Source organism: Pleurodeles waltl, chromosome 2_2, assembly GCF_031143425.1.
Source record: "Pleurodeles waltl isolate 20211129_DDA chromosome 2_2, aPleWal1.hap1.20221129, whole genome shotgun sequence".
NCBI classification, from domain to species: Eukaryota; Metazoa; Chordata; class Amphibia; order Caudata; family Salamandridae; genus Pleurodeles; species Pleurodeles waltl.
Genome location: NC_090439.1, coordinates 1,167,072,039 through 1,167,216,217, shown reverse-complemented (window position 1 = coordinate 1,167,216,217; position 144,179 = coordinate 1,167,072,039). Strand labels below are relative to the sequence as shown.

Genomic DNA, 144,179 nt, shown 5'->3' with positions numbered 1-144,179 from the left:
GAGGGGGCTTTTTGCCCAGTGTGCTTCATCCTGTCAAGGAGGGGCTGAGTGGATGCATTTCTCCACTGGTTCTGGAGGGGGCTTTGTGCCCAGTGTGCTTCATCATGGCAAGGAGGGGCTGAGTGGATGCATTTCTCCACAGGTTCTGGAGGGGGATTTGTGCCCAGTATGCTTCATCCTGCCAAGGATAGGGTGAGTGGATGCATATCTCCACTGGTTCGGGAGGGGGCTTGGTGCCCAGTGATGCAACACTTGGGGTGTGTCAGTTCACGGTCCCTCACCTGGGTGTCTGAGGCACGAGATTTGCATGGAACAGGATGCATGATAGTCCATGGAGGCAGGGCTAGAGTCCATCCGGCGGCTACGGCTACAGCTGCAAACTGGTGGTAGTGCCGGTGCTGGTAGAGATGCTGCCAGTGGTGGAGGGAGGTGCCAGCCCCTCTCCTGCAGCCTCAGATGGCTGCCCGCTGGGGCTGCTGCTGCTCGTAGTGGTGCTACTGTCAGCAGTGCAGGTGGCGGTGCTTGCGGCGGTGCCTGCAGCGGTGTTAGCAGCGGTGCAGGTGCCGGTGCTGCCAGTGGTGGGGGAGGCTCCAGCCCTTCTCCTGCAGCCTCAGATGGCTGCCCACTGGGGCGGCTGCTGCTAACAGTAGTGGTGCTAGCGGCGGTCCAGGTGGCGATGCAGGTGGTTGTGCTTGCGGCGGTGCTAGAAGCGGGGCTTGCGGCAGTGCTTGCGGCGGGGCTGCTGCTGGCCGCGATGATGGCCGCGGTGCAGGTGGCGGTGCTGACGGTTGTGCTGGTAACCACCAGGCCTTCACCTGCAGCCTGGGATGGGTGAAGTGCCTTGCCTGGAGTTTTGTGCCCCTCTCTCACCTTGGCAGATCGTGGTGTCACATTGGGTCTGGCACCTGGAGTCTTTGAGGTGGCCTTGCGGGGTGGTTGTGGCTCCTTCCCCTTGCTGGATGCTGTCCCTGTCTTCACCTCGCCAGGTGGCGGAATGGTTTTGGCCTTGGCAGGGGTTGGTGGCACACTGGCTGAGCTGACGGGTGCCCCCTTTGAGCCTCTGACAGCTGCAGGAACCACAGCAGACGTGGACTTGGTGGCTGAGGTGCTGGGCTGGGTTTTGGCCACCCTGGCCCGAGGGAAGGACGGGGGAGGGGTAGGGAAGAGGTCAATGTTTGCGAGTAAAAGCTTCTTAGGGACACTGGGGCGGGAAGAGGGAGAAGGTTTGGGATTGGTGGAAGAGGGAGTGGTTGTAGGAGGTGTCTGTCTGCTGAGTTTGGGTGCAGATGCATGGGCTCGATGCTGTTGTGAGGTGGATGGCTGGTGGGTGCCTGCCTTTGTGTAATTTGGGAGGGGGGTGACAGACACAGTGGGAGAGGACACAGGGGACGTGTGCATGGATGTGGGGGTGGTGACTGCCAGTGAGGGGTTTGTAGTGATGGGCATGCTGGTGATGGAGGTAGTGGATGAGGATGTAGTGCATGTAGGTGTGAGTGGAGACACTACTGGGAAAGAGGTGGATGAGGAGGAGGAGGGGGACACAGTGGAGGCAGTGGATGTTGGTGTGTCTGTATGGGGATGGCGCTTGTGTGAGTGCCTGGGAGATGAAGCGAGGTGCTTGTGTTTGCCTGAGCCACTTCGGTGTGTTGATTTGGGTGAATGCTGGTCTGAAGGTGTGCTTGGGATAGGCTGGAATTGAGGGGATTGGGTCTGGGTAGAGGAAGTTGGAGGGGGAGGCTAGAGACAGGGACAATGGCTGCCATCAGTGCGGAGGCCAGAGCCTAAAATGCTCTCTGTTGGGCCGCCATGCCAGAGTGAATGCCCTCCAGGTATGCATTTATTTGTTGCAAATGCCTCTCGACACCCTGGATGCCATTCAGAATGGTTGACTGCCCAACAGTGAGGGATCTCAGGAGGTCAATAGCTTCCTCACTGAGGGCAGCAGGGCTGACTGGGGCAGGGCCTGAGGTGCCTGGGGCGAAGGAGATGCCCACCCTCCTGGGTGAGCGGGCAGGGGGAACACGCTGAGGGGCTGCTGGGAGGGCGGTGCTAGTAGGGGAGGTGGCGGCTGTACCTGTCCCCGTCGTGGTGCTCCCCTTACCCTCCGTCCCACTGGTGCCCTCACCATCGGTGGATTCGGACTCCAGGCCCATGTGGGATGCAGCTCCCTCCATTGCCTGTGCCTCTGCTCCTCCGCCAGATGATGCTAGTGCACACAAGTACAAGGTGACAAAACAAAAAGGGGGGGTGACAGAGGATACACTTGATCAATGCCAGCAACAACACTACAGTTGGCGTACACAACTCACAGGGAACAGCCCTATGGACTATTCCATGCACTACCAGTTAGAATGCTAGTCACCAGCACATGGGGTATAGTGCCTAACGCTATCAGCTGCACACCTGAAACAAACAGGGCCCTGACCAGTAGTAGATGCCCACTAACACTATTGGGGTTGGAGTGCTTCAGAGTCTGCCCAACAAGGGACCTACCCTGCCATGTTCGCCCTGGCTTAGGGGCATCCACAGTCCACATCCCCACCCAGGTCAACCCTTAATGCGCGCAAAATAATGAATCTGAATTTGTACTCACCCCCTTGTGGCTGCTGTGATGCCCTCATGCGACCTTCCAACTCCGGATAGGCCACCGCCAGGATGCGGAACATCAGGGTACGACGGGCACCCCTTCCTCATTGGGAGGCCAGCCCCAGCTGGGCCTTTGCCCTCTTTCTTGCCCAGCGGCACAGGTCCTCCCACTGTTTGTGGCAGTGGGTGCTCCGCCTGTCAAAGACCCCCAGGGTCCGCACATCTTTGGCGATGGCACGCAAAATACCCTTTTTCTGATGGGCGCTGACCTGCAGGAAAAAAGACAGCAGAAAAGGGAATTAGTTAACCGTCCGGACCGTCACACTGATGGCCCAACAGATCCCTCCCATCCGCAGCACATACATTGACCACCATACATGCAGCACTCTGCCCAGGACGCCTCAGCCACCCCTACATGTGGCTTACACACACAGCACTCCATACATTCATGGCCCACGCATCATGCACACAGTGTACTCACCTGTTTGTCTGGTGGATCGTAGAGTAACGTGTACTGGGGTAGGACCCCATTCACCAGTCTCTCCAACTCCTCCGCAGTGAAGGCAGGGGCCCTTTCCTCAGACACATGAGCCATTGTCGCTTCCAGACACAGGTCACAGCAGCACTTGCAGTGTAGGTCCTCTCCTGTTGAAGGTCGGGTAGCAAGTGAGTGAATAGATCAGAAGATGGCGGTCTTGTCCACGGCGGTGCGTACCGTCACCGTCGACGTACATCGCTATTGGCTCCTGGAAGCCATAGGGCCCAATGATAACCAATGCGAAGTTGCGAGGCGGTCATCGACCGCCTACCGCAACGGCGCACAACGCCAGCGGAATTACCTCATTTCCACTTGTCCCTCCTCACAGGTCAGACAGCCGCCATTTCAGGTGGCACACAGGCCATGGCACCTTACTGCGTCACAGCAGACATTGGCACATCAACTGACTCTCGGATTCACCTACTGGTTCTGTAAAGGAAAAGATGCATCATTATTTCGATTGATGTATGAATATGACCCTCTGCTTACCGTTTCCCTCCATAGGCTTCAACTGCTGAGGATGAATACGAGATGGAGACATCCTCCTGTGTACAGACTGCTGATGGACCTTACGACAATGGAGGACAGACACATTATCCTTACATACAGACTTGATCGGGCCACAATCCAAGAACTGTGTGCCCAATTGGAGCCAGACCTGATGTCAGCTATTTGCCAGCCCACAGGTATCCGCCCTCTAGTGCAGGTCCTGTCTGTGCTCCATTTCCTGGCAAGTGGTTCCTTCCAAACAACAGTGGCCATGGCATCAGGGATGCCTCAGCCAATGTTCTCCAACGTGTTGACCAGAGTGTTGTCAGCCCTGCTGAAACACATGCACAGCTACATTGTATTCCCACAGGTGGAGGATTTGGCCAAAGCGAAAGCTGACTTTTATGCCCTGGGACATATCCCCAACATCATTGGTGCCATTGATGGTACACATGTAGCATTTGTGTCCCCCCTGCCCCCCCCGGAGAAATGAACAAGTGTTCAGGAATAGAAAAAGCTATCACTCTATGAATGTGCAGATGGTGTGTTTGGCGGACCAGTACATCTCCCACGTGAATGCCATGTATCCTGGCTCTGTGCATGACGCATTTATCTTGATGAATAGCAGCATCCCATATGTGATGGGCCAACTCCAGATGCACCAGGTGTGGCTAATAGGTGAGCCCAAGGTCCCCACCCAGTATAAGTTGGTGTATGGGTATGGGGTTGTCCCTAAGGGTTAGTGTGTGTCTAACAGTTGTCCCTCAATGTTTTGAGGTGACTCTGGTTACCCCAACCTCTCATGGCTACTGACCCGAGTGAGGAATGCCAGGACAAGGGCAGAGGAACGTTACAATGAGGCACATGGGCGAACAAGGAGAATAATTGAAAGAAGCTTTGGCCTCCTGAAGGCAAGGTTCCGGTGCCTCCATCTGACAGGTGGATCCCTGTACTACTCACCCAAGAAGGTGTGCTTGATCATTGTTGCATGTTGCATGTTGCATGTTGCACAACCTGGCCTTGAGACGCCAAGGAGGGGGAGCCTGGAGATGGTCTTGTGGCAGCGGTGGAGCCTGTGGACAGTGAGGAAGAGGAGGCAGAGGAAGAAGATGTGGACCAAAGAAGTAATGTTATACAGCAGTACTTTCAGTGACACACAGGTAAGACACTGTAACTTCACTCAACTTTTCAGTTTTCTGTTGGACATTGTACATGGCAGCCTGATTTTCCTAGGTCTATGATCACTTACTGTACCCTTTGGCATCTCTATTTTCAGATCTCTGTGGCCCACTCTGGCTCCTGGTATGTTTACTGCTGCCCACTAAAGGTCATTCCAATGTAAATATAACTGTACGTATGACTTGCAATGTTTACATAATGTTGTACTAATACAAATTTGAATCATTTGAAAGACTCCAGAGTTGTATTTGTTCCAAGGGTGTTTATTTAAGTGCTCATAAGTAGAGGGGGATGTGCAATGGGCTGGATTGATGGTGGAGGAATGTCCAGTTAGAGTCCAGTCTCTTGGTATCTCAGGTGCATTGTCCAATGGGGCATAGGAAGGGGAGTAATGGCAGTTCAAGGTGGACAGGGTGACAGAGTGGGACACAAGGGTGACAATCGGGAGAGTTATTTCCTGGCGGGGGTCTTGGCAATGTTCTCTGGCTTCTGCCTGGATCGCAGGGACCGTTTGTGGGGTGGTTCCCCATCTGCAGGGGGTAGGGTGCTGGTGGCCTGTTCCTGTGGCAGGGCCTCCTGTCCACTAGCACAGGCGGAGGTGGAGGGCTGTTCTTCGGTGTGGCTAGTGTCAGGGGCCTGTTGGTGTGCCACTGCCTCCCTCATGGTGTTGGCCATGTCAGCCAGCACCTCTGCAATGGTGACCAGGATGGTGTAGGTGTGTTTGAGGTCTTCCCTGGTCCCCAGGTACTGTCCCTCCTGCAGCCGCTGGGTCTCCTGCAACTTGGCCAGTATCTGGGCCATCGTCTTTGGGAATGGTGGTATGCTCCCAGGATGTTGGTGAGTGCCTCCTGGAGAGTCGGTTCCGTGGGCCTGTCCTCCCCCTGTCACACAGCAGTCCTCCCAGCTTTCCTGTTGTCCTGTGCCTCTGACCCCTGAGCTGGGTGCCCACTGACCCCAGGTCCCTGATCGTCCTGGATTTGTAGTGGTGGACACACTGCTGATTGACGTGTCCTGGGGACAGTGGTATGGGCCTGCTGGGTGGGTGCTGTGGTGGTGTTTCCTGAGGGGGGAGGCTCTGTAGTGGGCTGGGACTGTGGCAGGGTAACCGACTGTCCAGAGGTCCCTGATGGGCCAGGTTGGTGATCGTGATCCAGGCGTGCAGAGCTGATGTCATCACTGTGGGCCTCTTCGGGGGGGGCTGGATGTTGCTGGCAACTCCTCTCCGGTGATGTTGAGTAAGGGTCCTGTGGGGATGCAAGTGCAGTGTTATTGTATCTGCGTGTGCCATGTTTTGCATGGGTGTGTTTCCCTGTATGGTTGTTGATTGTCCTGTCAGCTTTGCCTTGTGTGCGTGGTGCTTTGTGGGTTAGGTGATTCTCTCTAATGGGCATGCTGTGGTGATGGGTGTCCATGCAGGTCTGTGATGGGGATTCATGGATTGTTGTGGCATGCAGGGCTTGGTATTGGGATGGGAGGGTTGTGATAGTGGGGTATGTGTGAGGTGGTGGGTTGATGGGGATCACCGCAAAATTCTTCAGTTTCTCATAGTCAAATTATTCTTTAGTGTAGCCTTTAATCCACGGTGGATCTATTATTGTGTAAGGAATGAGTTTTCTGAACATAACAAAAGGTGATTGAGCAGTACTGGAGTGAGGCGTAAACCTGTAGTCTTCAACCTTACATTTGATCATCTCCTCCCAATCACAACGCATCTGATTTGCCAACTGCATAGTTTCTTTCAATGTTCTGTTGAAAAGTTCCACCATCCCATTCGTTTCTGGATGGTAGAAAGCACATTTTTGTGTACAATCCCTTTTTCTCTCAAAAACTCACACATTAACTTGGATGTGAATTGAACTCCATTATCAGACAATATGTATCTTGGATTGTCCTCTCTACCAAACATTTCCGTCAAAGATTTTACTACTCTCAAAGAAGATACCTCAGAAGTGATCATAACTTCTGGCCACCTAGATAACTCATCCATGAGGACTACCACATATTTTGAGTGTGTGCCACGATTTATCGGGCCCAAAATGTCAATCGAAACCACTTCCCACACTTCTTCTGGAACTTCTTTTAACATCATGGGTTGCGTTCTAACTTTTAACGTCTTGTCCGCCACTTTGCATTCCACGCAATCCCGCACTTTCCTTTCAACTGCTATATCCATACCGGGCCACCAATACACCCCTCTCAACCTTTCCTTAGTTTTGCAAATGCCATGATGCCCACTATGAGCAAGATCTATTATGTGCTTACGCAATTTGCTTGGAGGAATCAACCTACTCCCCCTTATAACCACTCCATTTTGAATAGAAAGTTCATGCCAGATTTTTTTATATTGCTCACCAAAATTCTCAGCATGACCTGGAGACACCCCAGAGACAGCAAGTCCTTGATTCGTGACAAATCTACATCATTATTCAATTCCTGTTTCCACTCTTCCTCAGTAATACAACCACTCGTGATAACACAAACCTTCACTTCCTCATCCGCCCACCAAGAATCATCATCTTCACACTCATCCAATCCTTCTTTCTCCAACCTGGATAAGCAATCTGCAGTCCTGTTCTCACATCCTGGTACATACTTCACGTAAAAATGATAGTCTTGTAGGCCAACTATCCACTTACATATGCGACCAGAGACATTGTCTAAACCTTTCTCTGCACTAGGAGCTCTGAAGAAATCTCCCATGGGTCGACGGAATCTTCCCCCTGCAACCGCAGGCACCAAAAGACTGCATCACTGGTCCTCTGGGTCCCCTCTCAGCACGACGAGCATGGTCCCTGGAACTCAGAAACTCTGTCCAAGTGACTCCCACAGTCCAGTGACTCTTCAGTCCAAGTTTGGTGGAGGTAAGTCCTTGCCTCCCAACGCTAGACTGCATTGCTGGGTACAGCGTGATTTGCAGCTGCTCTGGCTCCTGTGCACTCTTCCACGATTTCCTTTGTGCACAGCCAAGCCTGGGTCCCGACACTCCTTCCTGCAGGGCACAACCTTCTGAGTTGTCCTCTGGTGTCATGGGACACCCTTTTGTGACTTCGGGTGGACTCCGGTTCAATTTTCTTCTAAGTGCCTGTTCAGGTACTTCTGCAGGTGCTGCCTGCTTCTGTGAGGGCTCCCTATGTTGCTGGGCGCCCCCTCTGTCTCCTCCTCCAAGTGGCGACATCCTGGTCCCTCCTGGGCCACAGCAGCACCCAAAAACCTCTACCGCGACCCTTGCAGCTAGCAAGGCTTGTTTGCAGTCTTTCTGCGTGGGAACACCTCTGCAACCTTCATCGCGACGAGGGACATCCGTCTTCCAAAGGAGAAGTCCCTAGCTCTCTTCTTTCTTGCAGAACTCCAAGCTTCTTTCATCCGGTGGCAGCTTCCTTGCACCCTCAGCTGGCATTTCCTGGGCTCCTGCCCACTCTCAACACTGTCGCAATTATTGGACTTGGTCCCCTTGTCTTACAGGTACTCAGGTCCGGAAATCCACTGTTGTTGCATTGCTGGTGTTTGTTCTTCCTGCAGAATCCCCCTATCACGACTTGTGTCCTCTCTGGGGGTAGTAGGTGCACTTTACACCTACCTTTCAGGGTCTTGGGGTGGGCTATTTATCTAAACCTCACTGTTTTCTTACAGTCCCAGCGACCCTCTACAAGCTCACATAGGTTTGGGGTCAATTCGTGGTTCGCATTCCACTTTTGGAGTATATGGTTTGTGTTGCCCCTATACCTATGTGCTCCTATTGCAATCTACTGTAACTTTACACTGCTTGCATTACTTTTCTTGCTATTACTTACCTAATGTTGGTTTGTGTACATATATCTTGTGTATATAACTGATCCTCATACTGAGGGTACTCACTGAGATACTTTTGGCATATTGTCATAAAAATAAAGTACCCTTATTTTTAGTACTTCTGTGTATTGTGTTTTCTTATGATATTGTGCATATGACACCAGTGGTATAGTAGGAGCTTTACATGTCTCCTAGTTCAGCCTAAGCTGCTTTGCCATAGCTACCTTCTATCAGCCTAAGCTGCTAGAAACACCTCTTCTACACTAATAAGGGATAACTGGACGTGGCACAAGGTGCAAGTACCTCTGGTACCTACCACAAGCCAGGTCAGCCTCCTACATTGGTTGTGCAGCGGTGGGATAAGTACTTGTAACTACTTACCACTTTGTCATTGTGTACTTTTCATAAGAGAATAATATACAAAACAAGTTCAGTGTATGTACACCTAACCAAAAAGTTTTGCTTTTCTCCTCTTACACTTTCTACTAAGTGCTGAAAAGTATTCTAAAACTTCTAAAAGTTTCAAAAAAGTAAGAAAAAGTTTTTTTTCTCTGTTCTTAAAAAAGTTCTGAAAAATGTTCTTCCTTCTCACTATTTCTAAATGTTTTACTATCATGTCTGATGTAGAGTTGTCCTGCTATTTGATGGAGTTTTGTTTTGACCAATGACTTTGTGTTTCACCACTGCGCATATTAGTTGCTCAATGTTCACCAGTAGCACATGGTATGTTTTGTTCAGTTGAGCCGCCTATTGGCTTTGACATGGCATTAGCCATTACTTTCTGTATTCAGTTTAGCCGTCTATGGGCTTTGACATTGCATTAGTCATTACATTCTGTATTCTGCCTATTGGCTTTGACATGCTGTATCCAGTCTAGCCGCCTATTGGCTTTGACATTGCATGCCTATTGACTTTGACATGATGTATTCCTATTGACTTTGACATGCTATTAGATATTCTGCCTATGGGCTTTGACATGATATTATATATTGCATTTTGTATTCAGCTTAACTGCCTATTGGCTTTGACATGATATTCAGCTCCGCTGCCTATTGGCTTTGACATGATATTATACATTGCATTTTATATTCAGCTCAGCTGCCTATGGGCTTTGACATGATATAAGACATTGCATTTTGTATTCAGCTTAGATGCCTATTGGCTTTGACATGACACTAGACATTGCATTTGATATTTAGGTTAGCTGCCTATTGCCTTTAACATGACATTGCATTTGATATTTAGGTTAGCTGCCCATTGCCTTTAACGTGGAGTTCTGTATTTTTCCAAGCTGTGTTTTTGCACCAGAGAACCAAGATGTTTTGCTCTCACAGTAGACTAGACCTGATAAGAGAGAGTACATGGGCGTCGTTTCTCTTCCCTTGAGCTTGGGAACAGGAGTAGTCTTGGAGACCTGGCCAGTCTCCAAAAGGCTTGCTCAGTTTCCCAGGTCTGAGAGGAGGGGGCACACCTTTGTAACGAAGGTAACAGGCTGCAGAGAGTCAGATTCGAATCTGCCGGACCTCGTGCTGGAGCTTGGCGCCAGTTGCCAGCATCCCGTGTGGGTAGATGACACTCTTTCTCGCGGCTGACAGGGGTCTCAGCTTGCAGACCTTAGAAAGATGTAGCTGTAAATAGTTCCTACACGGTGAAGTATTTGTTTTGCTTTGCATTCAATATCTTATAAATATAACCTGCTGTGTATATTGCAAACTGATATATTTTGTTTGATTAACGCGGACTTGAAAGCTACTAATTCGTCATTCATTCATAAACATTGTGGTTGGGGAAGAATAAAATAACAATAAAAGTCTTCTTTGACCTCAGAAGTGCATTTCTGTTGTGTTATGTTAGTGCTTAGAAATTAAATAAGAGGAAAGCACTACAATTGGTACCAGAAGTGGGGTCGGTCATTAAGAGGTGATTAAGAAGGGGTTTGACGAGTTAGTAGATTTCTAAGTGCACACTTTAAAAGTGTAATTGTTTTTTGTTGTTTGGAGAATTACAGAAATTGTTTTCTGTTTGGAGAATCACAGTAGCACGGCAGACCATGTCTGAGAATACATGTGTTGATGAACTGCCTGATGGTGCTAAGAAAAACTGTGAATTGTTTTCTGTTTGGGGAATTACAGAAGAAAATGCATGTGTAGCTAAAAGGCCTGATAATGTTTTGAGAAATAATTCCTGTTGTATATATGTAGAAAACGTGTGTTTTGGAAGTAATGATGACAGAAAGGTCTGGATACCTTTATCTGCTTACAGAGAAATGCAGGAGAAATGTAGGAAGTTGGAACATGAAAATAGGAATTTACGTGAGCAAATTAGCCAGGATACGATAATTCAAAATTATGCTGAAAGTTATAAAAATGAAGAATCTTTCTTGTCCCATTCCAGTAATGAGGGGGTTAAGACAGCTCCGAGCTGCACTGAGTTTCCATGTGAGCCAGGGTTTTTGGCAGCCAAAGTGCATTCCTTAACTGATAACACGGACGAGAATGTGATTTACGAGTTACCGTTGCAAAATGCACAAGTAAAACGAAGGATTTTAGAGCAAGACACCCCGAGTTTCATTAGCTTGTTTGATTTTTGGAAAAAGAATAGCCCTCATTTGAGAGAAATCCTAACACTTTTGTACATGGTCACTGTGAAAAATAATATGCAGCTGCGCGCTTGTGATTTGGCAAATGAAATAATGCAGACTTTAGGTTTCTGCGCAGTGCAAGAAGGAAATACTTATGTACATTTAAATCATGAACAAGGAAAGAAAATAGTGCCCCTAGCTAGAATCATACAATGGATCTGGTACTTGCAAGACAGGGCTAGAGTACCACAGATAAAAGAATTACCAATGAAGTTGTGTGCACCATTTGAATTCGTGTCTACTGAAGATAAAAAGCATGTTTGTTTTACTGATGATTCATTGACTGAAATGTTGTTTTCTGGCACCGTAGAAGGAACAGAGTTGTATAATGTGTGTCAGATTTTAAAGCAAGAGCTACGTGAGATGTGTCATTTTTATGCTGATTTTTGGTTCTTTGATAATGTTTTAGCACCTAACTGGTTCAATTACCTTGCAGATGTTAATGAGAAAAATGCAGAGAGAGAAGTGTTCACCCAGAATTCTGCCTTAGTGGGGATGGCTATGTGGGTGCCCCAGAAATGTGAAAAGGCCACTTACAGGTGGGCAGAGATGAGAGAGATGCCCATTCCCCTAGATTTGATAAAAACTGTGCAGCATGCACAAAAGCAATCTGTCATGCAAGCAGTCACAGAGCAGTTGGGGAGAGGAAAGTTACCAGAACAGAAATGGCAAATTGATCATGTTTTAGGGAAAGTGATTGCTGCAAATTACCAAGGAAAAATCGAAATTATGCTGATACCTAGAAAAGAATCTGATTCATTCATACAAATTGGAGACAGAATGGCCCAATTTGGCAAAAATGCAGTGAATGGAGGTTTGGTAAAGAAGGAGTCTGCCCCAGCCCTTCTGACAGTGCAAGAAAAAGGAAGCTGTGGCGCAGCAGATAAAAACCTCAGTACTGATGTGTGGGCTGAAGCCCCAAGTGACCCTCCAGAACCTGCAGAAAATATAACAAAGGGCCCCAAAAACGTCCTGCTGATTATAAAACAGGGAAAGAAAGAGGAAGGGTGCAGTTTAAATGAAAAATGTTATTTGCAAGAAGAGTCATACTTGTTTCTTTTGCAGATCCGACCACGTTTCGCCACTGTCCCTGAGTGCGCTGTGTGGTCCCCCTTCCGGTGTGTGCGTGTGGGGTCGGGGAAGGGACCGAATCCCCAACCTGAACCTGGCTGAGTAAAGTGCCAGCACCATGGATCCATTTTGCGCAAACTGCGCCTTCAGTTCAAGTTCAACTTGTTTGCTGTGTTTTTTTTTTTTTTTTTGCCTCTCGTTTGGAACTCTGACTTTTGCTTACCTTCCAGAAAACCTTTCAGGTGGACCGTGCCTCTTTACATGAGCAGAACTCATGCCACATCAAATTGCTAACACTGTTGAATTAGAGACTCATTCAGAGAAAAAAATAATAATTGCCCAGTCTTTTCTATGTAGATGTATCTGATGTGAAAGGTTATGAGATCAATGTGTTAATTCACTTTTATTGCTTTACAGGGATTGCTTTGATCATTGAAATTTGATTTGCTGATAATGTTTTTTTTTTTTTTGTTTGAAATATGAGATATGTGAAACAAAAATTCATTGGTCAAAGGGCGGAATGTCCTGCTATTTGATGGAGTTTTGTTTTGACCAATGACTTTGTGTTTCACCACTGCGCATATTAGTTGCTCAATGTTCACCAGTAGCACATGGTATGTTTTGTTCAGTTGAGCCGCCTATTGGCTTTGACATGGCATTAGCCATTACTTTCTGTATTCAGTTTAGCCGTCTATGGGCTTTGACATTGCATTAGTCATTACATTCTGTATTCTGCCTATTGGCTTTGACATGCTGTATCCAGTCTAGCCGCCTATTGGCTTTGACATTGCATGCCTATTGACTTTGACATGATGTATTCCTATTGACTTTGACATGCTATTAGATATTCTGCCTATGGGCTTTGACATGATATTATATATTGCATTTTGTATTCAGCTTAACTGCCTATTGGCTTTGACATGATATTCAGCTCCGCTGCCTATTGGCTTTGACATGATATTATACATTGCATTTTATATTCAGCTCAGCTGCCTATGGGCTTTGACATGATATAAGACATTGCATTTTGTATTCAGCTTAGATGCCTATTGGCTTTGACATGACACTAGACATTGCATTTGATATTTAGGTTAGCTGCCTATTGCCTTTAACATGACATTGCATTTGATATTTAGGTTAGCTGCCCATTGCCTTTAACGTGGAGTTCTGTATTTTTCCAAGCTGTGTTTTTGCACCAGAGAACCAAGATGTTTTGCTCTCACAGTAGACTAGACCTGATAAGAGAGAGTACATGGGCGTCGTTTCTCTTCCCTTGAGCTTGGGAACAGGAGTAGTCTTGGAGACCTGGCCAGTCTCCAAAAGGCTTGCTCAGTTTCCCAGGTCTGAGAGGAGGGGGCACACCTTTGTAACGAAGGTAACAGGCTGCAGAGAGTCAGATTCGAATCTGCCGGACCTCGTGCTGGAGCTTGGCGCCAGTTGCCAGCATCCCGTGTGGGTAGATGACACTCTTTCTCGCGGCTGACAGGGGTCTCAGCTTGCAGACCTTAGAAAGATGTAGCTGTAAATAGTTCCTACACGGTGAAGTATTTGTTTTGCTTTGCATTCAATATCTTATAAATATAACCTGCTGTGTATATTGCAAACTGATATATTTTGTTTGATTAACGCGGACTTGAAAGCTACTAATTCGTCATTCATTCATAAACATTGTGGTTGGGGAAGAATAAAATAACAATAAAAGTCTTCTTTGACCTCAGAAGTGCATTTCTGTTGTGTTATGTTAGTGCTTAGAAATTAAATAAGAGGAAAGCACTACAAGAGTCTGCTCTTAAAATGGTCAATACTACTTATGACAATTTAAATTACAAGAGCCTCAGGAGTCTCTTCTTAGATAGAGGTTTAGTGATAGGAAAGAACCCTACAAAAGCGTTTTTATTTAACATGCTTATTGTGAATGATGAGTCCCAAGCAGGCACTTCAAATGAGAGGTTAATAGAAGGCTCCCATTCTGACTCAGGGGATCTCCTTGAGGGAGGTGGGGAGGGTTCTGTTCCAAATCTGCACCCTACCAGGACACCTAGTAATGTTGGTAGTAATGGAGGTTCCCATCATAGTAGGGAAGTCTTTATTCCTAGAGGCCAAGTTGCTAGGGTTCAGTCAGTTAGGGACAGATCTCCCTCTGTTGTTTCCAATTTATCTTCTGTGTCCAAGCATTCCCAACCCACCCACCCTGAAGACAATATGTTAGAAAGGGAACTCAAAAAGTTGTGAGTTGAAGAGACCAGACTGAAGCTTAAACAGCAACAGCTGGTCTTAGATAGGGAATCCTTAGACCTAGAGAATGAGAGACAGAGATTGGGATAAGGACCCCATGGTGGCAGCAATAGCAGTATTCCTGATAGTAATCCTGTTAGAGAGCACGATTCCAGGAATCTGCACAAGATAGTCCCCCCTTACAAGGAGGGGGGTGACATCAACAAGTGGTTTGCTGCACTTGAGAGGGCCTGTATGGTACAGGGGGTCCCTCAAAGGCAGTGGGCTGCTATATTGTGGCTATCTTTCACTGGAAAGGGTAGGGATAGGCTCCTTACTGTTAGAGAAAGTGATGCTAACAATTTTGCAGTTTTGAAGGATGCACTCTTGGATGGATTTGGCTTAACCACTGAACAATACAGGATTAAGTTCAGAGACACCAGAAAAGAGTCGTCACAAGACTGGATAGACTTTGTTGACTGTTCAGTGAAGGCCTTGGAGGGGTGGTTACATGGCAATAAAGTTTCTGACTATGAAAGCCTGTATAATCTTATTCTGAGAGAGCATATTTTGAATAACTGTGTGTCTGACTTGTTACACCAATATCTAGTGGACTCAGATCTGACCTCTCCCCAAGAATTGATAAAGAAGGCAGACAAATGGGACAGAACAAGAGTGAACAGAAAAGTTATTACGGGGGTGACAAGGATGGCAAGAAGAAGGATGGTAAGTCTTCTGACAAGGGTGGGGACAAAAGTAAAACTAGTCTTCATCAGGCCCACAAAAATCCTCAGGTGGGGGTGGTGGGTCCAAATCCTCTTCAAATCAACCTAAAAAGCCATGGTGTTATTTGTGTAAAGTCAAAGGCCATTGGGCAACTGATGCTAGTTTTCCAAAGAAAAACACCAAACCTCCCACTACCACAACCCCTACTGCAAATTCTAGAGCCCCTAGTAATAGCAGTGGTGGTGGGAGCAAACCTACTAATAGCCAATCCAAGGGAGTAGCTGGGCTCACTTTTGGTAATTTAGTTGGGGTTGGTCTTGTTAGGGAGACCACAGAGGCTGTGTTAGTCTCTGAAGATGCCATTGATTTGGCCACCTTGGTTGCTTGTCCCCTTTATATGGATAAGTACAAGCAACTTCCCCTAATAAATGGTGTTGAGGTTCAGGCCTACAGGGACACAGGTGCCAGTGTTACCATGGGAATAGAGAAACTGGTACACCCTGAACAACACCTACTTGGTCAGCAGTACCACGTGACAGACGCTCATAACAACACTCTTAGCCACCCCATGTCTGTTGTAAATCTCAACTGAGGGGGGGGGGGTTTACTGGTCCAAAGAAAGTTGTGGTTGCCTCAGATTTACCTATTTACCTGTAGACTGTCTAATAGGGAACGATTTAGAGACATCAGCTTGGGCAGAAGTGGAGTTGGAGGCTCATGCAGCAATGATGGGCATTCCTGGGCATATTTTTGCTTTGACAGGGGCTCAGGCCAAAATGCAAAAAGGACAGGGTAACTTGGATCCTGGAACAAAGGACCAAGTGCTCCCAAAAGCTAGGGGTAGCAAGGGTAAATCCCTACCCACTATCCCTCCCTCTACAGATGATTCTCCTTCTGAGGAAGAAGAATTTCCTCCCTGTGCAGAACCTTCACCAGATGAGCTGGCAGCAGATACTGCTGAGCTTTTGGGTGGAGGGGGGCCTGCCAGGGAAGAGCTGAGTGTGGTACAGCAAACCTGTCCCACATTAGAGGGTCTCAGACAGCAAGCTGTCAAACAGCAAAATGGGGATGTCAGTGACTCACATAGAGTTTACTGGGAGGACAACCTCTTGTACACCGAGGCAAGGGACCCAAAACCTGGAGCAGCCACGAGATTGGTCATTCCCCTGCAGTACAGAGAGTTCCTCCTAACTCAGGCACATGACATTCCTTTAGCTGGACATTTGGGCCAGATCAAAACATGGGAAAGGCTTGTCCCCCTGTTTCACTGGCCTAGGTTGTCAGAGGACACAAAAGATTTTTGCAAGTCTTGTGTGACCTGCCAAGCTAGTGGCAAGACTGGTGGCACACCAAAGGCTCCCCTTATTCCACTACCTGTGGTTGGGGTCCCCTTTGAAAGGGTCGGGGTTGACATAGTTGGCCCCCTTGACCCTCCTACTGCTTCAGGTAATAGGTTTATCTTGGTGGTTGTGGACCATGCCACAAGATATCCTGAAACAATTCCTGTACGACCACTACAGCACCTGCAGTGGCAAAAGCCCTCCTGGGAATCTTTTCCAGGGTGGGTTTTCCAAAAGAGGTTGTATCAGACAGGGGTAGCAACTTTATGTCTGCATACTTGAAAGCTATGTTGAAGGAATGTGGTGTAACCTACAAATTCACCACTCCTTATCATCCACAGACTAATGGACTGGTAGAGAGGTTTAATAAAACTCTCAAAGGTATGATAATGGGACTCCCTGAAAACTCAGGAGGAAATGGGATGTCCTGTTACCTTGCCTCCTTTTTGCTTACAGGAGGTACCCCAGAAAGGAGTGGGCTTCAGCCCCTTTGAACTCCTCTTTGGGCACCCTGTAAGAGGTCCACTAACACTTGTGAAGGAGGGTTGGGAACAACCTTTAAAAGCTCCCAAACAGGACATAGTGGATTATCTACTTGGCCTAAGATCCAGAATGGCAGAGTACATGAAAAAGGCCAGTGAAAACCTTCAGGCCAGCCAAGAGCTCCAGAAGCAATGGCATGACCAGAAGGCTGTTCTGATTCAGTAGCAACCAGGACAGAAGGTGTGGGTATTGGAGCCTGTGGCCCCAAGAGCACTCCAGGATAAATGGAGTGGACCCCATCTAATTGTTGAGAAAAAGGGTGAGGTTACCTATCTGGTAGACCTGGGCACTGCCAGGAGTCCCCTTAGGGTGATTCATGTCAACCGCCTAAAACCCTACTATGACAGGGCTGATCTCACCCTGCTCATGGCAACAGATGAGGGACAGGAAGAAGAAAGTGACCCTCTCCCTGATCTCTTCTCCTCCACTGAAGAGGATGCTCTAGTGGAGGGAGTAGTTTTAGCAGATTGTCTGACTGCAGAACAGAAAGACAACTGCATAAATCTCCTTGGACAATTTTCTGAACTCTTTTCAACTGTGCCAGGCACCACATCTTGGTGTGAACACACAATTGATACTGGAGACAGCATGCCTGTCAAAAGTAAAATCTATAGGCAGCCTGACCATGTCAGGGACTGCATAAAACATAAGGTTCAGAAAATACTTGATCTAGGAGTGGTTGAACCTTCTGAAAGCCCATGGGCGAGTCCTGTGGTGCTTGTACCAAAGCCCCACTCAAAAGATGGAAAAAGGGAGATGAGGTTTTGTGTAGACTACAGAGGTCTCAATCAGGTAACAAAAACTGATGCTCACCCTATACCCAGGGCAGATGAGCTCATAGATACACTGGCATCTGCCAAGTATCTAAGCACCTTTGATTTGACTGCAGGGTATTGGCAGATCAAATTGGCTGAGGATGCTAAACCTAAAACTGCATTTTCAACTATAGGAGGGCACTACCAATTTACAGTGATGCCCTTTGGTTTGAAAAATGCACCTGCCACTTTTCAAAGGTTGGTGAACACAGTCCTGCAAGGGTTGGAGGCTTTTAGTGTAGCATATATAGATGATATAGCTGTCTTTAGCTCCACCTGGGATGAGCACCTGGTCCACCTTTGGAAAGTTTTGGAGGCCCTGCAAAAGGCAGGCCTCACTATCAAGGCCTCAAAGTGCCAGATACAGCAGGGAAAGGTGGTTTATCTGGGACACCTGGTAGGTGGATAACAGATTGCACCACTGCAGGGGAAAATCCAGACAATCATGGATTGGATTCCCCCTATAACACAGACCCAGGTGAGAGCCTTCTTAGGCCTCACTGGGTATTACAGGAGATTCATTAAAAACTATGGCTCCATAGCAGCCCCTCTTAATGATCTCACAAGTAAAAAGATGCCTAAAAAGGTATTATGGACAGCTAGCTGTCAGAAAGCATTTGAGGAGCTCAAACAGGCCATGTGCTCTGCACCTGTCCTAAAAAGCCCATGTTACTCCAAAAAATTCATTGTTCAAACTGATGCATCTGAATTAGGGGTAGAGGCAGTCTTATCACAACTGAATTCTGAGGGCCAGGATCAACCAGTTGCTTTTATCAGCAGAAGGTTGACCCCTAGAGAAAAGCGTTGGTCTGCCATAGAGAGGGAGGCCTTTGCTGTGGTCTGGGCACTGAAGAAATTGAGCCCATACCTGTTTGGCACTCACTTCATTGTTCAGACAGACCACAAACCTCTACTTTGGATAAAACAAATGAAAGGTGAAAACCCTAAATTGTTGAGGTGGTCCACATCTCTACAGGGAATGGACTATACAGTGGAACATAGACCTGGGAGTACCCACTCCAATGCAGATGGACTCTCCAGATATTTCCACTTAGACAATGAAGACTCATCAGGTCATGGCTAGTCTTATTGTCCTTTGTGTGTGTGGGGGGGTGGTTGTGTAGGAAAATACCATCTTTCCTGGCATGTTACCCCCATATTTCACTGTATATATGTTGTTTTAGTCTATGTGTCACTGGGACCCTGCCAGGCAGGGCCCCAGTGCTCATAAGTATGTGAACTGTATGTGTTCCCTGTGTGATGCCTAACTGTCTCACTGAGGCTCTGCTAACCAGAATCTCAGTGGTTATGCTCTCTCTGCCTTCCAAATTGGTCACTAACAGGCTAGTGACTGAATTTACCAATTCACATTGGCATACTGGTACACCCATATAATTCCCTAGTATATGGTACTGAGGTACCCAGGGTATTGGTGTTCCAGGAGATCCCTATGGGCTGCAGCATTTCTTTTGCCACCCATAGGGTGCTCTGACAATTCTTACACAGGCCTGCCACTGCAGCCTGCGTTAAATAACTTCCCCGTTATTTCACAGCCATTTACCACTGCACTTAAGTAACTTATAAGTCACGTATATGTCTAACCTTCCCCTGGTGAAGGTTGGGTGCAAAGTTACTTAGTGTGTGGACACCCTGGCACTAGCCAAGGTGCCCCCACATCGTTCAGGGCAAATTTCCCGGACTTTGTGAGTGCGGGGACACCATTACACGCGTGCACTGTACATAGGTCACTACCTAGGTACAGCGTCAGAATGGTAACTCTGAACATGGCCATGTAACATGTCTAAGATCATGGAATTGTCACCCCAATGCCATTCTGGCATTGGGGTGACAATTCCATGATCCCCCGGGTCTCTAGCACAGAACTCGGGTACTGCCAAACTGCCTTCTCGGGGTCTCCACTGCAGCTGCTGCTGCTGCCAACCCCTCAGACAGGTTTCTGCCCTCCTGGGGTCCAAGCAGCCCTGGCCCAGGAAGGCAGAACAAAGGATTTCCTCTGAGAGAGGGTGTAACACCTTCTCCCTTTGGAAATAGGTGTGAAGGCTGGGGAGGAGTAGCCTCCCCCAGCCTCTGGAAATGCTTTGATGGGCACAGATGGTGCCCATCTCTGCATAAGCCAGTCTACACCGGTTTAGGGATCCCCCAGCCCTGTTCTGGCGCAAAACTGGACAAAGGAAAGGGGAGTGACCACTCCCCTGACCTGCACCTCCCAGGGGAGGTGCCCAGAGCTCCTCCAGTGTGTCCCAGACCTCTGCCATCTTGGAAACAGAGGTGTCTGTGGCACACTGGACTGCTCTGAGTGGCCAGTGCCAACAGGTGACGTCAGAGGCTCCTTTTGATAGGCTCTTACCTCTCGTGGTAGCCAATCCTCCTTCCTAGGTAGCCAAACCTCCTTTTCTGGCTATTTAGGGTCTCTGCTTTGGGGATCTCACCAGATAACGAATGCAAGCGCTCATCAGAGTTCCTCTGCATCTCCCTCTTCACCTTCTGCCAAAGGATCGACCGCTGACTGCTCAGGATGCCTGCAAAACCGCAACAAAGTAGCAAGACGACTACTAGCAACCTTGTATCGCTTCATTCTGCCGGCTTTCTCGACTGTTTCCAGGTGGTGCATGCTCTGGGGGTAGCCTGCCTCCTCTCTGCACCAGGAGCTCTGAAGAAATCTCCTGTGGGTTGACGGAATCTTCCCACTGCAACCGCAGGCACCAAAAGACTGCATCACTGGTCCTCTGGGTCCCCTCTCAGCACGACGAGCGTGGTCCCTGGAACTCAGCAACTCTGTCCAAGTAACTCCCACAGTCCAGTGACTCTTCAGTCCAAGTTTGGTGGAGGTAAGTCCTTGCCTCCCCACGCTAGACTGCATTGCTGGGTACTGCGTGATTTGCAGCTGCTCTGGCTCCTGTGCACTTCCTGGATTTCCTTCGTGCACAGCCAAGCCTGGGTCTCAGACACTCCTTCCTGCAGTGCACAACCTTCTGAGTTGTCCTCCGGCGTCGTGGGACTCCCTTTTGTGACTTCGGGTGGACTCTGGTTCACTTTTCTTCTAAGTGCCTGTTCAGGTATTTTTGCGGGTGCTGCCTGCTTCTGTGAGGGCTCCCTACGTTGCTGGGCGCCCCCTCTGTCTCCTCCTCCAAGTGGCGACATCCTGGTCCCTCCTGGGCCACAGCAGCACCCAAAAACCTTTACTGCGACCCTTGCAGCTAGCAAGGCTTGTTTGTGGTCTTTCTGTGTGGGAACACCTCTGCAAGCTTCATCGCGACGTGGGACATCAGTCTTCCAAAGGAGAAGTCCCTAGCTCTCTTCTTTCTTGCAGAACTCCAAGCTTCTTCCATCTGGTGGCAGCTTCCTTGCACCATCAGCTGGCATTTCCTGGGCTCCTGCCCACTCTCGACACTGTCGCGATTATTGGACTTGGTCCCCTTGTCTTACAGGTACTCAGGTCCAGTAATCCACTGTTGTTGCATTGCTGGTGTTTTTTTCTTCCTGCAGAATCCCCCGATCACGACTTCTGTGCTCTCTGGGGGTAGTAGGTGCACTTTACACCTACCTTTCAGGGTCTTGGGTGGGCTATTTTTCTAACCCTCACTGTTTTCTTACAGTCCCAGCGACCCTCTACAAGCTCAAATAGGTTTGAGGTCCATTCGTGGTTCGCATTCCACTTTTGGAGTATATGGTTTGTGTTGCCCCTATACCTATGTGCTCCTATTGCAATCTACTGTAACTTTACACTGCTTGCATTACTTTTCTTGCTATTACTTACCTAATTTTGGTTTGTGTACATATATCTTGTGTGTACAACTGATGCTCATACTGAGGGTACTCACTGAGATACTTTTGGCATATTGTCATAAAAATAAAGTACCTTTATTTTTAGTACTTCTGTGTATTGTGTTTTCTTATGATATTGTGCACATGACACCAGTGGTATAGTAGGAGCTTTACATGTCTCCTAGTTCAGCCTAAGCTGCATTGCCACAGCTACCTTCTATCAGCCTAAGCTGCTAGAAACACCTCTTCTACACTAATAAGGTATAACTGGACCTGGCACAAGGTGCAAGTACCTCTGGTACCCACCACAAGCCAGGCCAGCCTCCTATACCACCCATCCATGGGAGGAGAGGATGCTTTGAAGAACGTGGAAAGAGGAGGAAGATGAGTATAGGGAAAAGGGAGGACACCCTAATATGAAACTGAACTGGCTGCAAAAGTGGACATTCTTTGTACATAAATAAATGAAAACGTGCAACCAGGAATACACTAATGGGAGGAAGTGAGTGTGAAATAGTTTGAATAAGTTTGAGATTTTAGGTGGCCCTGCTCAAACTCTTACAGGAGAAGATCCGGTGATTCCTGGAGTTTAGTTTGTATATGGACGGAACGCTCATTTTAAGTTGCCAGCAAATTAGGCAGGGACTTGTTATCGTGTAGATAAAATGGATACACTGATAGGGGATCATCTAGTAGATCTAGAAAGGGGTGTCACGATCCCCTGCTTCGTCAGCGGGGGTGGGGTTGTTACTGGGCTGATGATACGCCAGGGCATCGGGTCACACACCCAGTAGTAATCCATGCTGACAGAGAACACCAGCATTGTATGTCTGTAACTGTTACTACGGTGAGTTGTGAAAGGATGCGACGGGTAATAGTAAACAAAAACACTTTTATCACTGAAAGAAGTGGCAGGAACCTGTATCAAACTGCAAACCAATGTCACTTAACCAGCTTCCCAGGAAATTGTACAGGGAAATATTGTTCCTGGTTTAAAACCTCCCAAAATCCATGCTGAAGATCAGTAAACTGGACCTTGTTTTTGGATTATTTGCTGATGGCCCTTTAAGAAATGCTGGGAAAAATGAGCTGCTGTCCACATTTGTTGAAGATTGTCCTGTAAAATGCAGCAACTGCTCCAGCTTTTAAGACACATATTAGTGGGAGATCCTCCAACCCCTCCACCCCAAAGTTCCCTAGACAGACTCGAGCGCGCTCACTTCTCTCTACCACATTGGTTTTGGATGAGATTTAAGGGGGGTGTTCAATTTTCTGTCCGCTCCTACCCCCCGATGTGTGGCGCTCGGCAGGGCTGCTCCCTCTGTGGCCCAGACACTGACTGTCTCTCAGCAGTCCCTCTTTGCTGCTGCTTGTCGACTGCTGCTGTCGCGCCAGGTCCGAATCCGCCTCAAAAAGAAGCCTAAAACTAGTGCAAGGCTTTTACAAGAAGTCCACAATGAGCCCGCCGTCAAAAATCATCAACAGGAAGCGCACGAACATTAAAAAAACATGTATTTTCACGAGTGAATACAACCTTTACGTAACCTGCTCTAACACAATACTCATTATTCTTTGCAGACAGCCAAATACTCCGAGACTGCAGCACAGAATGTCTGTGCGCCATATCCTGAAGCTCCGGAAACCGAAGTCTTGATTCCTACTTTGCTTATTTTAATATTAAAATAGCATAAATATTTTTTATCCAAACTGATCGTACTGTTTTTGATCTGTAAACAACCATAGTTCATGCACTTACCTTTGGACATACTTTTGTACATGTGTGTATACACTTACTTTCTAATCCTTCACTCACTTTCCTGCACTTCCATTACAAGATGGCCCCCACCCTACGCTCGCCTGGAGTCCCTTATACCACCATGTCCAGCTAAATAAAGAGCTCCTTCACACTATTTATCCAACAGCTGGTCAATAGTACATCATCACTACTATTTAGTCTGCAGCCGGATAAACAGTGAAACTTCAGATATTTAGGGGGCCGCTGGGTAAATAGCAGAGATTATGTACTATTTTGCTGGCCGCTGTGTAAATAGCAGAGATTATGTACTATTTTGCAGGCCGCTGGGTAAATAGTAGAGATTATGTACTATTTTGCTGGGCGCTGTGTAAATAGTGGAGATTATGTACTATTTTGCAGGCCGCTGGGTAAATAGCAGAGATTATGTACTATTTTGCAGGCCGCTGGGTAAATAGTAGAGATTATGTACTATTTTGCAGGCCGCTGGGTAAATAGCAGAGATTATGTACTATTTTGCAGGCCGCTGGGTAAATAGCAGAGATTATGTACTATTTTGCTGGCTGCAGTGTAAATAGTGGAGATTATGTACTATTTGCCTGGTGCTGGATAAATAGACACTTAAAGCTGAAGACACAACCTTTTAAAAGAACACTACACTACATTATGATGTAATAAAGACCACTGAAGCTCTCAGAGCCCAGCGGCCCCTCCACTGATGGTAACTGTGTCTTTGACCTGTACAGCTCGGTGGTACAGTCCGGCCAGGTGAGTGCTGTACAAAGACCACACACATACATATAGATCTAGGCGGAGCTTTGATTTAGTAATTTTATTTCTTTCCCTTCGGGTTGGTATGTGGCGTACCTGGGCACCCTAGGCGGCTGCCTTCTTTGCTTTATGGCACCTGTGACCCATGACAGTAATTGTTCTGCGCATGAGCGGTGTTTGTGCTGTTTCAGTCTGTGCTGTGCCCACCCCGTGTGAGTGAGGGAAGCTTGCACAGCTGTTGTCCATACTCCCCCGCACCTGCCAGGGGTCCATGCCATGGGTGACACCTCCAAGCAGACCATAGGTGATGGGACGAATGCTTGTAATGTGTCTAACCACCAGCAATCGCTCGGGTCGCACCCCAACCCACCCTTCTTTTGTGCTCTGTGCCACTGGAACCAAGCTGTACCCGACTGAAGACCCCCGTCGGTGCGGGACCGGCCCTGGTCACTTGTGTTCTGGTTCAGGGAGGACCTGGCCTGGCAGCTCGGGCTGGACTCTTCCTACCTGAACAGGCTCATGGCTGATGTGCACACGGCTGGAGCCAAACTGAGGAGGCATCAGAGCAAAGGAGCATGGATTGGGTTAGACAAAGTGCACTCACTCCTCCCATCACCCTCTGCGTGTCTGACACCTCCAAGCACTCCTGGCCTGTTAGCTAAGAGCTCTTACTGGCCATGAGGTTTGAGAGAATACTCAATCTATAAAGACAAACTACAAGTCCCAGAATGCACTATGCGCTAAAATAGAGGCACAGAGCAGCCATATGTGCATTAAAGGAGCCTTCAGTGGTGCTGGACCGGTTTAGGGTCAATTAATGGAACTTTGTGAAACTTTCAATTCTGAAAAAAGATGAAGCGTTTTCTATTCCTCGTCCTTTTCGTTTCTCCACCTCTGTTGCCTTTTCTCCTCTGACAGTCTTTCCTCCTCTATCTACCTTTATGTCCGTGTTTCCCTCTCTTCCCTATGATTCGTTCACACCCGGATATTCCTCCCTCCCCCGCCCATTTCTCTTGTGGTCTCAGACTGAAAGTCTTGGGGTCACTTTTAATTCCCTGTATTTTCTCTCACCCTCCGCCTCACTCTTCTCCCCAGAAATAAACCCCCCGGGTCCCAGTCGGGGGTTATTTACCGCCTCTGGGGCCGGGGCTGCTGCAGTCAGAGCTGAACTTGCACATTAGCGCTGCGATGTCTCGTCCGGGGTAGTAAGCGCTGTATACACGCACTAAAAATACAATTAGAAAGGCCTTCTTCAGTGGCCTCGATTGTAAAGCCACACAGTACACACGAGACGAGGGGGGACACAGACTCCCCCCACTTTATACACAGACACTCCCTCTCCATATACACAGACGCTCCCACTTTACAAACAGAGAAACGAAACTTCCCTCCCTCCCTGCATTTCCGCGATCATGGCCGCAGCTCAGTTCACGGGTCTCAGAGATGAGGCCACTTGTTCCATCTGTTTGGAATATTTCACGGACCCGGTGTCCACGGACTGTGGACACGTCTTCTGCCGCTCCTGCATCACTCAGAGCTGGGAGGGGAGAGATGGAAACTCCCCCTGTCCGCAGTGCAGAGAGATATCTCCTGGGAGAAGCCTCCGACCCATCAGGCAACTGGGAAACATGGTGGAAATGGTAAAACAGCTTCACCTGCCCCCCGTGAAGCCCCCGGAGGGGAATCTGTGCGAGAAACACGAGGAGAAACTCCGGCTGTTCTGTGAAGAGGATCAGAGGATGATATGTGTGGTCTGCCGGGAGTCCAAGGACCATAAATCCCACTCAGTGAGTCCCATCGAGGAGGCTGCAGAGGAGTACAAGGTATGTGTGTAGGTGTGATGGGATCACAAGTGAAGCCACTCCTTGACAATTATAGGGAAGACTGCAGAGGAGTACATGGTATGTGTGTGGGTGTGATGGGATCACAAGTGAAGTCACTCCCTGAGAATTATAGGGAAGGCTGCCCAAGAGTACAAGGTATGTGTGTAGGTGTGATGGGGTCACAAGTGAAGTCACTCCCTGTGAATTATAGGGAAGGCTGCCCGAGAGTACAAGGTATGTGTGTAGGCGTGATGGGATCACAAGTGAAGTCACTCCCTGAGAATTATAGGGAAGGCTGCAGAGGAGTACAAGGAATGTGTGTAGGTGTGATGGGATCACAAGTGAAGTCACTGCTTGAGAGTTATAGGGAAGCAGGCCCAGATCTAGAGGTTAAGCCAGGTGGGCCCGTCCCACCCAAGGAAGTGCCCCGGCCCACCCAAGGCCACTTAGATCTGGAAATCCAGCGTTTGTTGTTTTATCCTTAATGGTCACCGAGCACTGATTGCGTACTTAAGACTACATTGAGAAAGCTGTCCAAGGGTAGGGGTGGGCGGTGAACTCCGCTCGCAGAGTTTGCAGAGTTTCTCCCACTCCTGTTAGAGCGCGGAGTTCCAAAAAACTCTGCGTAGTGGAGCAGAGTTTTTTTCCTCGTTTGCGATCGCCAACGTTAAGTTGGTGAGCGAGAACGATCTTACTCCAGACCTCCTTCCAGCGACATTTGTCAACTTGGGCGGTCGCGGATGGTCGCTACCTCACGCATTGAGAAACCTTCCGTTCACGTTGAGGAAGCTACTGCTCAAGTTGAAAATCTACTTGAGCAGCAGAAAAGAAGCAGCACCCTCTTGCGCTGCCCGTGGTGCCGTTCGTACTGATTTTTCAGCGCGGGACAAACACCCAGCGCTAAAAATCAGCACCAACAACACAACCTAATGCACTCCGCTGCTTGCAGAACTCCACATAGAGCGGTGGAGTCTTTTGGTCACTTCGCGGAGTTCCACCCAGGCCTATCCAAGGGCATAAAGGTATGTCACAGCCCTGGGATCACAACCCTACACTGAGCCCCTAAGAAGGGGCTGCAGGCGTACAAGCCCTGTATCAATGTAGGCTTAAGTTATTGCTTACTAAAGGCTTCATGGAGAATTCCGCCCAGGAGCACAGAGTTGGTCTGGAGGAATTCAGAGATCACTCATTGCACTGCAAGGTCTCCATAGAGAATTCTGCACAAGAGCACAAGGTGTGAAGCCCATAGAACGGGCTTCAGAAGAGAACAAGGGACTGCATGTCTGTCACAGCCCTGTGGTCACATGTCCCTGACCTTGAGCCCCACAGAAGATGCTGCAGAAGTGTACACAGTATGTCTGTATGTGTTCAGGGATCTCCAGCACCGTGGGCGCTGTAGTGAAAGAGATCCAAGTGTATGCATAATATGTTCTGGGATCTCAGATAGTTCTGTGGGCTTTATACGGAGAGAGGGCCAGGAATACAACTTATGTCTGTGTCTGTCCCGGGATCACAGATCTCATACCGTGAGCCCCATGTGCAGCAGAGCACAAGGTGTGGCAGGTGCCGTCCAGGGATCACCAGTCACAAAGTGCCAGTGCTACAGAAGTGGCTGCCGAGGAGCACAGGGTGTGTGGGTCGCAGCCTTTGAATCCCACTTTGGACAAGTTAGCTCCAGAGAGGAGGCCGCAGAAGAGCACATGGTGCATCTGTCACAGCCCTGGGATTACAGGTCGCACACTTGACCCCTAGTCTAGGGAGTAGGGAAGCAGGGATTATTCATGACATTCTCGAGGAGCCACAGAGAACGCTGCCAGGAATGACTGAGTATGGGCCTCATCAGGGTTTGGCAGGCGCAGGGATCCACCAGAAAGCAGCGGTTGTCTTGTCGGCCTAACCCGCAGCTCACCGCTCGGTTTAGTGTCAGGAGAAGTGCCTTGTTTCCAACAGCAGAGCCTCCCTGGGCTCCATCAGCAGAAACCCTTTCTACGCCCATCTGCCGCTGGGCCCTCGGTCACTATACCAGAGATAGAAGTGGCTCTTAGAGTCCAGTTGACCTAACTGGGCTCACCAGGAAGCTCCTAGCGGTCTCACACAGCAAACCAAATAAATTTCCCTGCCTCCCCCCCTGCAATGGTAGAAAACTCTTAGTTGCTTTTCCTTTTTCTATATCAAAATATGTAGTTTGTTTTTGGGGAAAAAAACTTTACTGAGCTGACTCATTAAACACAGCGCCTGCTAAGCAAAGCTGCCAGTCTTCAGCGGCGCCGCAGCGGCTCAGATGTAACCACAGTGATCTGCCAGGAGGAGATCTGGCAGTCTTCATCGGCGCCGCAGCGGCTCAGATGTAACCACAGTGATCTGCCTGCGGAGATCTGCCAGTCTTCATCGGCGCCGCAGCGGCTCAGATGTAACTGCAGTGATCTACCTGCGGAGATCTGGCAGTCGGTCTTCGATCAAGTGAAGGGAGGATATCTGGTCTCTGACCTGGTGCGCTGAGCTCTGTCTCCACGCACAGCTGTCCACATACTACATATGATGCATGTTCTGCTGCTGCCGCTACAGTACTGCATGCATGTTAGAAATGGGGTCTTTGGTTGGTAGTCAGGTTACCCTCTGTCCAAGCAAGGACCCTCACTCTAGTCATGGTAAGTCATATACAATCCAAATTATCCTGCGCCCACCCTCTGGTCGCTTGGCACTGAGCAGTCAGGCTTAACTTAGAAGGCAATGTGTAAAGTATTTTTGCAACAAATCATGCAATAACACAGCATAGCCCCACAAAAATACACCACACAGTGCTTAGAAAAATATATAATATTTATCTGGTTAAAATATCAGTTTAGAGAATGAAAAAGAAAAGTCTCTAGTGGCATAATCCTGAAGCCTTCGCAGGCCTCTTAAATCCATATAAAGCCACTCCCTACCCCTTCAGCTCACTCTGGCAGCTTTCTACTATCTCCCTTTGTGACGCTTTTTTGTTTTTCTCTTCCTCCGTCTTTCCCATATGTGTCTTTTGCTCGCAGCAAATGCTTGAGGCAGAAGAATAAGTGCCGTCCCTCAAAAACAAGTGCCGGTGCTCAGCACCGGAAACAACAAGCACAAATTAAGTACTGGTTTTCAGACGCCCCGGGACGATGCAGAGATATCCTGGGCGTGCAGGACGAAGTCACAGGAGCTGCGTCGATCCGGTGGGTGATGCTTGGAAATTTCTGTCGCACAGCAGGTGCTGCGTCGATTCTTCTCGCACGAAGTCTGGCTGCGTCATTCCGGCTCGGCTTTGCGTAGATCCAGTGGGCCGGGCATCAAAGTTCCGGTTGCAACGCTGGTGCTGTGTCGATCTCCTCTCGGGGAGCTGGGCTGCATCGTTCCGGTTCGGCGTGCAGTGATTTTCTCACCGCGATGCAGGTTGTGCGTCGTTTATGGCAGGCTGTGCGTCGAATTTTCACAGCACAAGGAGTTCTTTGCAGGATGAAGTCTTTTTGGTCCTGAGACTTCAAGGAACAGGAGGCAAGCTCTACCAAAGTCCTTGGAGAGCACTTCTCAGCCGAGCCAGAGTGCAGCCAGGCAGCAGGGCAATAGCAGGGCAGAGGCCCTTTGCAGAAAAGCAGTCAGCTGAGTCCTTTGGGCAGCCAGGCAGTTCCTCTTGGCAGGTTGCAGGTTCTGGTTCAGAGTTTCTTCACCAGCGGTATCTTGTCCACAAGTTTCTGAGTTGGTAGGGTCAGAGGCCCTGTTTAAATATCCAAATGTGCCTTTGAAGTGGGGAGACTTCAAAGAGTGGCTTAGAAGTGCACCAGGTCCCATTTCAGTTCCACCCTGTCTGCCAGGGTCCCAGTAGGGGGTCTGGCAGTCCATTCTATGAGGGGAGGCCACTGTCCTTTCACATGTAAGTGTCAGGCCCTCCACCCTCCCAGCCCAGGAAGACCCATTAAGCATGCTGATGTGGGCAGGTGTGACTGAGCATCTTGTGTTTGGGGTTGTCTGAGTGAAATGCACAAGGGAGCTGCCAAGTAACCTAGCCAGACATGGATTGTAAGGCATATAAGGATTTAAGTGCAGAGAAATACTCACTTCCAAAAAGTGGCATTTCTAAAATAGTAATATTAAATCCAACTTTGCCAGTCAGCAGGATTTTGTATTACCATTATGGCCATTCTAAATATGACCCTGTTACTCCTTTCAGATCAGAATCTACCACTCAAACAGTATATGAGGGTAGCCCTAATGTTAGCCTATGAGAGGAGCAGGCCTCACAGCAGTGTAACAACGATTGTAGGAGTTTTACACTACTAGGACATATAAACTGCACAGGTACGTGTCCTGCCTTTTACCTACATAGCACCCTGCCCTAAGGGTTACTGACGTCCTACCTTAGGGGTGACTTACATGTAGAAAAAGGGGAGTTTAAGGCTTGGCACGTACTTTTAAATGCCAAATCGAAGTGGCAGTGAAACTGCACACGCAGGCCTTGCAATGGCAGGCCTGAGGCATGGCTAAGGGGCTACTTAGGTGGGTGACACAATCAGTGCTGCAGGCCCACTAGTAGCATTTAATATACAGGCCCTGGGCACATGTAGTGCACTTTAATGTGGACTTACAAGTAGATTAATAAGCCAATTGGGTATGAACCAATGTCACCATGTTTTAAGGGAGAGAGCATATGCACTTTAGCACTGGTTAGCAGTGGTAAAGTGTGCAGAGTCCTAAAACCAGCAAAGACAGTGTCCAAAAAGTAGAGAGAGGCAGGCAAAAAGTTAGGGGTGACCACCCTAAGGCTGTCAGGTCTAACAATGCGTTATCTAATGTCATCAATAGACGCAGGTGAGTAAAAAGCAAGGTGCTGATTTACATCTTGGCAGAGAACTTTACTTTACTCCCGCCGTGCCAAGGAAACTGCGCCCGCTAAATTTAGAGTTTTCTGCAGCCCTGCGGACAGCTCTAAGCATTGGCCGGAACCGCTGTTGAGGTTGTTCTTGGTGGCTCCTGCCAATGTTGTAAACGTTTGATGGACGGCTCCATCAAACATGACAGCCTCCTGTCAAACTTCTGCAACATTTTACTTTATCCAATAACAAACATTCACAGCGGGCTTTCATTTTTGGAAAAAGTAAAACTAATAATCCCCCTACCCCCAGTGAGTTGCCTCCCATGTTGTGGTGGTAATTGTTTCCCTGTCCCTCTGGTGTTGATGAACAGAAAAACAACAAAAATACATAACAGCATCAACTCTGAGTCAGGCAGAGTGTGTTATATGTGAACCTCCGACGGCCTGTGCTCCACAACGCCAGCAACGGAGCTGGAGCTGTGCTGCCAATTAAATACTTGAGGCCCAGCCGACTATAAATCTGGCAGGTGGACCTTCAGTCCATCACGATGATGTACCCTCTGCCAAACTCTAAATCAGCCCCTAAGTGGTCAGTGTGGTTTAAGGAGGGGTTAGCTGAGATAAAACAAAAAATAGAATGTGATGAACACATCTGGAGATGCAGTTAAGGCTCCAATAAAAATCAGAGTACAAAGTTGTGCTCTTCAAATACGAATCCCCCATTAGAGAGGCGTGGCATCAATATTGCTTCATCACAATTCTTACTGCTAACAACAAATAAGATATTTTTTTAAATTATCACTGTGTTAACTTCTGTTTCTGTTTGGTATAATTTTGCCTCCTAAATATTTTGTGCAGCTAGCATTTATTTCACAAAAAGCACAATCATCAGAGAAAACGTTGCTTTGGAATTTGGCCTTACTTCCTCTTCTCCTGCCCTCCCACCAGCACCTGCCACTTATGGTCTGGCATTAATTTGATTGACTTTGATAATTTGTGTTATTGGATCTCTACCGCGGGTAATCTGTTGGGCCTGATTCCAGTGAGCTTCCTCCCACTGATGAAAAATATCTTGGTTAATCCTTCAACAGTCATCTTGAACTCTGCTGGGTCTTCTGTCAGCAGATCAGGTCTTTTTGACGCTGGTATAGAACTCCCTGTCCTGGAGAAACCGCCTGTGGATCCCTCCAATACTCTCAAGTACCACCCTACCTCCCTCGTCATTCCTCTCCTGAAGAATACTCCTGTAGATCCCTCCAATACTCTCAAGTACATCCCCAACTCCCTTGTCCATCTCCTCCTGAAGAAGACTCCTATGTGTCCTTCCAATACTCACAAGTACTTTCTCACCTCCCTCTATCTCCCTCTCTAGTGGATCCCTCTAATACTCTCTAGTGTGGCCCACCTCCTTCACCCCCCTCTCCTAAGGAAACTTCCTGTGGATCCCTCCAATAATTCTAGGTACCGCCCGTCTCCCTTGTTCCGTCTGCAGCTAAGTGTGAGAGAATGCCCTTTTTACAGGATCGCCCCCACGTTTTGCTGGAGTAAGTGCCGGTTTAATGGCTCTGAAGTGCTCTGAGCTCTGCTGACCAGGCCCCAGTGCCTGTGATCTGACCCCTAAAGTATATGTGTAATTATCTAACACTTGATTGGTATAGTTAACTTATTTAAAAGTTCCTAGTATATGGTTCTCTGTGTATCCAGGGCCTGAACGTTAAATGTCACTATTGCACATCAGCACTGATTGTGCAACCACTAAAGTGACAAAGTGAAAGCATGACTCAAGTCCTGCCACTGCAGCCTAGGGTGCCAGCTTTTAAACTGCTAAGTTGTCTTGGCAAAATAACCCTTCTGCAAAGCCTAAACCTTCCTTTTTAATATTTATAAGTCGCCCTAAAGTAGGCCTTAACCTCCCATAAGATAGAGCATGATATTAAAATGAAGGATATGTCAATTTTATGTTTTACATATCCTGCCAGTGCAAAGTCACAATGTTTCACTGTAACAAGGCTGGCTTTCCCATTGGAAAGCACCGGGTTAGAATATTCCACCTTATAATGCCTAACTGCAGTTTGGGATTAGCTAGAACAATGGTTCAAATTCTCAAACTAATATGAATTTAAAATCCAACCTGATGGTAAAGTCAAATTTTAAATTACTATTTTGCAAATGTCACTTTTAGAATGTTGGCATTTTCTTACTCTAAGTTTCTAGTAGCCGTTTCTGATGAAACCCAGCTATTGTCACCTGAGACAGCCTGTTGTCCTGCGTCCAGGAGGTGTGAATTCCTCCCAGGAGGAGAACAAAGGGTCTGTTGGTGGGAGGAGGTGTGGCCTCCTCCTGACAGGATGACCAGGGGAGTTTATGCCTGCAGATGTCGAGCTTCAAAGGGACACACGCCTGTCAATCGCAAATGTGAGTCACAATTTAGCCTGTCCTCTCCTTGTCGAGAAAGTGTAATTATGCCCTGCTTTTACCACAATGCATCTGGGTAAATTGTGTGCTGGTATGGCAGGCAGTGTTCTCTCTCCCCTGTTTTTGTGTTTGGCTCCTCAACAGTGTTTGTCTGCCGAGGTCTGAGATGCACCTGTGCTCTGTGGTAATGAAACCTGAGAAGACGATGGGCAGCATTGCCAGCATCTTCAAATGTAACTTGGTTCTTTCTTTCTACTGAAGAAGGACAAATATCCTGAAACGTGTCTAGAGGGACACAGCACTGGCTGCACCAATAACGGTGAACACTAGAGAATGTCAATTAAAGTGTGTTATTATGCACTGCATTTACCACAATGCATCTGGATGAATTGTGTGATAGCATAAGAGCCAGTGTGCTCCCTCCCCCTTTTTGTGATTGGGTCCTCTCAGTACATGTCTACTCATAACCCATTCTTCTTCGTCTACTCACCTCTCATCACTCCTCAGCACATACCTACCCATCACCCTACTCTTCCTGTACTCACCTCTCATCACCGCCTCTGAGTAGATGCCTACTCGTCACCCTGCTCTGCTCCTTCTACTCGCCTCTCATCACTCCCCAGTACATACCTACTCATCACCCTGCTCTGCTCCTTCTACTCGCCTCTCATTACTCCCCAGTACATACCTACCCATCACCCTACTCTTCCTGTACTCACCTCTCATCACCGCCTCTGAGTAGATGCCTACTCATCACCCTGCTCTGCTCCCTCTTCTCACCTCTCATCGGTCCCTCTCAGCACATACCTACTCAACGCCCTACTTCTCTCCCTCTACTCACCTCTCATTGCCCCCCCTCAGTAGACACCTACTGTAAGAAATTGGTTTGTTAATCGACAGAGGTGTGAGCCCTGCAGAAGGAGCTTCCACAATCTTTCTCAGGTTGAGACATCAGCCAACCCTAAATTGACCTGTGTTCAACCCTCGGGTAGCTTTGCATCGAGCAGTCAGGCATCACGTAGAGGCAAGTTGCAAAGTATTTGCGCAACACTTCAAACACTAGTAAAGTGTAAACACCTACACCAAAATGTTCCCACACTACGTTAGAGAAATAGAGCATTCCTAAATACACAAAACAAGACCAAAATGGCAACAATCCAATCAGTAGAACAGGCGATATTCAGGTTTAAAGATTTCCGTGAAAATAGCTCCTGTAGGAGGCTGGACTGGCTTGTAGTGAGTACCAAGGGGTACTTGCACCTTGCACCAGGCCCAGTTATCCCTTATTAGTGTATAGGGTGTCTAGCAGCTTAGGCTGATAGATAATGGTAGCTTAGCAGAGCAGCTTAGGCTGAACTAGGAGACGTGTGAAGCTACTACAGTACCACAAGTGTCACTTGCACAATATCATAAGAAAACACAATACACAGTTATACTAAAAATAAAGGTACTTTATTTTTATGACAATATGCCAAAGTATCTTAGAGTGTACCCTCAGTAAGAGGATAGCAAATATAAACAAGATATATGTACACAATACCAAAAATATGCAGTATAGTCTTAGAAAACAGTGCAAACAATGTATAGTTACAATAGGATGCAATGGGGACACATAGGGATAGGGGCAACACAAACCATATACTCCAAAAGTGGAATGTGAACCACGAATGGACCCCAAACCTAGGTGACCTTGTAGAGGGTCGCTGGGACTATTAGAAAATAGTGAGAGTTAGAAAATTAGCCCTCCCCAAGACCCTGAAAAGTGAGTGCAAAGTGCACTGAAGTTCCCCAAAAGACAAAGAAGTCGTGATAGAGGAATAATGCAGGAAAGACACAAACCAACAATGCAACAACTGTGGATTTCCAATCTAGGGTACCTGTGGAACAAGGGGACCAAGTCCAAAAGTCACAAGCAAGTCGGAGATGGGCAGATGCCCAGGAAATGCCAGTTGTGGGTGCAAAGAAACTTCTACTGGACAGAAGAAGCTGAGGTTTCTGCAGGAACGAAAAGGGCTAGAGACTTCCCCTTTAGTGGACGGATCCCGCTCGCCTTGGAGAGTCGTGCAGAAGTGTTTTCCCGCCGAAAGAACGCCAACAAGCCTTGCTAGCTGCAAATCGTGCGGTTAGCGTTTTTGGACGCTGCTGCGGACCAGGAGGTCGCAAATTGGACCAGGAGAGAGAAGGGACGTCGAGCAAGACAAGGAGCCCTCTCAGCAGCAGGTAGCACCCGGAGAAGTGCCAGAAACAGGCACTACGAGGATGCGTGAAACGGTGCTCGCCGAAGTTCACAAAGGAGTCCCATGTCGCCGGAGACCAACTTAGAAAGTCGTGCAATGCAGGTTAGAGTGCCGTGGACCCAGGCTTGGCTGTGCACAAAGGATTTCCGCCGGAAGTGCACGGAAGCCGGAGTAGTTGCAAAAGACGCGGTTTCCAACAATGCAGTCTGGCGTGGGGAGGCAAGGACTTACCTCCACCAAACTTGGACTGAAGAGTCACTGGACTGTGGGAGCCACTTGGACAGAGTTGCTGGATTCGAGGGACCTCGCTCGTCGTGCTGAGAGGAGACCCAAGGGACCGGTAATGCAGCTTTTTGGTGCCTGCGGTAGCAGGGGGAAGATTCCGTCGACCCACGGGAGATTTCTTCGGAGCTTCTAGTGCAGAGAGGAGGCAGACTACCCCCACAGCATGCACCACCAGGAAAACAGTTGAGAAGGCGGCAGGATCAGCGTTACAGAGTTGCAGTAGTCGTCTTAGCTACTATGTTGCAGTTTTGCAGGCTTCCAGCGCGGTCAGCAGTCGATTCCTTGGCAGAAGGTGAAGAGAGAGATGCAGAGGAACTCTGATGAGCTCTTGCAATCGTTATCTAAAGTTTCCCCAGAGACAGAGACCCTAAATAGCCAGAAAAGAGGGTTTGGCTACTTAGGAGAGAGGATAGGCTACTAACACCTGAAGGAGCCTATCAGAAGGAGTCTCTGACGTCACCTGGCGGCACTGGCCACTCAGAGCAGTCCAGTGTGCTGGCAGCACCTCTGTTTCCAAGATGGTAGAGGTCTGGAGCACACTGGAGGAGCTCTGGACACCTCCCAGGGGAGGTGCAGGTCAGGGGAGTGGTCACTCCCCTTTCCTTTGTCCAGTTTCGCGCCAGAGCAGGGGCTAAGGGGTCCCTGGACCGGTGTAGACTGGCTTATGCAGAATTGGGCACATCTGTGCCCAAGAAAGCATTTCCAGAGGCTGGGGGAGGCTACTCCTCCCCTGCCTTCACACCATTTTCCAAAGGGAGAGGGTGTAACACCCTCTCTCAGAGGAAGTCCTTTGTTCTGCCATCCTGGGACAAGCCTGGCTTGACCCCAGGGGGGCAGAAACCTGTCTGAGGGGTTGGGAGCAGCAGCAGCTGCAGTGAAACCCCAGGAAAGGCAGTTTGGCAGTACCAGGGTCTGTGCTACAGACCACTGGGATCATGGAATTGTACCAACTATGCTAGGATGGCATAGAGGGGGCAATTCTATGATCATAGACATGTTACATGGCCATATTCGGAGTTACCATTGTGAAGCTACACATAGGTAGTGACCTATGTGTAGTGCACACGTGTAATGGTGTCCACGCACTCACAAAGTTCAGGGAATTGGCCCTGAACAATGTGGGGGCACCTTGGCTAGTGCCAGGGTGCCCTCACACTAAGTAACTTTGCACCTAACCTTTACCAGGTAAAGGTTAGACATATAGGTGACTTATAAGTTACTTAAGTGCAGTGTAAAATGGCTGTGAAATAACGTGGACATTATTTCACTCAGGCTGCAGTGGCAGGCCTGTATAAGAATTGTCAGAGCTCCCTATGGGAGGCAAAAGAAATGCTGCAGCCCATAGGGATCTCCTGGAACCCCAATACCCTGGGTACCTCAGTACCATATACTAGGGAATTATAAGGGTGTTCCAGTAAGCCAATGTAAATTGGTAAAATTGGTCACTAGCCTGTTAGTGACAATTTGAAAGAAATGAGAGAGCATAACCACTGAGGTTCTGGTTAGCAGAGCCTCAGTGAGACAGTTAGGCACCACACAGGGAACACACACATATAGGCCACAAACTTATGAGCACTGGGGTCCTGACTAGCAGGGTCCCAGTGACACATAACAAACATACTGAAAACATAGAGTTTTCACTATGAGCACTGGGCCCTGGCTAGAAGGATCCCAGTGAGACAGTGAAAACACCCTGACATACACTCACAAACAGGCCAAAAGTAGGGGTAACCAGGCTAGAAAGAGGCTACTTTCTCACAGCTCCAAAAAGCATGAATCTCCAGTTGTGGATTTCTGGATGCGCCGGACCAGCACAAAGTCACAAGTTCACGCCATCTGCGAACAGATCGGACCGGGTACAGGGACCCGCTCAGACCCATTGGACAGAGTACCTTAAAACCTTCTTTCTGGAGTGTTGCGAGGATCCTTGTCACAGATGCGTAACGCAGCCAACGTGATACATCAGTTCCAAGATGTGGCAAGGCTGCGATGAGAAAGCCTGCGTCGTGGTCGAGGATCTCATCAAACGGGCTTGTGATGCGAAGTCCACCGTCCAGGGTGAAGTGCATAGTCGGGGTGATGTATCGGTTCCGAAGAGCTGCGAGGCTGCGATGTGGATGAGAGGGCCTGTGCCAAGGATGTGTTGCACAGTGGTGGTTCCGATGGGGCTGAAGCAGCGCTGCAGGTCTTTACAATGGGTCTAATCCATGAAGCAGTGGCGATGTGTCGTTTCTGCTCGGGTTTGCACCTCGCAGCCGACTATATGCGTTGGTTCTGCTGTGTCCACAGAGGCAGGCAGAGCACCTTAAACCCACTTCCAAGGGTACCTGACTGCTCTTGGCAGGGTAGACTTACATATGGCAGCGTCTAGGTTCAGGTGCAAGTTTGTTGGAAGCCTGTTGTGTCCCTGAGGCTTCACACCAGGAGGTCAGGCAACTAGCTCTTGAAGTCACTCTGGGGTTCCATGTTCAAGAGATGCAGGTCCAATCATTCTCACCCAGAAAAGAGGGCAGCAGGCAGCCAATCAGCAGAGCAGGGTGACAGTCCCTCAGAGCAGCAGCCTAGCAGAATAGCAGTCCTTTCAGCAGCACAGCAGTCCTTCTTCCTGGCAGAGTATCCACAGACCAGAAGTGAAATTAAGTGGTGGTGTCTGAGGTCCAGTGTACATACCCAGTTGTGCCTATGAAGTGGGAGAAGCTTCTAGAGACAGTCCTTTGACATCCACAGATGCCCTGACCTTCCCTGGCTCCAAACTAACGTCGGGAATAGCAACCTTTTTGTGTGGAGACAGGACACATCGTATTCAAGTGGGGATGTGTGTCAGCTAAAGGCACCGCACATCACCCACTGGCTGGGTCCTGAAACCTTCTATTTAAATAGGCAATAGTGTTGTCTACCTCCCTGGATCAGCCACCCCCAAATCCAAACTTTCGCTGATGGCCCCTTCCATGACCCTCCCTGACTGTCTAGGAACGACCAATCTAGCCCATCCACAGGAAGCCCAGCCCTAGACACCCGCGCCGCTCCAGACTGCTCTCTTGGGTTTTATGTGTCTTTTTAAGGGAGGGACGCTTGTAATGCTGCTGTACCTGTTGTGTAATGAGTGAAGCTTGTCATGCTGCTGTGCCTGTTGTGTAAAGGAGGCAGGCTTGTCATGCTGCTGTGCCTGTTGTGCGATGAAGGAAGCCTTGTAATGCTGCTTTACAAGCAGTATCCACTGTATGAGGGAGGAACGATTCTAATGCTGCTTTGGGTTCACTGACCCAATATTGTGGTAAAAAAATATCGTTGACAAAAATACCATGTCAAAAATATTATTCAGCACAATATTATGTTCCTATATTGAAATAGAAATGACAAGACAATATCATTCAAAAATAGGTATAAATGTTTTTTTTATTTTATTTACATGGAAACTTCAAAGTAATATACTTTAAATATTACAATATATAAATGTAATGAAATTTAAACAATGTTTTTGCTAATTATTTCATACTACCTTTATGTATAACCACACACACAATTTTTATTTATTTTTCAAATACAATTATTTTAAAATGTTTAGTTCAAATAATTTAATTTAAAAACAAAAAATATTGCCTAAAGTAAATATTTACACAAACATATACAACATAATGTTATTTAAAAGTTAAAATCAAATATACAAATTAAAAATTAAATAACATTTTTAAAGATATATATATATATATATATATATATATATATATATATATCTCCACACACACACACATAAATGTGCACATATACACACACACACACACACACAGATCTTTAGGAGAGATGAGAATCTGTGCCTCTTCAAAGGACTCCTTTCCTTATCAACAGACACTGCAGGCCTCACCCTGCATCCCTTGCCGTCTCCTACCAGAAGCTGCAGTCAGAGTCATTTACCCCCCAATGTATCGGGAAGGGCCCTGGAACTTCTAAAGAAAGCCAGTCTCCTCTTTCCTTATTATAGTGCCTGGTGCTTCGCCTGCCATCTAGGAGATGGCAAAAATACACATATGAGGTCTACAGAAAGCAACCTCCATCTTGTACTGTGGTCCAGGCTGTGGTACTTCCAAAATGGATCCCGCAGGCCTGTATCACTTGTGCGCGGCACACTATCCATCCTAGCACACAAGCACATCACGTGTACAACACCGGGGATGTCATCGTTGAGGATTCGTAGTTCATCGTGTGCCGCAGAACTGAGATGAATGGTCATGTAAGCGCCTATTCATGTCTCACAGGTAAAAAGCCCAGTCACTATAATTCATCATCCGTGGTACGCGGGTACTACATGCTCCATGCATGAAACCCACAGCACAAACAGTACTCCGTCACTATGAGAATGTGCAATTTAGAACAAGTCTCAGAATCGATCATTGTCACAGACCAGGCCTAGGTCACCACATGCACACGGGATCAGTGTGTGGCTTGACCAAAAAAAAACAAAAAACAGGATCACATGTATATGTAGGCCTGGCACGCAGGGAAGGGGCAAGACTGTACATCATGCAGGTGACATTCCCATCCCAACGATTAATCAAAGTGTTAAAAACAAGATCAAAATTTAAAGAGGTACACACTTAAAAAGTGGATTTCCAACAGATATTAGATTTATTGATCTACCACCGAGTGGCAGTGGGCGAGGACACACACAGTTCAGTCACTGTACACAGGCGTGAACCTCATCAACCCCAACCACCAAAGTACAGGCACAGATCACACCATGACCTTCAAGCCAGACCTCTTGAAAAAAGCTAAAGGTTTTAAACATGAGGCTGTGGTGCAACATACTTAAGAGAACAACTCACGTGAAAAGGAGCATTAGGAAAGGACAACACTGAAGGAGCCCAGAGAGAAATGCAGAGAGATACAGACGCCCAAAGGATATTATGATATTACTCCTACTGGTCCCACAAACATGACATAAAAGAAAAATGTATCTTAACAAGAAGTGATGAGCAATAGCAGCATCTTTGTCCTCAAGGGACCAACCACAACAGTGATCATGCCCCGAGAGCATCAGTAACAGGCCATAGTTGTCTGTGTGGCCCTGGTGTGAGAAAGTAGCCTCTTTCTAGCCTTGTTACCCCCACTTTTGGTCCGTTTGTGAGTATATGTCAGGGTGTTTTCACTGTCTCACTGGGATCCTGCTAGCCAGGGCCCAGTGCTCATAGTGAAAACCTTATGTTTTCAGTATGTTTGTTATGTGTCACTGGGATCCTGCTAGCCAGGACCCCAGTGCTCATAAGTTTGTGACCTATATGTATGTGTTCCCTGTGTGATGCCTAACTGTCTCACTGAGGCTCTGCTAACCAGAACCTCAGTGGTTATGCTCTCTTTACAAATTGTCACTAACAGGCTAGTGACCAATTTCACCAATTCACATTGGCATACTGGAACACCCTTATAATTCCCTAGTATATGGTACTGAGGTACCGAGGGTATTGGGGTTCAAGGAGATCCCTATGGGCTGCAGCATTTCTTTTGCCACCCATAGGGAGCTCTGACAATTCTTACACAGGCCTGCCACTGCAGCCTGAGTGAAATAACGTCCACGTTATTTCACAGCCATTCACCACTGCACTTAAGTAACTTATAAGTCACCTATATGTCTAACCTTTACCTGGTAAAGGTTGGGTGCTAAGTTACTTAGTGTGTGGGCACCCTGGCACTAGCCAAGGTGCCCCACATTGTTCAGGGCAAATTCCCCGGACCAGCTCCTGTGCACTCTTCCAGGATTTCCTTTGTGCACAGCCAAGCCTGAGTCCCCGACACTCTAACCTGCAGAGCACAACCTCCTGAGTTGTCCTCCGGCGTCGTGGGATCTCCTTTTGTGACTTCGGGTGAGCTCCGGTTCACTCCTCTTCGTAGTGCTTGTTCCGGCACTTCTGCGGGTGCTGCCTGCTTCTGTGAGGGCTCCCTGTCTTGCTGGGCGCCCCCTCTGTCTCCTCACGCAATTGGCGACATCCTGGTCCCTCCTGGGCCACAGTAGCATCCAAAAATCCTAACCACGACCCTTGCAGCTAGCAAGGCTTGTTTGCAGTCTTTCTGTGTAGGAACACCTCTGCAAGCTTCTTCACGACGTGGGACATCCATCCTCCAAAGAGGAAGTTCCTAGTCCTCTTCGTTCTTGCAGAATCCACAGCTTCTACCATCCGGTTGCAGCTTCTTTGCACCCTCAGCTGGCATTTCCTGGGCATCTGCCCAATCTCGACTTTGTCGCGACTCTTGGACTTGGTCCCCTTGTTCCACAGGTACTCTCGTCCGGAAATCCACTTTGGTTGCATTGCTGGTGTTGGTCTTCCTTGCAGAATTCCCCTATCACGACTTCTGTGCTCTCTGGGGACTATAGGTGCACTTTACACCTACTTTTCAGGGTCTTGGGGTGGGCTATTTTTCTAACCCTCACTGTTTTCTTACAGTCCCAGCGACCCTCTACAAGCTCACATAGGTTTGGGGTCCATTCGTGGTTCGCATTCCACTTCTAGAGTATATGGTTTGTGATGCCCCTGTACCTATGTGCTCCTATTGCAATCTACTGTAATTCTACATTGCTTGCATTACTTCATTTTGCTATTACTGCATATTTTTGGTATTGTGTACATATATCTTGTGTATATTTGGCATCCTCATACTGAGGGTACTCACTGAGATACTTTTGGCATATTGTCATAAAAATAAAGTACCTTTATTTTTAGTATATCTGTGTATTGTGTTTTCTTATGATATTGTGCATATGACACCAGTGGTATAGTAGGAGCTTTGCATGTCTCCTAGTTCAGCCTAAGCTGCTCTGCTATAGCTACCTTCTACCAGTCTAAGCTGCTAGAAACCCCTCTTCTACACTAATAAGGGATAACTGGACCTGGTACAGAGTGTAAGTACCCCTTAGTACCCACTACAAGCCAGGCCAGCCTCCTACATTGGTTGTGCAGCGGTGGGATAAGTACTTGCAACTACTTACCACTTTGTCATTTTGTACTTTTCATAAGAGAATAATATACAAAAGAAGTTCAGTGTATGTACACCTAACCAAAAAGTTTTGCTTTTCTTCTCTTACTCTGTTGCTAAGTGCTGAAAAGTACCTCTAAACATTCAAAAAGTTTCTAAAAAGTTGAACAAGTTTTTTTTCTGTTTCCTTAAAAAGTCCTGAAACCTTTTCATTCTCTTTTCTGTCCTTAAACCCTTTTCTATCATGTCTGGTACAGGTCCTACTCTTGATCTGGCCAGCACAGCTTATGATCTCCTTAGCTGGAAAGGTTTGAGGAGTCTCTGAATTGAAAGAGGTTTAGGGGTAGGGAAGAATCCCTCTAGAGAATTGTTGAATTAACATGCTCATTGAGAATGATAAGGCCTTAGCTGGCACATCTGTTGAGAAGTTAGGTGATGGTTCACATTCTGACTCTGGGGCACCCCCAATAAGAATGTTAGATGGTATCCTTCCCAACCTGCCCCTTAGCTGACCTCCTAGCATAACTGGTACTAATGTGAGCTCTCATCACAGTAGGGATGTAATTCCTTTAGGCCAGGTTGTTATGGTGCCAGTTGTTAGGGAAAGGTCTCGTTCTCTTCATTCACATCATTCTTCTGTGTCAAAGCATGCCCAACCCACCCACCCTGATGACAGAATGTTAGAAAGGGAGATCAATAGATTGAGAGTGGAAGAGTTCAGGCTGAAGATTAAACAGCAACAGCTGGCTCTAGACAGGGAATGTTTAGACTTAGAAAAAGAAAGGCAGAAGTTGGGGTTTGGACCCCATGGTGGCAGCAGCAGTATTACAGATAGTAATCCTGTAAAAGAGCATGATTCTAGGAATCTGCATAAGATAGTTCCCCCTTACAAGGAGGGGGATGACATTAACAAGTGGTTTGCTGCACTTGAGAGGGCCTGTGTTGTACATGGGGTCCCTCAAAGGCAGTGGGCTGCTATCCTATGGCTATCTTTCAGTGAAAAGGGTAGGGATAGGCTCCTTACTGTGAAGGAAAGTGATGCCAATAATTTTACAGTTTTGAAGCATGCACTCTTGGATGGATTTGGCTTAACCACTGAACAATACAGGATTAAGTTCAGAGAAACCAGAAAAGAGTCCTCACAAGACTGGGTAGACTTTGTTGACTATTCAGTGAAGGCCTTGGAGGGGTGGTTACATGGTAGTAAAGTTGCTGACTATGAAAGCCTGTATAATCTGATCCTGAGAGAGCATATTCTGAATAACTGTACGTCTGATTTGTTACACCAATATCTAGTGGATTCAGATCTGACCACTCCCCAAGAATTGGGAAAGAAGGCAGACAAATGGGTCAGAACAAGAGTGAACAGAAAAGTTCATACAGGTGGTGACAAAGATGGCAAGAAGAAAGATGGTGAGAAATCTCAGGAGAAGCATGGGGATAAGGGTAAAACCAAAGATCCTTCTTCAAATCCTAAACACTCTTCAGGGTGTGGGAATAAAACAAATTCTTCATCTTCTTCTTCACAACCTACACACATTAAAAAGCCTTGGTGCTTTGTGTGTAAAAATAGAGGCCATAGGCCAGGGGATAAGTCCTGTCCAGGTAAACCCCCTGAGCCTACCACCACTAATACATCAAGCTCTAGTGGCTCTAGCAGTAGTGGTACTAGTGGTGGGACTGCTGGCAACAGTCAAGCTAAGGGTGTAGTTGGGTTCACTTATGGGTCCATCATAGAAACTGGGGTAGTCAGTCCCAAGACAGTTTCTGTCACACCTAGTGGCATTGGCCTTGCCACACTGGCTGCTTGTCCCCTTACAATGGATAAGTACAGGCAGACAGTTTCAATAAATGGTGTTGAGGTCCAGGCCTACAGGGACACAGGTGCCAGTATCACTTTGGTGACTGAAAACCTGGTGGCCCCTGAACAACATATCATTGGACAACAGTACAAGATTATTGATGTCCATAACTCCACTAAGTTTCTTCCCTTAGCTATAGTTCAGCTTAGTTGGGGTGGAGTGACTGGCCCTAAGCAGGTGGTAGTATCCTAGCTTACCTGTAGACTGTCTCTTAGGTAATGACCTAGAGGCCTCAGGTTGGGGTGAGGTAGAGTTTTATACCCATGCAGCCATGCTGGGTATCCCTGAGGAATTGTTCCCTCTCATTTCTACTGAAATGAAAAAGCAAAGGAGAGAAGGCCGGAAAACTCAGGATCCCTCTCCAACAATAGGGCAAAAGGGTATCACAGTATCCCCTCACCACCCTACCATTCAGGATACCATTCCTGTGGTGGGAGAAACCTCTCCTGGGGTGGCACATGTTCCAAGGGAACCATCAGCTGGCATAGCTGTACTCCCTGAGGTGGAAGTACCTCTCTGTGGGATAACTCATATTGGTGAGAAAAAGAGCACCATTTTAGTTAACATGGAGCATCCCTTCAACCCTCCCAGAGAAACTTTAGTGCAGAAACCCTGCACTGCATCTCAACACTTAGGACAGCAACCCTGCCCTAGTGTGGAGCTCATAGGACAGCATCCCTGCCCTGCTCCAAATCAAGAGAAACAGCATCCCTGTTCTCTCTTCCAGCCATATGGACAAAGTTTTTGCCCAGCTATGGCTTTTCTGAGACAGCATCCCTGTCTGGCATTTCCATCACTACAAATAGGTCCAGTGGACAATTCCCACTGTTCTAAACTAAAACTTACTGATAGAAACTCTGAAAATATATCTTCACATTGTTGCTTAGCTAAAAAACAAAAAACTTCAAACAGGGTGGTTTACATCCCCACAGGGAAGTAACCATATAGTGGATGATAAAGGGAGTAACCAGTCTATTGCAGAGCTACTCTCTACTTATCACCACTTAGACAATAAAGTCTCAACTGGCCAAGGTTAGCCTTATTGTCTTTCGTTTGGGGGGGGGGGGGTTGTGTGAGAAAGTAGCCTCTTTATAGCCTTGTTACCCCCACTTTTGGCCTGTTTGTGAGTATATGTCAGGGTGTTTTCACTGTCTCACTGGGATCCTGCTAGCCAGGGCCCAGTGCTCATAGTGAAAACCCTATGTTTTCAGTATGTTTGTTATGTGTCACTGGGATCCTGCTAGCCAGGACCCCAGTGCTCATAAGTTTGTGACCTATATGTATGTGTTCCCTGTGTGATGCCTAACTGTCTCACTGAGGCTCTGCTAACCAGAACCTCAGTGGTTATGCTCTCTCTTTACAAATTGTCACTAACAGGCTAGTGACCAATTTCACCAATTCACATTGGCATACTGGAACACCCTTATAATTCCCTAGTATATGGTACTGAGGCACCCAGGGTATTGGGGTTCCAGGAGATCCCTATGGGCTGCAGCATTTCTTTTGCCACCCATAGGGAGCTCTGACAATTCTTACACAGGCCTGCCAGTGCAGCCTGAGTGAAATAACGTCCACGTTATTTCAGAGCCATTTACCACTGCACTTAAGTAACTTATAAGTCACCTATATGGCTAACCTTTACCTGGTAAAGGTTGGGTGCTAAGTTACTTAGTGTGTGGGCACCCTGGCACTAGCCAAGGTGCCCCCACATTGTTCAGGGCAAATTCCCCAGACTTAGTGAGTGCGGGGACACCATTACATGCGTGCACTATACATAGGTCACTACCTATGTACAGCGTCACAATGGTAACTCCGAACATGGCCATGTAACATGTCTAAGATCATGGAATTGTCACCCCAATGCCATTCTGGCATTGGGGAGACAATTCCATGATCCCCCGAGTCTCTAGCACAGACCCGGGTACTGCCAAACTACCTTTCCCGGGGTTTCACTGCAGCTGCTGCTGCTGCTGCTGCCAACCCCTCAGACAGGTTTCTGCCCTCCTGGGGTCCAGCCAGGCTTGGCCCAGGAAGGCAGAACAAAGGACTTCCTCAGAGAGAGGGTGTTACACCCTCTCCCTTTGGAAAAATATGTCAGGGCTGGGGAGGAGTAGCCTCCCCCAGCCTCTGGAAATGCTTTGATGGGCACAGGTGGTGCCCATCTCTGCATAAGCCAGTCTACACCGGTTCAGGGATCCCCCAGCCCTGCTCTGGTGCGAAACTGGACAAAGGAAAGGGGAGTGAGCACTCCCCTGACCTGCACCTCTCAGGGGAGGTGCCCAGAGCTCCTCCAGTGTGCTCCAGACCTCTGGCATCTTGGAAACAGAGGTGCTGCTGGCACACTGGACTGCTCTGAGTGGCCAGTGCCAGCAGGTGACATCAGAGACTCCTCCTGATAGGCTCTTACCTGTGTTGCTAGCCTATCCTCCTTGCTAAGTAGCCAAACCTCCTTTTCTGGCTATTTAGGGTCTCTGCTTTGGGGAATTCTTTAGATAACAAATGCAAGAGCTCATCAGAGTTCCTCTGCATCTCTCTCTTCACCTTCTGCCAAGGAATCGACCGCTGACTGCCCAGGACGCCTGCAAAACCGCAACAAAGTAGCAAAGACGACTACTGCAACATTGTATCGCTGATCCTGCCACCTTCTCGACTGTTTTCCTGGTGGTGCATGCTGTGGGGGTCGTCTGCCTCCTCTCTGCACTAGAAGCTCCGAAGAAATCTCCTGTGGGACGACGGAATCCTCCCCCTGCAACCGCAGGCACCAAAAGAACTGCATCACCGGTCCTCTGGGTCCCCTCTCAGCACGACGAACGTGGTCCCTGGAACTCAGCAACCCTGTCCAAGTGACTCCCACAGTCCAGTGACTCTTCAGTCCAAGTTTGGTGGAGGTAAGTCCTTGCTTCCCCACGCTAGACTGCATTACTGGGTACCGCGTGATTTGCATCTGCTCCAGCTCCTGTGCACTCTTCCAGGATTTCGTTTGTGCACAGCCAAGCCTGGGTCCCGACACTCTAACCTGCAGTGCACAACCTCCTGAGTTGTCCTCCGGCGTCGTGGGATCTCCTTTTGTGACTTCGGGTGAGCTCCGGTTCACTCCTCTTCGTAGTGCCTGTTCCGGCACTTCTGCGGGCGCTGCCTGCTTCTGTGAGGGGTCCCTGTCTTGTTGGGCACCCCCTCTGTCTCCTCACGCAATTGGCGACATCCTGGTCCCTCCTGGGCCACAGCAGCATCCAAAAACCCTAACTGCGACCCTTGCAGCTAGCAAGGCTTGTTTGCAGTCTTTCTGCATGGGAACACCTCTGCAAGCTTCTTCACGACGTGGGACATCCATCCTCCAAAGGGGGAAGTTCCTAGTCCTCTTCGTTCTTGCAGAATCCACAGCTTCTACCATCCGGTGGCAGCTTCTTTGCACCCTCAGCTGGCATTTCCTGGGCATCTGCCCAATCTCGACTTTGTCGCGACTCTTGGACTTGGTCCCCTTGTTCCACAGGTACTCTCGTCCGGAAATCCACTTTGGTTGCATTGCTGGTGTTGGTCTTCCTTGCAGAATTCCCCTATCACGACTTCTGTGCTCTCTGGGGACTATAGGTGCACTTTACACCTACTTTTCAGGGTCTTGGGGTGGGCTATTTTTCTAACCCTCACTGTTTTCTTACAGTCCCAGCGACCCTCTACAAGCTCACATAGGTTTGGGGTCCATTCGTGGTTCGCATTCCACTTCTAGAGTATATGGTTTGTGATGCCCCTGTACCTCTGTGCTCCTATTGCAATCTACTGTAATTCTACATTGCTTGCATTACTTCCTTTTGCTATTACTGCATATTTTTGGTATTGTGTACATATATCTTGTGTATATTTGGCATCCTCATACTGAGGGTACTCACTGAGATACTTTTGGCATATTGTCATAAAAATAAAGTACCTTTTATTTTTAGTATATCTGTGTATTGTGTTTTCTTATGATATTGTGCATATGACACCAGTGGTATAGTAGGGGCTTTGCATGTCTCCTAGTTCAGCCTAAGCTGCTCTGCTATAGCTACCTTCTATCAGCCTAAACTGCTAGAAACACCTCTTCTACACTAATAAGGGATAACTGGACCTGGCACAGAGTGTAAGTACCCCTTGGTACCCACTACAAGCCAGGCCAGCCTCCTACACCTGGAAGCACCTGAACAGTAATAGCAGCCAGTGCTGCCTGTGGGGGTAGCAGCCGGTGCTGCCTGTTGGGGTAGCAGCCAGTGCTGCCTCAATGGGTAGCAGCCAGTGCTGCCTGTGGGGGTAGCAGGCAGTGGTCCGGTGGGGGTAGCAGCTAGTGCTGCCTGTGGTGGTAGCAGTAAGTGCTGCCTGTGGGGGTAGCAGCCATTCCTGCCTGTGGGGGTAGCAGCCATTCCTGCCTGTGGGGGTAGCAGCCATTCCTGCCTGCGGGGGTAGCTGTCTGTATGGGGGTAGCAGCCAGTGCTGCCTGTATGGGGGTATGTAGGAAAGTACCATCTTGCCTGGCATGTTACCCCCATTTTTCACTGTATATATGTTTTAGTTGTATGTGTCACTGGGACCCTGGTAACCCAGGGCCCCAGTGCTCATAAGTGTGCCTGAATGTGTTACCTGTGTAGTGACTAACTGTCTCACTGAGGCTCTGCTAATCAGAACCTCAGTGGTTATGCTCTCTCATTTCTTTCCAAATTGTCACTGACAGGCTAGTGACCATTTTTACCAATTTACATTGGCTTACTGGAACACCCTTATAATTCCCTAGTATATGGTACTGAGGTACCCAGGGTATTGGGGTTCCAGGAGATCCCTATGGGCTGCAGCATTTCTTTTGCCACCCATAGGGAGCTCTGACAAATCTTACACAGGCCTGCCACAGCAGCCTGAGTGAAATAACGTCCACGTTATTTCACAGCCATTTTACACTGCACTTAAGTAACTTATAAGTCACCTATATGTCTAACCTTTACCTGGTAAAGGTTAGGTGCAAAGTTACTTAGTGTGAGGGCACCCTGGCACTAGCCAAGGTGCCCCCACATTGTTCAGAGCCAATTCACTGAACTTTGTGAGTGCGGGGACACCATTACACGCGTGCACTACATATAGGTCACTACCTATATGTAGCTTCACCATGGTAACTCCGAATATGGCCATGTAACATGTCTATGATCATGGGATTGCCCCCTCTATGCCATCCTGGCATTGTTGGTACAATTCCATGATCCCAGTGGTCTGTAGCACAGACCCTGGTACTGCCAGACTGCCCTTCCTGGGGTTTCTCTGCAGCTGCTGCTGCTGCCAACCCCTCAGACAGGCAGCTGCCCTCCTGGGGTCCAGCCAGGCCTGGCCCAGGATGGCAGAACAAAGAACTTCCTCTGAGAGAGGGTGTGACACCCTCTCCCTTTGGAAAATGGTGTGAAGGCAGGGGAGGAGTAGCCTCCCCCAGCCTCTGGAAATGCTTTGTTGGGCACAGATGTGCCCAATTCTGCATAAGCCAGTCTACACCGGTTCAGGGACCCCTTAGCCCCTGCTCTGGCGCGAAACTGGACAAAGGAAAGGGGAGTGACCACTCCCCTGACCTGCACCTCCCCTGGGAGGTGTCCAGAGCTCCTCCAGTGTGCTCCAGACCTCTGCCATCTTGGAAACAGAGGTGCTGCTGGCACACTGGACTGCTCTGAGTGGCCAGTGCCACCAGGTGACGTCAGAGACTCCTTGTGATAGGCTCCTTCAGGTGTTAGTAGCCTTTCCTCTCTCCTAGGTAGCCAAACCCTCTTTTCTGGCTATTTAGGGTCTCTGTCTCTGGGGAAACTTTAGATAACGAATGCATGAGCTCAGCCGAGTTCCTCTGCATCTCTCTCTTCACCTTCTGATAAGGAATCGACCGCTGACCGCGCTGGAAGCCTGCAAACCTGCAACATAGTAGCAAAGACGACTACTGCAACTCTGTAACGCTGATCCTGCCGCCTTCTCGACTGTTTTCCTGCTTGTGCATGCTGTGGGGGTAGTCTGCCTCCTCTCTGCACCAGAAGCTCCGAAGAAATCTCCCGTGGGTCGACGGAATCTTCCCCCTGCAACCGCAGGCACCAAAAAGCTGCATTACCGGTCCCTTGGGTCTCCTCTCAGCACGACGAGCGAGGTCCCTCGAATCCAGCGACGCTGTCCAAGTGACCCCCACAGTCCAGTGACTCTTCAGCCCAAGTTTGGTGGAGGTAAGTCCTTGCCTCACCTCGCTGGGCTGCATTGCTGGGGAACCGCGACTTGGCAGCTACTCCGGCCCCTGTGCACTTCCGGCGGAAATCCTTCGTGCACAGCCAAGCCTGGGTCCACGGCACTCTAACCTGCATTGCACGACTTTCTAAGTTGGTCTCCGGCGACGTGGGACTCCTTTGTGCAACTTCGGCGAGCACCGTTTCACGCATCCTCGTAGTGCCTGTTTCTGGCACTTCTCCGGGTGCTACCTGCTTCAGTGAGGGCTCTTTGTCTTGCTCGACGTCCCCTCTCTCTGCAGGTCCAATTTGCGACCTCCTGGTCCCTCCTGGGCCCCAGCAGCGTCCAAAAACGCCAAACGCACGATTTGCGTGTAGCAAGGCTTGTTGGCATCCTTGCGGCGGGAAAACACTTCTGCACGACTCTCCAAGGCGAGAGGGATCCGTCCACCAAAGGGGAAGTCTCTAGCCCTTTTCGTTCCTGCAGAAACCTCAGCTTCTTCTGTCCAGTCGAAGCTTCTTTGCACCCGCAGCTGGCATTTCCTGGGCATCTGCCCATCTCCGACTTGCTTGTGACTTTTGGACTTGGTCCCCTTGTTCCACAGGTACCCTAGATTGGAAATCCACAGTTGTTGCATTGCTGGTTTGTGTCTTTCCTGCATTATTCCTCTAACACGACTCTTTTGTCCTTAGGGGAACTTTAGTGCACTTTGCACTCACTTTTCAGGGTCTTGGGGAGGGTTATTTTTCTAACTCTCACTATTTTCTAATAGTCCCAGCGACCCTCTACAAGGTCACATAGGTTTGGGGTCCATTCGTGGTTCGCATTCCACTTTTGGAGTATATGGTTTGTGTTGCCCCTATCCCTATGTTTCCCCATTGCATCCTATTGTAACTATACATTGTTTGCACTGTTTTCTAAGACTATACTGCATATTTTTGCTATTGTGTATATATATCTTGTGTATATTTCCTATCCTCTCACTGAGGGTACACTCTAAGATACTTTGGCATATTGTCATAAAAATAAAGTACCTTTATTTTTAGTATAACTGTGTATTGTGTTTTCTTATGATATTGTGCATATGACACTAAGTGGTACTGTAGTAGCTTCACACGTCTCCTAGTTCAGCCTAAGCTGCTCTGCTAAGCTACCATTATCTATCAGCCTAAGCTGCTAGACACCCTATACACTAATAAGGGATAACTGGGCCTGGTGCAAGGTGCAAGTACCCCTTGGTACTCACTACAAGCCAGTCCAGCCTCCTACAGGGTAGCAGCCAGTGCTGTCTGTCTGGGGGTAGCAGCCAGTGCTGTCTGTCTGGGGGTAGCAGCCAGTGCTGTCTGTCTGGGGGTAGCAGGCAGTGCTGCCTGTGTGGGGGTAGCAGGCAGTGCTGCCTGTGGGGGTAGCATCCAGTGCTGCTTGTAGAGGGTAGCAGTTAGTGCTGCCTGTGTAGGGCGAGCAGCCAGTGCTGCCTGTGTGGGGGAGCAGCCAGTGCTGCCTGTGTAGGGCGAGCAGCCAGTGCTGCCTGTGTGGGGGAGCAGCCAGTGCTGCCTGTGGGAGTAGCAGCTAGTGCTGCCTGTATGGGGGTAGCAGCCAGTGCTGCCTGTGTAGAGGGAGCAGCCAGCGCTGCCTGTGTAGGGGGAGCAGTCAGTGCTGCCTGTGGGGGTAGCTCCCACTGCTGTCTGTAGAGGGTAGCAGTTAGTGCTGCCTGTGTAGGGCGAGCAGCCAGTGCTGCCTGTGGGAGTAGCAGCCAGTGCTGCTTGTGGGTGCTGCCTCTAGTGGTAGCAGCCAGTGCTGCCTGTATGGGGGTAGCAGCCAGTGCTGCCTGTATGGGGGTAGCAGCCAGTGCTGCCTGTGGGGGTAGCAGCCAGTGCTGCCTGTGGGGGAGCAGCCTGTGCTGCCTGTGTGGAGTAGCAGCCAGTGCTGCCTGTGGGAGTAGCAGCCAGTGCTGCCTGTGGGAGTAGCAGTTAGTGCTGCCTGTATGGGGGTAGCAGCCAGTGCTGCCTGTGTGGGAGAAGCAGCCAGTATTGCCTGTGTGGGGGTAGCAGCCAGTGCTGCCTGTGTGGGGGTAGCAGCCAGTGCCGCATGTGGGGGTAGCAGCCAGTGCCGCCTGTGGGGGTAGCATCCAGTGCTGCCTGTAGAGGGTAGCATCCAGTGCTGCCTGTAGAGGGTAGCATCCAGTGCTGCCTGTAGAGGGTAGCATCCAGTGCTGCCTGTAGAGGGTAGCAGCTAGTGCTGCCTGTATGGGGGTAGCAGCCAGTGCTGCCTGTGTGGGGGTAGCAGTCAGTAGAATTGTCGTGATGTGCTCCCATGGAGGCAGCCGTAACCAGGCATTACAGTGAATGCTTCCCTGGGATGAGCGAGTTGTAGTCGTAAATATCGATTACAAAAATATCTATGTTCCAGACATCGATGTCAAAATATCTACTACTATATTATTGAAGTTCTAAACTTAATATAAAAATGACCAAAACATTGTGTAAATAAAAAAGAAACTGTAGTAATATCTGGTGCCAAAATATCTTCCAATGCATTATTATAGATTTGTAAAGTAACATTAAAATTAACAAATAAAATCTACTGAAAAAGTATAGTGTTTCAAAGTAATGCTAATGCAATAAATTAATATAACATATAGTTTCTTATTTAATAATTATTAAATGCCATTGAAATGTTAAATATTTTTGAAAATATAGATTATAGAATGCTTTTCTACACACATCTGTTTTTAAACCTATTTTATTAATTTTCCATAGTATAACATGTTGCATCGGGTTAAATCTTACAAAGCTTTAATGTCGCTTATCCGAAGCCTGTTAACATTTTTGAATATATTGTGTTACCTTACAAGGTATCAAGACTTTACAATATACATAACATATCATGATGTTTGAAAACAAAGAATGTCCATTTAAAACGTTTGCCTATTTAACTCCGAACATGTAAAAAAAAAAAACACTGGGGATGCCGCACACTCGTATGTATACCATAGTGTTCTAGAAGGGTGCATACATCTTCAGCTGGGCACTACTCCCATCTGCACTGATGAGTTACATTCCAGTGACCCATCACATATGTATTTCACTAATGCACCCTTGTAACCACAACTTGTGTATCTATGGTGTTTTTACTTTTTGCCTTCTAGGGTGACCTTCCTTTGACTTAGCCAGTTTGCTTGACATAAGTGACGGCCTCACTATACTAAATTAGGTTCTTTCATTCCTAAATTTCTATATTATTTGGAGAAGACGTGTTTATTTTTGGTCCTGATGAATCGTCAATGGATCCTGCTGGACCGCAGACGCGAAACATGTTGACCCTAGTTTAGAGGCACCATAATAGTTGTAGTCCTCTGTGTTTTTTTGCTCTTTGAAAGTAATTGAGCATTATAACTCAATCTGTTACTTTCCTGGTTGTTTTTAATCTTGGTCTTCATCCTATTTTGAACTGATTAAAATTATGATGTATCTTGTTGGATGAATAACCAGTTTTAAATTTCTTATTTTTTGCTCTCTCCACTAATGTTTGGTCTGTATAGTTTGAACCCACCAGTCATTATCAGATCAACACGGCTTAGAGCCCCCTACCGGGGAGCCCGCCAGGCGTTGCAGCACCGGCCTGGTGTGGAGCGTTCCCGATGATGATGCCAGTCATCCATTGTGATGCTTGAGGGCTCTTGCTCCTGAGACATCAGGTCTCCTAGTATGTTATAGTACGTTAGAACAGTGTACCTTTGTTTAAATTACTTAAAGTGGGAGACTGTACACTGGACCTTATAAACCTCCCGGTCCCTCCCCCTCCTTGTATTTAGTTAAACCCAATATAATATACAGACAAGTTAAACTAACTGCAGATGCTTCTGTTCTGACAGCCCAGCGCAATGTACAGGCAGGTCCAGTATAGAGTAAACTCCTTATATACTGACACTCCGACACTGTATAAAGAATAAGATAGGCTGGGTCATGTGACTCCATTCAGAATATCAGACTCTTGTATTTCATGTGACCTCTTTAGGAATATCACAGACTGGGCTGGGTCATGTGACTCCATTCAGAATATCAGACTATTTTTAATTTTCCGCTGTGCCATTTCACCGCTTTCAGAATAAAGCTGTGCTATCCTGTGACCTTGTGCAAAATATCAGACTCTGTACCTTGTTGTGTGGCCAGATTCAAAGTGTCACAGATTGTGCTGTGCCATGAGCCAGTATTCAGAATATCACGGATTGTGCCCTGTCACACGGCCCTTTTTGAATTATTGCAGGCTGGGCTGCATTATTTAACCTATTTTCCTGCATCATTTGATCCCACTCAGCATATCACAGACTGTCATGTGATCCCATTCAGAAACTCACAAGCTGTACTTCATCACATGACCCCGTTCAGAATATCACACTGTGCTGCGTCACCTCATTCAGAATGTGTTTACAAATTAATTTTTATTGTTACAAATTTCCTACGAATTTCAAAAATAAACATTCTTAAAACAATGTAAAATATAAATATCAATTGGATGAAGACATTATCTTTCAGTTCTTCAACCTTCCAAGTGGACAATTTCATTCATTCCATCAATCTATGGGACTGTATATGTTCTCTTTTTAGGGGATGAATCACCCGATGGTTGATGTGACATTTATTTGTGTTGGTGCATCTACTTTATTTACAAATAGGCTTTGTGTTATGGAATTAGAGTGATCTTGTTCGATACTTTTTTAGAAATCATTGTATGAGAATTTTCTATGTCCACATTAAATTCTACATTTATGAACTATTCAGTTACTTAACTATGATTCTCTTCTGCAATTTTTAAATGTACATTCATCACATTGATACCACCTTGATGGCATTGTACACCATGTTTCTTTCACATACTCAATGAGCCATAACCATCTGAACATCACTCATAGAATAACATTACTATCTGTGTGCTCCATTCTTTCTTTAAATAGAACCAACTTGCTGGTACAAGGTTTCTTGTTCCAATACACATGCTTGACAACGGACATGTTTTGAATGTTTGAGCACCCCAACAACACTCTAAAATATAGGAATGTGCGGTAGTCTTCTGGTTTTTCTGTTGTCAGCTTACTCAATAAAATATAAATATATTTCAGTTCTATTCCTAAACTGAAATATCCTAATATTGACACATTTGTACATTCCTAATTATCGAAGGAACTTTAACAAATAGAGTAAGTACTGGTTACATTCATTAACTGGTTGAGACTGAATATAACTACTACAGTGTGTGTAGTTTGGGTCAATCCCACTAGCACGTCCCACCTTCCATTATTTACATTTAATGGCAAACCGTGAGTGTGCAGATTAAGAAAGAAGTTTCTCGTAGAATGGTCACGTTGTGAATTATGGTTGCGTACTTTGGTGTAGCAGTATCAACAACAGTTTCATGCTTTTTCACCTGCTATCGTAATGGAAAGTTTTTTTTCTATTAAGGACACGGAGGCGAGGAGTATGCTTTTCTTCCTTCGCTGTAATCAATAGCAGCCATATTCAAACTTCATGTAAACTACAAATCCCAAGAACCTTTGGGAATGGAACAGACAAAACATCCAAACAAAGATAGGCATTAGTCCATGACCAATCATGCCCCAGCAGAGACCCATAAAGTCCATTGTCCTTGTTGTCCCAGCCTCTGTCTTCGCTCGAGATCAGCCACCGCACATCCATCGAGTCCTGTTTCCCAGTCTCAGTCCCTAGGAAGAAAGAGAAGCATCAATACCAGGTGCCATGTCGGAGAAACCTTAGCAAAACAACTTTGTTAAGATCTTGGTCATAATGCTGTATTACAGCACTGCATCATACAGCAGATAATAACATAATAGAAAAAATGATTACCTACCAGTCACGTGAGGGTTCGGGATCAAGATTCTCGCCAGGTGGGATAATCCTTGACCTTATGTTGAGGATTATGCTGGTTCAAAGTATGCTCATGACTAAATGAACCATATCCAGCACCAGCCTCTTAAAAGTAGAGTCCAAAGACCCGCGTTCTGAATTCATAATATCCTCCAGATGGGCACCCAGGCTAAAAGCCTTTGAAGCCATTGGCCCTCAAGCAGAATGCGCTCCAAAAACTTTGAGATCAATGGCAGCCTCCTGCATGACCCACCGCAATCACCGTTCTGTAGTAGGGGAAGAGACCACTCTGTGCGGTTTCTGCAAGGCGATCAGGACCTGGTGCTAACCAATCCCAGGAAAGTTTCAGAAGAGCTGGAAACCAGACTTGGGATCTCCAAAAAGGTGTGATCAACACTACTTCTGCATGTTGCCTCCTAATTTAAGCGGAAGACCGGGTGATCATTGCAAATGAAGGGAATGCGTAACCCTTGTCCTGACTCCAATCCTGAAGGAGTCATCTGTCGCTGCCACCAACGGGTCCGGTCTCTTACTGAAGAAGCGGGGTAGTTGGTGGTCCAGCCAGCACACCAAAGGTTTACAGAGAAAGGTACCCGGCGTTCCTGAAGCTTAGCAAAAACTTCCGGATGCAGTTTCCACAGGCTGGAATCCCAAAGATTAAGGGAGTGCCTATTTGCTTCGCTTGCCCGGGGAGATATTCAGCCATGACTGAGATTTGATGGTCCAGACAGTGCTGCCAAAAATTAGTTGCGAGCTTGGAGAGAGCCTTGGAGTGAGCGCCCCCCAAATGGTTGATATATCGGACCGCTAACCCATTGTTCATCTTGAGGAGGACACGCAACTGAATCTTGTTCTTTGTCCGAAATCGTACCATGAAAGAGCCGGCTAGAAGCTTCAACCAGTTGATATATAATTTCTGTTCTTTAGGAGAGCCCTGTAGAAAACTCTCTGCATCTGGTGCCCCAACCTGACATGCAGGCATCCAATTCTATAATGAGGTCTGGGGCCAAACTGAAAATCACTCTCCCATTCCATGCTACCTTGAGGGACAGCCACCAGCCGATTTCTTCCTGCGCCTCATCTGAGAGAGACACCAGTTGGGAGTAAGTTAGTCCTTTCTTCAGATGAGAAGTCTTTACTGTAGGAGGGTGGATTGGCTTGTAGTGAGTACCAAGGGGTACTTGCACCTTGCACCAGGCCCAGTTATCCCTTATTAGTGTATAGGGTGTCTAGCAGCTTAGGCTGATAGATAATGGTAGCTTAGCAGAGCAGCTTAGGCTGAACTAGGAGACGTGTGAAGCTACTACAGTACCACTTAGTGTCATATGCACAATATCATAAGAAAACACAATACACAGTTATACTAAAAATAAAGGTACTTTATTTTTATGACAATATGCCAAAGTATCTTAGAGTGTACCCTCAGTGAGAGGATAGGAAATATACACAAGATATATATACACAATAGCAAAAATATGCAGTATAGTCTTAGAAAACAGTGCAAACAATGTATAGTTACAATAGGATGCAATGGGGAAACATAGGGATAGGGGCAACACAAACCATATACTCCAAAAGTGGAATGCGAACCACGAATGGACCCCAAACCTATGTGACCTTGTAGAGGGTCGCTGGGACTATTAGAAAATAGTGAGAGTTAGAAAAATAACCCTCCCCAAGACCCTGAAAAGTGAGTGCAAAGTGCACTAAAGTTCCCCTAAGGACAAAGAAGTCGTGTTAGAGGAATAATGCAGGAAAGACACAAACCAGCAATGCAACAACTGTGGATTTCCAATCTAGGGTACCTGTGAAACAAGGGGACCAAGTCCAAAAGTCACAAGCAAGTCGGAGATGGGCAGATGCCCAGGAAATGCCAGCTGCGGGTGCAAAGAAGCTTCTACTGGACAGAAGAAGCTGAGGTTTCTGCAGGAACAAAAAGGGCTAGAGACTTCCCCTTTGGTGGACGGATCCCTCTCGCCTTGGGGAGTCGTGCAGAAGTGTTTTCCCACTGAAAGAATGCCAACAAGCCTTGCTAGCTGCAAATCGTGCGTTTGGCGTTTTTGGACGCTGCTGGGGCCCAGGAGGGACCAGGAGGTCTCAAATTGGACCTGAAGAGAGAGGGGACGTCGAGCAAGACAAAGAGCCCTCACTGAAGCAGGTAGCACCCGGAGAAGTGCCAGAAACAGGCACTACGAGGATGCGTGAAACGGTGCTTGCCGAAGTTGCACAAAGGAGTCCCACGTCGCCGGAGACCAACTTAGAAAGTTGTGCAATGCAGGTTAGAGTGCCGTGGACCCAGGCTTGGCTGTGCACAAAGGATTTCCGCCGGAAGTGCACAGGGGCCGGAGTAGCTGCAAAGTCGCGGTTCCCAGCAATGCAGCCCAGCGAGGTGAGGCAAGGACTTACCTCCACCAAACTTGGGCTGAAGAGTCACTGGACTGTGGGGGTCACTTGGACAGAGTCGCTGGATTCGAGGGACCTCGCTCGTCGTGCTGAGAGGAGACCCAAGGGACCGGTAATGCAACTTTTTGGTGCCTGCGGTTGCAGGGGGAAGATTCCGTCGACCCACGGGAGATTTCTTCAGAGCTTCTGGTGCAGAGAGGAGGCAGACTACCCCCACAGCATGCACAAGCAGGAAAACAGTCGAGAAGGCGGCAGGATCAGCGTTACAGAGTTGCAGTAGTCGTCTTTGCTACTATGTTGCAGGTTTGCAGGCTTCCAGCGCGGTCAGCAGTCGATTCCTTATCAGAAGGTGAAGAGAGAGATGCAGAGGAACTCGGATGAGCTCTTGCATTCGTTATCTAAAGTTTCCCCAGAGACAGAGACCCTAAATAGCCAGAAAAGAGGGTTTGGCTACCTAGGAGAGAGGATAGGCTACTAACACCTGAAGGAGCCTAGCAGCAGGAGTCTCTGACGTCACCTGGTGGCACTGGCCACTCAGAGCAGTCCAGTGTGCCAGCAGCACCTCTGTTTCCAAGATGGCAGAGGTCTGGAGCACACTGGAGGAGCTCTGGACACCTCCCAGGGGAGGTGCAGGTCAGGGGAGTGGTCACTCCCCTTTCCTTTGTCCAGTTTCGCGCCAGAGCAGGGGCTAAGGGGTCCCTGAACCGGTGTAGACTGGCTTATGCAGAATTGGGCACATCTGTGCCCAACAAAGCATTTCCAGAGGCTGGGGGAGGCTACTCCTCCCCTGCCTTCACACCATTTTCCAAAGGGAGAGGGTGTCACACCCTCTCTCAGAGGAAGTTCTTTGTTCTGCCATCCTGGGCCAGGCCTGGCTGGACCCCAGGAGGGCAGATGCCTGTATGAGGGGTTGGCAGCAGCAGCAGCTGCAGTGAAACCCCAGGAAGGGCAGTTTGGCAGTACCAGGGTCTGTGCTACAGACCACTGGGATCATGGGATTGTGCCAACTATGCCAGGATGGCATAGAGGGGGCAATTCCATGATCATAGACATGTTACATGGCCATATTCGGAGTTACCATTGTGAAGCTACATATAGGTAGTGACCTATATGTAGTGCACGCGTGTAATGGTGTCCCCGCACTCACAAAGTTCAGGGAATTGGCTCTGAACAATGTGGGGGCACCTTGGCTAGTGCCAGGGTGCCCTCACACTAAGTAACTTTGCACCTAACCTTTACCAGGTAAAGGTTAGACATATAGGTGACTTATAAGTTACTTAAGTGCAGTGTAAAATGGCTGTGAAATAACGTGGATGTTATTTCACTCAGGCTGCAGTGGCAGGCCTGTGTAAGAATTGTCAGAGCTCCCTATGGGTGGCAAAAGAAATGCTGCAGCCCATAGGGATCTCCTGGAACCCCAATACCCTGGGTACCTCAGTACCATATACTAGGGAATTATAAGGGTGTTCCAGTAAGCCAATGTAAATTGGTAAAAATGGTCACTAGCCTGTTAGTGACAATTTGGAAAGAAATGAGAGAGCATAACCACTGAGGTTCTGATTAGCAGAGCCTCAGTGAGACAGTTAGTCACTACACAGGTAACACATTCAGGCACACTTATGAGCACTGGGGCCCTGGGTTACCTGGGTCCCAGTGACACATATAACTAAAACAACATATATACAGTGAAAAATGGGGGTAACATGCCAGGCAAGATGGTACTTTCCTACATTTACCCTCCGCAAGGCTCCCTTATGGAGGGGCCCCGGATAAATGGCCGAGATGGATGATGACAGGCAGCCCACGAGGTGAGTGATCTGCCTCAGGGAGGTGTAAGGTTTGGCTAGGGTCTTCCTCAACGTGTGTCGAATCTTCGCCACTTTCCGGGATGGAAGGCTGTGGACAGTTGTAGTAGAGTCTATGACCAAGCCCTGGAAAGTTGCTCTCTGAGAAAGAACCATGAGTGACTTTTTCTCGTTTATCACAAAGCCTAGCCCCTCCAGGAGATTAATGACTGTTTGAATTTGGAGAGAGAGACGACATGGACATTGATCCATTATCAGCATGTCATTGAGGTAGATGATAAGGTGTGTCCCCTGTGCCCTTAAGTATTTCACAACCGGTTTGAGAACCTTCGTGAAGCACTAGGGGCATAGAAGATAGAGTGGAAAATTTGAACATTTGTTGACACCAAACAAACTGGGAGAACCTTCAATGTAAGTGAAAAATTGGAAACAATAGGTACGTGTTTTTGAGGTAGAAGTGGACCATCCAGTTGGAGGGACGTAACACGTCTTTGAGGAGGTGGCTCTCCTCCATCTTGAAATTGCAGTAGACAAGCCATTTGTTGAATTCTCATTAGTTGATGACTGGGTGTTGTCTTTCATTGCCTTTGTCCACCAGACAGATGTTGCTGATGAACCCATGGGGATGTGGGGCCATCCAGGGAATAGCCCCTTTGTCCAGTAGGGAAGAGACATCCTTGTCCATGAGGGCTGCCTCTCGGGGGGGGGGAATTAAAGGGGAAGAGGCCATGGTTCCTGATGAGGGACACCATAGAATTCTATTTGGAACTCTTGGAACATTGGTAAAACCCAAGCATCTGCTGTAATGGATCTCCAGGCCTGGAGGAAAACCACCTGTCTGACCCCACTTTTATAAGAGAGGAAGGATGAGCACTCACCAAAACTGGAGGAAGCGGAGCTCCCTTTGAATCCTCTGTCCTGGATGCATTGCCCCCTGGTGGGGTGGAAGTTGGTGAATCTGGTGTTGTCCTGAAAGGAGCCTTGTCTGGAGCATTGCCCGCTTGAAGGGTATTGGGAAAGTGCATGGCCGACCGAGCGGCCTCTGCTATGACCAGCCCCTTGGAAAACCTGAGGGCTCAAGACTTTCTTTATGGAGGACCTGGCCTAGTCTAGGTAAATGAAGGTGGTCACAAACTTGCCCAACTCTTTGATAAAGGGTCCCCTTGGGCGATAAGCCCCGCCTCCGAGGTTGCATTGTCCCGGTGCTTAGGGTCCACCTTAATCAACAGGGAGCAGCAGCACTTTGTGGATGGCATGCAATTGGCGTTACCTAAGAAGATGATAGCGTGCTGTGCCCACCCTGAAAGGACCTTCGGTGAAATAAGGGCTCTTCTGGCCTTGGCGTCTTCAGCCATATCAGGGATCTTGGTAAGGGGCCAGTAGTACTCAAAAGCCTATCCTGACAAGCCCTCCAGGAATGGAATATGCCCTTTTTGGCTCTTTTATGAATTTTGCCAGGGAAGCGGCCATTCTGGAGTCAATGTCGGGGTCAGGACAACTTTACCCTCCAAGCCAGGGCAGTGAGATTCGACCCGAAGGCAGCTGCAGGCTTCTTTCTCCAGGGACTTCCTAAGTTGACCCGCCACATAGCTGGCTACCTTTTCTGCCGGGGCCCACTCAGAGGACCAAGGGTGGAGGATGTCATTGGGGTCAAGCTTGTCCAAGCCCTGGGCCTCTGGGTTTGCAGAGTAAGGGATGGATGGGCTCCAAGGTCTGGAGGACCCTGCCTCATCATCTGAGTCCACAGGGGCCACATCATTTTGAGGGTCTGGGGAAACAGGGCATAGGGATTCCAAGGCTGGTTCAGTAGGACCTGGGATTGGGGTTCGGCTGGGTAGACAAGAAGACTTGCTTAAGGTGAGCGAAAGCATCATGGTCAACGCCATCCTTGCGAGGAAGCTTGGCAGGGACAGGGTCTGGATTTGGAGCAGAATGGAAAGCGCCTAAGATCCAAGAGGGTGCAGTGGGCTCCTTCCTGGGATTAGAGATATGGGTGCAGGCACTCGCAACTTGATCCACCAGGTGCTGTTCCAAGGGGCCCATGGCCCCAGCAACCGCCTGGTAAATTAAGCCGCCTCTTAAAATTCATCATCCCAGGGCAGGAATTTTGAGGGGTCCCGTTTTGACCGCTGATCCCCGGAAACCTCCATGTATGCTAAAATTAAGTGCAAGTGGGGAATGAGGCGGCGCTGCGCTAGTTTACAAGTGAGCACCAGAAAACAGCCAAAGTACTTTAAAGTGCTGATTGGGCATTAGAGGTGAGCGTAGGCAAGCGCAGCTGAATTTATGACCCCAGAGGAGTCATAAGTTCTGCAACATGGTATCGTGGGGCTGGAGGTCCAGCCAAGGTGTTTCAATGTGAGGGCTCTAAGCCCAGGGACACAGGTGCAGACAAGATCTCGGGGGAAAGGCAGCCTGGGAGCGTGTCCATATCACAGAAAGCAATCTGCGGTGCAGCCGCTGTCAATATTGACCTCGTGGGGGGGCATAAGTCCTTGCACTACCGAGCATTATTAAACAGGGCATCAAGCAAGATAGAAGCAGTTTACAGACCCCAAGCTCTGTGAGATGTCTCTCTCCCCGTTCCGAAGGCTCCACGCGACGCAGGGCCTGACTCCGACTTCACTGGCAGGAGAAGTCAAAACTCACGCATCACAGCCACTAACCAGGCCTTATCTAGGCAACACCTAGGGGCAGAAGCCTGCACCTCGATGAGGAGCTGAACCAAGCAGACTGCCGTCATAGGAGCGTAGAATGTTCCTGTGCTCAATTTCAGTACCCAAAACTCTTGCCAAGCAAACTGCCAGTATTAATAAGAAATGACATGCACACCTATTTCTCCAAAAAGGAAACAAGAATTGCGAGCAGCGAAGAAAGAGGCTGGGACAACATGGATAATGGATTGTATGGGTCTCTGATGGGCTCTGATTGGTCATGGACTAATGCCAATGTTTGATTGGATGTTTTGCCTGTTCCATTCCCAAAGGTTCTTGGGATTTGTAGTTTATCATAAAGTTTTCATATGGCTGCTATTGATTAAAGCGAAGAAAGAAAAGTATAATCATAATTCTCCCCTCCGGTCATGACATAGAATTACTTCTGTCCATTCATTTCATAATTTGTTCTTCAAATTAAAACAATTCAGAGGGAAGTCCAGTTTTATACATAGAACATAATTTGTCGACTGAGACTGTTCCAGTTCAAGTGTGATCAGTTCTCAGAGAGCATTTGGAGCTGCCTGTTTTAAATGAAAACACCACAGTATATAGACACAAGGGCTTCTTCCTGAGTACTGGTTATACCCAGTTCTATGCTGCAGTTTGTGTAAATAGACATTTTGTAACAGAAACAAGAGGCCTAAGGATCTTATCTCACGCTTTATCCAAAGTCCTTGTTCATTTACATTTAATGCCATACAAGTGTGTTAGAAGTATTTTTGGCGTGGTATACTTTGAGTATAGACACTAGTTGTTTCTCAAGTGATGCAGGAGTTATAACAGGTCTGGCGTCTGATCTCAGGAACCTTAGACTATAATACATGATGCATTCAGAATATATCAGATTGTACTGTCATCTGCCCTCATTCAGAATTCCAAAGTTCTGCTGTCTTGTGGGACCATTTGGGATATCACAAGCTGTGCTGTGTCATGTGGCCCCATTCAGAACAAACTCCCATGTGTGTAACTGATCTTGAATTTCACAACTTATATTGTACCTAAAATTCTGCCAGAATTTAAAATCTGTTGTGGGAACTGATGTCCTTCTGCCTGTTCTTCTGTTTTGCAGGATGTTAGAAGCGCCCTGGACAGGTAAGGTTGATTTATTGTTCTCCTCTCAGTGTGTAAGGAGCAGATCTGCTGCAGTGTGGAAATGTCAGTACTGAGCTCACACAAATCAACTCTGCTGCCCGAGCGGTACTACCTCATACAATTATTATATGTAGACCACCTCGTAGCTACTCTCCTGTCTTCCAAACAGTGTTGAGGCCCCTCAGCTTATCCTTAAAACATCCACTGTCTTTAAAAGCTTCCTTCAGACTCCTTAAACTCAGAGTCTTATGAAAATACCCCCAAACCCAGGGAAACGTGCTCGTGTCCACTAAAATCACTTTTGTCCACAGAAACTACCTCAAGTTTTCCACAATCACAGAATACTCAAAACCTCCTTCAATACCTTCTGACCCCACTGCCAATCCTCAAATGTCCCTCTAGTGCTTTGAAACATCATTGGAATTGTCTAAAAACCACATCATCTCACAAACCTGCCTCATCTTTTATTAAGGAGTCTGTGTAGGGCGCTAAAGGGCTACAAACCTAGTTTTATGCCCTAGTTTAAGGTATTGCTTGTGCCTATCTGACTGTGAGTGGCCATATTACTAACAATTTAGTTACTACTAAAACTGAAAGTGGGCGCAATTTTCAAAGCTTTAATTGGGAATTAGCAGCTAAATGAAAGCAAATAATTCTGAGAGGAGCGAGCCATAGGTGAGGGCCTAGAAGAAAGGGGAGGGCCTTTAACAACCGGTATAGCCCGTGGCAGAAGGGCTATAAGTCTCCTAAAACATTCTGCTCTTAGTGGTAAAAAAGGAGAAACATGAAGACAAGCATTGGAATGTTGGAGCTTTGGCTTATTCCAGCCATTATAAGTCCGGAGCTATTCTACTGTCTTCAAGGGAGCTCCCAACATCCCAATCTTCTAAAGATGGGTAGAGTAGAGAGACGAGTACTTCACTTGTTCAAACTGAGACAAAGTTATGCAGTTGCTGAGTTACAATATTACAATACATTTGTTATTCGGCATAGTATTCCACATTCAGAGGTTTATGCAGAATAGTACATTCCACATGGATGCTTCATGTTCAGAAGGCTCTGCAGAAACACTTTTCACCCACTTGTGATTAACACAATAGCTTTCCCAAGGGAATGGCTTTAGAACAGTTATTAAAATTTAAAGCATACTCCCACTTTTGTAGTGATATCCTTGTCTAAAGCAAGGGTAATGCACTGCACGTCAGTCCTCAGTGAGAGCATTAAAAAAGAAAAGTTCTTAAAAATGAGAAATGTGTGACGTGGAGCGCTTGTTAAAAACAAGAGACACCATGAAATGTGCATTCAGTGTCAAAAAGATGTACATGAAGGAATGTTACTTGAAGATAATGCTCTGCTCAAGTGAAAATCGCAGTTCAATTAAGATGGCCGACGTGTACTGGAACACTGTGCAGTGAGAGGGGCTCGTTCCTGTCTTGAGTCACAATGTCATGTAATTGTCCAAAATACAGGTATAAATAAGTCCAAAGGCCATTCTAAAAAAACTACAGCTCTATAGTTTCTGCACTCTTCCACTGATTGTCAGATTTAGTTCCTTTAATGTGGATATTAATTCTTCTGAATACTTTTTCAATTTTTGCCTACTTTTATTTTTACTCATTCTTTTGTGAAATTGCTCCAGTCCTCAAAGGGCTCCCCCAGTCCTCCTAAACCCAACTCTGTTCCTCAGATCTGCTTATGGTGGTAAGAAAGCTTTCTACATCCCTCACGACTTCTCTTCAGTCCACAGCATCTTCAGGGGTCAGCATCCAGTCAATCATCAAACCTCTGAAAGTGTCCAGAACCCTCACTCCTGGCATCAGAGCAGAGAGAGGGAGAGATGGAGACTATAATATTCAGAAAGAAAAAAGGTGAAAAGAGCAAGAAATGTAGAAGAAGAGAGAAGGCAGTTGAAGGGGAAGGGAATGAGGAGGAGGGAGAAATACAGAGAGAAGTGCAGAATGCCGAGTGAGACACAGGCAGGAACCATTTCACTTTTAAGATACACTGGAGTGAATATCCTGTGCATGTGGTTTACAGTAATCTGAAAGCAGTCTGGGTCCTAACGGAGGGGCTAATCCTTTGACACTTGAGTGAGAGGCACCTGGGAGCAGTTCACAACACCAAGAAATAGAAAAAAAGTCACTGATCCTTCTAGAAAGGTGTTAGAAGAAGCCGTTTAGAAGTTGTCAAACCAAAGGTCATAGCCTTGAAGTGAGATGTCCACAAACTGAATTTGCAACCAGGTCAGGACCTTAGATACTCTAAGTCGCAGCACCTCAGGGACTCCAAGTTGCAGGACATCAGAGTCCCCGAGGTGCTGGACTTCAGAGTCTCCAAAGTGCAGGACCTCAACGGCCTCAGGATGCAGGACTTCAGGGTGCAGGACATTAGAGTCTCCATGGTGCAGGAGCTAAGAGAGTCCATGGTCCTGTAGTTCAAAGCCTCCAGAGACTCTAAAATGCAGGACTTGGGAGTCAAGATGGCGGACAGATAGGATGCATGGTTTGGTCCCTCCGTGCCTGCCACACATTCCAAGGCGGTGCTGGGGAGAATCCAGCCATGTACACCCCCCCAGCACAGCATGATGCAGCCATGAGCTGGACCACTTGGCGGATACCACGTGGGGCGGGCGCTGATCGTCGTGGCGGTCGCAGTGCAGGCCACCTTCTCCGGCCAGGCCGGCCTGGGGAGAGGTGAATGAGGCCTAATCACACCTGTGGCCACGGCGGTGAAATGGGGGACATCAGACCCGGGGGGGGATGGGGCGGGTGTGGAGGGGATGTGAAACCTGATCATCTCCCAGCGTGGAGGCCCGGCCTGGCACAAAGGCCGCGGCAGCTCCCATCGCATTCTGCTGGGGAGGCCTCGTCCACACCAGGACATCAGCGGGCCCGGGGGGTGATGGCGTGGCCCGGGTCGAAGGTGGGGCCGACACTATAGCATGAACCACCCCCCAGACGCCACCAGCAGGGGAGCGGGGCCCACTGCGGGTCTCTTCTTTGGCCATAATTGGGGGTGCCTACTTACTTTGGGGGTCCAAGAGATTGCCCCCGGGACATCACCTCGATGGAGTGGTGCACACAGGGCCTTCTCTGGGGCGTGGGCCCTTACTTGGAACCAGCGGGCCTGGCAGGATATACCAGTGAGCGACCCCCCTGGTGGGCCCCCACTACTCGCCACCCATTAGATCGACAGGAGTGGGATGTATGAGAAAGCACGAGAGCCTTTGAGACACCCCCCAACATAGAGCATGGATTCCGTTGTGACCCCGCCATCGGGATTCATAGCGACGGTGTCTGGATACACCTTGTCACCTAGATCAGCATGACAGCAGCCCGTTCTAAAAAGGAATGCACACTGAGGGAGATGCTCTCCACACCATGTAGACCACGGGGGATCGCGATCGCACCCCAGAGGGCAATGGATGAGAGGAACAGGTAACGGGCTCGTTCTTGGAGGCCCTTTTCTAGTCTCTTAAGAAGTACCTTCAGGTGGTGAAACAAGATCTCTGCCAGGATCTAAGAGAGGTCCGACTCAAGGTATCAGAGCTGGGCGACGGTCTCCTCCATTTCGGCTTATCTTCTGGTTGGATGGACCCGTGCACCAGCATCACTCACTGGAGGCAGCTTGCAAGGCCCTGCGATTGGAGTACCCCCCCATGAGCCGACTTGGTTGACAACAAAGGAGGACCCCAACATGCCTGATCCAGAGACTAGAAGAGGAGGGCGGTGCTGGAGTCCCTATTGGGGGATGCGGAGTGGTGAAGATCCTTGGACCACAACACAGTTCTGGCTATGTGAAGGCCAGACACAGAGAGGAAATGGGTGGGGGATGGAGGGACCAATGGAAGCAGACAGTGGACTCAGTGGGATTAGACCTTCATTTATAGGACTGCCCACAGAGACTATTCTGGGTTAGTCCAGAGTTGTTGAACTATGTTTATGTTGTACTTTCAGGGTTGGGGATTTTTTATTCTGAGAGGGGAGGGTGCACATTCACAGTAACAGGTAAACAGCCATCAACCTATGAGGGACACGATCATAGGAGAACAGGTGGTGGGACTTCCTATCACTCTCCAGGGGCTACACTACTACATCGTCAGGATCTACCGCTCTTCACGATAAGTTAACTGCATTGACCCTTAATGTTAGGGGTCTTAACACTCCGGTCAAACGTATGGCGGTCCTCTCACACGTAGAGCATTTGAAAGGTGACATATGCCTTATACAGGAGACACGTTTCTTAGCCAGGGACTGCCATAGATTACTCACCAGTATCTCTCTTCAGTAGATAAATAGACATCCGGGGTTGCCATATTAGTTTCCCGCTCCTTACAGGGTAAGGTGGGAGATAAGGTTCTGGAGGTCAAGGGGAGGTTTCTGGCTTATGGGATACACTTTGATAACTACACTATTGTGGTGGGATCCATTTATGCACCAAATGAGGGTCAAGAACAATTTATCCAACAAACTGGTGGTGGAGCTGACAGCCATTCCAGACAAATTGTTTTTTATTGGGAGGAGATCTGAACCTAGTCTTCCACAATGAGATGGACAGATCGGCTTCACGCACAGGGGGAGTGGGAACGTTATCAGCAGAAGGGGTTAGGCGGGTGGGGGAGTTGGGACTCCGAGATCTATGGCGAGAGTCCTATCTTTAGTCTAGAGATTACACCTTCTACTCACATGCCCATAAAACATATGCAAGACTAGACTATTTTTTAGAACTACAGGTATAAAATCCTTACTGCCAACCATTGCTATACAACCCAGCTGCTTTTTGGGCCACTCGACAGTGTCTTTGACTCTGGAGCTTCCTCCTCTCCAAAGACAGGTTTGCCCATGGCGAACCGAACAAAGCTGTTTTGCAGCGCCCACCATTCATTAGACAGATAAAACACGCTATTTCCAGATATTTGGCACTCAACGAAGTTCCAGGCAGGCTGCTCTGTTTCCCGTTCTGTGGGAAGCTCTAAAGGCGGTCATTAGAGGAGAGCTCATAGCAATTACAACTACGGATAACAAGATTAGGAAAGAGAAAGGGAAATGATGACCAAACAGGTGCTAGATCTAGAACAGATCCATAAGCGTACTGGGGCGCCAAGGATCTGGAGGCGATTGGAGGCAGCTCGTAAACAATTGGCAGGCCTAGGCCAAGACAGAGTGGAATATGGACTCCTGCGGATGCACCATTATTTCTATGTGGGAGGCAACCGTACGTGCTGGCTGCTGGGTAACCCCCTCCGCGCCCTTCGACAGTCCACGGGAGTGGAGTCTTTCCGATCGTCTGAGGGGACACATGATTAGAGGTAACAGTCCCATAGCTTTGGCCTTCTGTCAGTTCTATGAAACCATGTACGCTGTTGGCAACTCGGTGGGGGATGGTTCGGGGACCTATCTCGGGATGCTCCCACTGCTCGGCTGATACTGGATCAGGTGGCACAGCTGGAGGGCCCATTTAAAACAAAAGAAGATATTGCGACTGTTAGAAATGGGGTTTCTGGTTGCCTAGGGTATGCACCTAAGCCATGCAGAACCTACCCACTCTAGTCTGGGCAAGCCCGTCTGTGCCCGTCCGCGCCTGGACCGTGCCCAGTGCCACCCCCCCTGGTCCTCACGCCCCCCGCTACTCCTGCCTCCGCTACTCAGCCAACGAACTCCGCGCACTCAACCCTGGCCCCTCAACAGAGTGCTTCCTGGCCACCCCGAAGCACACCAAAGGACCTTTTTCCTGCCACACCTGCAACTTCTCCTGCAACAGAACAACGAAGCCAGCAACAACCAACACAAACCACCTGCACTGCATCCTCCTCAACACACGCTCCGCACGAAAACACGCCATCGAGCTCTGGGACTTGCTCAACACCACCGCCCCAGACATGGCCTTCCTGACCGAAACCTGGTGGAACGACTCTTCGGCCCCGGACATCGCCATCGCCACACCCGACGGATACAAGATCACCAGAAGAGATCGCACCAACGGAATCGGTGGAGGGATAGCCATCGCCCACAAATCTACCCTCAAGATTCACACCCACACGGACGACACCCTCAAGACAGCCGAACACCTCCACTTCCAGATTCACACGGACCCCAACACTACCCTCAGAGGAACCCTCCTATACCGCCCTCCAGGACCAAGAGCCCCCTTCAGCGACACCGTCTCCGACCTCGCAAGCACCCACGCCCTCGCCTCTCCAGACTACATCCTCCTGGGAGATCTAAGCTTCCACCTGGAAAACAACATGACGCCAACACCGCATCACTGACCACCAACCTCCTCAACCTCGGACTCCGTCAACTGGTCAACACTCCCACACACATCGCCGGACACACACTTGACCCCCTCTTCACCTCAAGCAACCACATCTCTTTCAGCCACACCTCCGAACTCCACTGGACCGACCATCACTGCGTCCATTTTACCTTCAAGAAAACACCGAACACCACTGCATCCCGCTACCGCCTCACCGCCGCTGGGGAAAAGTCACCGAAGACCAACTTACCAGCACCCTCATCAAAACCCACCACCCGACCCCACCGACCCGAGCGCCGCCGCCATCAACCTCCATCAATGGATCCTCGACTGCGCCAACACCGTAGCTCCACTCAAGAAACCCACCGCCAACCAAGAAAAGAAAAAACCAGCCTGGTTCACAGACGAACTGACCACCTCCAAACGCACCTGCCAAAAACTCAAGAAGAAATGGATCCTTGAGCGCACACCCGACAACCTTGCTACCCTCAAGGACGCCAACCGCGAACACCACCAACGGATCCGACTCGCCAAGCGCGCCCACTTCACAGAACGCCTCAACAACAACACCCACGACTGCAAAGAACTCTTCGGCATCTTGAAGGAACTCTCCAACCCTAACGCCAACATCAACGACGTCCCTCCCTCCCAGAAACTCTGCGACGACCTCTCCACCTTCTTCCACCAGAAAATCACAGCCATCCACGACAGCTTCAACACCACACCTCCGCCAGTCCCTTCCCCCGACGACTCCTCCCACACCTTCCACCTCACCGCCTGGACCCAAGTAGACGACGCCGAAACCCTAACAACCATGAATTCCATCCACTCAGGCTCTCCCACGGACCCTTGCCCACATCACGTATTCAACAAAGCCGACGCCACCATCGCCCCCAAACTTCGCAAGATCATCAACCTCTCCTTCAACACCGCCACCTTCCCGGGCAGCTGGAAGCACGCAGAAATCCAACCCCTCCTCAAGAAACCCAAGGCTGACCCCAACGATCTCAAAAACTTCCGACCGATCTCTCTCCTCCCTTTTCCAGCGAAAGTCATTGAGAAGATCGTCAACGCACAGCCCGCCCACTTCCTAGAAGAAAACTCCATCCTAGACCCCTCTCAATCGGGATTCAGACGAAACCACAGCACTGAGACCGCACTCCTCGCCGCCACAGATGACATCAGACAACAAATGGACAACGGTGAAACCTCAGCCCTCATCCTCCTCGACCTATCAGCCGCTTTTGACACAGTCTGCCACCGCACCCTGCTAACCCGTCTCCACGAAGCCGGCATCCAAGACAAAGCCTTCAACTGGATCTCATCCTTCCTCTCCGACAGAACCCAGAGAGTCCGACTCTCACCCTTCCGCTCCAAAGCCACCAACCTCATCTGCGGCGTCCCCCAAGGCTCCTCTCTTAGCCCAACATTGTTCAATGTCTACATGGCCCCCCTCGCACAACTGGCCCGTCAACACAACCTCAGCATCATCTCCTACGCCGACGACACCCAGCTCGTCCTCTCCCTGACCAAAGATCCGCTCACCGCCAAAACCAACCTCCACGAGGGACTGAAATCCATCGCCGAGTGGATGAACAACAGCCGCCTGAAGCTCAACTCCGACAAGACCGAAGTCCTCATCCTCGGACGCACCCCTTCGGCCTGGAACGACTACTGGTGGCCCACAGCCCTCGGACCCCCACCCACCCCTGCCAGCCACGCAAGAAACCTCGGCTTCATCCTCGACTCCGCTCTCACCATGTCCAAACAGGTTAACGCCGTCTTCTCTTCTTGTTTCAACACCCTCCGCATGCTCCGCAGAATCTTCAAGTGGATTCCAACAGGAACCAGAAAGACGGTGACTCAAGCCCTCGTCAGTAGCAGACTTGACTACGGCAACGCACTCTACACAGGCATCCCAACAAAAGACATCAAACGTCTCCAGCGCATCCAGAACGCATCCGCCTGCCTGATCCTCGACATACCCCGCCGATGTCACATCTCCCCCCACCTGAAGGACCTCCACTGGCTCCCGTGGAAAAAAGGATCACCTTCAAACTCGTCACCCACGCTCACAAGGCTCTACACAACACCTGACCCACCTACCTCAACTCCAGACTCAACTTCTATGCCCCCACACGTCAACTCCGCTCTGCCTACCTCGCCCTCGCCATCGTCCCCCGAATCCAGCGCAAGACCTCTGGCGGCAGATCCTTCTCCTTCCTCGCCGCCAAGACCTGGAACTCTCTCCCCACCTCACTACGCCAGACCCAGGACCTCCTCACCTTCAGGAGACTCCTCAAGACATGGCTCTTCGAAAGCTAGCAGGACCCCCCCCCCCAGCGCCTCGAAACCCTTACGGGTACATACAGGGAGTGCAGAATTATTAGGCAAGTTGTATTTTTGAGGATTAATTTTATTATTGAACAACAACCATGTTCTCAATGAACCCAAAAAACTCATTAATATCAAAGCTGAATATTTTTGGAAGTAGTTTTTAGTTTGTTTTTAGTTTTAGCTATGTTAGGGGGATATCTGTGTGTGCAGGTGACTATTACTGTGCATAATTATTAGGCAACTTAACAAAAAACAAATATATACCCATTTCAATTATTTATTATTACCAGTGAAACCAATATAACATCTCAACATTCACAAATATACATGTCTGACATTCAAAAACAAAACAAAAACAAATCTGTGAACAATATAGCCACCTTTCTTTGCAAGGACACTCAAAAGCCTGCCATCCATGGATTCTGTCAGTGTTTTGATCTGTTCACCATCAACATTGCGTGCAGCAGCAACCACAGCCTCCCAGACACTGTTCAGAGAGGTGTACTGTTTTCCCTCCTTGTAAATCTCACATTTGATGATGGACCACAGGTTCTCAATGGGGTTCAGATCAGGTGAACAAGGAGGCCATGTCATTAGATTTCCTTCTTTTATACCCTTTCTTGCCAGCCACGCTGTGGAGTACTTGGACGCGTGTGATGGAGCATTGTCCTGCATGAAAATCATGTTTTTCTTGAAGGATGCAGACTTCTTCCTGTACCACTGCTTGAAGAAGGTGTCTACCAGGAACTGGCAGTAGGACTGGGAGTTGAGCTTGACTCCATCCTCAACCCGAAAAGGCCCCACAAGCTCATCTTTGATGATACCAGCCCAAACCAGTACTCCACCTCCACCTTGCTGGCTTCTGAGTCGGACTGGAGCTCTCTGCCCTTTACCAATCCAGCCACGGGCCCATCCATCTGGCCCATCAAGACTCACTCTCATTTCATCAGTCCATAAAACCTTAGAAAATCAGTCTTGAGATATTTCTTGGCCCAGTCTTGACGTTTCAGCTTGTGTGTCTTGTTCAGTGGTGGTCGTCTTTCGCCCTTTCTTACCTTGGCCATGTCTCTGAGTATTGCACACCTTGTGCTTTTGGGCACTCCAGTGATGTTGCAGCTCTGAAATATGGCCAAACTGGTGGCAAGTGGCATTGTGGCAGCTGCACGCTTGACTTTTCTCAGTTCATGGGCAGTTATTTTGCGCCTTGGTTTTTCCACACGCTTCTTGCGACCCTGTTGACTATTTTTAATGAAACGCTTGATTGTTCGATGATCACGCTTCAGAAGCTTTGCAATTTTAAGAGTGCTGCATCCCTCTGCAAGATATCTCACTATTTTTGACTTTTCTGAGCCTGTCAAGTCCTTCTTTTGACCCATTTTGCCAAAGGAAAGGAAGTTGCCTAATAATTATGCACACCTGATATAGGGTGGTGATGTCATTAGACCACACCCCTTCTCATTACAGAGATGCACATCACCTAATATGCTTAATTGGTAGTAGGCTTTCGAGCCTATACAGCTTGGAGTAAGACAACATGCATAAAGAGGATGATGTGGTCAAAATACTAATTTGCCTAATAATTCTGCACTCCCTGTAGTGCGCTTTATAAATTCACTGATTGATTGATTGATTGATAGAAGCAAACAAAGGGGGCCCCTGGCGCTCCGTCATGCTAAGCAGGGGCCTTGCGGTAATTCCAGGGGTGGGGGGCGACATGCACCCCCTCCAGTTTTATAACTGGCCCCTCCTGGGGCCTGCGATCTCTGGGGGGGCCCCCCCGGCCTCCACTGGCCTTCCACAACAATGCCCCAAAAGAACAAGTGGGGCCACACAAGGAGACCTGCAGTGCGGGGGCCTGCGGCGAGGCTTCCCCCCACCCGCAGTCTCTGCCAAGAATAGTCAGGGCTTCAAAGGGGCAGGGGGAGCCTCTGATTAGGCTTCCTTCCCCCCCTGCCCATGCACCACACACACAGGGGCTTCGGCAGGCGGGGAGCCTCCGATGAGGCTTCCTTCGCCGCCTGATCGTCTCCAGCCGCAGAAAGGGGCTCGCCGAGGCAGCGACCGTTATCGGCCCTAAGTTAGGGCCGTCTGATGCCCCGGGGGTGCTCCTCGGAGCGGACCATACCCTGGGGCACCGATAGGAGCACACTTGCTCCGGTTTCCTTTTCTTCGTGTTCTCCTCGTGCCCTGGGGGCCTCAAACATTGCAATTCACTTGCGCTTCACATAACCAGCCCGCCCGGGCTGCAGCAGTGATCTTGGCGGCAATTAGATGAAGCACCTCCCAGAGCGCTCAGCAAGAGAAAACAGAGCGCTCTCCAGGCGCTGGGGGCAGTTTCCTCAGCCACCATAATGCGCTTTCAGAGCACTTTACAAACCAATAGATGAGCGCTCCTCCAGGCGCTAGGTTCAGGATGAAGAAGTGCTCCTCATGCGCTTCTGGTTGTTACAGGGTTCAGGGGCCACGGCACCCTGCCCCTGGGGGACAAGGTACTCAAGGAGCACAGGGCGGCAGGACCCAGCAGAAGGCCAGCACAAGATGAATGCAAGCAAGTGGCAGTTCCTTACAGTGACCCAGCAGGTCGCAGGTCAGCACAGCAACAGCAGTCCATTGGCGGTTCCTGGTGAGTCCTTCCAGCATTCTGGCCCTCATTATGAACATGGCGGTCTGTTCCGCGCCGCCGGTGGCTGTAGAAACCGCCAACAGAGGAGCGGGCTGGACCGCCAAATAATGAACCAACCGAAAGTCAGGCATCCCGCGAACCACCCACCGCCAGTAGAGGAGTGCCGATGACGACGGCAGAGTCCGTCCACAGGCCGTCAGAAAGGCCCAACCCGCCCATCAAATTATGAACCACCATTCCGCCGCCAGTTCCAGGGTGGGACCCACCACCACACAAAGCCAGGTGGAAAGGAACCAAATATAAGGAAACACTCACTGGAGTCCCACAGAACGCGCCTCGGCAAACATGGATAGAGAGCTGCAGATCATGCCAGCCCTGCTCCTTGGCATATACCCCCACGACCGAGACCGCCGACGAAGACGACGACGGTAAGTACTGCAACCTATGAAACAAGGGAAGAAAGGGCACAGTTACATACCCACCCACTCCACCCATCCTGCAATGCCCCCCAACCCTTCACAGCAGCATATAACCCATACCCCTCACAGCAAGAGGTACTTTACCGACACAAGGCAAATCCAACATGACCATAGTACATACAAATGCCCATACCCATCACAAAGGAAACTAAAGACCAGGGTTCAACGGCATGCAGCCCAAACACAGGCCACACAGAAACTTTATTATGAAGCTCACTGAGCCAAACAGTCTTAAAAACAGGGCCATTGGCCAGTCCTTATGCCGACAATTGTCATGGGCCACAACGGGCCCAACCTGACTCCCACAAGTGCATGGTACTCCACATCATGGGGCACCATATGGGCATCCAGGCACCTCACAGAAGGGGGACAGGGGGTGGTGGGGGGTGTCGATTTACGACGGGGTGGGCCTTTGACAGGGGTGGGGGCTGTTTGGATCGGGTGGAGCTAGATGACCTAGGCTCAGTCCGGGCCTTTTTCTTATCTGGGGAAGGGGCACGGGAACGTGAAGGGCGGGCTGGGCTGTGATGGTGAAGGAGTGGACATGGCAAGGAGGTGAGCACTTTTGGGGACAAGACGGGGTGGGCCAGTGGGTTGAAAGAGGTCAGCACGGGAGAGAAAAAGTTTCTTTGGAGCAATTGGAGAGGGCGTGGATGAGGGCGTGGGAGTGGAGGCAGAGGGTGTGGATGTATGTGGTGTAGGGATGCGTGTAGTGGGTGCAGGTGACTACTCAGTATGCTGTGGTATGGTGGATGTCTGATGGGTGGGTGTCTTGGTGCGTTTGGGTGTTTTGGGAGGAGGGGGGTGGACACAGAGGGAGAAGACAGACGGCTATTGTGGATGTATGTTGTGTGGGTGTCTGCAAGTCTGGTGAGTGTGCTGCATGTGTCAACTACCGTAGTGGTGGTGAGTGCAGGTGTGGTGTATGGGGTGCATGTATGGCTGTCTGCTATTGTGGTGAGTGCAGGAAGAGGAGCAGCAACAGTGAGTGAATGTGCAGTGTATGAGGGTTTGGAAGTAGAGGGGACAGACAGGGAGGCGGAAAAGGTGGGCACACTGGGGGAAGTGGATGTTGTTGTGTGTGCAGGTGTCTATTGGCTGTGTGAATGCTTGTGGTGGGAGGAGTGGTGCTTGTGTTTTGAAGTGTGTTTCTTGTGTGTTGATGTGCTTGACTGGGTGTCTGAATGTGTGCCTTGGACGGGTGAAGGGAGTGGGGTGCTGAAAGGGGTAGAGGAAATAGGAGGGGGGACGGAATGGCCAGGGAAACTGGCTGCCGTCCAGGAGGAGGTCAGAGCCTGAAAAGATCTCTGTAGGGCAGACACGGCACCGTGAAAGCCATCCAGATAAGCATTAGTCTGCTGCACCTCTGATGCTAGCCCCTGGATGGCATTGACGATGGTTGTCTGCCCTACAGAGATGGTTCTCAGGAGGTCAATAGCCTCCTCTGAGGGCAGCAGAGCCGACTGGGGCAGGGGAGGAGGTGCCTGGGGCGAAGGAGACGCCCACCTTTCTGGGTGGTCGGGCACAGGCAACTCGTTGGGGAGCAGAAGGGAGGGCGGTGATGGAATGGGGGTGGCGGAAGATATAACGGTAGTGGTGTGTGCACTAGGGTCTGCCACTGCTGGGGAGCCCCCATCGGAGGAAGTCTGAGTCACTACCTCCTATGGTAGTAGCCTCCCCCGTGGAACTCCCCTTGCCCTCCCACCCACTGGTCCCCTGGGCGTCAGATGTCTCTGCCTCGGAGGATCCGTGGACCGCCGCCTCCCCACTTGCCGGTGCCTCAGCTCCCTCGTCTGAAGTTGCTGCTGTACCAAACCAACGCAAGAGAACAGGGATGGGGAGACAAAACAGGAGAGACACTTGAAAATAGCTGACTGCAGATACATAATGGCCAGACTTACACCCACCCAGAAGACACACCCAACAGGCAGCACCTTTCACTATGCCCATGGCCATGCCCCTGACTACTGACCAGAATACTGATCTACACCCATCCCCTGGACTACCTAAGGAGGCGACGTATGGGAGACCTGACAAAGACACCCCTACACCTTTTGGGGACCATAAAGTAGATGGACACCAGTCAAAGTCCCTGCCTCTAAGCAGCATGAACCCTAATGCACACCCAGACATCCTTCCAGACTGAAGTATGTGAAATGAGTACTCACCCCCTTGTGACTGCTGTGCAGCCTTCAAGCGCCCATCCAGGTCTGGGTACGCCACCGCCAGGATCCGTCGCATGAGTGGGGGTCAGTGCCCGACGGGCACCCCTTCCACGTTGGGAGGACTTCCCCAGCTGGGCTTCACTGATCTTTCGCGCTCAGCACCGCAGGTCCTCCCACCTCTTTCTACAGTGGGTGCTCCGCCGGTTGTAGACCCCCAATGTCTGGGACAGATTGCGGGCCTGCCTGCTCATCTGTGTCCAGGGATCCTTCACCAGTGTCCTGTGAGGTGCCTCTGTCTCCCTGGGGGACACTGGCACTCCTTGTCCCCTCCATTAGGGTAGCATGGGTGGTGGTGCCTGTTGGGGGACATAGACATGTCTGTTACATCTGCTTGAACGTTTGAGGTGAACAGGAGTGGGCTATTTAGTGCTGGTTGTACTTTCAGTGGCCTTCCAGGGTGCATTTGTGAGGTTGACATTGCATTTTGCACCAGTGTGGGGTTGCATTGTGGTGGGGGGTGTCGATCCATTGTGGGTACGTGCAGGGGTGGGTGACTGTGCACAGCGGGAGGGATGTGGGCCTGTTAGTGGGTTTGTGGTCATGCAGGGGGATGGATGTAGTAGCTGATGCCTGTGTGGGGTGCAGGTCCTGGTGGGGTGGGGTGGTGCATGCATTACAGGTGTGGTGTATATGGGGTAAATGTAGATCACTTACCCGAGTCTATTCCTCCAGTGAGTCCAGTGAGTCCCTCTGGTTGCAGGATGGCCAGTACCTTTTCCTCCCAGTCAGTGTAGTCGGGTGGTGTTGTGGCGGTCCTCCCCCAGTCTTCTGCACTGCGATGTGGTGCCTTGATGCCATGTCCCAGACCTTCCCCCACAGGTCGTTCCATCTCTTCCGGATGTCGTCCCTGGTGCGTGGATGGTGTCCCACTGCATTGACCCTGTTCACAATGGTCTGCCACAGCTCCATTTTCCTTGCGATGGGTGTGTGCTGCACCTCCGCCCCGAATATTTGTGGCTCCACCTTCAGGATTTCATCTACCATGGTCCTTAACTCCCTCTCTGTGAAGCGTGGACGTTTGGGGGGACACATGGTGAGTGTGGGGAATGGTGTCGGGGCTGGGAACGAGGTAAGGGTGCTCTTCTGTGGGTCAGTGTGTGTGTCCTGTATGCTGGCATTCGCTGTCTGCCTCTGGTGCTCTCCGTCTTCTTGTCCTGCTTTCATTGCAAGGGATTGTGGGGTGTGTCTGGGGGTGTTTTATGGGGTTCTGGATGTGTGTCAGATGCCTATCCAATGTGTGCACTTTTTGCTGTTGAGTCCACTTGCCGCCCGTGGCGGTCACAGCCGCCAATGGTCGTCCGGCCTCCACTGTCCACCGAGGTAATTTGTGCATCATTATTTGGAGGGCGGGATGTGAGTGTGCTTGGCGGTGGCGGGGTGGGGAGCTCCGGGATTCCCGCTGACAGTCATAGCGGGGAGTGCTGGTCTGGTGATTTTTTGCGGGGTTGGGATTTTCGTTCATTATATGGCGGTTTTCCATTCACCGCCGCCGCCGCGGTGTTTACCGCCGTGTTCATAATGACTGCCTCTGTGTCCAGTTCCAAGATGTCTCCAGTGTCTCCACATTGTGGGGAAAACACCCCTGTACTTATACTCAGTTTTACAGTGTGTTTACAAAGAAAGGGGAGAGGAGGTTCCAACCAGTTACAACTGGTTCTGGGAGTGCCCCCTCTCTCCTCCAGCACAGGCTCCAAACATCAGTGGGGGTAAACAACCCTATTGTGTGAGGCCAGGGCACAGCCTTTACAAATGCAGGTGTGCTCCACCTCTCCCTTCTCTCAGCCCAGGAAGACTATTCAGTATGCAGATGCACCTCGGTGACACCTCCACCCTCCCTCTGTACAGGCTGTCTGAAAAGTATGCACAAAGCCCCAACTGTCAGTCTGCCCAGACGTGGATTGGAGTCAAGCTGCAAAACACCAGAGTCATAAGCACAGATAAATGCTCACTTTCTAGAAGTGGCATTTCTGTAATAGTAATAAAAAATCCACTTACACCAGTAAGCAGCATTTCTCATCACCATTAAAACCATACCAAACATGCCTACGCTACCCCTCATAAATCAGACAATACCCTCTAGACATGAGGCAGGGCATTTCCAATGCAATCCTATGAGAAGGCAGCACTCACAGCAGTGAGAAACCAAATAGGCTGTTTGTCGCTACCAGGACAGGCCACGCTACCTGGCACATGTCCTGCCTTCTACATACATAGTACCCTACCCATAGGGCTAGTTAGGGCCTACCTTATGGGTGACTTACATGTAGTAAAAGTTCTGGGCCTGGCAAGTAAATTTAGATGCCAGGTCCCTGTGGCAGAAAACTGTGCACACAGGCCCTGCGCTAGCAGGCCTGAGGCAGGTTTGAAAGGCTACTTCAGTGGGTGGCACAGTCAGGGCTGCAGGCCCACTAGTAGCATTTATTTTACAGGCCCTGGGTATAGAGATACCACTGTACAAGGGACTTACAGGTAAATTAAATATGCCAATTAGATATAAGCCAATCATAACAACTTTAGAAGGGAGAGCACTTGCACTTTAGCACTGATCAGCAGTGATAAAGTGCTCAGAGTCCTAGAGCCAACAGCGAGAGGTCAGAAAAAATAGGAGGAAGGAGGCAAAAAGTCAGGGGATGAACCTGCCACAAGGGCCAGGTTCAACAGCGACGATAGCTAAAACCAAGCTTCATAAATCCCCTGACTCGGATGGGTTCCCTTCTGTATTTTATAAAGCTTTCTGCTTCCAACTGGCGCCCATGTTGACACGCCTATTTAAGGCCATAACAGCCCCTGATTCCATTCCACCCTCAATGCTGATGGCATCCATTGTGGTTCTTCCTAAGCCTGGGAAGGACCCTCAATCATGCGGGTCCTACCGACCAACTCACTACTTAATACGGACACTAAGCTGCTAACCAGTATTCTAGCTACCCGCTTCTACCAGGTCTGATTGACCCAGACCAAAATGGATTTGTGATGCACCCCCAATGTGGGGACACACAAAACGCATTCTTCACTTAATAGATGAGGCAGGTTGTGCTCGTAGGGACATTATTCTTTTAACCCTGGACGTGGAGAAGTCCTTCAACAGAGTGCATTGGCGATACCTGACCGCAACATTAACCCACTTTGGTTTCGGCCCTCCGTTTCTCACATGGATCCATACCACCTATAGCAAACCGTTGGCAACGGTGTGGGTGAACAGACATTCCTCCCAATCAATTCCCCAATGCGGAGGCACCAGACAGGGTTGCCCTTTGTCACTCCTACTATTGGAGCGGTTTGCACAGAGTGTACGATCAAATCCAAATATAACGGGTGTGTTATTTGGAGGCGAAGTGCACACCTTGGCTTTATACGTGGATGGCGTTTTAGTCTTCTTAGATAATCCCAAGGGGGCCCTTCTGGCTCTTCTGCAGGAGATAGAGGAGTTTGGGAAGATCTCCGGCTTACGCGTAAATGTTCAGAAATCCCAAGGCCTTAATATCATGGTCCCTCATGCGGCCCTACCAGTAGAGCCTCTCCCGGGAATGCTTGAATCTTTACAGAAAGATTTTTACAATTTCATTTGAGCAGGGAGGTGGCCTCACGTGAGCCACACCCTATGCTATCAATTGCCAGCACAAGGGGGGCTAGGGGTGCCTAACCTACTGCACTGTTTTCAAGCCACCCAACTCCACTATTTAGTAGAGTGGTTGAGAGACGAGTTCGAAAAGAGGTGGCTGTATATGTATAGGGTGCTCGCAGGCACATCCCTGTGGAAGATCCCCTTCCTATCCCGCCCACAACATCCCTGGGGTTTATATTCTTCTCCAATCACAATCTCACTTACGAGAACGTGGCACCGGGTTGCAACAGGGAAAAACTTGACTACATTTTCCTCGCCCTTGACACCAATTGCTGGCAATTCATCCTTTACTCCTGGTATGAACACCTTGGCCTACAGCAAGTGGTTGCAACCGGAGTGTCACTCTGTTGGCCATCTTTTGACACTCTGAAATCCGAACATGCACTCCCTGAGGTAGAGCAGATGCGCTACTTACAAATTCGGCATTGGGCCATGCATCCTGGGATACGAGACCAGGCACAGAGATCCCTTACTGATGTTGAGAAATGGCTGTTGAAGAAGACCTCAGATAAAAGATTAATCACTGACCTGTACAATTTCCTACAAAAGGCCCCCGATACACAGAAATCCCCAGGACAACGACAATGGGAGGTCGAAATCAGTAGATCTCTCACACATAGGGAATGGGAAGACATATACTACAGGGCACGTCACACAGCTACAAATATGGCAAGCGTAGAATCTGCGACCATAGGGGGTGTCTAATAGGGTTGGCATTGGGTTCGGCTACTCAAAACATACTCTCTCACTGGGGTACTGATACTCTTCCCATGCACCTGGGATGGATACACCGCCTGTGGCACATCTTAGGCATGGAGAATATTACTCTGACATTGACGAGCCAAGCACACTCTTTCCGAGAGTTATGGGGCCTTTCTACAGAGTGTACAGAATTGATATTTCCCAGATATATCCGGCTCCTGAGGCTTCACAACACACCAGCCATGATACAGTGAACAGGACCATGTAGGGGCTTAACCACTAGTGTTTTCTCTCATTGTTGCTGTATTAATGGGTAAATGTGCTCCCAGTGCGAGGGAGGGAGGAAGGGAGATGCTTTGTTTGCCTTTCATCCCGTTCTATGTTACTACTTTTAATACAGCTATATAATTATTATCACTATGCAGCCAGCTTCCAGGCGGGTCATACAATGTGATCGCTGTATACAGGGATCCAGAGATCCCAAGCTACATGGATCCAGAGATCCCAAGGTACAGGGATCCAGAGATCCCAAGGTACAGGGATCCAGAGATTCCAAGGTACAGGAATCCAGAGATTCCAAGATGCAGAAATGCAGAGATTCCAAGGACCATGACTCTAAAGATTCCACAGTGTAGGATTTCAAGGATCCCAAGGTGGAGGAGCTCAGTAATTCGGCGATGCAGGAGATGTAGTAATTCCAGGTTGAAAGCTTTCACAGACAGTGTGCAGGATGCAGGATCTCACAGATAGTCATACTCAGCACTTCTGAGATTTTACAGGAGAAGAGGAAGAAAGCAAGAGAGCGAGAGAAAAAAAGAGAGAGTGAGCCTGACAGACACAAGAGATCACAAGAGTGCGTAGAAGATCAAGAGGCATATGTAGAGAGTGAGGGAGGGAATGAAAGAGATAGTGTGTGAATATTCACATCTGCTTTTGAGATCTGAAGATCTGTCAGCGAGACAAACAAACCAAGAGAGTCAATACGAAAGAGAGAGAAAAAAGAAACAAAGTGTGTGTGACAAGCTTTATTCAGTTACAGAGAAGCAAAGAGGGGCCGAGAGATGCTGAGACAGAGATAGAGAATGTGAGGGTAGTAACAGCAATTGTGCACAATTATGTTTGTGCTGTTAGAGTCGCAGAGAGAGAAGGAAAGAGGGAGGAGGTGGGAGGATGAAATAAAGTCGAGACAGTGCAGCATAGAGTCTGTGTGAGTGTTTGTGTTTGTAGTAACAATCAATGTGCACAGATACCTTTGCAATATCTGGAGCTTTCTGAAAGAGAGGACCAGAGAGAGAGCGAGGAACACTAAGTGATGTGAGAGAAGAAGAAAGAGTTATACAGGTAATCAGATAAATAGACAGGGAGGTGGAGAGAGAGAGTGGCCATGTTTGTTAGTTGATGAGTCTTTCACTGTTTCCCCTGAGATCCTGAAGCTTGTATTATCATGTGCTAATCCATGCAAGGTTCTGAGCAGAGGGGTTTGCATAGTAGAAGAGATAATGTGTGACACTTGTGGATGCCCCTCAGGGCTGTAGGGAGGGGTGTGTGTGTGTGTGTGTCCTGCAGGAGCTCCTCTGATTACAGTATTCTATTTCCAATTACAGGGTGTTTGTGCTGTTCCTTTTCAGATCCTGTAGCCTCCGAGTCTTCTCTAATACTAAAATGATTTGTGTGTCCTTCAGGTGTAAGAAGTTTCAGGGTCCAGAGAGTGAGATGAAGAAAAAGGAAAAAGAGGTTATGATAACTCTGAAACCTGAAGAGGAGATGAAGAAATATAAAGGTAAATAGAGTTGTGCTGAATGTAATTTTCTGTTGGTGTCCACACTGAGACCTTTGGCCTCCACCAGCTACAGCTGCAGCTTTTACTGTGGAAGACCTGGTCGAACATTTGGCGAGTGCAGGTTACACACTGACCCCCTCAGCTGTGCTAACTCCTGAGCCGTGCTGGTGGTCCCTCAGCAGTACAGGGGGGTCCTCCTTAACATTGTCCATGATGTCCCCTTGGCTGGGCATCTGGGGGTGACTGAGACCTGCGAGAGGCTGGTCAACCACTTCTACTGGTCCCAGATGTCAGAGAAGGTCAAGGAGTTTTGTCGCTCTTGTGTGACCTGCCAAGCCAGTGGAAAAGGAGGAGGCAAACCCAAGGCTCCCCTGATACCACTACCAGCGGTGGAGCAGCTTTAGAGAGGGTGGTGCATTGCTTGAGACCATTTGTAAAAGTGCAATCAGCTGCTTCAGAAGGAAGTGTCTGCGCTGGTGAGGTAACCAAGCCGGGGGGGGGGAGCGGGGGGGGGCGACAAAAGTCGAGGCTAGCCAAGATTAAAGTTGTGCATGAGCAGAAAAGTCTTGAGCTGTGTTTAAAAGATGAAAGGATTTGGTTGGGAATAGAGATGATGCTGCAGTTGTACCATTTACTACAGTATACTGTCTAGTGCAGCACTGTGGACAGTGTAGTATAGTGTACTGTGTAATGCAGTGTGCTCTCTTGTGCAACAAGCCATCTGGTACATTGTGGCATGTAGTACAGTGTACAGTCTGGTGCAGCATTTTGTGAAATAGTGAAGTGTCTATTCTGTTGTGCTCTCTAGTGCGTAATCCTGCCTAGACCCATGTGCTGTGGTGTATTCTCCAGTTGTAGGAAATTGGCCCCTAGTTTGCAATACTTGCCCCCCCCCCCTCCCCCCCCCCCCCCCCCACACACACTTTTTTTGCCTGATATCTGATGCCAACTTGACTAAGTGTGTGCTGGGATCCTGCTAATCTGTACCATTGTTCTACAATTGAGACACCCCTGGCCCACAGCTAAGTCCCTTGTAAAAGGTATCAGTGGTACCAAGTGCTCTGTGATCAGGGAGGGTCCCTAAGGGCTGCAGCATATATTGTGCCACCCTAATGGACCCCTCACCAAACACATGCGCACTGCCAATGGAGCTTGTGTGTGCTGGTGGGGAGAAAAAGGTAAAGTTGACATGACATCCCCCTCAGGATGCCATGCCCACAAACCACTGCCTGTAGTATAGGTAAGTCACCCCCCTAGCAGACCTCACAGCCCAAAGGCAGGGTGCACTATCCCACAGGTGAGGGCATAGGTGTAGGAGCAATGTGTCCCTACAGTGTCTAAGTCCATTTTAGACATTGTAAGTGCAGTGTGGCCATACTGAGTATATGGACGGGGGGTTTGTCATTACAAACTCCACAGCTCCATAATGGCTTCACTGAGTACTGGGAAGTTTGGTATCAAACCTCTCAGCACAATAAATCCATACTGATGCCAGTGTTGGATTTATTGAAAAATGCACCCAGTGGGCATCTTAGAGATGCCCCTGGTATTTTACCCAATTCTTTAGTACAGGACTGACTGGTCTGTGCCAGCCTGCCACTAAGAGACATGTTTCTGACCCCATGGGGTGAGGGCCTTTTCTGCTTTCTGAGGCCAGAAACAAAGCCTGCACTGAGTGGAGGTGCTTCACAGTCCCCCCCCCCCCCACCCCCTGCAGAAACTGTAACACTTTCCAGTGAGCCTCAAAGGCTCGGGCATCCAGTTACAATGCCCGCTCCTGGAGAAAGCACCACTTTTGGCGGCAAGATAGGCAGGAAACTTAGGAAAAACAAGGAGTGACCACTTCAGCTGGGACCACCCCTAAGGTGCCCAGAGCTGAAGTGACCCCCTCCCTGCAGAATCCTCCATCTTGGTTTGGAGGAAAGGGACCAACAGGGTTAGGTCTGTGCCTCCCTCCCCAAAGGGAGTGGACACCAGAAGGGTGTAGTCATCCTCAGGGACAGTAGCCACTGGCTTCTGCCCTCTGACCCCTGTAACGCCCCTCAATCCATGATTGAAGTGCTCCCCTGAACCGAGCTCGTCCGATTCCTGCTGACCTCACAAGAAGAAATAAGAAGGACTGCTAACCTGACCCCCAGCAGAAAAGACTGAGGCCGCAAACTGACTTGGCCCCAGCCCTACTGGCCTGTCTCCAGCTTCTAAAGCCCTGCTAAAAGAAGGTGACGCATCCTGCAGGACCAGCGCTAGGAACTTCTCCTTTGGTCAGAAGATGTCTCACGGCGTGCCGAGGATGCAGAGTTGTTTCCACGCAGAAAGACCGCAAACAAGCCTTGCTAGCTGCAAGAGTCACGGTTGAAGAAAATGGGTGCTGCCCGGGCCCAGTAAAGGACCAGGAGGTCACCACTTGGATGAGGAGACAGAAGGGGCGCTCAGCAAAACAGACAGCCCACGCAGAAGCAGGCAGCACCCGCAGAAGCACTTGAACAGGGGTTTAAGAAATCTGAGCACAGCAGTCGTCTCAGCACTACAAAGGAGGGTCCCACGAAGCCGAAAGTAAACTCAGCGAGTTGAGCAATACAGGACGGAGTGCTGGGGACCTGGGCTGTGCTGTGCACGAAAGAATCCTTGCAAGAGTGCACAGAAGCCTTAGCAGCTGCAGTTCACACAGTACACAGGATTACTGTCTGGCGTGGGGAGGCAAGGACTTACCTCCACCAAATTTGGGCAGAAGGACCACTGGACTGTCGGGGTCACTTGGATCCAGCTCCTGTGTTCCAGGGACCACGCTCGTCAAGATGAAAGGGGACCCAGAGGACCGGTGAAGCAGAAGTTTGGTGTCTGCGCTAGCAGGGGGAAGACTCCGTCAACCCACGGGAGATTTCTTCTTGGCTTCCAGTGCAGGGTGAAGGCAGACAGCCCCCAGAGCATGCACCACCAGGAAACAGTTGAGAAAGCCGGCAGGATTAGGCACTACAATGTCGCTGGTAGTCTTATTGCTACTTTATTGCAGTTTTGCAGGCGTCCTGGAGCAGTCAGCGGTCGATCCTTGGCTGAAGTCGAAGAGGGAGATGCAGAGGAACTCTGGTGAATTCTTGCAGGTCGTTATCTGAAGAGAAGCCCACAGGAGAGACACTAAGTAGCCCTCAGAGGAGGATTGGCTACCAAGAGAGGTAAGCACCTATTAGGAGGGGTCTCTGACGTCACCTGCTGGCACTGGCCACTCAGAGGTCTTCATTGTGCCCTCACACCTCTGCATTCAAGATGGCAGAGGTCTGGGACACACTGGAGGAGCTCTGGGCACCACCCCTGGGGAGGTGCTGGACAGGGGAGTGGTCACTCCCCTTTCCTTTGTCCAGTTTCGTGCCAGAGCAGGGGCTGGGGGATCCCTGAACCGGTGTAGACTGGCTTATGCAAGGAGGGCACCATCTGTGCCTTCAAAGCATTTAAAGAGGCTGGGGGAGGCTGCTGCTCCCCAGCCCTTCACACCTATTTCCAAAGGGAGAGGGAGTAACACCCTCTCAGAGGAAATTATTTGTTCTGCCTTCCTGGGACTGGGCTGCCCAGACCTCAGGAGGGCAGAAACCTGTCTGTGGGTTGGCAGCAGCGGTAGCTGCAGAGAAAACCCCAGAGAGCTGGTTTGGCAGTACCCGGGGTCCATGCTGGAGCCCCGGGGATGCATGGGATTGGCACCCCAATACCATATTTGGCATGGGGGGACAATTCCATGATCCTAGACATGTTACATGGCCATATTCGGAGTTACCATTGTGAAGCTACATATAGGTATTAACCTATATGTAGTGAATGCGTGTAATGGTGTCCCCGCACTCACAAAGTCCGGAGAAATTGCCCTGAACTATGTGGAGGCATCTTGGCTAGTGCGCCCTCACACTTAGTAACTTTGCACCTAACCTTTACTAAGTGAAGGCTAGACATATAGGTGACTTATAAGTTACTTAAGTGCAGTGTAAAATGACTGTGAAATAACGTGTGCGTTATTTCACTCAGGCTGCAGTGGCAGCCTTTGTAAAGGTTTGTCTGAGCTCCCTATGGGTGGCAAAAGAAATGCTGCAGCCCATAGGGATCTCTTGGAACCCCAATACCCTGGGTACCTAGGTACCATATACTAGGGAATTATAACGGTGTTCCAGTGTGCCAATTAGAATTGGTGAAAATGGTCACTAGCCTGCAGTGACAATTTTAAAAGCAGAGAGAGCATAAACACTGAGGTTCTGGTTAGCAGAGCCTCAGTGATACAGTTAGGCACCACACAGGGAACACACATTCAGGCCACAATTATGAGCACTGGGGTCCTGGCTAGCAGGATCCCAGTGACACAGGCAAAAACAAACTGACATATATGTAAAAGTGGGGGTAACATGCCAGGCAAGATGGTACTTTCCTACATTAGCTTATTGTCTGTGTGTGTACAACAAATGCTTTGCACTACCCTCTGATAAGCGTAACTGCTCGACCACACTACCACAAAAGGGAGCATTAGTATTATCTACTTTAGCCTCTGTTAAGCATCTGGGGAACCCCTGGGCTCTGTGCACACTATATCTCATTTTGATATAGTATATACAGGGAGTGCAGAATTATTAGGCAAGTTGTATTTTTGAGGATTAATTTTATTATTGAACAACAACCATGTTCTCAATGAACCCAAAAAACTCATTAATATCAAAACTGAATATTTTTGGAAGTAGTTTTTAGTTTGTTTTTAGTTTTAGCTATGTTAGGGGGATATCTGTGTGTGCAGGTGACTATCACTGTGCATAATTATTAGGCAACTTAACAAAAAAAAATATATACCCATTTCAATTATTTATCATTACCAGTGAAACCAATATAACATCTCAACATTCACAAATATACATTTCTGACATTCAAAAACAAAACAAAAACAAATCAGTGACCAATATAGCCACCTATCTTTGCAAGGACACTCAAAAGCCTGCCATCCATGGATTCTGTCAGTGTTTTGATCTGTTCACCATCAACATTGCGTGCAGCAGCAACCACAGCCTCCCAGACACTGTTCAGAGAGGTGTACTGTTTTCCCTCCTTGTAAATCTCACATTTGATGATGGACCACAGGTTCTCAATGGGGTTCAGATCAGGTGAACAAGGAGGCCATGTCATTAGATTTCCTTCTTTTATACCCTTTCTTGCCAGCCACACTGTGGAGTACTTGGATGCGTGTGATGGAGCATTGTCCTGCATGAAAATCATGTTTTTCTTGAAGGATGCAGACTTCTTCCTGTACCACTGCTTGAAGAAGGTGTCTTCCAGGAACTGGCAGTAGGACTGGGAGTTGAGCTTGACTCCATCCTCAACCCGAAAAGGCCCCACAAGCTCATCTTTGATGATACCAGCCCAAACCAGTACTCCACCTCCACCTTGCTGGCGTCTGAGTCGGACTGGAGCTCTCTGCCCTTTACCAATCCAGCCACGGGCCCATCCATCTGACCCATCAAGACTCACTCACATTTCATCAGTCCATAAAACCTTAGAAAAATCAGTCTTGAGATATTTCTTGGCCCAGTCTTGACGTTTCAGCTTGTGTGTCTTGTTCAGTGGTGGTCGTCTTTCAGCCTTTCTTACCTTGGCCATGTCTCTGAGTATTGCACACCTTGTGCTTTTGGGCACTCCAGTGATGTTGCAGCTCTGAAATATGCCCAAACTGGTGGCAAGTGGCATCGTGGCAGCTGCACGCTTGACTTTTCTCAGTTCATGGGCAGTTATTTTGCGCCTTGGTTTTTCCACACGCTTCTTGCGACCCTGTTGACTATTTTGAATGAAACGCTTGATTGTTCGATGATCACGCTTCAGAAGCTTTGCAATTTTAAGAGTGCTGCATCCCTCTGCAAGATATCTCACTATTTTTGACTTTTCTGAGCCTGTCAAGTCCTTCTTTTGACCCATTTTGCCAAAGGAAAGGAAGTTGCCTAATAATTATGCACACCTGATATAGGGTGTTGATGTCATTAGACCACACCCCTTCTCATTACAGAGATGCACATCACCTAATATGCTTAATTGGTAGTAGGCTTTCGAGCCTATACAGCTTGGAGTAAGACAACATGCATAAAGAGGATGATGTGGTCAAAATACTCATTTGCCTAATAATTCTGCACTCCCTGTACAGAGCCAGCTTCCTACACTAGTGCTGTCTAATATAGTGTTAGTTCTAGTGCCGTTCATAGTGCATTGTGTAGCGCTTTGGGCTGCCTATTGCAGTGGACAGTCTCATGCAGTGTGCTAACTGGGGCAGTGTACTGTTTGGTACATTGCACTATTTTAGGCTTCAGTTGAATGAAGTGTGGCCTAGTGTAGTATTCTTAATAGTGCAGTGTGCATCTAGGACTGTGTGCTCTCTACCGCACTGTAATGTTAAGTTCAGATTCCCATGTAGTGCAGTGTGCTGCCTTTCATTGTGTGTTGTCTAGAGCAGAGTGCAAAGTGTTCCCTGTACTGAATTATACAATGCTGTGTTGTTTCGTACAGTGTGCTTTCTTTATCGTTATGATATATTGTGCAGCTTAACATCAAGTACAGTGGTCTTTTGTTATGTGCTGTCTAGAGCTGTGCACCATCTAATAGGTTGTGCTGTCTAGTGCAGTGTGTTTTGAGCTGTGTACTGCAGTGTGAGAAAGTAGCCTCTTTCTAGCCTTGTTACCCCCACTTTTGGCCTGTTTGTGAGTGTATGTCAGGGTGTTTTCACTGTCTCACTGGGATCCTGCTAGCCAGGGCCCAGTGCTCATAGTGAAAACCCTATGTTTTCAGTATGTTTGGTATGTGTCACTGGGACCCTGCTAGTCAGGACCCCAGTGCTCATAAGTTTGTGGCCTATATGTATGTGTTCCCTGTGTGATGCCTAACTGTCTCACTGAGGCTCTGCTAACCAGAACCTCAGTGGTTATGCTCTCTCATTTCTTTCAAATTGTCACTAACAGGCAAGTGACCAATTTTACCAATTTACATTGGCTTACTGGAACACCCTTATAATTCCCTAGTATATGGTACTGAGGTACCCAGGGTATTGGGGTTCCAGGAGATCCCTATGGGCTGCAGCATTTCTTTTGCCACCCATAGGGAGCTCTGACAATTCTTACACAGGCCTGCCACTGCAGCCTGAGTGAAATAATGTACACATTATTTCACAGCCATTTTCACTGCACTTAAGTAACTTATAAGTCACCTATATGTCTAACCTTTACCTGGTAAAGGTTAGGTGCAAAGTTACTTAGTGTGAGGGCACCCTGGCACTAGCCAAGGTGCCCCCACATTGTTCAGAGCCAATTCCCTGAACTTTGTGAGTGCGGGGACACCATTACACGTGTGCACTACATATAAGTCACTACCTATATGTAGCTTCACAATGGTAACTCCGAATATGGCCATGTAACATGTCTAAGATCATGGAATTGCCCCCTCTATGCCATCCTGGCATTGTTGGCACAATTCCATGATCCCAGTGGTCTGTAGCACAGACACTGGTACTGCCAAACTGCCTTTCCTGGGGTTTCACTGCAGCTGCTGCTGCTGCCAACCCCTCAGACAGGTTTCTGCCCCCCTGGGGTCAAGCCAGGCTTGTCCCAGGATGGCAGAACAAAGGACTTCCTCTGAGAGAGGGTGTTACACCCTCTCCCTTTGGAAAATGGTGTGAAGGCAGGGGAGGGGTAGCCTCCCCCAGCCTCTGGAAATGCTTTCATGGGCACAGATGTGCCCAATTCTGCATAAGCCAGTCTACACCGGTTCAGGGGACCCCTTAGCCCTGCTCTGGCGCGAAACTGGACAAAGGAAAGGGGAGTGACCACTCCCCTGACCTGCACCTCCCCTGGGAGGTGTCCAGAGCTCCTCCAGTGTGCTCCAGACCTCTGCCATCTTGGAAACAGAGGTGCTGCCAGCACACTGGACTGCTCTGAGTGGCCAGTGCCACCAGGTGACGTCAGAGACTCCTTCTGATAGGCTCCTTCAGGTGTTGCTAGCCTATCCTCTCTCCTAGGTAGCCAAACCCTCTTTTCTGGCTATTTAGGGTCTCTGTCTGTGGGGAAACTTTAGATAACGAATGCAAGAGCTCATCAGAGTTCCTCTGCATCTCTCTCTTCACCTTCTGCCAAAGAATCGAGTGCTGACCGCGCTGGAAGCCTGCAAAACTGCAACATAGTAGCTAAGACGACTACTGCAACTCTGTAACGCTGATCCTGCCGCCTTGTCGACTGTTTTCCTGGTGGTGCATGCTGTGGGGGTAGTCTGCCTCCTCTCTGCACTAGAAGCTCCGAAGAAATCTCCCGTGGGTCGACGGAATCTTCCCCCTGCTACCGCAGGCACCAAAATGCTGCATGACCGGTCCCTTGGGTCTCCTCTCAGCACGACGAGCGAGGTCCCTCGAATCCAGCAACTCTGTCCAAGTGACTCCCACAGTCCAGTGACTCTTCAGTCCAAGTTTGGAGGAGGTAAGTCCTTGCCTCCCCACGCCAGACTGCATTGTTGGAAACCGCGTCTTTTGCAAATACTCCGGCTTCCGTGCACTTCCGGCGGAAATCCTTCGTGCACAGCCAAGCCTGGGTCCACGGCACTCTAACCTGCATTGCACGACTTTCTAAGTTGGTCTCCGGCGACGTGGGACTCCTTTGTGCAACTTCGGCGAGCACCGTTTCACGCATCCTCGTAGTGCCTGTTTCTGGCACTTCTCCGGGTGCTACCTGCTGCTGAGAGGGCTCCTTGTCTTGCTCGACGTCCCTTCTCTCTCTTGGTCCAATTTGCGATCTCCTGGTCCCTCCTGGGCCGCAGCAGCTTCCAAAAACGCTAACTGCACGATTTGCAGCTAGCAAGGCTTGTTGGCGTTCTTTCGGCGGGAAAACACTTCTGCATGACTCTCCGCGGCGAGAGGGATCCGTCCACCAAAGGGGAAGTCTCTAGCCCTTTTCGTTCTTGCAGAAACCGCAGCTTCTTCTGTCCAGTAGAAGCTTCTTTGCACCCACAGCTGGCATTTCCTGGGCATCTGCCCATCTCCGACTTGCTTGTGACTTTTGGACTTGGTCCCCTTGTTCCACAGGTACCCTAGATTGGAAATCCACAGTTGTTGCATTGTTGGTTTGTGTCTTTCCTGCATTATTCCTCTATCACGACTTCTTTGTATTTTGGGGAACTTTAGTGCACTTTGCACTCACTTTTCAGGGTCTTGGGGAGGGCTAATTTTCTAACTCTCACTATTTTCTAATAGTCCCAGCGACCCTCTACAAGGTCACATAGGTTTGGGGTCCATTCGTGGTTCACATTCCACTTTTGGAGTATATGGTTTGTGTTGTCCCTATCCCTATGTGTCCCCATTGCATCCTATTGTAACTATACATTGTTTGCACTGTTTTCTAAGACTATACTGCATATTTTTGGTATTGTGTACATATAACTTGTGTATAATTGCTATCCTCATACTGAGGGTACTCACTGAGATACTTTGGCATATTGTCATAAAAATAAAGTACCTTTATTTTTAGTATATCTGTGTATTGTGTTTTCTTATGATATTGTGCAAGTGACACTTGTGGTACTGTAGTAGCTTCACACGTCTCCTAGTTCAGCCTAAGCTGCTCTGCTAAGCTACCATTATCTATCAGCCTAAGCTGCTAGACACCCTATACACTAATAAGGGATAACTGGGCCTGGTGCAAGGTGCAAGTACCCCTTGGTACTCACTACAAGCCAGTCCAGCCTCCTACATGCAGTGCACCCTGTATCACTGAGGACCATCTAGTGCAGTGTGCTTTGAGCTTTGTACCACGGTGTACCGTGTATCGCTGAGGACCATCTAGTGCAGTGTGCTTTGAGCTGTATACTACGGTGTACTGTGTATCACTGAAGAACATCTAGTGCAGTGTGCTTAGAGCTGTATACCACGGTGTACCGTGCATCACTGAGGACCATCTAGTGCAGAAAAGTCTAACAGTCTGGTGTTTTGGGTCCAATACTTATACCCCTTTCTGCCTTTGAAGTTTCCCAACTTCAAAGAAAAGTCTCTGTTGTTTACAGGATCCTGTCTTGCCCAGGCCTGCCTCCAGACACACACCAGGGGGGTGGAGCCTGCTTTGTGTGAGGGCAGGCACAGCCCTTTAAGGTGTGAGTGACCACTCCTCCCTCCACTCTAGCACAGATAGCCCATCAGGATATGCAGGTTACACCCCAGCACCATTTGTGTCACTGTCTAGTGGAGATGCACAAACAGCCCAACTGTCAGTCTGACCGAGACAAGGAACCCACAAACAGGCAGAGTCACAGAATGGTTTTAGCAAGAAAATGCCTACTTTCTATAAGTGGCATTTTCAAACACACAGTCTAAAAAAACAACTTCACTAATAGATGTATTTTTAAATTGTAAGTTCAGAGATCCCAAACTCCAGATGTCTGTCTGCTCCCAAAGGAAATCTGCGATTTAATAATATTTAAAGGCAGCCCCCATGTTAACCTATGAAAGAGATAGGCCTTGCAACAGTGAAAAATGAATTTGGCAGTATTTCACGGTTAGGACATATAAAACACACTAGTATATGTCCCACCTTTAGCATACACTGCACCCTGCCCATGGGTACACTTGCCAAGTCGAACTGGCAGTTTAACCTGCACTCATAGACGCTGTAGTGGCAGATCTGAGCCATGTTTACAGGGCTACTCATGTGGGTGGCACAACCGGTGCTGCAGGCCCACTAGTAGCATTTGATTTACAGGCCCTGGGCACTTCTAGTGCACTTTACTAGGGACTTACTAATAAACCAATCATGGATAAGCCAATCAACAATACAATTTACAAAGAGAGCATATGCACTTTAGCACTGGCTAAACACACCTCAACATACAGAATGTGCATGCCATCGAGCACGGATATTAACCCTTTGCGCTAATAAAGAATGGTGGCTGAAGTACCAGTCTAGTGAGACCAATCTCCAGCTGTCCTCAGATGGCCCTGCCTCTGCACCACAGACAGACCACGGTTGACTCTGCAGAAGGAGAGCTGAGGACTTTCTTTGCTGCAGGATGAAAGGTCTGGAACAAGCTTCTCTTGTGAGTCCTCAGTGCAGTGGGTCATGATTTTAATTCCGCAGTGGAGGCGTGGCACCAGTAACCACGCCAGGCACATAGTCCGCTCTGACTGGGCACAGTCTGGCCAGGACCATGCCCCAGATGGCAGGCCTTTCCCTGGAGCGCCTCGAGTGCAGGAAGCATAAGTGTACCTGTGTCACGGCGCTATGCCTTGCTGGAGCCCCCTGTCCATCCTGGCAGATTTGCCGGGACAGTCCTGGTTTTTCACCAGCTGTCCCAGCACATTTCAGGCAATTTAGCTCATGTCCTGGTTTTTATAGAGGGTCGACTGAAAATGGTGGGAGGTTTTCCAAAACAGAGATAGTTAGCAGCTGCCATAAGAAGCAATTTAATTAACAGGCATAATCCTGGCTTTAAAAATATCATTTTATTCAGGTTCCTGGTGCCCCTTCTGTAGGTTCTACGCTAATGAGCGCTGCCCTTCTGTGAGCTCGGAGGCTCCCCACCCCAAAGGAAAGAGCTCACTAACTGGGAGTGTCACCAAGAAAAAGCAGCACTCATGACATGCAGGAGGTGTGCTCCTTCCAGTTAGGTGCTGTGTAGTGTATTATACTGTGTGCTCTTTACAGGTAGGTGCAGTAACAAAAGGGGTGAGCCTTTGAGGCTCACTGCCAGGCGTTACAGTTCCTGCAGGGGGAGGTGAGCAGCACCTCCACCCAGTACAGGCTTTGTTACTGGCCACAGAGTGATAAAGGCACTTTCCCCATGTGGCCAGCAACATGTCTGGTGTGTGGCAGGCTGGCAAAAACTAGTCAGCCTACACTGGAAGTCGGGTATGTTTTCAGGGGGCATCTCTAAGATGCCCTCTGGGTGTATTTCACAATAAAATGTACACTGGCATCAGTGTGCATTTATTGTGCTGAGAAGTTTGATACCAAACTTCCCAGTTTTCAGTGTAGCCATTATGGAACTGTGGAGTTCGTGTATGACAGACTCCCAGACCATATACTCTTATGACTACACTGCACTTACAATGTCTAAGGTTTTGCTTAGACACTGTAGGGGCATAGTGCTCATGCACCTATGCCCTCACCTGTGTTATAGTGCACCCTGCCCTAGGGCTACAAGGTCTGCTAGAGGGTTGACTTATCTATGCCATAGGCAGTGTGAGGTTGGCATGGCACCCTGAGGGGAGTGCCTTTTCGACTTAGTAATTTTCTCCCCACCAGCACACACAATCTGGCAAGCAGTGTGCATGTGCTGAGTGAGGGGTCCCCAGGGTGGCATAAGACATGCTGCAGCCCTTTGAGACCTTCCCTGGCATCAGGGCCCTTGGTACCAGTTACGAGTGACTTACCTGGATGCCAGGGTGTGCCAATTGTGGAGACAATGGTACAGGTTAGGGAAGGAACACTGGTTCTTGGGCCTGGTTAGCAGGCCTCAGCACACTTTCAAATCATAACTTGGCATCAGCAAAGGCAAAAAAGTCAGGGGGTAACCATGCCAAGGAGTCATTTCCTTACAAGTGTATTGTACAGTACATTTTGCTCCTTCCACGTAGGTGCTGTAAAGTGCAGTGTATTGTGTAGTTTGCTCCTTCCAGGTAGATGCTGTGTAGTAGAGTGTGTTGTACTGTGTGCTCCTTCCAGGTAGGTGCAGTGCAGTGTATTGTACAGTGTGCTCCTTCCAGTTAGGTGCTGTGTAGTGTAGTGTATTGCACAGTACAGTGTGTTCCTTCAAGGTAGGTGTTGTGTATTGCAGTGTATTGCACAGTACAGTGTGCCCCTTCCAGGTAGGTGCTGTGTAGTGCAGTGTATTGCACAGTACAGTGAGCTCCTTCCAGGTAAGTGCTGTGTAGTGCAATGCAGTGTACTGGGTGCTCTTTGCAGGTAGCTGCTGCTTGTGCAGTGTACTGTACAATACAGTGTGCTCCCGCCAGGTAGGTGCTGTGTAGTGCAGTGTATTGTGCAGTAAGTACAGTGTGCTCCTTCCAGGTAGGTGCTGTGTAGTGCAGTGTATTGTACATTACAGTGTGTTCCTTCCAGGTAGGTTCTGGTTAGTGCAGTGTATTGTACAGTACAGTGTGCTCCTTCCAGGTAGGTGCTATGTAGTGCAGTTTATTCTACAGTGTGGGTTTTCCAGGTAGGTGCTGTGTAGTGCAGTTTATTCTACAGTGTGGGTTTTCCAGGTAGGTGCTGTATAGTGCAGTGTATTGTACAGTACAGTGTGCTCCTTCTAGATAGCTGCTGTGTCGTGCAGTGTATTGTACAGTACACTGTGCTACGTCCAGGTAAAATCTGTGTAGTGTATAGTCTGCTCCTTCCAGGTGCATGCTGTGTAGTGCAGTGTATTGTACTGTGTTCTCCTTCCAGGTATGTGCGGTGTAGTGCAGTGTATTGTACAGTGTGCTCCTTCCAGGTAGGTGCTGTGTAGTACAGTGTATAGTACAATACAGTGTGCTCCTTCCAGGTAGGTGCTGTGTAATGCAGTGTATTGTACAGTACACTGTGCTCCTTCCAGGTAGGTACTGTGGAGTGCAGTTTATTTCACATTGTGGTCCTTCCAGGTAGATGCAGTATAGTGCAGTTTATTCTACTATGTGTTCCTTCCAGGTATGTGCTGTGTAGTGCAGTGTATTGCACAGTACATTGTGCTCCTTCCAGGTAGGTGCTGTTGTTTCAGTGCATTGTGCAGTACAGTGTGCTCCTTCAGGTAGATGCTGTGTAGTGCAGTGTATTGCACAGTACATTGTGCTCCTTCCAGGTAAGTGCTGTGTAGTGCAATGTAGTGTAAAGGGTGATCTTTGCAGGTAGCTGCTTCTTGTGCAGTGTACTGTACAATACAGTGTGCTCCTGCCAGGTAGCTGCTGTGCAGTGCAGTGTATTATACAGTACGGTGTGCTCCTTCCAGGGAGGTGCTGTGTAGTGCAGTGTTTTCTACAGTACAGTGGGCTCCTTCCAGGTAGGTGCTGTGTAGTGCAGTGTATTGTATAGTCTCCTCCTTTCAGGTAGATGCTGTGTAGTGCAGGGTAAATCACTGTGTGCTCCTTCCAGGTAGGTGCGGTGTAGTACAGTGTATAGTACAGTACAGTGTGCTCCTTCCAGGTATGTGCTGTGTAGTGCAGTGTGTTTTACAGAGTGATCTTTACTGGATAGGATCTGCTAGTGCGGTGTATTGTACAGTACAGTGTGCTCCTTCCAGGTAGGTGCTGGTTAGTGCAGTGTATTGTAAAGTACAGTGTGCTCCTTCCAGGCAGGTGCTGTGTAGTGCAGTTTATTCTTCAGTGTGGGTTTTCCAGGTAGGTGCTGTGTAGTGCAGTGTATTGTACAGTACAGTGTGCTCGTTCTAGGTAGCTGCTGTGTAGTGCAGTGTATTGTACAGTACACTGTGCTCCTTCCAGGTAAGTTCTGTGTAGTGCAGTGTATTGTACAGTACAATGGGCTCCTTCCAGGTAGGTGCGGTGTAGTACAGTGTATAGTACAGTACAGTGTGCTCCTTCCAGGTATGTGCTGTGTAGTGCAGTGTGTTTTACAGAGTGATCTTTACTGGATAGGATCTGCTAGTGCGGTGTATTGTACAGTACAGTGTGCTCCTTCCAGGTAGGTGCTGTGTGGTACAGTGTATTCTACAGTACAGTGTACTCTTTCTATAGTGCTGTGTATTGTGCAGTGTGCTCCTTCCAGATTTCTGCTGTGTAGTGCAGGGCATTGTACAGTACAATGCTGTTCTTCCAGGTAGGTGCAGTGCATTGTATTGTACAGTACACTGTGTTCCTTCCAGGTAGTTGTTGTGTAGTACAATCTATTGTACAGTAGAGTGTTCTCCTTCCAGTTAGGTACTGTGTAGTGCAGTGCATTGTCCTGTGTGTTCTTTACACGTATGTGCAGTATAGTGCAGTTTATTGTACTATGCGTTCCTTCCAGGTAGGTGCTGGTTAGTGCAGTGTATTGTACAATACAGTGTGCTCCTACCAGGTAGGTACCGTGTAGTGCAGTTTATTCTACAGTTTGCTTCTTCCAGTTAGGTACAGTAGAGTGTGCTCCTTCCAGGTAGGTCCCGTGTAGTGCAGTCTATTCTACAGTTTGGTTCTTCCAGTTAGGTACAGTAGTGTGTGCTCCTTCCAGGTAGGTGCTGTATAGTGAAGTGCATTGTACAGTACAGTGTGCTCCGTTCAGGGAAGGTGTGATGTAGTGTAGTGTATTGTACAGTACAATGGGCTCCTTCCAGGTAGGTGCGGTGTAGTACAGTGTATAGTACACTACAGTGTGCTCCTTCCAGTTATGTGCTGTGTACTGCAGTGTATTCTACAGAGTGCTCTTTACAGGATAGGTGCTGCTAGTGCAGTGTATTTTACAGTACAGTGTGCTCCTTCCATGTAGGTGCTGTTAGTGGAGTGTATTGTACAGTACAGTGTGCTCCTTTCAGGTAGGAGCTGGTTAGTGCAGCGTATTGAACAGTACAGTGTGCGTGTTTTAGGTAGCTGCTGTGTAGTGCAGTGTATTGTACAGTACACTGTGCTCCTTCCAGGTAAGTTCTGTGTAGTGCAGTGTATTGTACAGTACTGTCTGCTCCTTCCAGGTAGGTGCTGTGTGGTACAGTGCATTCTACAGTACAGTGTACTCCTTCTATAGTGCAGTGTATTGTGCAGTGTGCTCCTTCCAGATTTCTGCCGTGTAGTGCAGGGCATTGTACAGTACAATGTTCTTCTTCCAGGTAGGCGCGGTGCAGTGTAGTGCATTGTGCAGTACACTGTGTTCCTTCCAGGTAAGTGCTGTGTAGTACAATCTATTGTACAGTAGAGTGTGCTCCTTCCAGTTAGGTGCTGTGTAGTGCAGTGTATTGTCCTGTGTGTTCTTTACAGGTTTGTGCAGTTTATTGTACTATGCGTTCCTTCCAGGTAGGTGCTGGTTAGTGCAGTGTATTGTACACTACAGTGTGCTCCTTCCAGATAGGTGCTGTGTAGTGCAGTGTATTGTAGAGTGTGCTCGTTCTTGGTAGCTGCTGTGTAGTGCAGTGTACTGTACAGTACACTGTGCTCCTTCCAGGAAGGTGCTGTGTAGTGCAGTGTATTGTACAGTGTTCTCCTTCCTCGTAGGTGCTGTGTAGTGCTGGTAGGTTATGTTAGTGCAGTGTATTGTACAGTACAGTATGCTGCTTCCAGGTAGGTGCTGTGTAGTGCAGTGTATTGTCCTGTTTAGTATGCTATTTCCAGGTAGGTGCTGTGTAGTGTAGTGTATTGTACAGTACACTGTGCTCCTTCCAGGAAGGTGCTGTGGAATACAGTTTATTGGACGTTGTGGTCCTTCCAGGTAGATGCAGTATAGTGCAGTTTATTCTACTATGTGCTCCTTCCAGGTAGGTGCTGTGTAGTGCATTGTATTGTGCAGTTCAGTGTGCTCCTTCCAGGTAGGTGATATGTAGTGCAGTGTTTTCTAGTATGGTCCTTCCAGGTAGGTGCTGTATAGTGCAGTGTTTTGTACAGTACAGTGTGCTCCTTCGAGGTAGGTGGTGTTGTGTAGTGTATTGTACAGTACAGTTTGCTCCTTCCACGTAGGTGCTGTAAAGTGCAGTGTATTGTATAGTCTACTCCTTCCAGGTAGATGCTATGTAGTAAAGTGTGTTGTACTGTGTGCTCCTTCCTGGTAGGTGCGGTGCAGTGCAGACTATTGTACAGTGTGATCCTTCCAGTTAGGTGCTGTGTAGTGTATTGCACAGTACAGTGTGCTCCTTCCAGGTAGGTGCTGTGTATTGCAGTGTATTGCACAGTACAGTGTGCCCCTTCCAGGTAGGTGCTGTGTAGTGCAGTGTATTGCACAGTACAGTACGCTCCTTCCAGGTAAGTGCTGTGTAGTGCAATGCAGTGTACAGGGTGCTCTTTGCAGGTAGCTGCTGCTTGTGCAGTGTACTGTGCAATACAGTGTGCTCCCGCCAGGTAGGTGCTGTGTAGTGCAGTGTATTGTGCAGTAAGTACAGTGTGCTCCTTCCAAGTAGGTGCTGTGTAGTGCAGTGTTTTCTACAGTACAGTGTGCTCCTTCCCGATAGGTGCTGTGTTGTGCAGTGTATTGTATAGTCTGCTCCATTCAGGTAGATGCTGTGTAGTGCAGTGTAAATCACTGTGTGCTCCTTCCCAGTAGGTGCTGTGTAGTGCAGCGTATTGTTCAGTACAGCGTGCTCCTTCCAGGTAGGTGCACTGTATTGTACAGTACAGTGTGCCTCTAACCTGGTAGGTGCTGTTAGGCCTGTGTATTATACAGTACAGTGTGCTCCTTCCAGGTAGGTGCTGTGTAGCGAAGTGCATTGTACAGTACAGTGTGCTCCATTCAGGAAAGGTGTGATGTAGTGCAGTGTATTGTACAGTAGGGCTCCTTCCCGGTAGATGCGGTGTAGTACAGTGTATACTACACTACAGTGTGCTCCTTCCAGGTATGTGCTGTGTACTACAGTGTATTCTACAGAGTGCTCTTTACAGGATAGGTGCTGCTAGTGCAGGGTATTTTACAGTACAGTGTGCTCCTTCCATGTAGGTTCTGTTAGTGGAGTGTATTGTACAGTACAGTGTGCTCCTTCCAGGTAGGTGCTGGTTAGTGCAGTGTATTGTAAAGTACAGTGTTCTTCTTCCAGGTATGTGCTGTGTAGTGCAGTTTATTCTACAGTGTGGGTTTTTCAGCTAGGTGCTGGTTAGTGCAGTGTATTGTACAGTACAGTGTGCGCGTTTTAGGTAGCTGCTGTGTAGTGCAGTGTATTGTACAGTACACTGTGCTCCTTCCAGGTACGTTCTGTGTAGTGCAGTGTATTGTACAGTACTGTCTGCTCCTTCCAGGTAGATGCTGTGTGGGACAGTGCATTCTACAGTACAGTGTACTCCTTCTATAGTGCAGTGTATTGTGCAGTGTGCTCCTTCCAGATTTCTGCCGTGTAGTGCAGGGCATTGTACAGTACAATGTTCTTCTTCCAGGTAGGTGCGGTGCAGTGTAGTGCATTGTGCAGTACACTGTGTTTCTTCCAGATAGGTGCTGTGTAGTACAATCTATTGTACAGTAGAGTGTGCTCCTTCCAGTTAGGTGCTGTGTAGTGAAGTGTATTGTCCTGTGTGTTCTTTACAGGTTTGTGCAGTATAGTGCAGTTTATTGTACTATGCGTTCCTTCCAGGTAGGTGCTGGTTAGTGCAGTGTATTGTACAGTACAGTGTGCTCCTTCCAGATAGGTGCTGTGTAGTGCAGTGTATTGTACAGTACAGTGTGCTCGTTCTTGGTAGCTGCTGTGTAGTGCAGTGTACTGTACAGTACACTGTGCTCCTTCCAGGAAGGTGCTGTGTAGTGCAGTGTATTGTACAGTGTTCTCCTTCCTCGTAGGTGCTGTGTAGTGCAGGTAGGTTATGTTAGTGCAGTGTATTGTACAGTACAGTATGCTGCTTCCAGGTAGGTGCTGTGTAGTGCAGTGTATTGTCCAGTTTAGTATGCTCTTTCCAGGTAGGTGCTGTGTAGTGTAGTGTATTGTACAGTACACTGTGCTCCTTCCAGGAAGGTGCTGTGGAATACAGTTTATTGGACGTTGTGGTCCTTCCAGGTAGATGCAGTATAGTGCAGTTTATTCTACTATGCGCTCCTTCCAGGTAGGTGCTATGTAGTTGTAGGAGGCTGGACTGGCTTGTAGTGAGTACCAAGGGGTACTTACACCTTGCACCAGGCCCAGGTATCCCTTATTAGTGTATAGAGTGTCTAGCAGCTTAGGCTGATAGATAATGGTAGCTTAGCAGAGCAGCTTAGTGCCGGAACAGGCACTACGAAGAGGAGTGAAACGGTGCTCACCCGAAGTTGCACAAAGGAGTCCCACGCCGCCGGAGGACAACTTAGAAAGTCGTGCAATGCAGGTTAGAGTGCCGTGGACCCAGGCTTGGCTGTGCCCAAAGGATTTCCGCTGGAAGTGCACAGAGGCCGGAGTAGCTGCAAAAGATGCGGTTCCCAGCAATGCAGTCTGGCGTGGGGAGGCAAGGACTTACCTTCACAAAACTTGGACTGAAGAGTCACTGGACTGTGGGAGTCACTTGGACAGAGTTGCTGGAATCAAGGGACCTCGCTCGTCGTGCTGAGAGGAGACCCAGAGTACCGGTAATGCAGTTCTTTGGTGCCTGCGGTTGCAGGGGGAAGATTCCGTCGACCCACGGGAGATTTCTTCGGAGCTTCTAGTGCAGAGAGGAGGCAGACTACCCCCACAGCATGCACCACCAGGAAAACAGTCGAGAAGGCGGCAGGATCAGCGTTACAGAGTTGCAGTAGTCGTCTTTGCTACTTTGTTGCAGTTTTGCAGGCTTCCAGCGCGGGCAGCAGTCGATTCCTTAGCAGAAGGTGAAGAGTGAGATGCAGAGGAACTCTGATGAGCTCTTGCATTCGTTATCTAAGGAATTCCCCAAAGCAGAGACCCTAAATAGCCAGTGTAGGAAAGTACCATCTTGCCTGGCATGTTACCCCCATTTTTCACTGTATATATGTTGTTTTAGTTGTATGTGTCACTGGGACCCTGGTAACCCAGGGCCCCAGTGCTCATAAGTGTGCCTGAATGTGTTACCTGTGTAGTGACTAACTGTCTCACTGAGGCTCTGCTAATCAGAACCTCAGTGGTTATGCTCTCTCATTTCTTTCTAAATTGTCACTAACAGGCTAGTGACCATTTTTACCAATTTACATTGGCTTACTGGAACACCCTTATAATTCCCTAGTATATGGTACTGAGGTACCCAGGGTATTGGGGTTCCAGGAGATCCCTATGGGCTGCAGAATTTCTTTTGCCACCCATAGGGAGCTCTGACAAATCTTACACAGGCCTGCCACTGCAGCCTGAGTGAAATAACGTCCACGTTATTTCACAGCCATTTTACACTGCACTTAAGTAACTTATAAGTCACCTATATGTCTAACCTTTACCTGGTAAAGGTTAGGTGCAAAGTTACTTAGTGTGAGGGCACCCTGGCACTAGCCAAGGTGCCCCCACATTGTTCAGAGCCAATTCAGTGAACTTTGTGAGTGCGGGGACACCATTACACGCGTGCACTACATATAGGTCACTACCTATATGTAGCTTCACCATGGTAACTCCGAATATGGCCATGTAACATGTCTATGATCATGGAATTGCCCCCTCTATGCCATCCTGGCATTGTTGGTACAATTCCATGATCCCAGTGGTCTGTAGCACAGACCCTGGTACTGCCAGACTGCCCTTCCTGGGGTTTCTCTGCAGCTGCTGCTGCTGCCAACCCCTCAGACAGGCAGCTGCCCTCCTGGGGTCCAGCTAGGCCTGGCCCAGGATGGCAGAACAAAGAACTTCCTCTGAGAGAGGGTGTGACACCCTCTCCCTTTGGAAAATGGTGTGAAGGCAGGGGAGGAGTAGCCTCCCCCAGCCTCTGGAAATGCTTTGTTGGGCACAGATGTGCCCAATTCTGCATAAGCCAGTCTACACCGGTTCAGGGACCCCTTAGCCCCTTCTCTGGCGCGAAACTGGACAAAGGAAAGGGGAGTGACCACTCCCCTGACCTGCACCTCCCCTGGGAGGTGTCCAGAGCTCCTCCAGTGTGCTCCAGACCTCTGCCATCTTGGAAACAGAGGTGCTGCTGGCACACTGGACTGCTCTGAGTGGCCAGTGCCACCAGGTGACGTCAGAGACTCCTTGTGATAGGCTCCTTCAGGTGTTAGTAGCCTTTCCTCTCTCCTAGGTAGCCAAACCCTCTTTTCTGGCTATTTAGGGTCTCTGTCTCTGGGGAAACTTTAGATAACGAATGCATGAGCTCAGCCGAGTTCCTCTGCATCTCTCTCTTCACCTTCTGATAAGGAATCGACCGCTGACCGCGCTGGAAGCCTGCAAACCTGCAACATAGTAGCAAAGACGACTACTGCAACTCTGTAACGCTGATCCTGCCGCCTTCTTGACTGTTTTCCTGCTTGTGCATGCTGTGGGGGTAGTCTGCCTCCTCTCTGCACCAGAAGCTCCGAAGAAATCTCCCGTGGGTCGACGGAATCTTCCCCCTGCAACCGCAGGCACCAAAAAGCTGCATTACCGGTCCCTTGGGTCTCCTCTCAGCACGACGAGCGAGGTCCCTCGAATCCAGCGACACCGTCCAAGTGACCCCCACAGTCCAGTGACTCTTCAGCCCAAGTTTGGTGGAGGTAAGTCCTTGCCTCACCTCGCTGGGCTGCATTGCTGGGAACCCCGACTTTGCAAGCTACTCCGGCCCCTGTGCACTTCCGGCGGAAATCCTTCGTGCACAGCCAAGCCTGGGTCCACGGCACTCTAACCTGCATTGCACGACTTTCTAAGTTGGTCTCCGGCGACGTGGGACTCCTTTGTGCAACTTCGGCGAGCACCGTTTCACGCATCCTCGTAGTGCCTGTTTCTGGCACTTCTCCGGGTGCTACCTGCTTCAGTGAGGGCTCTTTGTCTTGCTCGACGTCCCCTCTCTCTGCAGGTCCAATTTGCGACCTCCTGGGCCCCAGCAGCGTCCAAAAACGCCAAACGCACGATTTGCGTGTAGCAAGGCTTGTTGGCGTCCATCCGGCGGGAAAACACTTCTGCACGACTCTCCAAGGCGTGGGGGATCCATCCTCCAAAGGGGAAGTCTCTAGCCCTTGTCGTTCCTGCAGTATTCACAATTCTTCAGCCTAGTAAGAGCTTCTTTGCACCAACCGCTGGCATTTCTTGGGCATCTGCCCATCTCCGAGTTGCTTGTGACTTTTGGACTTGGTCCCCTTGTTCCACAGGTACCCTCAGTGAGGAATCCATCGTTGTTGCATTGCTGATTTGTGTTTTCCTTGCATTTTCCCTCTAACACGACTATTTTGTCCTTAGGGGAACTTTAGTGCACTTTGCACTCACTTTTCAGGGTCTTGGGGAGGGTTATTTTGCTAACTCTCACTATTTTCTAATAGTCCCAGCGACCCTCTACAAGGTCACATAGGTTTGGGGTCCATTCGTGGTTCGCATTCCACTTCTGGAGTATATGGTTTGTGTTGCCCCTATCCCTATGTTTCCCCATTGCATCCTATTGTAACTATACATTGTTTGCACTGTTTTCTAAGACTATACTGCATATTTTTGCTATTGTGTATATATATCTTGTGTATATTTCCTATCCTCTCACTGAGGGTACACACTAAGATACTTTGGCATATTGTCATAAAAATAAAGTACCTTTATTTTTAGTATAACTGTGTATTGTGTTTTCTTATGATATTGTGCATATGACACTAAGTGGTACTGTAGTAGCTTCACACGTCTCCTAGTTCAGCCTAAGCTGCTCTGCTAAGCTACCATTATCTATCAGCCTAAGCTGCTAGACACCCTATACACTAATAAGGGATAACTGGGCCTGGTGCAAGGTGCAAGTACCCCTTGGTACTCACTACAAGCCAGTCCAGCCTCCTACAGCCAGAAAAGAGGGTTTGGCTACTTAGGAGAGAGGATAGGCTAGCAACACCTGAAGGAGCCTATCAGAAGGAGTCTCTGACGTCACCTGCTGGCCCTGGCCACTCAGAGCATTCCAGTGTGCCAGCAGCACCTCTGTTTCCAAGATGGCAGAGGTCTGGAGCACACTGGAGGAGCTCTGGGCACCTCCCCTGGGAGGTGCAGGTCAGGGGAGTAGTCACTCCCCTTTCCTTTGTCCAGTTTCGCGCCAGAGCAGGGCTGAGGGGTCCCTGAACCGGTGTAGACTGGCTTATGCAGAAATGGGCACCATCTGTGCCCATGAAAGCATTTCCAGAGGCTAGGTGAGGCTACTCCTCCTCTGCCTTCACACCTTTTTCCAAAGGGAGAGGGTGTAATACCCTCTCTCTGAGGAAGTCCTTTGTTCTGCCTTCCTGGGCCAAGCCTGGCTGGACCCCAGGAGGGCAGAAACCTGTCTGAGGGGTTGGCAGCAGCAGCAGCTGCAGTGAAACCCCTGAAAAGGCAGTTTGGCAGTACCCAGGTCTGAGCTACAGACCCGTGGGATCATGGGATTGTGCCAACAATGCCAGGATGGCATAGAGGGGGCAATTCCATGAACTTAGACATGGTACATGGACATATTTGGAGTTACCATTGTGAAGCTACACATAGGTAGTGACCAATGTGTAGTGCACGCGTGTAATGGTGTCCCCGCACTCACAAAGTCCGGGGAATTTGCCCTGAACGATGTGGGAGCACTCTGGCTAGTGCCAGGGTGCCCACACACTAAGTAACTTAGCACCCAACCTTTACTAAGTAAAGGGTAGACATATAGGTGACTTATAAGTTACTTAAGTGCAGTGAAAATGGCTGTGAAAGAATGTGTGCATTATTTCACTCAGGCTGCAGTGGCAGGCCTGTGTAAGAATTGTCAGAGCTCCCTATGGGTGGCAAAAGAAATGCTGCAGCCCATAGGGATCTCCTGGAACCCTATACCCTGGGTACCTCAGTACCATATACTAGGGAATTATAAGGGTGTTCCAGTATGCCAATGTGAATTGGTAAAATTGGTCACTAGCCTGTTAGTGACAATTTGGAAAGTAATGAGAGAGCATAACCACTGAGGTTCTGTATAGCAGAGCCTCAGTGAGACAGTTAGTCATAACACAGGTAACACAGTCAGGCACACTTATGAGCACTGGGGCCCTGGCTGGCAGGGTCCCAGTGACACATACAACTAAAACAACATATATACAGTGAAAAATGGGGGTAACATGCCAGGCAAGATGGTACTTTCCTACAGTAGTGTATTGTTTTGTGCAGTTCAGTGTGCTCCTTCCAGGTGCAGTGAAAATACTAGTGTTTTCTAGTATGGTCCTTCCAGGTAGGTGCTGTATAGTGCAGTGTTTTGTACAGTACAGTGTGCTCCTTCGAGGTAGGTGGTGTTGTGTAGTGTATTGTACAGTACAGTTTGCTCCTTCCACGTAGGTGCTGTAAAGTGCAGTGTATTGTATAGTCTACTCCTTCCAGGTAGATGCAGTGTAGTACAGTGTGTTGTAGTGTGTGCTCCTTCCAGGTAGGTGCGGTGCAGTGCAGACTATTGTACAGTGTGATCCTTCCAGTTAGGTGCTGTGTAGTGTAGTGTATTGCACAGTACATTGTGCTCCTTCCAGGTAGGTGCTGTGTATTGCAGTGTATTGCACAGTACAGTGTGCCCCTTCCAGGTAGGTGCTGTGTAGTGCAGTGTATTGCGCAGTACAGTACGCTCCTTCCAGGTAAGTGCTGTGTAGTGCAATGCAGTGTACAGGGTGCTCTTTGCAGGTAGCTGCTGCTTGTGCAGTGTACTGTGCAATACAGTGGGCTCCCACCAGGTAGGTGCTGTGTAGTGCAGTATATTGTGCAGTAAGTACAGTGTGCTCCTTCTCGGTAGGTGATGTGTTGTGCAGTGTATTGTATAGTCTGCTTCTTTCAGGTAGATGCTGTGTAGTGCAGTGTAAGTCACTGTGTGCTCCTTCCCAGTAGGTGCTGTGTAGTGCAGTGTATTGTACATTACACTGTGCTCCTTCCAGGTAGGTGCTGTGGAGTGTAGTTTATTGCACATTGTGGTCCTTCCAAGTAGATGGGGACAGTTTATTTTACTATGTGTTCCTTCCAGGTAGGTGCTTTGTAGTGCATTGTATTGTGCAGTACAGTGTGTTCCTTTCAGGTAGGTGATATGTAGTGCAGTGTTTTCTAGTATGGTCCTTCCAGGTAGGTGCTGTATAGTGCAGTGTTTTGTACAGTACAGTGTGCTCCTTCGAGGTAGGTGGTGTTGTGTAATGTATTGTACAGTATAGTTTGCTCCTTCCACGTAGGTGCTGTAAAGTGCATTGTATTGTATAGTCTGCTCAGTACAGTGTGCTCCTTCCAGGTAGGTGCTGAGTATTGCAGTGTATTGCACCGTACAGTGTGCCCCTTCCAGGTAGGTGCTGTGTAGTGCAGTGTATTGCACAGTACAGTGACCTCCTTCCAGGTAAGTGCTGTGTAGTGCAATGCTATGTGCAGGGTGCTCTTTGCAAGTAGCTGCTGCTTGTGCAGTGTACTGTACAATACAGTGTGCTCCCGCCAGGTAGGTGCTGTGTAGTGCAGTGTATTGTACAGTACACTGTGCTCCTTCCAGGTAGGTGCACTGTATTGTACAGAACAGTGTGCTCCTAACCTGGTAGCTGCTGTTGGGCCTGTGTATTATACAGGCCAGTGTGCTCCTTCCAGGTAGGTGCTGTGTAGTGCATTGTATAGTACAGTGTGCTCCATTCAGGGAAGGTGTGATGCAGTGCAGTGTATTGTACAGTATAGTTTGCTCCTTCCACGTAGGTGCTGTAAAGTGCAGTGTATTGTAGTCTGCTCCTTCCGGCTAGATGCTATGGAGTACAATGTGTTGTACTGTGTGCTCCTTCCAGGTAGGTGCGGTGCAGGGCAGTGTATTGTACAGTGTACTCCTTCCAGTTAGGTGCTGTGTAGTGTAGTGTATTGCACAGTACAGTGTGCACCTTCCAGGTAGGTGCTGTGTATTGCAGTGTATTGCACAGTACAGTGTGCCCCTTCAAGGTAGGTGCTGTGTAGTGCAGTGTATTGCACAGTACAGTGAGCTCCTTCCAGGTAAGTGCTATGTAGTGCAATGCTATGTGCAGGGTGCTCTTTGCAGGTAGCTGCTGCTTGTGCAGTGTACTGTACAATACAGTTTGCTCCCGCCAAGTAGGTGCTGTGTAGTGCAGTGTATTGTGCAGTATGTACAGTGTGCTCCTTCCAGGTAGGTGCTGTGTAGTGCAGTGTACTGTATTGTCTGCTCCTTTCAGGTAGATGCTGTGTAGTGCAGTGTAAGTCACTGTGTGCTCCTTCCCAGTAGGTGCTGTGTAGTGCAGTGTATTGTACAGTACACTTTGCTCCTTCCAGGTAGGTGCACTGTATTGTACAGGACAGTGTGCTCCTAACCTGGTAGCTGCTGTTGGGCCTGTGTATTATACAGTCCAGTGTGCTCCTTCCAGGTAGGTGCTGTGTAGTGCAGTGCATTGTATAGTACAGTGTGCTCCATTCAGGGAAGGTGTGATGTAGTGCAGTGTATTGTACAGTACAATGGTCTCCTTCCAGGTAGCTGCAGTGTAGTACAGTGTATAGTACAGTAGTGTGTGCTCCTTCCAGGTATGTGCTGTGTAGTGCAGTGTATTTTACAGAGTGCTCTTTACAGGATAGGTGCTGCTAGTGTGGTGTATTATACAGTACAGTGTGTTCCTTCCAGGTAGGTGTTGTGTAGTGCAGTGTATTGTGCATTACAGTGTGTTCATTCCAGGTAGGTTCTGGTTAGTGCAGTGTATTGTACAGTACAGTGTGCTCCTTCCAGGTAGGTGCTATGTAGTGCAGTTTATTCTACAGTGTGGGTTTTCCAGGTAGGTGCTTTGTAGTGCAGTGTATTGTACAGTGTGTTAGTTCTAGGTAGCTGCTGTGTAGTGCAGTGTATTGTACAGTACACTGTGCTCCTTCCAGGTAAGTTTGGTGCAGTGTATTGTATAGTCTGCTCCTTCCAGGTACATGCTGTGTAGTGCAGTATATTGTACTGTGTTCTCCTTCCAGATATGTGCGGTGTAGTGCAGTGTATGTATAGTCTGCTCCTTTTAGGTAGATGCTGTGTAGTGCAGTGTAAGTCACTGTGTGCTCCTTCCCAGTAGGTGCTGTGTAGTGCAGTGTATTGTACAGTACACTGTGCTCCTTCCAGGTAGGTGCACTGTATTGTACAGGACAGTGTGCTCCTAACCTGGTAGCTGCTGTTGGGCCTATGTATTATACAGTCCAGTGTGCTCCTTCCGGGTAGGAGCTGTGTAGTGCAGTGCATTGTATAGTACAGTGTGCTCCATTCAGGGAAGGTGTGATGTAGTGCAGTGTATTGTACAGTACAATGGTCTCCTTCCAGGTAGCTGCAGTGTAGTACAGTGTATAGTACAGTAGTGTGTGCTCATTCCAGGTATGTGCTGTGTAGTGCAGTGTATTTTACAGAGTGCTCTTTATAGGATAGGTGCTGCTAGTGTGGTTTATTGTACAGTACAGTGTGTTCCTTCCAGGTAGGTGTTGTGTAGTGCAGTGTATTGTACATTACAGTGTGTTCATTCCAGGTAGGTTCTGGTTAGTGCAGTGTATTGTACAGTACAGTGTGCTCCTTCCAGGTAGGTGCTATGTAGTGCAGTTTATTCTACAGTGTGGGTTTTCCAGGTAGGTGCTTTGTAGTGCAGTGTATTGTACAGTACAGTGTGCTCGTTCTAGGTAGCTGCTGTGTAGTGCAGTGTATTGTACAGTACTCTGTGCTCCTTCCAGGTAAGTTTGGTGCAGTGTATTGTATAGTCTGCTCCTTCCAGGTACATGCTGTGTAGTGCAGTATATTGTACTGTGTTCTCCTTCCAGGTATGTGCGGTGTAGTGCAGTGTATTGTACAGTATTCTGCTTCCAACTGTGCTGTGTGGTGCAGTGTATTGCACAGTACAGTGTGCTCCTTCCATGTAGGTGCTGTGTAGTGCATTGTATTGTGCAGTACAGTGTGCTCCTTCCAGGTAGGTGATATGTAGTACAGTGTTTTCTAGTATGGTCCTTCCAGGTAGGTGCTGTATAGTGCAGTGTTTTGTATAGTACAGTGTGCTCCATCCAGGTAAGTGTTGTGATATAAAGGGGGCTCTTTGCAGGTAGCTGCTGCTTGTGCAGTGTACTGTACAATACAGTGTGCTCCTGCCAGGTAGGTCTTGTGTAGTGCAGTGTATTGTGCAGTAAGTACAGTGTGCCCCTTCCAGGTAGGTGATGTGTAGTACAGTGTTTTCTAGTGTAGTCCTTCCAGGTAGGTGTTGTGTAGTGCAGTGTTTTGTACAGTAAAGTGTGCTTCTTCCAGGTAGATGGTTTGTTGTGTAGTGTATTGTACAGTACAGTTTGCTCCTTCCAGGTAGGTGTAGTGTAGTGCAGTGTATAGTAAAGTGTGCTCCTTCCAGGTAGATGCTGTGTAGTGCAGTGTGTCGTACTGTGTGCTCCTTCCATGTAGGTGTGGTGGAGTGCAGTGCATTGCACTGTACAGTGTGCTCCTTCCAGGTAGGTGCTGTGTATTGTATAGTACAGTGTGCCCCTTCCAGGTAGGTGCTGTGTAGTGCAGTGTATTGTACAGTACAGTGTGCTCCTTCTAGGTAGCTGCTGTGTAGTGCAGTGTATTGTACAGTACACTGTGCTGCTTCCAGGTAAGTTCTGTGTAGTGTAGTGTATTGTATAGTCTGCTCCTTCCAGGTACATGCTGTGTAGTGCAGTGTATTGTACTGTGTTCTCCTTCCAGGTATGTGTGGTGTAGTGCAGTGTATTGTACAGTGTGCTACTTCCAGGTAGGTGCTGTGTAGTGCAGTGTATAGAACAATACAGTGTGCTCCTTCTTGGTAGGTGCTGTGTAGTGCAGGTAGGTTCTGTTAGTGCAGTGTATTGTACAGTACAGTCCGCTCCTTCCAGGTAGGTGCTGGTTAGTGCAGTGTATTGTAAAGTACAGTGTGTTCCTTCCAGGTAGGTGCTGTGTAGTGCAGTTTATTCTACAGTGCGGGTTTCCAGGTAGGTGCTGTGTAGTGCAGTGTATTGTACAGTACAGTGTGCTTGTTCTAGGTAGCTGCTGTGTAGTGCAGGTATGTTCTGTTGGTGGAGTGTATTGTACAGTGTGCTCCTTCCAGGTAGGTGCTGGTTAGTGCAGTGTATTGTAAAGTACAGTGTGCTCCTTCCAGGTAGGTGCTGTGTAGTGCAGTTTATTCTACAGTGTGGGTTTTCCAGGTAGGTGCTATGTAGTGCAGTGTATTGTACAGTACAGTGTGCTTGTTCTAGGTAGCTGCTGTGTAGTGCAGTGTATTGTACAGTACAGTGTGCTCCTTCTTGGTAGGTGCTGTGTAGTGCAGGTAGGTTCTGTTAGTGCAGTGTATTGTACAGTACAGTGTGCTCCTTCCAGGTAGGTGCTGGTTAGTGCAGTGTATTGTAAAGTACAGTGTGCTCCTTTCAGGTAGATGGTGTGTTGTGTAGTGTATTGTACAGTACAGTTTTCTCCTTCCAGGTAGGTGTGGTGTAGTGCAGTGTATTGTATAGTGTGCTCTTTCCAGGTAGATGATGTGTAGTGCAGTGTGTTGTACTGTGTGCGCCTTCCATGTTGGTGTGGTGTAGTGTATTGTATAGTGTGCTCCTTCCAGGTAGATGCTGTGTAGTGCAATGTGTTGTACTGTGCGCTCCTTCCATGTAGGTGTGGTTTAGTGCAGTGTATTGCACTGTACATTGTGCTCCTTCCAGGTAGGTGCTGTGTATTGCAGTGTATTGTATAGTACAGTGTGCCCCTTCCAGGTAGGTGCTGTGTAGTGCAGTGTATTGTACAGTACAGTGTGCTCCTTCCAGGTAGGTGCTATGTAATGCAGTTTATTCTACAGTGTGGTTCTTCCAGGTAGGTGCTGTGTAGTGACGTGTATTGTACAGTACAGTGTGCTCCTTCCAGGTAAGTTCTGTGTAGTCTAGTGTATTGTATAGTATGCTCCTTCCAGGTACATGCTGTGTAGTGCAGTGTATTGTACTGTGTTCTCCTTCCAGGTAGGTGCGGTGTAGTGCAGTGTATTGTACAGTGTGCTCCTTCCAGGTAGGTGCTGTGTAGTGCAGTGTATAGTACAATACAGTGTGCTCATTCTTGGTAGGTGCTGTGTAGTGCAGGTAGGTTATGTTAGTGCAGTGTATTGTAAATTACAGTATGCTGCTTCCAGGTAGGTGCTGTGTAGTGCATGTGTATTATCCAGTACAGTTTGCACCTTCCAGGTAAGTGCTGTGTAATGCAGTGTATTGTACAGTACACCGTGCTCCTTCCAGGTACGTGCTGTGGAGTGCAGTTCATTGCACATTGTGGTCCTTCCAGGTAGATGCAGTATAGTGCAGTTTATTCTACTATGTGTTCCTTCCAGGTATGTGCTGTGTAGTGTAGTGCATTGTATTGCACAGTACAGTGTGCTCCTTCCAGGTAAGTGCTGTGTACTGCAATGTAGTGTAAAGGGTGCTCTTTGCAGGTAGCTGCTGCTTGTGCAGTGTACTGTATAATACAGTGTGCTCCTGCCAGGTAGGTGCTGTGTAGTGCAGTGCATTTTGCAGTAAGTACAGTGTGCTCCTTCCAGGTAGGTGCTGTGTAGTGCAGTGTTTTCTACAGTACAGTGTGCTCCTTCCAGGTAGGTGCTTTGTAGTGCAGTGTATTGTATAGTCTCCTCCTTTCAGGTAGATGCTGTGTAGTGCAGTGTAAATCACTGTGTGCTCCTTCCCAGTAGGTGCTGTGTAGTGGAGTGTATTGTTCAGTACAGCGTGCTCCTTCCAGGTAGGTGCTGTGTAGTGCAGTGTATTGTACGGTACAGTGTGCTCCTAACCTGGTAGGTGCTGTTAGGCCAGTGTAGTATACAGTACAGTGTGCTCCTTCCAGGTAGGTGCTGTGTAGTGAAGTGCTTTGTACAGTACAGTGCACTCCGTTCAGGGAAGGTGTGATGTAGTGCAGTGTATTGTACAGTACAATGGGCTCCTTCCAGGTAGGTGTGGTGTACTGCAGTGTATTGTACAGTACAGTGTGCTCCTTCCAGGTAGGTGCTGTTAGTGGAGTGTATTGTACAGTACAGTGTGCTCCTTCCAGGTAGGTGCTGGTTAGTGCAGTGTATTGTAAAATACAGTGTGCTCCTTCCAGGTAGGTGCTGTGTAGTGCAGTTTATTCTACAGTGTGGGTTTTCCAGGTAGGTGCTGTGCAGTGCAGTTTATTCTACAGTGCGTGTTTTCCAGGTAGGTGCTCTGTAGTGCAGTGTATTGTACAGTACAGTACAGTGTGCTTGTTCTAGGTAGCTGCGGTGTAGTGCATTGTATTGTACAGTACACTGTGCTCCTTCCAGGTAAGTTCTGTGTAGTGCAGTGAATTGTATAGTCTGCTCCTTGCAGGTACATGCTGTGTAGTGCAGTATATTGTACTGTGTTCTACTTCCAGGTATGTGCGGTGTAGTGCAGTGTATTGTACAGTGTGCGACTCCCAGGTAGGTGCTGTGTAGTGCAGGTAGGTTCTGTTAGTGCAGTGTATTGTACAGTACAGTGTGCTCCTTCCAGGTAGGTGCTGTGGAGTGCAATTTATTGCACATTGTGGTTGTTCCAGGTAGATGCAGTATAGTGCAGTGTATTCTACTATGTGTTCCTTCCAGGTATGTGCTGTGTAGTGCAGTGTATTGTACAGGGTGCTATTTGCAGGTAGCTGCTGCTTTTGCAGTGTACTGTACAATACAGTGTGCTCCTGCCAGGTAGGTCTTGTCTGGTGCAGTGTATTGTGCAGTAAGTTCAGTGTGTAGTACAGTGTTTTCTAGTGTGGTTCTTCCAGGTAGGTGTTGTGTAGTGCAATGTTTTGTACAGTAAAGTGTGCTCTTTCCAGGTAGGTGGTATGTTGTGTAATGTATTGTACAGTACAGTGTGCTCCTTCCACGTAGGTGCTGTGTAGTGCAGTGTGTTGTAGTGTGTGCTCCTTCCAGGTAGGCGTGGTGTAGTGCAGTGTATTTTACAGTGTGCTCCTTCCAGGTAGATGATGTGTAGTGCAGTGTATTGCACAGTATAGTGTGCTTCTTCCAGGTAGGTCGAGTGTATTGTACAGTACTGTGTGCCCCTTCCAGGTATGTGCTGTGTAGTGCAGTGTATTGTACAGTACAGTGTGCTCCTTCCAGGTAAGTGCTGTCTAGTGCAATGTAGTGTACATGGTGCTCTTTGTAAGTAGCTGCTGCTTGTGCATTGTACTGAACAATACAGTGTGCTCCTGCCAGGTAGGTGATGTTAGTGCAGTCTATTGTACAGTGCAGTGTGCTTCTTCCAGGTCCGTGCTGTGTAGTGCATTTTGTTCTACAGTACAGTCTGCTCCTTCCAGGTAGGTGCTGTGTAGTACAGTCTGCTCCTTCCATGCAGGTGCAGTGTAGTGCAGAGTATTGCAGTGTGCTCTTTAAAGGTAGGTGCAGTTTATTGTACTATGTGCTCCTTCCAGGTAGGTGCTGTATAGTGCAGTGTATTGTTCAGTAGAGTGTGCTCCTTCCAGGTAGGTGCTGTTACTGCAGTGCATTACACAGTACAGTGTGCTCCTTCCAGGTAGATGCTGTGAAGTGCAGTGTAAATCACTGTGTGCTCCTTCCCAGTAGGTGTGTTGTATTGCCGTGTATTGTACAGTACAGTGTGTTCCTTCCAGGTAGGTTCTTTTTAGTACAGTGTATTGTACTGTACAGTGTGCTCCTAACCACATAGGTGCGGTTAGGCCAGTGTATTGTGCAGTACAATGTGCTCCTTCCAGGTAGGTGTAGTGTAGTACAGTGCATTGTACAGTTCAATGGCTCCTTCCAAGTATGTGCTGTGTAGTGCAGTGAATTGTACAGTGTGCTCTTTACAGGTACATGCTGTGTAGTGCGGTGCATTGTACAGTAGTGGGCTCCATACAGTAGGTACTGTGTAGTGCAGTGTATTGTATAGTACACTGTGCTCCTTCCAAGTAGGTGCTGTGTAGTGCAGTATATTGTACAGTACAGTGTGCTCCATCCAGATAGGTGCTATATAGTGCAATATATTGTACAGTACAATGCACCCCTTACAGGTAGGTTCTGTATAGTGCACTGTATTGTACTGTGTGCTCCTTCAAGGTAGGTACTGTGTAGTGCAGTGTATTGTGCAGTACAGTCTGCTCCTTCCAGGTAGGTGCTGTGTAGTGCAGTGTATTCTAGAGGACAGTGTTCTCCTTCTATAGTGCAGTGTATTATACAGTGTCCTCCTTCCAGGTAGGTGTAGTGCAGTGGATTGTACAGTACAGTGTGCTCCTTTTAGGTAGGTGCTGTGTAGTGCAATGTATTGTACAGTACAGTGTGCTCCTTCCAGATAGGTGCTGTGGTGTGCAGTGTATTTTGCAGTAAGTACAGTGTGCTCCTTCCAGGTAGGTGCTGTGTAGTCCATTGTTTTCTACAGTACAGTGTGCTCCTTCCAGGTAGGTGCTGTGTAGTGCAGTGTATTGTATTGTCTCCTCCTTTCAGGTAGACGCTGTGTAGTGCAGTGTAAATCACTGCTCCTTCCCAGTAGGTGCTGTGTAGTGGAGTGTATTGTTCAGTACAGCGTGCTCCTTCCAGGTAGGTGCTGTGTAGTGCAGTGTATTGTACGGTACAGTGTGCTCCTAATCTGGTAGGTGCTGTTAGGCCAGTGTAGTATACAGTACAGTGTGCTCCTTCCAGGTAGGTGCTGTGTAGTGAAGTGCATTGTACAGTACAGTGTACTCCGTTCAGGGAAGGTGTGATGTAGTGCAGTGTATTGTACAGTACAATGGGCTCCTTCCAGGTAGGTGCGGTGTAGTACAGTGTATAGTACAGTACAGTGTGCTCCTTCCAGGTATGTGCTGTGTACTGCAGTGTATTCTACAGAGTGCTCTTTACAGGATAGGTGCTGCTAGTGCGGTGTATTGTACAGTACAGTGTGCTCCTTCCAGGTAGGTGCTGTTAGTGGAGTGTATTGTACAGTACAGTGTGCTCCTTCCAGGTTGGTGCTGGTTAGTGCAGTGTATTGTAAAATACAGTGTGCTCCTTCCAGGTAGGTGCTGTGTAGTGCAGTTTATTCTACAGTGTGGGTTTTCCAGGTAGGTGCTGTGTAGTGCAGTTTATTCTACAGTGTGGGTTTTCCAGGTAGGTGCTCTGTAGTGTAGTGTATTGTACAGTACAGTGTGCCCGTTCTAGGTAGCTGCTGTGTAGTGCAGTGTATTGTACAGTACACTGTGCTCCTTCCAGGTAAGTTATGTGTAGTGCAGTGTATTGTATAGTCTGCTCCTTGCAGGCACATGCTGTGTCGTGCAGTATAGTGTACTGTGTTCTACTTCCAGATATGTGCGGTGTAGTGCAGTGTATTGTACAGTGTGCTCCTTCCAGGTAGGTGCTGTGTAGTGCAGGTAGGCTCTGTTAGTGCAGTGTATTGTACAGGTCAGTGTGCTTCTTCCAGGTAGGTGCTGTGTAGTGCAGTGTATTGTCCAGTACAGTATGCTCCTTCCATGTAGGTGCTGTGTAGTGCAGTGTATTGTACAGTACAATGTGCTCCTTCCAAGTAGGTGCTGTGCAGTGCAGTTTATTGCACATTGTGGTTGTTCCAGGTAGATGCAGTATAGTGCAGTGTATTCTACTATGTGTTCCTTCCAGGTATGTGCTGTGTAGTGCAGTGTATTGTACAGGGTGCTATTTGCAGGTAGCTGCTGCTTGTGCAGTGTACTGTACAATACAGTGTGCTCCTGCCAGGTAGGTCTTTTGTGGTGCAGTGTATTGTGCAGTAAGTTCAGTGTGTAGTACAGTGTTTTCTAGTGTGGTTCCTCCAGGTAGGTGTTGTGTAGTGCAATGTTTTGTACAGTAAAGTGTGCTCTTTCCAGGTAGGTGGTATGTTGTGTAATGTATTGTACAGTACAGTGTGCTCCTTCCACGTAGGTGCTGTGTAGTGCAGTGTGTTGTTGTTTGTGCTCCTTCCAGGTAGGTGTGGTGTAGTGCAGTGTATTTTACAGTGTGCTCCTTCCAGGTAGATGATGTGTAGTGCAGTGTATTGCACAGTACAGTGTGCCTCTTCCAGGTAGGTGCAGTGTATTGTACAGTACTGTGTGCCCCTTCCAGGTATGTGCTGTGTAGTGCAGTGTATTGTACAGTACAGTGTGCTCCTTCCAGGTAAGTGCTGTCTAGTGCAATGTAGTGTACATGGTGCTCTTTGCAAGTAGCTGCTGCTTGTGCATTGTACTGTACAATACAGTGTGCTCCTGCCGGGTAGGTGATGTTAGTGCAGTCTATTGTACAGTGCATTGTGCTTCTTCCAGGTCGGTGCTGTGTAGTGCATTTTATTCTACAGTACAGTCTGCTCATTCCATGCAGGTGCAGCGCAGCGTATTAGAGTGTGCTTTTTAAAGGTAGGTGCAGTTTATTGTACTATGTGCTACTTCCAGGTAGGTGATGTGTAGTGCATTGTATTACACAGTACAGTGTGCTCCTTCCAGGTAGATGCTGTGTAGTGCAGTGTAAATCACTGTGTGCTCCTTCCCAGTAGGTGTGTTGTATTGCCGTGTATTGTACAGTACAGTGTGTTCCTTCCAGGTAGGTGCTTTTTAGTACAGTGTATTGTACTGTACAGTGTGCTCCTAACCACATAGGTGCGGTTAGGCCAGTGCATTGTGCAGTACGGTGTGCTCCTTCCAGGTAGGTGTAGCGCAGTACAGTGTATTGTACAGTTCAATGGCTCCTTCCAAGTATGTGCTGTGTAGTGTAGTGAATTGTACAGTGTGTTCTTTACAGGTACATGCTGTGTAGTGCGGTGTATTGTACAGTAGTGGGCTCCTTACAGTAGGTACTGTGTAGTGCAGTGTATTGTATAGTTCAGTGTGCTCCTTCCAAGTGGGTGCTGTGTAGTGCAATATATTGTAGAGTACAATGCGCCCCTTACAGGTAGGTTCTGTGTAGTGCACTGTATTGTACTGTGTGCTCCTTCAATGTAGGTACTGTGTAGTGCAGTGTATTGTGCAGTACAGTCTGCTCCTTCCAGGTAGGTGCTGTGTAGTGCAGTGTATTCTAGAGGACAGTGTTCTCCTTCTATAGTGCAGTGTATTATACAGTGTCCTCTTTCCAGGTAGGTGTAGTGCAGTGCATTGTACAGTACAGTGTTCTCCTTTTAGGTAGGTGCAGTGTAGTGCAGTGTTTTGTACATTACAGTGTGCTCCTTACAGGTAGGTGTTGTGTAGTGCAGTGTATTGTACAGTATAGTGTGCTCCTTCCAGGTAGGTGCTGTGGTGTGCAGTGTATTGGAAGTTTGCTGTTTAGAGGTAGGTTCTGCTAGTGCAGTGTATTATACAGTACAGTGTGCTCCTTCCAGGTAGGTGCTGTTAGTGTAATGTATTGTACTGTACAGTATGCTCCTTCCAGGTAGGCGCTGTGCAATGCAGGGTATTGTACTGTGTGCTCCTTGCAGGTAGGTGCTGTGTAGTGCAGTGTGCTCCTTCCATGCAGGTGCAGTGTAGTGCAGCGTATTAGAGTGTGCTCTTCAAAGGTAGGTGCAGTTTATTGTACTAAGTGCTACTTCCAGGTAGGTGATGTGTAGTGCAGTGTATTGTTCAGTACAGTGGGCTCCTTCCAGGTAGGTGCTGTTAGTGCAGTGTATTACACAGTACAGTGTGCTCCTTCCAGGTAGATGCTGTGTAGTGCAGTGTAAATCACTGTGTGCTCCTCCCAGGTAGGTGCTGTGTAGTGCAGTGTATTGTGAGGTGTGCTCCTTCTATAGTGCAGTATATTGTACTGTGTGCTTCTTCGAGGTAGGTGCTGTATAGTGCAGTGTATTGTATTGTGAGCTCCTTCCAGGTAGTTGCTGTGTAGTGCAGTGTATTGTGCAGTGAGTGCTCCTTCTAGAGAGGTGCTGTATAGTTTTGCCTCCTGTGAACCTGAATATATGGTATAAATAAAATGTATATAGCTTTAAATCTCTAACTTTGAGTCTCTTCTCTTCAGTGATGGTGACTCTGGATCCAGACACAGCACATCCTGAGCTCCGCCTGTCTGAGGGAGGGAGACGTGTGAGAGGGACATGGACAGAACAGATCCTGGTGGACACCCCCAAGAGATTCACCTTTCGTGATCCCTGTGTGCTGGGGAATGAGGGGTTCACCTCAGGCAGATATTACTGGGAGGTGCAGGTGCTGGGGGAGCCGGGAGAATGGGGAGTGGGTGTCGCAGCAGAGTCTGTGGAAAGGAAGAGAGGGATCACATGGTCACCTGAGGGGGGGGTCTGGGCTGTGAGTGGGTTTTATGGTGAATACACAGCTCTCACCTCCCCTCAGACCCTTCTGTCCCCTCGTGACGAGCCCCTGAACCTGGGGGTGTATCTGGACTACGAGGGGGGGCGGCTGTCCCTGTACAATGCGGACTCCATGGAGCTTCTCTACACTTTCCCCCGGACCCCCTTCAGTTGCAGACTCTTCCCCTTCTTCTGTTTTTGGAGGGGAGGAGCAGAGCTGAGGATGGTGTAGGAGCCCCCCCCCCCGCCCCAGGAGCAGAGCTGAGGCTGGTGTAGGAGCCCCCCCCCCCGCCCCAGGAGCAGAGCTGAGGCTGGTGTAGGAGCCCCCCCCCCCCCCGCCCCAGGAGCAGAGCTGAGGCTGGTGTAGGGGTCCCCCCACCCCCCCGCCCCAGGAGCAGAGCTGAGGATGGTGTAGGAGCCCCCCCCCGCCCCAGGAGCAGAGCTGAGGCTGGTGTAGGAGCCCCCCCCCCCCCGCCCCAGGAGCAGAGCTGAGGCTGGTGTAGGGGTCCCCCCCCCCCGCCCCAGGAGCAGAGCTGAGGATGGTGTAGGAGCCCCCCCCCGCCCCAGGAGCAGAGCTGAGGCTGGTATAGGAGCTGCAGCCCCCCCCCCCCCCGCCCCAGGAGCAGAGCTGAGGATGGTGTAGGAGCCCCCCCCCCGCCCCAGGAGCAGAGCTGAGGATGGTGTAGGGGTCCCCCCACCCCCCCGCCCCAGGAGCAGAGCTGAGGCTGGTGTAGGAGCCCCCCCCCCCGCCCCAGGAGCAGAGCTGAGGCTGGTGTAGGGGTCCCCCCACCCCCCCGCCCCAGGAGCAGAGCTGAGGCTGGTGTAGGGGTCCCCCCCCCCCCCGCCCCAGGAGCAGAGCTGAGGATGGTGTAGGAGCCCCCCCCCGCCCCAGGAGCAGAGCTGAGGCTGGTGTAGGAGCCCCCCCCCCCCGCCCCAGGAGCAGAGCTGAGGCTGGTGTAGGAGCCCCCCCCCCGCCCCAGGAGCAGAGCTGAGGCTGGTGTAGGGGTCCCCCCACCCCCCCGCCCCAGGAGCAGAGCTGAGGCTGGTGTAGGGGTCCCCCCCCCCCCCCCGCCCCAGGAGCAGAGCTGAGGCTGGTGTAGGGGTCCCCCCCCCCCCCGCCCCAGGAGCAGAGCTGAGGCTGGTGTAGGGGTCCCCCCCCCCCCCCGCCCCAGGAGCAGAGCTGAGGATGGTGTAGGGGTCCCCCCACCCCCCCCGCCCCAGGAGCAGAGCTGAGGCTGGTGTAGGAGCCCCCCCCCCGCCCCAGGAGCAGAGCTGAGGATGGTGTAGGGGTCCCCCCACCCCCCCGCCCCAGGAGCAGAGCTGAGGATGGTGTAGGGGTCCCCCCCCCCCGCCCCAGGAGCAGAGCTGAGGATGGTGTAGGAGCCCCCCCCCCGCCCCAGGAGCAGAGCTGAGGCTGGTGTAGGAGCTGCAGGGGGAGGGGCTATGGAGGGGGTCAGTACAGGCACTAATAGCACTAAAAACTATTCATGGTGGACTCATTGATTATTCTCTTTCAATCATTCCCTTTTATGGACACTTAAGGTATTCTCTGTCCTGACCTCTGATTACCTATATCTGCCTTTGTATGAACTGCATCTCACATTAGGATTTCTACACACGTACTGGATGCACACGCTGCACTATCTTTATACACATTTCCATACGACACTTGGTGCAGCACGTCACTGCCTTTTGTTGGGAAGTCACTTTACACAACAGCCAGTGCTCACCATGGACACTTGGTTCAGGTGCATATGTTCATTTCTATACCCCACAGCCGTGAGAAAGTCACTTTGTGATGAAACACGTGTTAGCTGTCAAGCATGAAGAACTGTGATGAAGAACTGTACGGGAATATGAATTGAATTGAACTTTCACAATAAAAGAAGATCTTGCAACACAGGACGGACTTATGCGATGGACTGTGCTACACGTTTGAACAAAGAGAGCGCTTTGGTTGCAATGTTTGAATGTATTATGTATTAATCATACATATTTCTACCTGTGGGTAGCGGGGTACACAACCATATAGCACCCTTGGTAGACACTCTGAAATAAGTGTAATCTACCTAGGCACTGCTGGACACTTATGGGAGGTGCATTCATTTTGCCATTGCTACCTTTTCGTTGCTAGATGAAATTATTATTGTCAGACAAATGGGTGGGAATCATTATAAACACCTTGGTCCCTGCACACGGCACATGTGGACTGGCACAACCCCACTGGGGCTTCACCTCAGGCATCCACTACTCAGCTGGCAGAATGCAATCATTATACCTGTAAACACCCATCACCTGCTGCGTGATAGTGCCCATCAGAGGGCATCCATCCTTTGTGCCCTGTAGTAACACACAGTGCCCAGGGCACAGCATGGCACTAGCATACTTTCATTAAAAAACACAGCTGTAGTCTCACTGCTGTCACTAAGAGACAAGCTAACTTTTTAAAGCTAGAAATATAAAGGGTTTCACGAATATAAAGAGATATTGGCAAAATTGTTTATTTTAAGCACTTTAATCCACATTTTGTGTCTGAGTAGTGGTCCCTTCAGAGACGGGTCTGTAGTGGCGCGTATGAATCCATTCTGTAGTCTCTCGAAGATGTAACACATCAGTTTGTTCCCCTGTAATACTTTTGGAATCGACAAGAGCACCAGAGGTGAAATGGAGGCTATCAGTGCTCTGCGTTGTATCTTTAGTCTGACCCAGAATGTCAGCTGATAGAAATACATGGCATGAATTCCTCTGGTTCCTGGAGTCAGTTAAAACCCGGCTGCCTCAGGGACGCGGGTCCAGAGCTGCCTCAAAAAATGCTGAAGAAATCTCCATTGGACCCCAGAGTGTTATTACTGCACCCTACGAGGGAACTCTTAACCCTGCATCTGCTGAGGAGTACTGTGTGTATGTGCACATCAGGCCTCTATGTTCTATAAACTGGACATCACTGAGTATGAGAAGGGCTCTCCAGGTCATTGCTAAGTTAGCACATTTGAAAGAAAACCTATTATTGGCCATAGTTGTGTCAAACTATAACATTAGCAGGACTCCTATCAGAGACGCAACAGTAAAAGCACTGAGTGGGCACAGAGGCCAACTGGAAATACTCCATATTGGATCCCAGTGGCCAAGATTCCTTGTGTTCATTAAATACCCCTACATGTGTGAAGCTTCACAAAACATCAACAGGGTTTAAGAGGCCCCTGAAGTACCACACAGAGAGTGAGGAAATGCCATCTGTGACAGCTCTTCCTATGTGGATCACTAGATCTACAGACCAGTTGCAGCATTTCCATTTAACCTCAATGTGTGATCCTGGGTAAACCAAAGACAGCAGTGCCCAGAAATGGCCAGGACCCAAATTTAAATGGTTTACAAATAAAAGGGGTTCAATTCTGCTCTGTTACATGTTATGTGTTACATGATGTGTATGTGTTCTCTCCTCTTCAGTGGTTGCCCACATTCCCAACGGAGAACTGAATATATTTTAGAGTTTCCTTGAGGACTCACCGCGTCACCCTGACCTTTGGTTATGCTCGCAAGTGTGGCCTAAAGTGTCTCAAATACTTTTGTGTCCTGCAAAGAGGAGCCCATTAGTTGTGCCTGGCAGGCATTTGGGAAATGACAAGAGGTGCACATTTTAGGCTCAAGGCGGGGTGGGAGACTGTAACATATATTCAGGGGTAAAGGAGGGTGGACTTTAAAGTGTGGTGACGGACAGATGGACTGTAAAAGGGAAAATGGTTGGGGACTACAACACGTCACCTTAATTTAAATTTAGTTTGTATTTTTTGTAAAACTTGTAGGTCTGGCTTACAAATGAAAAAATCTAGAGCTGTTGGCTTTGCCAGTGCTTGTTAAATTACAAGCTTTAGTCCTGCCTGAATTATTAACAGGACTACTTTGTCTCTGTCTTTGAGATATATCGTCAGCACAGCCCCTCATCTGAAGAGACATACCGTCAGCACCACTCATCTGAAGAGAGGTACCATCATCACAGCCCGTTATCTGAAGACATGCACTGTTAGCAGAGCCTATCATCTGAAGAGCCATAGCAACAGCACACTCCATCACCTGAAGGGACATATCATCAGCACCGCCAGGCATCCGAAGAAATATACCATCAGCACAGCCATCCTCTGAAGGGACATATCATCAGCAGAGCCCATCATCTGAAGAGACATACCATCAGCACAGCCCATCCTCTGAAGAGATATACCATCAGCACAGCATTCATCTGAAGAGACATACCATTAACACAATCCCATCATCTGAAGAGACATAGGTGGTCATTACGACCCTGGCGGACGGTGTTAAAGCTGCGGAAATACCGCAAACAGGCCGGCGGACAAAAAAAGGGAATTACGACCCTGGCGGTAACCGCCAACAAAGACAGCCACTTTAACACTTCGCCCGCCACGGCGGTACAGACAAACAGCGTGGCGGTCACCGCCAAAAGACAGACGGGAGACAATGTACCGCCCACACTATTACAACACACCAGTCCGCCACCTTTTCCGGGGCGGATTCACCGTGGATAAAAACACGGCGGAAACAGCTTTTGCTATGGGAAAACGCTCACCTCAACACACTCCACGTGGAACGAGGACTCAATGGAGCCGAAACTCCAAATCCTACCTGCCCTTGTCTTCCTGCTCCTCTACGAACAACAGCGACGTAGGTGCAGAACATACCGGTGAGTACTGCATCTACGACACGGGGGAGGGGGGAGGCAAAAGTTAGGGGGACACCCACCAAACACCCCCACCCCCACCCTCACAGATTACAACATACACACCAATGCAGTAAAAAATATCACATTAACAACCCACAATTCCCCCGGAAAAATGCAAAGACAAAGCGAGATCCGTTAAAATATTGTAATGTGCCAATATACATGTCATATAAAAATATACTGAATCATATCTCGAAATCTGTCATTATTATATATACAATACAAGAAGTAGTGCAGATATGTACACAACAATGTCCGTGCACCAACAGCCCAAAAATGCATGGGCGAGGCCCACAATAGATACCCGACCAAAATCCGAGAGAACACTGCCGGGGCATCAGATAGAAACACTACAGGCACCTCAGGGGGAAGGGAAGGGGGGGCACCTCAGCCAGATGATTGCAAAGCCAGATCCACAACTGGGCTCCATGCCCATTGATGTATCCTGGGGAGTGCAAAGCCACAGTCTCTCAAGTCTATACAGTGGGTGGGTTGCCCACTGTGCCATCCTGGGGAGTGCAAAGCCACAGTCTCAAGTCTATACAGTGGGTGGCTTTCCCACTTTGCCATCCTGGGGAGTGCAAAGCCACAGTCTCTCAAGTCTATACAGTGGGTGGCTTGCCCACTGTGCCATCCTGGGGAGTGCAAAGCCACATTGACGCAAGTAGATGCAGTTCTCAACTGGTACTGGGTGGGACTGGTGGCCAGACTGGATGACTCTCCCCGTGAAAGTTCCTGTCCTGTCACTGTCCCAGCTGCACATGGGAGAAGGATGCCTGATGTGGCGGCCTTTTCATACCCACACGCTGTTTGCCCTGTTCAGCGGTCTTCACCATGGCGGTCTTGGCCTTGTTCAGCGGTGCTTTGCCATGGCTGGCTATGGACTGTTCAGCGGTGCTTAGCCATGGCTGGCTATGGACTGTTCAGCGGTCTTCACCATGGCGGTCTTGGCCTTGTTCAGCGATGCTTTGCCATGACTGGCTATGGACTGTTCAGTGGTCTTCACCATGGCGGTCCTGGCCTTGTTCAGCGGTGCTTTGCCATGGCTGGTCTTGGCCTTGTTCAGCGGTGCTTTGCCATGGCTGGTCTTGGCCTTGTTCAGCGGTGCTTTGCCATGGCGGTCTTGGCCCTGTTCAGCGGTCTTCACCATGGCTGGCTATTGACTGTTCAGCGGTGCTTTGCCATGGCTGGCTATAGACTGTTCAGCGGTGCTTAGCCATGGCTGGCTATGGACTGTTCAGCGGTCTTCACCATGGCGGTCTTGGCCTTGTTCAGCAGTGCTTTGCCATGGCTGGCTATGGACTGTTCAGCGGTGGACTGACATGGCGGTTCAGATACTGACATTGGGGTGTGGCATGACGAACTCCACACTGGACATTGGTGTGTGGCATGACGAACTCCACACTGGACATTGGTGTGTGGCATGACGAACTCCACACTGGACATTGGTGTGTGGCATGATGATCTCCATACTGGACTTTGGGGTGTGGCATGATGAACTCCACACTGGACTTTGGGGTGTGGCTTGACGTTCCATCATCGCCCAGCGGGGCTGTGGGATCCTGGTCCCTCCTGGCCCCTGACTCCGGCGGTGGTCTCCTGACCAGTGACGATACTTGGGCCCTCCTGGGCATTGACTCTGGCGGTGGTCTCCTGACCAGTAACGATACTTGGGCCCTCCTGGGCACTGACTCCGGTGGTGGTCTCCTGACCAGTAACGATACTTGGGCCCTCCTGGGCACTGACTCCGGCGGTGGTCTCCTGACCAGTAACGATACTTGGGCCCTCCTGGGCACTGACTCAGGCGGTGGTCTCCTGACCAGTAACGATACTTGGGCCCTCCTGCGCACTGAATCTGGCGGTGGTCTCTGGACCAGTGACGACGGTGCTGGCGGTTGTGTCTGGACCGCCGGAAATGATGGCGCACTTCTCCGCCGTGACACTCACAACAGGCTGGGCAGACTTCCTCGGAACTTTCCCCACCTTCTTTGGAGTTACAGCTGACTCACCAATCGCCTTCGATCCCATTTCACTTGTTGTCTCACCAGGAGTCTTGACACAGTCCCGTCGTCCGCTCTCCAATTTCGGTGCCTTTACAGGGGGTGGGCTGCCAGTGCCTTGGCTCCGGGTCCTACTGCCTGCCCTGGTGGACGGTGCACTCCAAAAACCTGGAACACGCACCACTGGTACTGGAGGCTTTTTGGCTCAGGTGCTACGACGGGACTGATGAACTGGAGGGGGAGGGTGGGGGCAAACAGGTCAATTTGACAGAGGGACAGTTTCTGTCGGACTCTGGGATGGGTAGCTGGAGGGGGTCTGGGAGTGGAGGTAGAGGAGGTGGTTGTAGGAGGTGTCACTTTAGGTGTTTTGGGTGCAGGTGCAGGTACTAGAGGCTGTCGTGAGGTGGATGGATGTTGGGTGAGTGATTGCCAGCGTTTGGGTACTCTGGGAGGGGGCGTCACAGACACACTGGGAGAGGACACAGGGGACGTGTAAATGGCAGTGGAGGGGGTGAGTGCAGGTGAGTGGCTTGTGGTGCTGGGTGTTCTGGTGCGAGTCCTAGTGCCTGTAGATGTGGTGCATGCAGGTGTGTGTGTAGACGACACTGGGAGGGAGAAGTGGAGGAGGGGGACACAGTGGGGACAGTGGATGTTGCTGTGTCTGTATGGGTGTGATGCTTGTGTGAGTGCCTGTGGTGTGTGTGGTTCCTATGTTTGCTTGAGCTACTTTTGGGTGTTTACTTGTGTGCATGCTGGTCTGTAGGTGTGCTTGGGATGGGCTGGGGTACAGGGGATTGGGTCTGGGTGTAGGAGGTTGGAGGGGGAGGCTGGACACAGGGACAATGGCTGCCATCAGTGCTGAGGCCAGAGATTGCAGGGTTCGCTGAAGGACAGCCTGACCAGAATGAATGCCTTCCGGGAATGTATTACCGTGTTTCAACTCTCGTTCTACACCCTGGATGGCATTCACACTGGTAGACTGCCCAACAGTGAGTGACCTGAGGAGGTCAATGGCCTCCTCACTGAGGGCAGCAGGGGTGACTGGGGTAGGGCCTGAGGTGCCTGGGGCGAAGGTGATGCCCACTCTCCTGGGTGAGCGGGCACGGGACACAAGCTGAGGGGCTGCTGGGAGGGCGGTGCTGGTAGGGGAGGTGGCGGCTGTACCTGTAGAAGTGGGGCGCACAGATGGTGCCGCCACCACAGGGGAGCTCCCATCGGTGGACGAGTCTGTGTCGCTGGTTGCTGATCCGGTGGCCGACGTGAAGCTCCCCTCGCCCTCCTTCCCACTGGTGAATTCAGAGTCTGTGGTGTGGCCCTCCATGGCCATGTGGGATGCAGCTCCCTCGTGCTCCGGTGCCACTGTACCTCAGCCTGTTGATGCTGATGTACAAAAGGACAGGGAGAGCAGGAAAAGGGGGGAGACAGAAGAAAGAGAGTTTTAGTGCATGGCATACCGCTACCGTTGGCGGACAAGACAGACGCAGCAGCCCCCTGCATTACGCCGTGCTCCAGCCCTCTGCACATGCTATTTCTGGGATATGGTCTACATGGCAATGATACTAATCTGCCCACATGGATGGCAAAGGGGCAACTATACATCAACTTGCCTCTGTTTTGAGCTGGGGTACAGTGCCACATGGCCTACATAACGGAGGGGCCTTGCCTACCTAACTCGCCCTGGCCTAGGGACACCCACAGAAGACACCTCCACTGCACGCAAAGTCCATAGGATGAGGTTGTACTCACCCCCTTGTGTCTGCTGTGATGTCCTTAAGCGCCCATCCAACTCCGGGTAGACCACTGCCAGGATCCGGAACATCAGGGGGTAATGGTGCGACGGGCACCCCTCCCACGTTGGGGATGGCCTCCGCCGTCTTCTTGCTGCAGCGGTGAATGTCCTCCCATCTCTTACGGCAGTGGGTGCCCCGTCTCTGGTGGGCCCCCAGGGTCCGGACTTCCTTGGCGATGGCACGCCAAATGTCCCTCTTCTGGTGGGCGCTGACCTACATGACATGCACAAGGAAAGAGGAACAGTCATTACCTACTGCACCATCGTTGTGATTGGCCCTCTCCCAATTCTATCCCTGTGGCCCATTCATCCCCATGCATAACTGTTCTATGTACTCTGCCCCCTTCCCTCATCCCCCCAGCCCTCTCCACCCAAGCCTAGCCCATACAATGTGTTCCATGTGTACTAACCTGTTGGTCTGGAGGACCGTAGAGTAGCGTGTACTGGGGGAGGACCCCATCCACAAGTTTCTCCAACTCCTGTGCAGTGAAGGCAGGGGCCCTTTCCCCAGACGCAGCAGCCATCGTCGCTTCCGAGTTCACAGCAGCACTAGCAGTGTAGGTCCTCTCCTGTCGAAGGTGAGGTATCTAGTGATTGAAGAGATAGAAAATGGTGGTGACGTCCGCGGCGGTGACATCCGCGGCGGGGCGCATCATCACCGCCAGCGCACCTGTTCATTGGCTCCGGGGACCCATAGGATCCAATGTTAACCAATGCAGCATTGCGCCGCGGTCTACGACCGCCTACCGCGACGGTGTCCAACGCCAGCACAGTTACCCCACAATTCCATTGTCCCAGTTTAGAGGTCAGGCAGTTGCCATTTCAGGGGCCCACATGGCTTCAATTACTACTGCGTCACACATACCGAGGCCTACACTCAAAACCTTTCCCGGATGGGTTAATTGTCTGTTGTAGTCTTGTGTGTGACTGTGGGTACATACCTGGAGGAATGCTGACAGTTTCTTCGCTGTTGTCCTTGTTAGGCACCATCAGTTGGGACATATTGGAAGATGGCGGAACCCGCCGGTGTACCGACCGCTGGTGGACCTGTTGACAATGGAAGAGTGACATGTCATCGTGACCTACCGGTTTGACCGTGCCACAATCCAGGAACTATGTACCCAGTTGGAGCCAGACCTGATGTCATCAATCCGCCATCCGACTGGAATCCCCCCTGATGTGCAGGTGCTGTCAGTGCTCCATTTCCTTGCAAGTGGGTCATTTCAGACAACAGTGGCCATGGCATCAGGGATGTCCCAGCCTATGTTTTCCAACGTGTTGTCCAGAGTGTTGTCTGCCCTGCTGAAACATGTAAGGAGATACATCATTTTCCCTGAGGTAGAGGATTTGCCTACAGTGAAAGGTGACTTCTATGCCCTTGGACATATCCCCAACGTCATAGGTGCCATTGATGAGACCCATGTAGCTCTGGTCCCCCCGCAGGAATGAACAGGTGTACAGGAACAGGAAGAGTTATCATTCTATGAATGTCCAGATGGTCTGTTTGGCAGACCAGTACATCTCACAGGTAAATGCTATGTTCCCTGGCTCAGTGCATGACGCCTACTTCCTGCGGAATAGCAGCATCCCTGATATGATGGGTCAACTCCAGTGTATGGCACTGTGTATGGCTATTGGGGGACTCTGGTTACCCCAACCTGTCATGGCTACTGACCCCAGTGAGGAATCCCAGGACCAGGGCAGAGGAACGCTGCAATGAGGCCCATGGGCGGACTAGGAGGGTGATCAAGCGGACCTTCGGCCTCCTGAAGGCCAGGTTCAGGTGTCTGCATATGACAGGTGGATCCCTATTCTACTCACCAAAGAAGGTGTGCGACATCATCATCGCCTGCTCCATGCTCCATAATTTGGCATTGCGACGCCAGGTGCCTTTTCTGCAGGAGGATGATCCAGATGACGGTGTTGTGGCAGCTGTGGAGCCTGTGGACAGTGATGAGGATGAAGCTGATGAAGATGAAAACAACAACAGGGAGTCAGTCATACAGCAATATTTTCAGTGAGACACAGGTGAGTACATTTTCATGTTTCACATAATATTAACTTTCACACGTCTACCTCTATCCTGTACCTACATTTCACTCACTATTTGTTAGCTGAGTTGTCCCCTTCCATTTCAGTTTCACTAATGTGGTACCCTACGTGTCAACAGCTTGCAGCCTTGAAAGGCTTGTGATGTGTGACATTGGTATGTTGGCCTTCCAATGGGTAACCTTTTTTAACACTGTAATTGACAATACAAAGTTCACAATTATTGGATTCCAGTTTTATTTGTGTTTCAAGGGTGTTTATTTAAGAGCATAACAATGAAGGGGGGTTGTGAAATGGGAATGGGTTATGGTGGAAGAATGTTCATGGCAGAGTCCAGTCTATTAGTCTCACATTGCACATCTGGCCATTGGAAGTGGAACTGGGGCAGTTCCGATTTGGACAGGGTAACAAAGTGGGACAGTGGGAGGACAATCAGGGTGGTCTTATTTCCTGGCGGGGTTCTTGCCATCTTGCTCTGTCCTGTTCCTGGATCTCAGGGACCGCTTTCGTGGTGGTTGTCCGTCTGCAGGGGGTGGAGTGCTGGTGTGGTGGTCCTGTGGCGGGGCGTCCTGTCCACTAGCACTGGCGGAGGTGGTGGGCATTTCATCGTCGTAGCTAGTGTCAGGGGCCCCTTGGAGTGCCACGGTGTCCCTCAAGGTCTTTTGAATGTCTGTCAGCACCCCTACAATGGTGCCCAGGGCGGAGCCGATGGTCCTGAGCTCCTCCCTGAAGCCCAAATACTGTTTCTCCTGCAGACGCAGGGTCTCCTGCAACTTGCCCAGTACCGTAGCCATCGTCCCCTGGGAGTGGTGGTATGCTCCCATGATGGAGGAGAGGGCCTTGTTGAGAGTAGGTTCCCTTGGCCTGTCCTCCCTCTGTCGCACAGCAGCCCTCCCAGTTCCCCTGTGTTCCTGTGCCTCCGTCCCCTGGACCGTGTGCCCACTACCACTGCCCCCAGGTCCCTGTTGTTGTTGGGGAGGTGGGTTAGCCTGGGTGCCCTGTAGTGGTGGACACACCGCTGATTGACCTGTCCTGGGTAGGGAGGTTTAGGCCCGCTGGGTGGGTGCTGTGCTGGTGTTCCCAGAGGGTGGCAGTTCGGTGTTAGGCTGTGGCTGGGCAAGGGGAACCGACTGTCCTGAGGCCCACGATGGTCCGGGCTGGTCATCAAGATCCAGTGGGGCAGAGCTGCTGTCGTCACTGTGGGAGGAGTGGTGTTGTCTGGACCCTCTGGTGTGGTGACGTTCCTTTGGGTTCCTGCGGGGGTATGAGTACAGGATTATTGCATGTGTGTGTTTCATGATGTGCAATGTTTGGGTGTGCGTGTACCCCAGTGCAGGCATTCCTGTGTGGGGGCTTGTGTGGTGATGGTTGGGGGGTGTTGTGGGTCTGTGCAGTGGGTATGCTTTAGTGATGGGTATCCATGCTTAGTTATGTCATGCAGGTCTTGGGGTTGGGATGGGTGGTTGGTGTAATGGGTAGATCAGTGAGGCTTTGGGGTGATAAGGGAGGGTGTGAGGGTGGGGGTGTGTGATAGCATGCAGGTAGGGTGGGGGATATGATAGTTAAAAATGTAATTACCAGTGTCCGTTCCTCCAACGACTCCTGCGAGGCCCTCAGGATGCAAGATGGACAAGACTTGCCCCTCCCATGTTGTTAGTTGTGGGGGAGGAGGTGGGGGTCTGCCGCCAGTCCGCTGTACAGCGATGTTGTGTCTGGATACCGTGGAACGCACCTTCCCCCGTAGGTCGTTCCACCTCTTCCTGATGTCCTCCCTATTTCTTGGGTGCTGTCCCACAGCGTTGACCCTGTCCACTATTCTTTGCCATAGCTCCATCTTCCTGGCTATGGATGTGTGCTGTACCTGTGAGCCAAATAGTTGTGGCTCTACCCGGATGATTTCCTCGACCATGACCATGACCCTGAGCTCCTCCTCGGAGAAGTGGGGGTGTCTTTGGCGTGCCATGGGTGGTGTGTGTGTGATGTGTGGGGTGGTGTATGTGTTGATGAGTGTGGTGAGTGTTGTGGTATGTGGTGTTTTATGCGTGGGTGTTGTGTGGGTGATGGTGTAGTGTGCCTCGGTGTGATAGGGTTCTCTATTCTGTGCTGTCTCTCTCTGGCCTTCTCTCAGAAATTGTGGTCATAGGGGTTTGTGTGTGATGTGGGTGTGTGTTTTATATTGGGTTGGGTGTGTGGGAGTTGTGTGGGTACGTGTATCAGGTGTGTGTATTTGGAATTGTCCAATGTGGCGGTGTATTGGAGCTGTGTGTGTATTTTGAGCGCGGCGGTGTGTACCGCCAATGGAATACCGCGGTTGAAAGACTGCCGCGTGGATTCGTGGGTCGTAATAGCATGGGCGTTTTTCTGTTGGCGTGGAGGTGGAGGATTTGTTTTCGCCAGTTTATCGCTGACCATTGGTGTGGCGGTCTTGTGTGGGTGTCTGAATTTCGGCGGATTCCGAGATGTGGGTCATAGTAGCTGTGGCGGAATTCCACGGCTGCGGCGGTGTATTGGCGGTCTTCTGCACCGCGGTAAGCGCCTTATACCGCCAAGGTCGTAATGACCCCCTTACTGTCAGCACAGCCCATCATCTGACGAGACATACCATCAGCACAGCCAATCATCTGAAGAGCTATAACATCAGCACAGCCCGTCATCTGATGAGACATACCATCAGCACAGCCAATCATCTGAAGAGACATACCATCAGCACATCCCATCATCTGACGAGACATACCATCAGCACAGCCAATCATCTGAAGAGACATACCATTAGCACAGCATTCATCTGAATAGACATATCATCGGCACAGCCCGTCATCTGACGAGGCATACCATCAGCACAGCCAATCATCTGAAGAGATATACCATCAGCACAGCCCGTCATCTAAAGAAACATACCGTCAGCGCAGCCCATCATCTGACGAGATATACCTTCAGCACAGCCCGTCAACTGAAGAGACATACCATCAGCACAGCCCGTCATCTGAAGAGACATACCGTCAGCGCAGCCCATCATCTGAAGAGACAGAGCACATCTGAAGAGACATACCATTAGCACGCCGTCCTCTGACGAGACATACCATCAGCACAGCCCGTCATCTGAAAAGACATACCATCAGCACAGCCCGTCATCTGAAGAGACATACCATCAGCACAGCCAATCATCTGAAGCGATATACCTTCAGCACGGCCCGTCATCTGAAGAAAAATATCGTCATGCACTTTAGTAGCATTTCCGGCACTGGTGTCACTGAAGTCTTCTGTGAATTTGGGGGACTTGTCCCCCACGGAGGGATGCCACTCTGATCTCACTTTGGTTGATAAGGAAAGCATCACATTCCTTCTACCTCAGGATCAAAAATTTCACAGTGCCTACTACTGCAGACTTGTAGCTTCAAGGTTGTGTACATAGAAAGTGTTGTAATGCTGTAATGGCTCAAATATTAACAACTGGGACATATGACTCAAAGCTCAATCCTTGGTAGCAAAACAAAACAAAACTGGACGACACTTGGAAGATGACATTGCGCTGCTGTCCCAGATCATCAAGGTTTTCTCCCCCCGAGCTGGAAGGGTTAAACTTGATATATATTTATGTTCAGGACGCCTGTCACGCTGGCTGTGTCTCTCACTGCTTCTACCACATTTCCCACCAGATGTACACAGACTGTAATAGTAGATGCGAGGCTTGTGCCCTGCACATGTCAGGTAAAGGAGTTCAGGCCATCACTCCTGCAGGCCCTCGGAGAGTCGGGTGTAGCTCTGTATCCTGATCTGCTGGGTGCCTTCTTGCTCTTGCAGCTCCCTCTTTAACTTAAGAGCCTTTGTGATGTCATAGCTCCCTCTTTAACCTAAGAGCCTTTGTGATGTCATAGCTCCCTCTTTAACCTAAGAGCCTTTGTGATGTTATAGCCCCCTCCACTGCTGGAGAGCAGGTGGCTACTGTTACCTAAATGTGTTTCGTGTCGCTGCTGCCCCCTCCTGCCCCTCGCCCCCCACTGAAGGGCAGGCTGCAACACATTGTCATAGTCTAAAAGCACTTTGTGATGTCACAGCTCCCCTTTTCATTTTGAAGAGCACGTGGCTATACTCTCTTATAATCTTTATGGTGTCATATCTCCTCCTTTCCCCTTGGGGAGCAGGTGGCCACAGGTTATTGAAAAACAAATTGTGATGTCACATCTCCCCCTTTCATTTTGGAGAGCATGTGGCCATACCATACATTATTACATTATTTCAAAAACCTTGGTGATGTCACGGCTCTCCCCTTCTTTCTAGGAGCCAGGCCTCCACACCTTTCCTTTATGGTAAAGCCTTTTGCGATGTCACAGATCCCATTCCCCATTAGAGGACAGGCTCTCACACTTTCACCTAAGGGCCTTTTGTGATGTCACAGATCCCATCCCCCATTAGAGGACAGGCTCTCACACTTTCACCTAAGGGCCTTTTGCGATGTCACAGATCCCATCCCCCATTAGAGGACAGGCTCTCATACTTTCACCTAAGGGCCTTTTGCGATGTCACAGATCCCATCCCCCATCAGAGGACAGGCTCTCACACTTTCACCTAAGGGCCTTTTGCGATGTCACACTTTCACCTAAGGGCCTTTTGCAATGTCACAGATCCCATCCCCCATTAGAGTACAGGCTCTCACACTTTAACTTAAGGGCCTTTTGCGATGTCACAGATCCCATCCCCCATTAGAGGACAGGCTCTCACACTTTCACCTAAGGGCCTTTTGTGATGTCACGGACAGTCTCTCACACTTTAACTTAAGGGCCTTTTGTGATGTCACGGATCCCATTCCCCATTAGAGGACAGGCTCTCACACTTTCACCTAAGGGCCTTTTGTGATGTCACAGATCCCATCCCGCATTAGAGGACAGGCTCTCATACTTTCACCTAAGGGCCTTTTGTGATGTCACGGACAGGCTCTCACACTTTAACTTAAGGGCCTTTTGTGATGTCACGGATCCCATTCCCCATTAGAGGACAGGTTCTCACACTTTAACCCTCTCATATAACAATATACACACCAATGCAGTCACAAAAATCACAGTAACAACCCACAATCCCCCCGGAAGAATGCAAAGACAAAGCGAATTGCAGTCAAACTTTGTATTGTCACAATATACTACCCATAAAAAAATATACTGATATATATCACGAAATCTGTCAAAAATAAATGTACAATACGGTGGCGGTGGTCTCTGGACCAGTAACGATACTTGAGCCCTCCTGGGCTATGACTCAGGCGGTGGTCTCTGGACCAGTGATGACGGTGCTGGCGGTTGTGTCTGGACCGCCGGAAATGATGGCGCACTTCTCGGCCGTGACACTCACAACAGGTTGGGGAGACTTCCTCGGGACCTTCCCCACCTTCTTTGGAGTTACAGATGACTCACCAATTGCCTTGGATCCCATTTCACTTTTTGTCCCACCAGGAGTCTTGACACGGTCCCGTCGTCCACTCTCCAATTTTGGAGCCTTTACAGGGGGTGGGCTGACAGTGCCTTGGCTCCGGGTCCTACTGCCTGCCCTGGTGGACGGGGCACTCCAAAAACCTGGAACACGCACCACTGGTACTGGAGGCTTTTTGGCTGAGACGTTAAGACGGGACTGATGAATAGGAGGGGGGTGGTGGGGGCAAAAAGGTCAATTTGACATAGGGACAGTTTCTGACGGACACTGGGATGGGTAGCTGGAGGGGCTCTGGGAGAGGAGGAAGAGGAGGTGGTTGTAGGTGGTGTCACTTTAGCTGTTTTGGGTGCAGGTGAGGGACTGGAGGCTGTCGTGAGGTGGATGGATGTTGGGTGAGTGATAAAGTGGTAAAGCCTTTTGCGATGTCACAGATCCCATTCCCCATTAGAGGACAGGCTCTCACACTTTCACCTAAGGGCCTTTTGTGATGTCACAGATCCCATCCCCCATTAGAGGACAGGCTCTCACACTTTCACCTAAGGGCCTTTTGCGATGTCACAGATCCCATCCCCCATCAGAGGACAGGCTCTCACACTTTCACCTAAGGGCCTTTTGCGATGTCACAGATCCCATCCCCCATCAGAGGACAGGCTCTCACACTTTCACCTAAGGGCCTTTTGCGATGTCACAGATCCCATCCCCCATTAGAGGACAGGCTCTCACACTTTCACCTTAGGGCCTTTTGTGATGTCACGGACAGGCTCTCACACTTTAACTTAAGGGCCTTTTGTGATGTCACGGATCCCATTCCCCATTAGAGGACAGGCTCTCACACTTTAACTTAAGGGCCTTTTGTGATGTCGCAGATCCCATCCCGCATTAGAGGACAGGCTCTCATACTTTCACCTAAGGGCCTTTTGTGATGTCACGGACAGGCTCTCACACTTTAACTTACGGGCCTTTTGTGATGTCACGGATCCCATTCCCCATTAGAGGACAGGTTCTCACACTTTCACCTAAGGGCCTTTTGTGATGTCACAGATCCCAACCCCCATTAGAGGACAGGCTCTCACACTTTCACCTAAGGGCCTTTTGCGATGTAACTGCTACCCCTTTCCCGATGAAGAGCAAGTTGCCATACTTTAGTTTAAAAATATTTTTGATGTCAGATCTCCCTTCCCTGCTGGAGTGCGTGCTGCCACACTTTTCCCCTACGTAAAGCTCTTCATGATGTCACATCTCCGTCTCGCACCACTACAGAGCAGGCTACTGCACTTTATAGTCTTCTTTAAAGTCCTTTCTGATGTCACAGCTTCCTTTCTCCAGATGGAGAACAGGCTGACGCAGTTTCCTTTAAATCGAAGCCCTTTGTGATGTCACTGCGTCCCATCTTCCAATGGAGGGCCGGCTCACAGTATTCCTTCAACTTCGACTTTCTGAAGTCCCAGCTCCCCGTCTGCTGGTGAGCATGCTACCACAATTTGGTGGTCATTACAACCCTGGCGAACGGTGTTAAAGCTGCGGTAACACCGTAAACAGGCCGGCGGACAAAAAAAGGGAATTACGACCCTGGCGGAAATCGCCAACTAAGACAGCCACTTTAACACACCGCCCGCCACGGCGGTACAGACAAACAGCGTGGCGGACACCGCCAACAGATAGGCGGAAGACAATGTACCGCCCACACTATCACAACACACCAATCCGCCACCTTTTCCGGGGCGGATTCCCCGTGGATAAAAACACGGCGGAAACAGCTTTTGCTATGGGAAAACGCTCACCTTAACACATCCCACGAGGAACGGCGACTCCATGGAGCCGGAACTACAAATACTCCCAGCCCTTGCATTCCTGCTCATCTACGACCAACAGCAACGTACGCGCAGAAGATACCGGTGAGTACTGCACCTACGACACGGGGGAGGGGGGAGGCAAAAGTTACGGGGACACCCACCAAACACCCCCACCCTCGCATATCACAATATACACACCAATGCAGTCACAAAAATCACAGTAACAACCCACAATCCCCCCGGAAGAATGCAAAGACAAAGCGAATTGCGGTCAAACTTTGTATTGTCACAATATACTACCCATAAAAAAATATACTGATATATATCATGAAATCTGTAAAAAAATAAATGTACAATACGGTGGCGGTGGTCTCTGGACCAGTAACGATACTTGAGCCCTCCTGGGCTATGACTCTGGCGGTGGTCTCTGGACCAGTGACGACGGTGCTGGCGGTTGTGTCTGGACCGCTGGAAATGATGGCGCACTTCTCCGCCGTGACACTCACAACAAGTTGGGGAGACTTCCTCGGGACCTTCCCCACCTTCTTTGGAGTTACAGATGACTCACCAATTGCCTTGGATCCCATTTCACTTTTTGTCCCACCAGGAGTCTTGATACGGTCCCGTCGTCCACTCTCCAATTTTGGAGCCTTTACAGGGGGTGGGCTGACAGTGCCTTGGCTCCGGGTCCTACTGCCTGCCCTGGTGGACGAGGCACTCCAAAAACCTGGAACACGCACCACTGGTACTGGAGGCTTTTTGGCTGAGGCGTTAAGACGGGACTGATGAATAGGAGGGGGGGGTGGGGGCAAAAAGGTCAATTTGACATAGGGACAGTTTCTGACGGACACTGGGATGGGTAGCTGGAGGGGCTCTGGGAGTGGAGGAAGAGGAGGTGGTTGTAGGAGGTGTCACTTTAGCTGTTTTGGGTGCAGGTGAGGGACTGGAGGCTGTCGTGAGGTGGATGGATGTTGAGTGAGTGATTGCCGGCGTTTGTGTACTTTGGGAGGGGGCGTCACAGACACACTGGGAGAGGACACAGGGGACGTGTATATGGCAGTGGAGGTGGTGAGTGCAGGTGAGCGGCTTGTGGTGCTGGGTGTCCTGGTGCGAGTCCTAGTGCGAGTCCTAGTGCCTGTCGATGTGGTGCATGCAGGTGTGTGTGTAGATGACATTGGGAGGGAGGAGGGAGAAGAGGAGGAGGGGGACACAGTGGAGACAGTGGATGTTGCTGTATCTGTATGGGTCTGATGCTTGTGTGAGTGCCTGTGGTGTGTGTGGTGCCTATGTTTGCTTGAGCTACTTGTGTGTGTTGACTTGTGTGCATGCTGATCTGTAGGTGTGCTTGGGACGGGCTGGGGTACAGGGGATTGGGTCTGGGTGGAGAAAGGTGGAGGGGGGAGGCTGGACACAGGGACAATGGCTGCCATCAGTGCTGAGGCCAGAGTTTGCAGGGTTCGCTGAAGGACAGCCTGACCAGAATGAATGCCTTCCAGGAATGCATTACCGTGTTTCAACTCTCGTTCTACAACCTGGATGGCATTCACACTGGTAGACTGCCCAACAGTGAGTGACCTGAGGAGGTCAATGGCCTCCTCACTGAGGGCAGCAGGGGTGACTGGGGCAGGGCCTGAGGTGCCTGGGGCGAAGGTGACGCCCACCCTCCTGGGTGAGCGGGCGCGGGCGAACGCTGAGGGGCTGCTGGGAGGGCGGTGCTGGTAGGGGAGGTTGCGGCTGTACCTGTAGAAGTGGGGCGCACAGATGGTGCCGCCACCACAGGGGAGCTCCCATCGGCAGACGAGTCCGTGTTGCTGTTTGGTGATCCTGTGGCCGACGTGAAGCTCCCCTCGCCCTCCGTCCCACTGGTGAATTCAGAGTCTGTGGTGTGGCCCTCCATGGCCATGTGGGATACAGCTCCCTCGTGCTCCGGTGCCACTGTACCTCCGCCTGTTGATGCTGATGTACAGAAGCACAGGGAGAGCACAAAAAGGGGGGAGACAGAAGAAAGAGAGTTTTAGTGCATGGCATACCACTACCGTTGGCGGACAAGACAAACGCAGCAGCCCCCTGCATTACGCCGTGCTCCTGCCCTCTGCACATGCTATTTCTGGGATATGGCCTACATGGCAATGGTAGTAATCTGCCCACATGGATGGCAAAGGGGCAACTATACATAAAATTGTTTTTTTTCTGAGCTGGGGTTGAGTGCCACATGGCCTACATAACCGAGGGGCCTTGCCTACCTAACTCGCCCTGGCCTAGGGACACCCACAGCCCACCACCCCCACCCAGACAGCTCCACTGCACGCAAAGTCCATAGGATGAGGTTGTACTCACCCCTTGTGTCTGCTGTGATGTCCCCAAGGGCCCATCCAACTCCGGGTAGGCCACCGCCAGGATCCGGAACATCAGGGGGGTCATGGTGCGACGGGCACCCCTCCCACGTTAGGAGGCCATCCCCAGCTGAGCTTCCGCCGTCTTCTTGCTGCAGCGGCGAATGTCCTCCCATCTCTTCAAGCAGTGGGTGCCCCGTCTCTGGTGGGCCCCCAGGGTCCGGACTTCCTTGGCGATGGCACGCCAAATGTCCCTCTTCTGGTGGGCGCTGACCTATATGACATGCACAAGGAAAGAGGAACAGTCATTACCTACTGCACCGTCGTTGTAATTGGCCCCCTCTCAACTCTATCCCTGTGGCCCATTCATCCCCATGCATGACTGTTCTATGTACTCTGCCCCCTTCCCTCATCCACCCAGCCCTGTCCACCCAGGCCTAGCCCATACAATGTGCTCCCTGTGTACTAACCTGTTGGTCTGAAGGACCGTAGAGTAGCGTATACTGGGGGTGGACCCCATCCACAAGTTTCTCCAACTCCTGTGCAGTGAAGGCAGGGGCCCTTTCCCCAGACGCAGCAGCCATCGTCGCTTCCAGACCGAGGTCACAGCAGCACTAGCAGTGTAGGTCCTCTCCTGTCGAAGGTCAGGTATCTAGTGATTAAAGAGATAGAAAATGGTGGTGACGTCTGCGGCGGTGACGTCCGCGGCGGTGCGCATCATCACCGCCAGCGCACCTGTTCATTGGCTTCTGGGACCCATAGGGTCCAATGTTAACCAATGCAGCATTGCGCCACGCTCTACGACCGCCTACCGCGACGGTGTGCAACGCCAGCGCAGTTACCCCACAGTTCCATTGTCCCAGTTTAGAGGTCAGGCAGCCGCCATTTCAGGGGCCCACATGACTTCAATTACTACTGCGTCCACACATACCTGTGGGTACATACCTGGAGGAATGCTGACAGTTTCTTCGCTGTTGTCCTTCTTAGGCACCGTCAGCTGGGACATATTGGAAGATGGCGGAATCTGCCGGTGTACCGACCGCTGGTGGACCTGTTGACAATGGAAGAGCGACATGTCATCGTGACCTACCGGTTTGACCGTGCCACAATCCAGGAACTGTGTACCCAGTTGGAGCCAGACCTGATGTCACCAGTCCGCCATCCGACTGGAATCCCCCCTGACGTGCAGGTGCTATCAGTGCTCCATTTCCTTGCAAGTGGGTCTTTTCAGACAACTGTGGCCATGGCATCAGGGATGTCCCACGTCTTGTCCAAAGTGTTGTCTGCCCTGCTGAAACACGTAAGGAGATACATCATTTTCCCTGAGGTGGCAGATTTGCCAACTTTTAAAGGTGACTTCTATGCCCTTGGACATATCCCCAACGTCATAGGTGCCATTGATGGGACCCATGTAGCTCTGGTCCCCCCCCGCAGGAATGAACAGGTGTACAGGAACAGGAAGAGTTATCATTCCATGAATGTCCAGAGGGTCTGTTATGGCAGACCAGTACATCTCGGAGGTAAATGCAATGTTCCCTGGCTCAGTGCATGACGCCTACATCCTGCGGAATAGCAGCATCCCTGATATGATGGGTGAACTCCAGAGGCACCGTGTATGGCTATTGGGGGACTCTGGTTACCCCAACCTGTCGTGGCTACTGACCCCAGTGAGGAATCCCAGGACCACGGCAGAGGAACGGTACAATGAGGCCCATGGGCGGACTAGGAGGGTGATCGAGCGGACCTTCGGCCTCCTGAAGGCCAGGTTCAGGTGCCTCCATATGACAGGTGGGTCCCTATTCTACTCACCGAAGAAGGTGTGCGACATCATCATCGCCTGCTCCATGCTCCATAACTTAGCATTGCTACGCCAGGTGCCTTTTCTGCAGGAGGATGATCCAGATGACGGTGTTGTTGTAGCGGGTGAGCCTGTGGACAGTGATGAGAATGAAGCTGATGAAGATAAAAACGACAACAGAGAGTCAGTCATACAGCAATATTTATATACAGGTGAGTACAATTTCATGTTTCACATAATATTACATTTCACACGTCTACCTCTATCCTGTACCTACCTTTCACTCCTGATTTGGTAACTGAGTTGTCCCCTTCCATTTCAGTTTCACTAATGTGGTACCCTACGTGTCAACAGCTTGCACCCTTGAAAGGCTTGTGATGTGTGACATTGGTATGTTGGCCTTCCAATGGGTAACCATTTTTTACACTGTAATTAACAATACACAGTTCACAATCATTGACTGACTCCAATATTATTATGGTTTCAAGGGTGTTTATTGAAGTGCATAAAAATGTTGGGTGGTTGTGAAATGGGGAGAGGTCATGGTGGAAGAATGTCCATGGCAGAGTCCAGTCTATTAGTCTCACAGGTACATTGCACATCTGGCTATTGGAAGTGGAGCTGGGGCAGTTCCGATTTGGACAGGGTAACAAAGTGGGACAGTGGGGGGACAATCAGGGTGGTCTTATTTCCTGGCGGGG

At 49.3% G+C, this 144,179-nt stretch overlaps 1 protein-coding gene across 1 annotated transcript; it reads left to right on the top strand.

Annotated features, from left to right (window-relative positions):
- The first annotated feature begins 25,604 nt into the window (after nt 1–25,604).
- On the top strand, nt 25,605–123,465 carry LOC138283024 (E3 ubiquitin-protein ligase TRIM39-like). The gene is made up of 5 exons (XM_069221142.1): nt 25,605–26,064; nt 64,729–64,751; nt 84,680–84,777; nt 121,278–122,343; nt 122,947–123,465. Exons 1-4 carry the CDS (start codon nt 25,654–25,656, stop codon nt 121,793–121,795), a joined length of 1,050 nt encoding a protein of 349 aa, XP_069077243.1. The 5' UTR covers nt 25,605–25,653; the 3' UTR covers nt 121,796–122,343; nt 122,947–123,465.
- Nucleotides 123,466–144,179: the final 20,714 nt, after the last annotated feature.

Excerpts from the sequence above, each read along its gene's own strand:
- LOC138283024 (XM_069221142.1), top strand. The coding sequence starts at position 25,654 with ATGGCCGCAGCTCAGTTCACGGGTCTCAGAGATGAGGCCACTTGTTCC. Across the intron at positions 26,065-64,728 it reads AGGCTGCAGAGGAGTACAAG|GATGTTAGAAGCGCCCTGGA; the intron begins GTATGTGTGTAG and ends TCTGTTTTGCAG. Across the intron at positions 64,752-84,679 it reads GTTAGAAGCGCCCTGGACAG|GTGTAAGAAGTTTCAGGGTC; the intron begins GTAAGGTTGATT and ends TGTGTCCTTCAG.